General features: G+C 42.1%; 2 protein-coding genes across 12 annotated transcripts in view; both read left to right on the forward strand.

Moving 5' to 3' along the window:
* Window positions 1-8,840: 8,840 nt before the first annotated feature.
* CHN1 (chimerin 1) lies at window positions 8,841-116,348 on the forward strand. Of its 5 annotated transcripts, XM_049830018.1 has the most exons (15): window positions 8,841-9,004; window positions 9,258-9,382; window positions 32,311-32,349; window positions 36,012-36,067; window positions 44,168-44,199; window positions 45,074-45,187; window positions 61,474-61,762; window positions 63,839-64,012; window positions 83,182-83,259; window positions 96,433-96,517; window positions 108,289-108,462; window positions 109,175-109,252; window positions 110,417-110,554; window positions 111,554-111,659; window positions 115,420-116,348. In XM_049830018.1, exons 2-15 carry the CDS (start codon window positions 9,274-9,276, stop codon window positions 115,589-115,591), a joined length of 1,644 nt encoding a protein of 547 aa, XP_049685975.1. In that variant the 5' UTR covers window positions 8,841-9,004; window positions 9,258-9,273; the 3' UTR covers window positions 115,592-116,348. The 5 variants fall into 5 exon arrangements, with proteins under 5 accessions (XP_049685975.1, XP_049685884.1, XP_049686068.1 ...); XM_049829927.1 differs by lacking the exon at window positions 8,841-9,004 and having other exon boundaries at window positions 9,137-9,382; XM_049830111.1 differs by lacking the exons at window positions 8,841-9,004; window positions 63,839-64,012 and having other exon boundaries at window positions 9,137-9,382.
* Window positions 116,349-120,642: 4,294 nt separating this feature from the next.
* CHRNA1 (cholinergic receptor nicotinic alpha 1 subunit) overlaps window positions 120,643-144,179 on the forward strand; it is a 23,608-nt gene continuing 71 nt past the window's right edge. Inside the window, exons 1-11 of one of the 7 annotated variants that reach the window (XM_049831256.1) lie at window positions 120,643-121,085; window positions 122,850-123,012; window positions 130,821-130,957; window positions 132,902-133,047; window positions 133,190-133,234; window positions 133,670-133,779; window positions 134,017-134,212; window positions 134,827-135,064; window positions 136,177-136,400; window positions 137,708-137,947; window positions 139,909-142,087. In XM_049831256.1, coding sequence (XP_049687213.1) covers window positions 130,918-130,957; window positions 132,902-133,047; window positions 133,190-133,234; window positions 133,670-133,779; window positions 134,017-134,212; window positions 134,827-135,064; window positions 136,177-136,400; window positions 137,708-137,947; window positions 139,909-140,040 — 1,371 coding nt within the window. In that variant the 5' untranslated portion in view covers window positions 120,643-121,085; window positions 122,850-123,012; window positions 130,821-130,917 and the 3' untranslated portion in view covers window positions 140,041-142,087. Of the gene's footprint in view, window positions 121,086-122,849; window positions 123,013-128,285; window positions 130,958-132,901; window positions 133,048-133,189; window positions 133,235-133,669; window positions 133,780-134,016; window positions 134,213-134,826; window positions 135,065-136,176; window positions 136,401-137,707; window positions 137,948-138,632; window positions 138,744-139,908; window positions 142,088-143,841 lie in introns of those variants that run through there. The other 6 variants (XM_049831078.1, XM_049831169.1, XM_049831339.1 and 3 more) reach the window with 6 other exon arrangements.

Consider the following 144,179-nt stretch of genomic DNA (forward strand, 5'->3'; position numbering starts at 1 on the left):
GGTTTTCAGAGCAGCGGGATGCTTTGAAGAGGACGTGATTCTTCACAGGCAGAAGGAAGGTGTTCTGTTGTGTGCACAGGAAAGAAAAGAAATCTTAAGAGCAAATGGTCGTGCAATCAAACCTTGAAACAAAGGGGAAAGAATGGTGAAAACAATCTGATTAGTAATGATCCATCTGAACTTTGCATCTATGTTTTCTGAATCTATCAAGCTAAATACACATTTAAGTTTCACAATGTTTTTCATTCCTCCAAAGAACTGGACAGAGCACAGGCAATGTTACTTCTAATGTTTGGGGATTTTTTGTCTTTATATGGGTAATGATTTTATGCTATAAAAAGGAAGTTAATTTTAATGCTGTATAACATGATAATCTGGATTAATGCTTTCGAATTTGACACTCTCGGAGAATTAACTAATTGGATTTCTTTGTCCCATGTTCCCTTAAAAGAGCTTAAGACACATTCTTCTTAAAAATACATCCATCTGGGAGCAGAAAGGAGAGCAGTTTTCCCTTGGTGGACTAAAGAAGCTGTTTTCTAAGAACAAGCGGCAAATTGGCAGTTGAAACTTTGCTGCGACCCATTGAAATGCTGACGAAATGGTGGGGGCCTGGGTCCCCCTGCTCATACAGTACTGTACAGTGTTTGCCCAAGAGCTTTGCTTGGTTGCATCTTTTCAACGTGTATTTCCTTGACTTACTGGGTTTTAAGGAAAAAAAAAAAAAGCTCTTTGGAAACTGCTCCCCTTATCAGTGACTTGTTGCTGCAGATGAACTATGAATTCTGAATTCATTCTATTTGCACAGGCTGAAAGCATTAGTATCGCATCTCTCCTGGATGTAGAAAACCACTAGGAACTGCATTGTGGAAGGACTAAACCAGGGATTAGTTTCCTACATATCTGTTTGATCGGGGATTGTGCGAGTTCCTAATTGAATGCGTGAGGCTGAATTCCAGAGCTGAGGTTGGTGCAGTGATGTGCAAGTCAGATTGCAAGATCAGTTGTGTGATCTCTGATTTTGTTTAAAATAAAACTGCTGCATGCACAGCTGAAAAGTTGCCAAGTCTTGGTAATTGTCTCTGGCATTGCCAATTTAGGACCTGGATATCTGCTAATTTAGTTTTGCCTTGCTGAGGAGCTTTCCACGTGTCTTGGTTAACAATAAGCAAAATGTGCACAACCAGGGGATGTAATTATTTTATTATTAAAGAATAATAAATGAATTATTATCAAAGATAAGATTAAAGATTAAGAATACTATTAAAGAATAATAAATCACCCAGAAAAAATCAGTGACATCAGGTACAGAAAAGAGAAATTTTTCTGTGGGGGCCATGTAATAAATTATGCATTTTGGCACAGATAAAAGGGCTCAGAAGGAATCAGATAATTTTGTCCTTTCATAAGGAAACTTTATTGTTGTAAACTCACAGTTCACTAAACTGTTATAAGACTGGCAGATCAATTAATGAATAGTGAAAATCTGAAATCCTAATTAAATCTCGCTATTAATTCCAGGATTGGTTTATCTCCTCTCCAGGAATGCTTGATTTGGACAGCTTGTTTAACAGGAAAAGCTATTGATCCCTTCAATAACACTTTAGAATCATTAAGAGGAAAAACTTTAATCTCCTTCAGCAATTTGAAGTTGCTTTTGTTAATGTCATCTCTCTGCTATCCTGAAGAGCTAATGCTGGCCTGGAAAGGTATTTCCAACACTGTTCCATGCTGCTTTTTGTGCCCTGCTGCCGTTACCTGCCTGCCTGCAGAGTTAGCTGTGCTAACTGCAGTAAAGCAGAAAGGTACCACTAGTGCATGTGCTTACTTGCTTGCTCAGTTTGGAAGCTTTTATATTCTCCTTCAAAAGCCTTCCTGGTGAAAGAAAACACACCTCTCAGACATCTGTTGAACTGCAAATAAGTTATCCAGTGCTGCTTCTATCTCAACACTTGGAGACTTGGACTTAGAAGCATCTGCAGGTCATTAAAGTTCATTCTACAAAGGTACTTGATAACTAGATTGTGTATGTCTATACAGCAGATTCTCAGAACATTTCCAAAGTTCACTTCTTATTCATACACTGTCTTCTAAACTGTCACATAAAATTCAACCTCAATCTGATGCAGTTCGCCTTACCAGGGCCCATACACCCTTGTGCATATAAAGCACATTACTGAGCTTTAAACTACCCTTAAATATTTCATGTGCTCTAAAACTTGGACATTCTTTTGAAGAACCCTGAGTATCCTAGAAGATGCAATTCTGTCTGAGAAGCAAGCTGCATGGCATAACTAATACCCTCGTTAATAACACTGGTTTTGACTGGCTTCAGTAACACGTACATTCGCTTCTCTAAGAATGCAGAAATCACTTTGAGGTCTCTGGTATTAGAAAAACAAGTAAGTGCGCTAAGAGTGTGCAAGTTCTATATAGCACTTCAGAATTGCAGGTTTGGGTTGCTTATGAGAATGGTTAGTTTCTTTAGCAATTCTTCAAAGCCATCCAGTGGATATAGCAGTGGATCTAGCAGTCTCAACTGATTGCATGAAGAATCACTGCCAATTCTGTGGCATAGTTTATGGCTACAAGTAAGAGATCATCTGCTCAGTGTTAAAGACATTTTGAAAGTCAGGACTAGAAGTATCTTGCAGGTTGGTTTTTTTTGATGGCTAGCTTTTTCTTAGTTTTTAGTGTTCATAGATGAAATTATACTCATAACAGTTTATTTCTAAGACTATTTTGCTAGTGGCTTGCCTTCTGTTTTTTAACTTGCAATTACCAAATTTTCTTCAAATATATACAAGCACTACTTCAACTAATGCCTTAATATGTATTGCTAAGCATGGCATAAAAAAGGAAATATTATGAAAGTTAAATAGAAGCTATACGCTGCATTTTACAGCCAGTATAAACACACTTGGGTGTTTTATAGGCGTCCGTATTATCTCCTTTGACACTTGAGGCTTATCCCTAGGAGACAGAAAGCAGAAACTTCCTGGAATTTCTTTAATTAGCCTGTTCATTTCACTTAATAAAACAAGCAATCAAAACCATATTGTGTTTCATACACAGGACTCTTAAAAATGTAACTAAGAGTACGTAGCTCTTACATCCGAGCAAAAGTGCAAGCAATTTTGAAATTTCCTAGTATATTAATAATTCTATTAATAACTGATCTCTCATTAGAAGTCTATGCTGATGTGGGATATGCTAGCAAGTGTGCACACGAGCAATAAGAAAGCTCATAAAAAGTCTGGTGTTAAAGTGTATTCAGACCAGCTGCAAATAAAAACACCCTTTTGCAGTTGTAAATAGTTTAGTCATTCACCTATTTTGATACTGCTTGCTCTAAACATCACCTGGAACCTGTTGCAAGAGGAAAGCTCCAAGTGTCAGCATAAACCCCAGCATGCTGAGCAACCACAATCCACAGTCAGCATGAGGGTGACAAGCACCTTGTTTACGTGCTTGTACCCTCAGGAAGCTCACACCCTAACAGAAGGTAAGTCTCAGCTTTGGTCAAATCTAGCAATCTATGTAATAGCGATTATAAAAGAAATTTGGATAGCTCTGGATGTCCCCTTTCTATATAGCACACTTCACTTCCTAATCCTTTTTCAGCCTCCGTCCTTAGGCATGCGGGAGGCAGGAAGACCAGTCCTTCCACAACACAATTGTAGTGCTGGAAGTACCTGCAAATTTGTGTTTGAAAGTATTAGAGGAGTCTGTTAATGTTTATTAAATAAATAGTAAGGTAAAGGTGAAAGCTTGGAAGAAAATAGGAATGAGGTAGTTCTTGACATGAAAGACAGGGCAGAATACCTGTCAGAGAACCTGAATGTAGCCACCTAATTCAGAGGGAAAGAAGGTATATTTCAGTTGTACGTAGCCCAGCATTTCACATTCTCCAGTCTACTTACGTCACCAGTGTCAGAGCAGAGATGTTACTGAGGGGGCAAAGGTGGATGTTGTTGGAAAGTGCTGCTGGTTTCATCTGTTGTGTGGGAAAAGCTGGCTATGAAGAGTAATTCAGACGCGGGTTTTCTTTTTAATGGAAATTACATCAAAGATTCAGATCATATGATTTTGTCAAGATACATAGACCATCTACTGTAGCCTACCCATAGTACCTGTTCATGATGTAATTCTCATCACATTTATGCGTGCCTTGGAACTCCAGTTAAGTGGGCGCTATAATGTGAAAGTCCTTAAGAATTATTTTAGAAAGGACTTTGCTCAGGAAACATAGGCAAGAAGGAGCTTTTTTCCTTTCATGCAGTTCCATTTAAAAACGGCATAATGCCTTATCAGTCTAAAAAGAGCAAATTGTTTAGACATTAAGCAAACAGCTTTAGTTTAGTTTTAAAATTGTTTGTGCTCCTGTGCTGCTTCCCCTTGCATCTTGTGACACTCACTTCTAACCACAAAAAAAATCTAGCTCTAAAGGTTGTCATTGTCACCTATGTCTGTTAAACATTTTTTCATGACCTGAAGAGCCAAAAGCAGGCACGTTAAGCTCATTTTTCATTTCATTGATGTACATCACCTACCATGTAGTAAACCGCTCTAAGTTGTTATGGGTTATAGTGTGATTCCTATTGATCAGGATAGGATGCCAAATGTGAGTTTCTTATGTGGTAGTTTTGATTTAAAACAGAAGGTATGGTGGATATGTTACACATATCTCACTTTCTTTGGCAATGGCCATAAAATTCAACGTGCATGTTCCTCCTAGCAACTGTTACTTTGCTAGTCTGTAGCCTGTAGATAAAAGAAAAAAAAAAAATTACCACCAGAATCTACAGACTAGCATAGATCCCAGTAAAACAGTGATTATGTCTGGTTTGCAAAGGTTGCTCATAGCTGCTGTACTTGATGCAGGGATTCTCTCTGTGCCTGGACACTGCTGGGTAATACTGTGTTTAAACGAATTTGCCATTAATAACGAACAACAACATCCAAAAGATAAGCTCAAATGCCAGTTCTCTCATCAAAGGGAGAAAGATTATCCAAAATGCTGGTAACGGGCAGTGACAATTCTGGGTTTGGTGATAAGCTTGATGATGTGTTCAAATAGCTGTCATCTATATAAACATTAATTTTAACTAGCAAGCTTGGTAGTCAGTCTTCGAACTTTTTATTGATGACTTTTAAATTAGATAGAACAATTGAATTTATCTTACTGAGCAAATGGTAGAAATCTGCCTTGCTGTTTTCCAAGGAGTAAATGTTCCATTGCAAATACTGTGAACTCTGAATCTGCTCAGTAAGGTAGCCCTTGGCTGCCTCCCCACCTGCCCCCAAAACTCCCAGCAGTTACACATTAGAAGCTAAATCAAATTCTGCATGTGACAAGGCTTCTACAGTGCTGTCTTCCTGCTGTCAAGGGGGTCTGTTGCAGGAAGATACTAACTGTGATAAGATGCTACCCTTATTCATCAGGTAACATCTCACCATGTCTTCACTTTTACTGCTTCCCATTAATACAGGACAGCTTTAATTTATGGGGTTTTTTTCTTCACACAACATCGTATTTACCAGCTGAGAACCTTTCTTTACAGTTTTGTATAAATCTTTAAAAATGTCAGTGATTAATTTTAAAATCTCATTTATCACTATATGATTAGTGAATTAGTTTAGGTTTGAAGAATAAATGTCTGGTTATTCAAAGCAGTTTTGTACCAGACCCTCAGACATGATGATGGATCAGAGAAAGACCACGGTGGAAAATGGCCCATTGCTCCCGCAGTGCTCAGCACCAAGAGTGAGGGGGCAAAAAGAGAAAGGCCAAAATAAAAAAACCCTAAACACTAGAAAACAACCCCAAATCCCAGTAATGAAATTCTACATGAAGAACAAAGCCGCAGTAACTGACCGCAGTATTTCAAGAGCCTTGAGGCTTGGGAGACGAGACAAGAAACCTACTGAAGGACAATAAGCAGGCCAGAAAATAGCATGATATGTATATATTTCTCTTTTGGAGACTTTATTCTTGAGGTACACTTTGTAAATATACCCCCAAATATTCCTACCAGGTAGCAAGTATAATAGTGCTTTTTCTACAGAATGTGATGCTAACAAACCAATTTTGAAAAGGAGGGCTTTTCAAGGGCTAAAGATCCAGGGGAATAAGACACAAAGCTTGTCCTTGCTGCCATTTAAATCAAGGTCATGCAAAATGGGGTCCTTTTTTGTGCTCTCCCCTGCAAAATAGCAAACATACAAGCTGGCGTCTCTCTGAAGAAACAGCCTCTCTGGCCAAACAGGGCCAGGCTGGGACTTTGTGCTAGCTGCTCCAGAGCATCTGCGTTTCCTCCCCTGGCCCCTGCGCAAGGAATTGGAGGGTTGGTTAGTGCTCAGTAAGCTCCAGCTCCCTTCTAACAAAATTCCCAGAGTTGTATTTAAATCTTTGTTATTGCTGGTGTGCTAAGATGTGCTGGCCTGATAAGGCATTATGTAATTTTAAGATAATGTTGTTGTTAAACAGAAATCACCATGAGAATTTGATGTCCATTCAAAAAGCAGGGTGTGGGGGAAGGGACCTTCACTTAGTGAACTTCAGGCTTTTTTTTTTTTTTTCCCTGATTTGCACCTTTGATTTCTTCCTGCTGCGTCAAGGCTATCAGCCTTTGTAAAAGCCAGAGTGGCCATCAGGTAGATGGTACATACCGCGTATGGCCACTCTCCTTGCTTCCCCCAGCACCTTTCTTGTGTCAACACCTGCAAGGGCCAGTAGAGAGCTCTGGGTATGAGCTTGCCTGTGAAGTCCTTCCCAAAGCTGCTGCTGTTCTCTCCAGGCTGCTAGAGCCCAGGCCAAAACATCCTCCCAAACCAAGCAAATAATCTAATCAGAAATAATGATTGAGCTCAATTTGTTTTGAAAACTCAGATCAGCTGCAGAACTCTCCCTGGCACAGTAAAATATGGCTCTAGTAACTAACTGTGAAACGACCAACACACTTCCCTAGGTTTGAGCCATAGCTGCATTAATAGCAAAGGCATTATTAGACAATTGAAATGACTAATCAAATTACTCAGACTGATCTTAACAACTCTAGTAGTGATAATGCCTATTATGAAAAATAGCGTTACTTCCTCTGGACAGGAAAACATTTCTAATGTAAACATACAGTTCACTAGATAGCAATAAAGATTCTGAAGTAGTGGAAGAGTAAAAGCTGGCTATTTGATTGAAGGAAATTGGAGTGAAAGCTTGGTATTTAAGTCCAAGAAATAAAATAGGAAAAAAAATCTGTATGAAGATCCAACTTATTTCCATAAGGCAAAGCAAAACACTCCGTCAAAGGTCAAATCACATAGGCAGAGTGGCAGAGATTTTTTTGTGTTGCTTTTTTTCCAAACCATTTTTCATCTATTTTTAGCCTTCCTTAGTCCTGCAATTAAAATATTATTGCTTAGTAGTCCAGCTGCTAAATAAACGTTTGCACTTTATACATGCAAAATGAAAATGTTTTGTGAAATCAGGTCCAATGTGCTAGAATTCATTTGGGAAGGAATAAAGCAGAGGAAACAATCCCTCTGGGATATTTTTTTTTTTTTTAACTTTGCACAATAAGCAAAATATATCAACATAAAAACCTGTGTTTTGAAACAGTTGACAGGCATAACAAAACCCCATGTTTTTTCTTGTTGTATAAAACATGATTTAAAGATACAGAAAACTTCCCCACACAATCTTTCCCTTTTGTTCTCTACAAAAAGACTAGGTAGAATTCAGAGTGTGAAAACCTGTGTACAACACTACATACAACACCCATTCTTCAGACAGACTCTTACATTTCAGCTGCCTTGTTGAAAGAAAATATGTTTTATGTACTTGCTGCATTCACACAACTGGAACCATTAATTGCAGCAGCCACAGATGCAGCCTACGTACACACTCTTCCTCCTTCAGACTGTCCCATGGCAAAAGTCTTGTCTTGAAGTCGTACCTCCCACCGCACACCCGCTGTGGTAGCCACCACAGTGCCCCAAGCGAAGGTGGGGCAGACTCTCCCATGCTCATAAAAACACCTGCACGATCTGCTTGCCCTGGCTGATGTCTCCGAAGCCTCAGCTGAAGGTTGTGGATTGGCACAGCTGCAATGGATTAAATTTGAGTAAACAATTTGTGTTGATCGTGCTCAGGCTGGATTTGAATTCTCGGCACACACAGCTTTGGTCTGAAAGGCGAAGTAATACCTGTCAGTGAGAAACTATTGTATCACTAAACGAGGCAGGTCTGATTATCCTGCTTATGCTGGGGAAGATCTGCTGAGTACTAATTAATCTCTGTTTTAAATACCCGGTTTCAGGTTTAAAAAAAAGCAAACTGTATAAATGAGTTACACCGGGCACGGTGCTGTCTTTTCACTTACATGCTTTTAGCTCTGAAATTTACAGTCCTGGACAGTTAAAAATGACGGCAGGTGGGCCGGCTGAAATTTCTCGCACCAAAACGTTTTGAGGGGAATTCCACAGTTTTGCTCTCTTGCTGCTTGCTGGCATTTCAGTGGGAACGTTCATCTCGCTTTAAAAAAAGTCACGTTTCCCACAAGACCGTTGGTTTTTCTCCAGTACCAGGTAGGCGCAGCCCTGCCAAGGCTGAAGAGGCACAGGCCGACCCCGCTGGGCCGCTCCCGTGGGGAGGGGGGAGGGGGGGGGGGGGGCAGCTGCGTACCCCGGGGCTGGTTACCACAGAGAATCTCCTCAGCGGAGACGAGTCGTCCGGGACGGCCCCCGGCGGGTGCCCGAGGGGACGAGCCGGGCGCGGCCGGTGCCACGTACGTTGTGAGGGGGATGGGGGCCAGGGCCGCCGCCGCCACCGCCGTCCCCTCCCGCCGCCGGGCCCGGCCGGCCGCCCCGCATGAGGGGACGACGCTTCCCTTTGTGCCCTGGCGGGCCGGCCGCGTTGCCATGGGAACCGTCCCGCCGGCTGCGGCGGGAGGAAGGCGGGTCGTGTGGCGGCGCAAGATGGCTCCCCGAGGCGGCGGGCCGCAACGTGAGCGCGGGCGGGGGGCGGGGGGGGCGGGAGCGGTGAGCTCCCCGCCGCTGCTTCGCGTCCCTCGGCCGTCGCCCCCCCGCTCTCCCCGCCCCGGCCCGGGGCTCTCCCCTCCCCTCCCTTCCCCTCCCCTCCCTTGCCCTGCCCTGCCCTCCGCCGCGGTCCGCGGCCGCCCCGCCCCGCGGCAGCAAGTGGCAGCGGCCGCCGGTGCCGCGGGGCGCCCTGACAGCCCCGCGCCCAACTTGTGTTGCAGGCGCGCCCCGCCGCTGATGCGAGAGCTGCCGCGCCAATGCCAGCCCCGCGCCGCCCGGCCAGCCCCCGCCGCCCCCCGGGCCCGCCCCGCCGCCGCCGCCGCCGCGATGGCTCTGACCTTGTTCGGTGAGTAACCGCCGCCTCAGCCCGGCGGGCGCGGGGCTGCCGGCCCCCATTGTCTGCCGCGCGGCAGCGCCTGGGCGTGGGCGCCGGCCCGGAGGGCTGCCGCAGGCCGGGGCCCGCTGCGCCGCCCCACGCCCGGGGCCGGCGGCGGGGGATAAGGCGCCCCAGGGGCGGCCCCCGGCGGCGGCCGCGGCGGCGTGGGCTCGGGCTGCGAGCCGGCTGCGGGGCGCGATCGCCAAATAGAAAGTTACGGTGCCCCAGCAAGCCGGCTGCCCGGTCGCCCGAGGAGCTGCGCGGCGAAAGCCGGGGGCTGGCTAACGAGGGACCCCCGCTCCCCCGCGAGCGTCGGGGTACGGGGCTTAGTCGCCCGTGACGGTCCGACGTGTTTCTGTAAAATCGTGTTTAATAGCACGGATTCGGGAAGGGACGGTTTCGGGAGGTCGCGAGCGTTGCTGCGGTCGGCTCCAGAGCCGGAGACGGCGTACCAGCGTGCGAAAACTGTAGTTTTAACTGTTGAACATGCGGGCTCTCTGAAGTGAGGTTACTAAGCTTGCTTATTGCGTCCAAGATGTGTAGTTTTACGGTGGGGGGAAGAAAAGCTGCAAACTGCTTCTAGCCACATCGAGTAAATGTAACAATGCGAAGGAAAGCAGAACTTGGCACGACTAACATCAGTACGGAATTAACGGGATAACCGGGATACTCTTTCTCCTAAGGCGCTCGTGGACCAGAAGTGATTTCGAGTCAATAGGTTTAAGCGATGGTAATGAAGTCTAAGTCGTAGCGTTTAGACTGTGGATTCTACTTCCTGTGTAAACAAATGACTTGCTTTCATTCACCTCGTGATTCTTGGGCTGGGACCATTTCCTAAAAGAATAAAAAGGGTTTCGTGGGTTTTCTTAAAAGTTGACGCCTGTTGTATTATTGTGGCACATTAAGCCTCGTCTAAAGCTTAGCATTTGTTGCAAGGTCGTTCTCCATAGATAAAATCTGTCCGGTATTGGATTTAGCATTTAGCTACAGTGCTGTCACGTTTCCTGCCCGAGTTTCTTCTCACAGTGCAAAAGGCGGTAAAACATAGTTCACAGTGGAGTAAACTGTCTCTGTCATTATAGGCCTGATCTTCTCGCTGAGTTCACGTGAGCCCCTGGGCTTCTAGAGGAGTTGGTGCAGGTGTGTGCACCTTGTCAGTTGCAGGGTGGGCATCAAGCTCTTTAACTTAAAAGCACGAGCGAACACAGAGAGTGCTCAAATGGCAGACTGGCTTTTGTAAAATAGCCTACTGCGCGTGTTACATTGTATCGTTGTAACTTCAGCTTGTTAAGAAAAGGTGTGGGTTGTTACACAGGCAGTTGAGGTAAATATTGTAGTTGTCCCTAACCAAAAGTCAAATTTTTTAAGCTATTGAAAATATACAATTTTTCCGTGGTGAGTAGTTAATGTGTCGTTACAATCTTTGGCTGCAAAAATTAAGAATATTTTAATTTCAGCTTCTAAATACAGTGTCATTCCTAAGTAAGGTGCCTGGTTTTTTAAGCTTGCGTGATTCTTTTTTAATTCACATTTTATCCACTTAATGACATTTTTCTATTAATATAAATTTGCATTACAAAGTAAATTGAATTAGATGGGTTTGTGTGCTGTCACGTCTGTTGTTAATAACATTGATACATGTAAAAAGATAATAACCAAGGAGAAGATAGAGTGGGGTACCCTGCTCTGTGTAGGTTTTGAACAATATCTTGCCAAGGGTTAAACCTCAAGGTTTCACCCTTTTAAGAAAACAAAAAGTGACAATAAAAGAGTGCAACAAATAAGGCTAATGTGTTTCAACGAATGTGGTGCCTTTGATAAATGTAAAAGCTTTAGAGTATATCTTAAACTACGAATGCAAGAGTGTAAGTTGTGTAAATGCAGAGAATGTGCAATGTGTTTGCAGATGAGGTTGTGATTAATGTATGGTTGAGTTGGCACAGCTTACTGTGTTGCTGTGTGTCCTCTGAGCTGAGGTAGCTTGCCACACTTTGTCTGGTAATACGTAACAAAGACACACCACAACGTGCTGGCTTTGAACTTCAAGAACAGCATTCAGCCTTTATCTTGAATTTTGGCTGCCTTGTGGATTGTTGCATTTTCAGTTACTGCACCACAGCTGACCCATAGTAACTCATTAAAAATACTAGAGTGAGTCATTTTTAATTGGTTTCAATGTAAGCCCCTACCAGAGCAACATCAGCAAATCCAGGGAAAGGCAGAATAAATGTGCCTGAATTAATGTATCTGTTTTGAGGAATGAAGCAGCTATAATTGTACTATTCTAAATTCACACCTATCTTACACCAGTAAAACTGTCCTGAGCAAACAGGTCCTGAGGGAGGTGTTTGCTTTGGTTCTGCTCGTTCACATAAATTCTAGGCTCAATATTGCATTTTTTTCTAAGCCATAATGGTATATCACACTGAACCAAATTTCACACGTTCTAGGGCTGCTTCTAATAGGATGTGCTACAAAGCATGTAAAACTTGAGATAAATTTGCCATGTCAGCTTGAGGGGGAAAATCCACCAAGTTTGATGGGTTCCTTTCAATTAATGTGTGTATGTGTGTGAGCACAGCAAGAGAGAGGAGAGGGGTGGGAAAAGTCATAATATGCTTTCTCCATGCTTTTGATAGTGTTTTATGGCTATTTTGGTGCGTAGTCCAAAGACTGTACTAAAACGGGACAAGACTAGAGATCAGGGTGACATTGTTGCGGACTCTGTATTAAAATGGACACGAAGTTATCAGGCGGTTGAAAGGTCAGGTATGCTTTATTTTTTCTACTTGGTGGAGTGGTTGGGTGTTTCCCGTTCCTGTTGGAGGTTGCCCTTTGCCACTGTCCCCATAACAGCACCATGTAACCGCTGGAGCAGTAACTGCAGTTTGTACCTTTGAGGTGGCAACTTGAGACTCTTTGGAAAGCTTGTTGGAGAAAAGAGCTTCCAGTGTATCAGCATTTTTCTGCCACAGAAAAAGACTGTTACCCTTGGGCTGTATGGGTCTTCTGACTTCTTATTCCTTTTCAGTTACATCGTATTGTCCAGATTATGATGCAACATTAAAGCACAGAGGAGGAAAATGTTAAGACTCTTCACTTTCTCAGTTTTAGTTATTTTAAAATTCTTTTCTTCATCTTGTTATATGCTCCCAGTCGTGACCTTCAAAGGTATACTGTGCTCACTGTTGTGCTCACTGTATGGAAGGTCGTAGGGGGCTGCCCGTGTTCCCACAGCACAGTGGTACAGCTGATGGGTCAGTGTGTAGTGTGGGTTATGAGGGAGAGGAGGTCAACTACTCCACAGAGATGGAGAGGAAGAGCAGCCCCTGTCAGAAGCAATCAGAGATAAGAGAGCATGGAAGTTGTTGGCTGAAAACATACCTCTGTACCTATCAACCACTTCATCTGCCTCGGGCAAGAGTGTCATCCCAACAGGGTTCATAGTTACACAAAGTTATGGTGGCAGAAATGGCCTGTTGTGGCCATAGGTGGTCACCCATATGTGACATGGCTTTTTGTGATACCAGTAGAAGTAGGGTTTCACCAGGACCTTGAGTTTGGGTTCTAGTTGCCAAGCACTGAAAGTACAGGTTTGATCTAACAGAAGAAAGCAGATCCTGGACTAGGACCACAACAGCAGAAGACTGGAAGACAGTCAATATATCTGACAAGTGGAAAAAAAAAAAAAAAAAGCTGCCTGATCCTGTTGTTTGTTGCAAATAATAGATGCAGTGAATTTGATATCCATGTTAATGAATTGCCTACCAAGAGCTGGCAGGGATTTTAAAAATGTCTCTGTCCACAAAACAGCATAGACTTCCACACCCAGTGTATATAAATGTCTGGAACTTGAGCAGATGTCTAATTCTAGTGCTGCTTTTCATCCTACGGCAGATTCACATTCCCTTATACAAAAGGTTGTGGTGATTACAGGTTTAGCCTCCTTTTTCTCTCTAACCATTTGTTCCTGCCTGCTGCAGCAGCTGGAATGGCCAGTGTCCATCTCCGCCGTTTCAGCACAAAGTCTAGCAGCTTCATGCCCAGCGTTCGTGGAGCTGGGCTGAAGCCACTTGCCTGGCTTAGCAGGGAAGCGGCTAAAGGATACCCACCGGTTCCACTCTGCTGAATCCCTGCGAAGGGTAGCAGCATCATAGAGATAGGAAGAGCAAACAGTTAAATTTCTATGGCTGGACTTCCTAGAGCCCATCTGTTAATACCCTAAGCCCTGGGATCTCGCAGTGACTGGGCTGAGGTGTGTGCTGTCATTCTACTTGGATAACTCAAGTATGGGAAAGATAACAAACAATGGAGAGGAAAAAGGAGGGGAAGTGTTAAGTTATCGCATCGCTACTGCTGCATGCTTGTGTCTCTGGGTGTCCTGAGGAGTGTTTAGAGAAAGTCAGCATTGTCCTTTTGAAAGAAAAATATCTTTATGTTATGTTTTAGTGCCTATGAGTTGTCCTTATGTCTTATGAATTCCCTTTGCTCATTTGTTTGCTCATCATCTCTCTTGTGTGAACAAAGGAAGACATTTCAAAACAGCCAGGAGAAATCTTCCTGGACATATTTGTCATTAGTTATTCATGCTCTTGCCTTCTTGCTCAGAGCCTGCCAATGGATGAAAACTCACCCTCCTGAATATTGGTGGTTAAGAAATGAGAAGTGAAGCAATTCTCTTTTAATCTTTGAAGTGCTTGCACTCTGATGAGTGGCTGCAGATGAATGGGATTGGAGACAGAGCTGTACTCAGCATGACAGATAGGGTTATTTAAGGAGATGATGAACAAGGGGAGTTTTAACAGAAATTTATAGGGAAAATATTAGATGAAAAGAAACAAGCAATACATTGCTACAGTCAGGAAGGGTAGGGACAAAGAAACCAATTATACCTCCATTTCAGGTGTTGTCCATACATTGTTGAAAGAGCACGCAAATATTCATTTGCCTGCTTAACAGAATTCCTTTCCGCAGCTGTGAGCTCTGATGTTGTAATGCACAGAAGTAATTTTCTATTGATCTATCTACTACTATGGGTATGAGGCAAACCTTTTGACATAGGTTCTTCCATTCTTGAAATGCCAATTAATAAATTACTATTTTAAGTTCTAAGCATCTGTGATTACTGTTCTCCACACAAACTATACTTACTGTCTTGCGGCTGCTTCAAAAAGTAGGGTATGCTCATGTTGTACAAGTGCATATTTTTCTAATTTGACAATCTTAAAGATATTGTAGAGAAATCAATTCATTGTTCCCTAAATAATTTTTTTGCTTGCTTGGGGAAGGCTTTTAAATTTTACAGTGCTTGGTTAGCTTAGTCACAGGTACGTAGAAAAAGTAAGTGTTCCTCTAAAAAATGGCTCACAACAGGTATTGTCTGCGGATTCTTTGCAGGATAGGAAATACTAAAAAATTAATCTGCTTATTTCTTGTCTTATGTGCAGAGCCTTCTAAAACCAGGAGGTAAACAGATCACCTACAATTAAAGTTGTTCTCCTCTATATTTTTATATGTGTCCCTAAACTATGCTTAAAACTTGTGGCTAGCTGTGATGGTAAAAGTTTACTGGCAGAGCTCCTTTACTAAAGAATCAGTTTGTGCCAGAAAAGTGTTCTTTGGATCTGTACCTTAATTGAAGTAGGTAATGGAAGTTTGTGGACTTGGGGCATTTATAGTCAGGCTTTTGTAGCTACAGGGAACATAAGTGTGGAGTGCCATAGGAATGGTACCCATCACTGGTTCTTCTAGGCCAGAAAAAAAATGAATAAAGAACTTCATTGCTCATCTTACATTCTTGAAGCAGTTTTCAAAGTGAATACACACCCCACATTGCACTGCCTATGCTAGATCTTTTTCACCAGTAAAGCAGTGAATTCAAAGTGATCTTTTTAACCCAGTTGCAGTAGATGCTTTTGAAGTGTTTAGCCCTTGCTTAAAATACTTGGACTTCGTTCAGTACTGACCGACACAGGCTAATTTTCAAGGAGTTTTAAGCAATTCAACATCTGTTCACAATAGGAACTTCAAATAGTTTAATTAGACAAAACAATTTGGGGATGTTGTTAAAAAAAAACTCCAGACATTGTACTAAGATTTAAAAATGAAGGTGATTTGTTAAAAATGGAAACCATGTTAGAGATAAACTCAGTCTTCCGATTCCCATTCATGTATCTGGGAGGGAAAGTGTCCAAGTGCTGAGAATTGTAAGATTATTTTCTCCTAGGTGCTGTGCTAACCTTACCTAATTTATAGAACCTAATGGAGCAAACAAGGAGAGCAGCCTTGAAAAGGTTTTGCTGGCAATGCAATCTCAAGAAAAAAAATCAAAAGGGAAACCTGCGTAGGAACTGGGAAAAGATGATCTATTAACTAGTAAATTGATAACAATTGATCAAAATATCAGAGAAGTGATGCTAGCACTTATAGACGAGGATGAAAACATTTCGGTCATGGCTTATCAGCTTAGCACTTAGAAGTGTGCTTCATGCAGTGGCTAGTATAAAATCGTGTTTTCTATTAATTGTGTATATTGTATGAGAATCTTAAGGAATCGGAGGTTTCAGGATTGTTGCTGAAACTGGAAAGGTCAGGTCCAATTGTGTGCACAAGTAATGAATTAAGATGAAGTTTTGGAATTTTCTCCAAAGAGGTTCACTTGCGGTATCATCAGCTCAGGCACACCACTGAACAAACACAACCCTTTCCTCCCTGGCATCAAGTGACCTGCTAGGAAGTAGAGACAGCCTGCGTAGCACAGAATCTCATCCAACGGTGTTGAAGTGAAATACGCTCTGGATCCAAGGATCCGGGAAGAGTTCCCAAGCTTTGCTCATGCACGCTTCACGTCAGCCAAGGACTGATGTTTCAGGTGTAAATCTGGGTTTTCTTCTATGTGTTTTGGACTCAGCTGATCCTTTCTGCATTGTTGGGTTTGGGGACTTTATTCTCTTACTAATTCTCTCCAAGAGTTCTTAACTGTTTTTTCAGATGTACTAAAAGATTTCCATGTGATAGAAAGCATGTGTCAGTGTCAAAAAAAGAATGTGTTTACATATAATGGAAGTACCATAGTTAGGACTTGAATACTACTTTAATCAGTAAACTCAAAACATAAACCTAATACAAGCCTTTTTTGAAGACTATGTTATTTGTGGCAAATAAAAGCACATTAATAAGGATCCTCCGAGGGTGCAGGCATAGGTAACGTCTCTAAAAGTGCGTTGTTAGACGATTCTTTTTCCTTTTTCTGAACTTGGGGCTTGGCATCTGCATCTCAGGCTATTTAGCTGCTCCACCTTGTGGACAGAGATCGTACAGTTCTGCAGAAACGTGTCTTCAGATGAAACGAAACAAAACAGACCCCAAGACCTGGCCCAAGGGCAGTTTTGTAGTTGTTAAAAGAATATGGATGCTTCCTGCTCCCTTGTAAAATGATAAACCGGCTTGGTTGTCATTTCAGTGGGCTGGATTGTGTCTGCCTTGTACGCCTTCATAAATGATGGCAGAAGATTAAAAACCCTCTAGATTTTGTCTTTTTGAGCCTGTCTTGAAACAGGGAAAAGTATCATTTGAAACCAGTGAAATATTTGGTATTCTAAAGCATTTAACAATGCTACTAGGACTTTGTAATTGCATGGCATCTGGGCCTTCAGCACCCCCACTGGCCAGACCCAAGAAGATACTGGGAAGAGTTCCTGCAGTTCTCCACACTGTTCCCAAGGATTTAGCTGTGTGTCGGAGTAGTGGGTCGATGCCCCTGTTCCAGTCAGGGGCAGGAGGGTTGACCACCCCTGGCTGGGAAGCCTGGAATATTTGCCACGTGTATGATAGCCTCTATGAATGTGAAAGAGCTGATTGACATCTGACATTTCCAGCACTCAAGATATTTGTTCATCCTCTGTCTGAAGGACAAAGATGACATTTCTGAAGTGATTTCATAGTTTCAGGAAAATGTGCTTATAAAATCCTATTTATTCCTGTGGGAGACCGATTTCCATGATATATTTTGATACATTGGTCCCCAAATATATTTTTGTCTTTTGCTAGCAGTTCTGTGATAAGTATCATGGAGAGACTGGGGGCTGTTGTGACCATCAGGGCTGGTTAGAACTTCTGGTTAAAATTTTGTTTAATGCTGATAGAATGTGATTATGTGGTCTGGCTTTTCACATGACCAAATCTTAGTCCCTGGGAGAACACATTAGGAAAACTGCATCCTCTGGTTGTGGACCACTGTTGAAGATGCAAGCTAGACCTTACTGCTCACAGTGAGGAGGTAACTGTGCTTTTGGTCTTGGTCATCTCTGTGAGGAAGCCCACAGTCACATCCATGTTTGGTGCAGGTGGTAGGGTTTGGCTCTGTTGAATACACCACGTGGTTGGGGATGGATCTTCCTGGTGCTGATGGGAGGTGGTGGTTCCCTCTCTACTGCACTCCTGCTTCCCATCTCTGTCTCCTTCCCGCTTCCTTTGTTGCAAGAGCAGCTGCTTATAGGTAGCCTTGCTATTCATGAAGCTCAAATAAAAACATAGTTTCAGACCCTGATCAGAAACTGAATGTTCTGGGGCAGCTTGATTGTGGGAAATGCCCACTCCAAAGGTAAAGTTAAAACACTGTTTCCTAAATACTGGAATTGTTCTGTTGCCCACTGCATGGTGGTGTGCTACCATGGCTAGCAGAGCCACAACTGCAGCCATTTAAATTGTATAGCAAATACAATAGAGCATCACGTAGCAAAGTCTTGGAGTACTGCTGCAGCAATGGAAAGGGAGGTATGGAATTATTCCTCATGCAGAATAAATGAGGGACTGTGAAAAATGGAGTAATAGTATGGTTCTGTAAAACAAACCCAGTGCTTTAGCGCAGGACCTAACCATTCCTTGCTCTCACATTGGCAGGGTACAAGCCAGTCTCCTCAATGCTGAATTAGTATCTGCTAAGTATACAATCCAGAGCAGACTATAAAAGTTGCTGATAATTATTTGGTAAGGCCAGTCTACCATACTTTTTCATCTGCGTTTTATGGTTTCCATATGAATCTGGACATAATGCTTCAGTGCAATGTTGGATCATTTTTCATTAAAAAACCCCAAACAAACAGGATGTAGCTCTTCCTTACCTCTGCCTTGCTGGCTGAACACGCACACATGCGTATATCCTTCCAATAAAGGAAGCATGATTTTAACACAGCAATTAATTTTACTGATTTCCTTTTCAGGTTTTTAAAAGAGTATTTTTATAAATGGGACTTCAAAGTGTTGAAAAAAAATCTTCACTGGTTTAACAGAAGCAGAGAAGTATTTCAAAATAAAATAGCGATTCCTCTTCCTGGTGAGAAAAACATTCAGAAACTTTGTGTTGCATATTATTTCAATGCCAAAATTTACATGGTAGAGGAATTACATCAGGTACTTTTTTTATTGAGAAATAACATTTGTTACTGCAAGGTAAATATTTGCAAGTATGTAAAGGAAAATTACCAACCCAAAAAAACAAGAGAAGGAGAGGAGACTTATCAAAGCATTTCCAATGGTGAGATCATGTGTGTATAGCTGTGCTGTTGTTTTATTGTGGCTCTCAGGGAGCTCCTGGCTGCACTGTGTATCTGCCCACTTTGACATTGTGTGAAAGCAAGCTGTGGTCACAGCCCCCTCCCAGCATCCCTGCTTGCCCCTCGTCAGTGACAGAACAGCAAGCTCATCAGTAACTTGGTGGAACATCTCTTATTCCTTAGCTTTTATTGAAATTGTGCTCTATAAGAGGATACCCCCCACTCCAATCCACCTCCAGCTGCATCAGACCAAAGCAAGATGATCATTTTTTCCTAACTTGCTCTCTGCAGGTTCAGAATTTGCAGGAGGTGAAACATAGCCCCTGAGTCGCTGCTGCACCGAAGCATGGTGAGTCCCAGGGCAGGACAGAGTATGCTGCACTCCTGGTACAGTAACTCAGGGGGATACCTCAAAGCAACCTCTAAGATGTGTGAGTTGCAGACTGCTCTGTCTGAGGGAGAGCTCACATTGGCTAACTCAGCTGCTAAGCTTGTTGGCATTTTTTTCCACTTAGTAGAAAGGTCTGCTTCTTAAATGCTTTGTTGATGGGGTAGCCCTGCTGTTAGTATGACTTAAATGTAAAAACTCTGCCTTTTTTGGAAGGCATCTTCCTTCTCCCATTGCTGTGCAAGAGCAGCCATGGAAGACACAGGCAAGGCTTGCCGTGTCTCAGAGCTGTATTAGCATTTTGCCCTTATTTCTGTATAGAAATCCTGTATATAGCAATCCCTGACAATTGCTTGCAGCATTCTGCCTCCCAGCAGTTCCCATGTAGCCACATAGGTAGGCCAGGACCATTTTTAAACTATAAACTGGATTTTTGATCTGTTACCTCCTATAGCTCTCTGTGTGTCCATCTGTACATGTTTTCCTGTGCTGCCAATTGCCACAATAGGGTTCTTTTTATAACATCAAAGTGGACCTAAAGACACCAAAAGAGCTGTTGCCCAGAGAGGCAATGCTGGCTGGGGGACTATTGGGTTGGCAAGACTTGGGAATAGAGATACTGATCTTTGATCTGTAGGATGATCTCATTTACATGGGTGTTCTGATTTCAGCTAGGATAGAGTTAATTTTGTTCTTAGTAGCTGGTACAGTGTGTTCTGGATTTAGTGCGAGAATGATGTTGATAACACACTGATGTTTTAGTTGTTGCTAAGTAGCGCTTATCCTAAGTTAAGGATGTTTCAGTTTCCCATGGTCTGCCAGCAAGAAGGCATGCAAGAAGCTGGGAGGAAGCATAGCCACGACAGCTGACCCGAACTAGCCAAATGGATATCCCATACCATAGAACATCATGCTTAGTATATAAACAGGGGGGAGTTGGCCGGGAGGGGTGGATCACTGCTTGGGCATCAGTCAGCAGGTGGTGAGCAATTGCATTGTGCATCACTTGTTTTTTGTTTACTTTTTTTTTTTGTGCCATGACTTGGATTCAAACCGAGGTTGCTGCTATTAAATCGTTCTTCTCTCAAAAAAAAAAAAAAAAAAAAAAGCAAAGAAAAAAACCTGAAACCAACCAAACAAAAAACCTACAGAAAAAACAAGTGATGCACAATGCCAACTCCCCCCTGTTTATATACTAAGCATGATGTTCTATGGTATGGAATATCCATTTGGCTAGTTCGGGTCAGCTGTCGTGGCTATGCTTCCTCCCAGCTTCTTGCATGCCTTCTTGCTGGCAGACCATGGGAAACTGAAACATCCTTAACTTAGGATAAGCGCTATTTAGCAACAACTAAAACATCAGTGTGTTATCAACATCATTCTCGCACTAAATCCAGAACACACTGTACCAGCTACTAAGAACAAAATTAACTCTGTCCCAGCCAAAAACAGGACAGTGGGCCTCTGCTGCTCTTGCCAGCAACTGTTCCTATTTTCTGTTCAGACATCTCGTTCTGTAGGACAAAGTCTGCTTTTCACTTGCGGACATTCCCGGGGGATCTCGGTTCCAGTAAGGATGCATCAATATTAGAGAAATGCTGCTGATAATTGTTGAAAACCTCCTGTTTAACATGGTGCCATGATAAAGTGAGAGGTAATAAACCCAAGTTTCTGTTATTTGCAGACCAATTTGTCTTTCTTCTAATTAGTGGAAAAAAGGAGAAAGAACTTCAAAACAGAGACAAGAAAACCATCTGAATTAATTTCCTGGAGCAGGAAAGAAACGTATGGAGTTACGCAGAAAGGGACTTAGAGGTTATCTCCGACCATTGATCATATTGAGCTTTCCAGCCAGCAATCCCATTCCTCCTGGGTGGTGACAAACCTTTGTCTTCAGCTTTCCTTCCAGCAGCCTGTTCCCAGCTTCCCTGCTCTGCTTTCACCCTAGAAGGAACTGAGGACAAATGGGGGGCCCATGCAGAAAACCTCTCAGTGCTTGCAGAGCTGCTAAACCACTTTTGAGATGGCTGGCTGTTGCTCCAGCCCCACAATGCACTGGCTGGTGCAGGAGTGGACCTGGACTGGACCTCACACCTGCTCTCTCTTTTTCTGGTTCCCACCTAGTGCAGCAGATGAACCTGGTGAGGCGGAAAAGTTATGAAAAAGATGGTTTTAATGCTATAATGGGGAGAGGCTGCTGGGTAAGTGTCTTTTGCCATAGTTCTTTGACTGCAGTTATAATAACGAGCCATGGAATTGCCCAAAAGGAATGTGAAGTTTTCAGCTTTTCTACCAGGAGCATCCAACTTTGTGCCATTGGAGGCCTCTTAGATATTTTATATGAGAACAGGAAAAGGTAAGGAATGACACTTGCAGCTTTCAGATTGGGGAAAAGCTCACAGCAACTGGAGAATTACTTTTGGAGTAAAAACTTAATTCCAATTCAAAAAAAGGCATCCCACCACATTGTGTCCATTTCCCTTTCTCTGACCCTGCCAGCAATGGTTTTTTGGGAGTTTCCTTCATGACACTGTAAAAAATGATCATGGTTCCAGGCGAGCGCGCTTTACTTGGTAGTCCTTCCTCCTCCTTCCAACCATGAGTGTTGATGCATTACATCTGTTCTGGAAATAAGGATGTAAATACAAGCCATATTTTTGCATGAGCAATGGCGTGTGTTATTGATGACTGTTTTAGAGAATGAAAAATCTGTTTCTAATAAGAATTGTAATAGGTTTGTGTTAACTCTGATGGTCTAAGAATTTAAATGGGTCAAGTTTGAGGAAGGAGAAGCAACAGCATCTATTAGACCATCTGACACAGTTAAAGAGAGAGACATGCTTTGGGACGCATGAGTCCGTCTTGAGGCCAGTTATAACAGCAGTCAGAAATCAGATCTGCTCTTAATTTTCTCCGGGTGACTCTGATTTTTGCCTGGGCTGCTAATGGGTGGTTTTGTTTTGTTTTGTTTTGTTTTCCCCCAGGAGGCTAATGAATGCACAGCAGCTATATTGGTCTAAAATGCAAGGGAGGACAAGTTCTCAGCAGATTTTTACCAATGGATAGGGAGGCAGGGTCAGTGTTGTGTTCTTTTGTTATGGTTCAGCTTTTGGTAAAACCACAATTCTCCCTTCAGAAGTGGATTTTAGAGCAGGAAAGTGAATGTATGTTCATTATCTCAGTGCTGTGTGTGGAAAAAAAAATTCAAAGCAACCAAGCGAACAGTGATAAAACATGCCTCCCCATTCAGCAAATTAGGGCATTATGCAGTGGATAGAGGGGTTGTATTTCAAAAGTGCCTGAAAGCTCGTCCTTTATTTAGGGTCTCTTCTGCTCAACCTTGACTGGGCAGACTTCTTATTCAGGGGAGGGGGTTAATTTACAGCTAGAAGACACTTTTATACCGTATCATATTGTTCTTTTTCATTATTAGAGTGACTGCTCAGAATATTTGTGTAATCAAGCTCCAATCAATATTCCCTGTTGGATGTGTTAGAGAAATCAAGACAAAAACGTATTTTTTTTGAATGCCTTGAGGCTGTGGCTATAACAGTTGTCACTGGCTTGAAGTTATGGTAAAACTGATGTGCCCTTGTTGGTATTATTAATGCTTGAAAGAAGTAAAACAACCAATGGGAAATGAGCTCAGTCTCTGTGCAGGCAGACTTTTAAAATGGGAGACAAGGAAGGATTTGTGGAAACAAAAAATAGGAAAGGCAATGTCGAAGGGTAAATGTTTTCTCCTATATTATCCCTAGCCGTGGTTGGAATGAGAGCAGTGTAAGAGCAATAGCCTCGACAAGTATTTCCCCTGACTTCCAAGCAAACTTCACTGACCATGATCAAGACAGTGTCTCCAGTGAAAACCAGTCTGGATTTAAACCAGGGAAGTTTGATTACAGTGTTCAAGCTTGTGTTACCTGATGTTACTCTGAATTGCTCCAAGACTCTACTGTGCTGATATAGAAGATACTTAGACAAATTATCTGTCAAATCTAAAAGACGTGATTCATCCAATAAAGGCATATTTCTGTCAATTTTGAACTTGCAAAATTAGTTTGCAAATGACCTTTCAAATAACCCTTAGGGAGGATGGGAAACTGCCTAACTCATTGATCCAGCACTTCTGGGCTGCAGCCAGACACAAGTCAGTTTTGCCACAATGAGTTTAAAAAAAAAAAAAAAAAGCTGTTTTTCTTTGAAATAGATAATTAAAGAGGCGTACTTGATTTTGACAACATTTTCAGTTGGAAGTTGTTTACTGTGTAAACCAGACATTTCAGGATACTTATAAGTCTGTAGAGCTATTGTAACTGCTGTAGTGATGTAAATCGGAGGCTTACAGACAGCTGGCTGTCTGACTCTGTTGTTGTACCTACAGCTAAGCCCCAGAGCCATGTTAGGTAGCAGTTCCCATCGTGTTTGTCTTTTCTCGGGAAGCAAAGATGGTGTTCCCATAAATGCTGAAAATTGGCTGCAGCCTGTTGTCTGGAGCCTGAGATACCCTGCTGGAAATGGAAAGCAACATTAAATTCTGTCTTTGTTAAATGCCCACAAGGTGGCACTTGTCATCTTTTTACATCTCTGAGGTCTAGATTTTTTATACTTGCAGCAACACCAAGAAATTATTTTGGAGGTTTGGAAACTTTTCTTAAACAGTAAGCTAACTGTGCTTTCATGGGAGAGGTATTTGCCACCCCTCCATTAAACTACACTCAAGAGATAGAGGGCAACAGCTGTGTTTTGCTTGTTACCATTGCATATGTGAAAATTCCAGCTTAAGATTAAAAATTAATTTAAATTTTTTTGTTATAAAAGATTTTTTAAAAATTTTTATTTGTCATTACTCTTGTAGTCATATGCCACTATTTATCTGGCAAAGTGGAAGAAAAATGAATACGTGCTTCCCTTGCTTTGGTTAAATGAAAATCTAGAAACAGATCATTTGCAACCTGACCTAATCACTTAGAAGATGAGTTCATTTAACAGCAGCAGTGTCTGTAATAGGCAAAATATTACCCATTAAAATTTTCCCACCGTTCATAAAGAGGCAGTAATAGTAGACCTGCTAATAAAAGGCATTGAACTCTAGCTGTTTTCGGTGGGTCTCTCATTCAACCCCATTAGAAGCATTCCCGCAGAATTTATTGTTGTCAGATCAGACGTTTGTAGAAACCAGGATGGTAGTGTGGTCTTTTTTCTCTTTCTCCCTCAAGACTGATGCAATTATTCAGAGCATGCCCTTCTTTAAGCCCCTTCACTTTTGCTGAGAGTGCTTTCTTGTCTTGCACTTGGTCACATCAGAAAAACGACAGCAGCCCTTGTAGCTTTCTGGGGCATCATTCACACCAGCTTTCTCTTAATCGTTTTTACTCCAGTAATAATTAGAAACCTAACTGTACTTTTTTGGAGTGGTAAAAGCAAAAACATGTGAGGACAAAAGAGCAGAGAAAAAATAAGGTTTGTTCCATTAAAAAAATTCCTGGGTCACCATGTGTGTGATGTAGTGCTATCCTGCAGCCAAAGGGATGCTTTCATTATCGTTGCCTGTTTTCACTGGTTTGTATCTTTCCCTTAGATTGTATTGTACTCTTGTTCTCCTCCCGGATGGGAGTGCCTTTGGAAAATGTGAAGAAAGTACATTCAGCTGTTTCCTTGCTTAAATCAAACGAGGTTTAATTTTAAAGTCCAAAGCTGACCACGTGCATGGGATTTTGTGGGCATTAAGGAGTGTAGCTACCTGCGCCAAAGGTCAAGGCAAAGGAGCAAAACTTTGTGTAAGGAGAATTGTGGCTGGTGACTGTCCCCTCTGCCCACAGGCTCAGGCAAATCCCTGTGGATGGATGGCTTTAGTGGTGGAGCGACTTTGTTGGGTGCCAGCTTCTCCAGGGATGGCCTGGAAACAGTTGGGTGCGGTTGAGCAGGCTACTTGTAACCTCTGCCTGTGAGTCGCCATCCCCTGGCAGGAGGGGAACCACGTAAGCTGGTGATAGCTCCTATTTGGACCTAGAGGCCATTTGTCTTTGTTATCAGACTGGGCTTTAGTTGAACGCTTAACAGCTACCCCACATGTTGGCAGCACAGCGGGCTGGGAACAGGGAAGCCTCTGCTGGAAGGGTTAGCTGTCCACATGCAGCCGGGACGCGTGTCGAACTCTGACATGTTAAAGTGGACGCCTGTCTGGCAGCTTTTCTCCACCTAGAGAAGGTGGAGAAAATAGATGGTGGTTTATTTGGAAGCTTTTGCACTGAAGCTCTTTACAGTAATGGTGTCTGCCTGCATGAGGAAGAGTCTTGACATGTCTAGAAGTTTTCAAAGCTTTTTTCTTTTTCTTAATTCAGAGGAAATAGTGTGCCAATGATAACATTAAAGTAGCATCAAAGACAAAATAACGGTCTGGAAGTATCAGTCATCGTTGCTGAATGTCATGCAGTATATTGTATATTTGGGAATTGGGAGAAAACATAGTGCTCACGGCCTGGGGTGTTCTCAGCCTTGCGGGGATCTTCCCATAAACAACAGAAATTCTGTGACGCCCTACTTGTGAAACCCTGTGTGTTTTCCACGTAGGCCCAGGCCATGTGTGCCATGATGTTCTTGTCATTAATGTCTTTGTTTTTAGGGACCAATAGAGCAACATTACTTTTGCATTAACATTATTTATTCAGTCACTTTTAAACCCCAACATTTTTTTTAAAACAAGAATATAAGAGTTTTTATTTAAGAGAAAGGGAATATACTAAAAAGTTGCCTGAGATCTCTTAAAAAGCATGATGTAAGCCCGTGCAAGGTATTTGGGTCAGAAATAAATTGTTTACCCCTGTGCTATGGAAAGGCAAAGACAGGACAAGACTGAGCCAGAGGATCATTTCCCTTTTTATATCCATGTGGAGGACTTGAATGCTGAAGAAGCGTTTGTTCCTAAGAAAATATTTCATGCAAGACAAGAATGGTTGATCACAGCTTTCTCTCTCATTTACCGAGCTCTGGCTGAAACGTACTTTTCTGCAGCCTTTGGCGGCAGTGTGCATGGTACCCTGCTTGCCAGGGAGGAGTGCGTTGGTTTCTGCAGGACCTCGTGCGACGTGCAGGTAGCCACGCACAGCGTTTCTTGCTCTTTCCATGAAGACTCTGCCTTTGCCTGCCACCCCATTACAGACTGTCGTTTAACTTACCAGCTGCTGGTAGCAGAGGTGTAGCAGAGGGGTGGAGAGAGGCTTTGTGGAAAAAAAAGTGGATCCCAAGGCCTCGTGTAGGAGTGACAAATGACCTTTGGTGTGTGCCCTTCCTTCTTCAGTACACACGCAATTGACAGGGATATTTTGGCTGTTCTCTGCACCCTCTGCCCCATCTCTGGGAGCTGCCCGCCATTGCCTTCCCTTCCTCTGGCTGCCAGCAGTGCAGGGAATTCTGCAAAACCCTTCCAGCACGGCTGGGTGCTGCCACAGCCAGAGATTAGCTTCTCATATTTACCCTGAAACCATAGTATTGTAGCCCATCTGTTTTGCTACTGCTGCCTAGGGCGGTGGTTGTATTCATCCTTTAATTACCTTAATGCTGTTTGAGTTTTATTTTGGTTGGAGCGCATAAAAGCCCTCACTGCTAGGGTCTGCTTGGCTGCTGCTTAAAACATTTCATGATGGCTTGAGCTTAGTTTCTGAAATGCTGTTGGTACTTGTACTCTGAAAACCAGAGATGAAATAGTATTTTCTGTTCAACTGTGCTGTTTTTGTGGCTTGAGGATCTCACCAGCAAATAAACGGTGGCTTCATTTCCGTAAGTTGAGTGATTTTTATGTGCATCCTTTGGGCATACAGAAGGTGCTAACAAGCAAGATTTTGAGGCTGAGGAGGAATTTTCTAGAAGTTGTTTTCTGCGCACAAAAAGGAGCCTGTTGTATGGGTCAGCAAATGGCCACGTCTCCTGGTCATGCATCTCTCCAGGAGTTAAATTTCGACACACGCTGCTGCCAAACAAAGCAAGATTAGCATCTTAAAACACATGTTAACGCTTACTGGTCAGTGCCTAGGCCTTAGCTTACAGAAGAATGTTTTATACTTTCTTGCATCTTTTCATATTTATGACTTACACCATTCCTTGGGCCTAGATCGGTTCAGAAAATGTGAAACTGGATTTTCTTCTCCTGATCATGTTGAAGTTTGGTTCATGTGGCTAAGAACTTGCCTCTTCCACAACAGTCACCACCTGAGGCCTCACCTGTGTTCAATAGGGATATTGCTGAATAAAACCAAAGTTTGGTCAAGAGCTGCTGTGTCAGTAGATAGCTGATTATTTCCTCTCAGACAGTGTTAAACTAATCCCCAGCATGATGTTACTGATCACCATGCTGCAGGGAATGACATATAGTAAAAGAAAAATTAAACTGAATTCTCTACAGGAAACCTTACCACTAAGTCCTAAATTGCTTTATGGGGTTACCAGGCATAGTTAAGCTGCTGCTGCTTTACCCTAGAGCTTGCAGAGCTTCAGTGGGGAGAGAGAAAGAACCATTTCAAGCAGAGGTAAACATTTTTATTCTTTCTATAAAAGGAATACACAGAGACAAGCAGTCTAAACAGTTTGAGGCAGTAGTAACAGTTTTTCTATCTGCAGTTAAAATGTACACTCTGAAAGTACTACAGTTGTCCAGATTTATATAAAGGCTAAAATTGAAATGGGTAAGAAAGAAGGAAAATAACGAAGGGAAATGCTACGTTGTAATGTCACAATTAGTCACATTTGTGTTTATGGAAAAATCTGAGATGCTCTCATAGCGTTTGTGTCTGTGTATGAACTTCTTCTAAATGGCTGTATGATTTTCTATTGGCAGAAGCCCTTTTCTGTGCAAGCGTGTATTTCTGACGATTGCTCTGTGCTTTTCATTTCTTAGTTGCAGATGGCTCATGCTCAAGATGCATAGTTTCATTTTTCTTTCATTTATTTGTGTGCTTAAAGGAGGGCACACTCCTGCCCTACTGTGACATTTCTGCCTGTAAAGGGGCTGTTGCCAGAAGCTGTCTCTTGTGCTGTTCTGGGCTTTTCTGCCTCTGTTTTCTCTGCATTTAGGCAAATTTCAAGGAAGCCTTGAGTAGGGATGAGATGGCTTTGAGAATGAGATGCTGAGGACCTAAGAGCAGGCTGGGTAGGTGAGTCCTAGCAGGACAGCAGTGAGGAGCAAACCAAAGCATTGCTCGGGGGTGAAGTGCAGATGAAGATTGCTAAGGCTGGGGGAAGGCAGAGTCCTAGAAAAGAGAGGAGGAGAGTGTGTTTGGGAAAAAAGATGACCACAAGAAAGTGCTGGGAATTGTTTAAGAAATAGGGATCACTTCTACCCTTGTCCATTGGAGAGAGAGAAATGGGCTGGCAAACTCTTGCTTGCCCCTGGAGAAGCTGAGAGACAGATAACCTGTCACGTAAGGTATTCAAGAAATGTAGGTTCATGCCTGAACTAGAGGCATCAGCTGTTACTCTGTGGTAAGATGCTTGCTTTGAAGTTTGATTTTTGCTATTGGTTCAAGAGCAAAGACTGATGCTACAGGGTAAAGGACTGTAAATATATTTTCATGTATCCTGCAGCATTGTGTCCCCCCACCCCTTTACCTTGCATATAACTTTGGGCCTCACTAGGATTTCAAGTGATGTATCAGTTTAATATATTTGTACTCTTTTCTTTATACATGCATACATATTTATATTATGATAGGTCTATTTAGGAGCTTAAAAGTACAGGTTTGGGCATACAGCTGTTTCTTTTCTAATCTATTCCAGGCTGGAAAATTATTAGTTATCAGTATGGATTTAAGGGTAGAGAATTTGAGGAAGTCCCATTATATTATGTAAAAATAAAATCTTATACATATACCCTTCCAATCAGAGCAAAATTCTGAAGAATTAAAAAACTGTAATTGCTTGGGATAGTAGGATATTATCAAACATTTTCACTTTTAAAGGTTAGGAAGACTACTCAGCACCAGCATCTGTCAGTTTGAAACTGGGCTGGGTTTGAAACTGTGATTTATGTGCATGGACAGTGTGCCTGATCTAAAATGTATTTGCTGATGAGAGTGCCCTTGTGCTAGCAAAAGGCTCACCAATGCTGGCAGGATCAGTTTATGCATTTATATTTTCTGTAGTGCTCCAGACCTTTGGAGAAGAGCAGCTTTAAGCTGAATTGCATCTCACTTAAGGCAGAAAATACAGTTAAGATAAAACATGATGCACAGCTTGTAGAAAATTATTTTATTTTATCATGGAAACATTTAGCAGAGCTGAGATACTGTGCTGATGGGAGCTGTAGAAAATCTGAGAACTGACAGCATAGAGTTTATTGCGTTAATTAGAAAGTGGTGCAGTGTTAGTGAGAAAATGTATTTTGGGTTCAGCATTTTCTGTGGGTTTTTTGTCATGCCTTAAAGTGCTTTTTGAGTACTTTGGATGCCTAATTAGAGATGCTGTATCTGGAAGTCTGTGCTATCTAAAAATCAAGCTCTTTTCCTAATAATGCATTTCAAAATACTGGTAATGTGTTAAATGGGACCACAGCAATTAATCTTTAAAAATGGATAACTAAGAGACTGGTCTGATGTTTATGCTCATCCTGTTTTATCTTTCTGTAGTGCAGTGGTTTTAGCAATAGAAACATTCTTGCACAGAAACAAACACTACAGACCCTCTGCTTCACCCTTGTTACTGCGCTGTACTTGCTGCTACAGTATTTTATATCAGATAACTTTTTTTTAAAAAAATCACAATAGAAATGACCTTTTGTTTTTTCATTACCTCATGTGGGATGACCGGAGGGTATTCTCACACTGTAAAGGCAGTAAAGCTCACCGACAGATTTTCTAACAAAATCCTTGTGCACAGCTGCATAACATAAATCATTCCTTCCAATTTCTGAATGTTAAATGTTTTTTGTATGAAAGTTACTGCTGTTCTTGCCTGATTTTAACAAGGCTTGAGGTTTTTTGTTTGGCACAAATATTGTTGTTTTTCAGTTTTATAATCATGCTGCCCTTAGTTGTAACAATTATATGGCTGGAGTGCGAGCAAGTATAGGTTAGACTGCCAAGATATTAGTATTTTCATAATAGTCAGCTCATATTTTACAAATAAAGTGTGTGTTGTACTTAAATTATTTATTTGTAAATTCAACTGGTGCATATATTGCCAAAAAACAGACTATAGCAAAAGAAAATTCAGCTAGTGGGGTAAGAGTCGTCTTCTGGGACTAAACCCATTATTTTTACTTCCAAGTTTTGCCCTTTTTCCATGTGACGCTGCAGTGTTAAGGGATCATGTTACAATGCTTCTGGAATGAATCGACTTGCACTGCCTTAATTAAAGGTATCAAAGTAGGAACAAATAACCATGGCTGCATCTGTTGCTGCTGATTTTCTTTCACTGACATAGTATAGTGCGGGCTACTGAAGGTCTCTGTGCAGATTCGAGGTGCTCTGGCCGATCCCCAGGACATGGTAGTGCATCTGCTGAACCTTCCAAAGATCAAAACCCATCATATTCTGGGGGTTGGCAGTTTGACCAAGTGCTACCTTAATAATAAAGTCATAATGAATTGTATTTATAAAACCCACTGCCACCGAAGTAGTCTGTAAGGACTGCACCCTCTTCATGCATAGTGCTTAAAATACAAGGTAAAAAATCGAGCAAAATGATAGCTCAGAGCAGAGAGCGTGCTGGGTGGGTCTGGGGAGGGTATGGGCAAGTCTGTGCCAATTAAACTGGAAAATATTTCATTCCACTAAGCTCTAATTTAGAGATATTTTGACATGACTGTAGGTGGGAGAGATGGACTATAGCAAGTAGCTAAAGAAGGCAGATTGCTTATCCTAAGGGGAGGCAAAGCAAAATCCTTTCCCAGCTTCAGGCTCAGTGTTGGAGGCCTTAGGGAGTCTCAAGTGGAGGTGACACTCAGGCCAAAATTCAAGCAACACATTCCCAGATTGCTTGATCTTTACGTAACCTCATAATAAAAACTAGAAATTAGGGTTTTGTTGGATGCGGCAGGTAGTTCCAGTGAGCAGACAATTGCAAATAGAGCTCAGAAATGAATGCTGCAGTGAGAAGAGGCTTCAAACAGCAAGGTGGGCTGTGTGGTTGTCTCAACTTACGACCCTGTAGTGTAATGAGTACTGAGTAACTCCCACCAGCTCCAAGGCAGATAAGCACAGCATCTTGCAGAAAGCCTCAGTACCTTGTAGCATCAGAAATGAAGCTGGTCAGAGTGGTAAAACAGTGGATCAGAGACAAAGTTTGCAACAGAGCCCTGAGCTGAAAATGTCAGATCAGTTGTCAGCAAGTCATAAGGGTGACAAAAAACACTGGGATTTTATTTTATTTTATTTTAATTTTATTTGAGAATTAAAATTTGAGATTAGAAATATGCTGGTACTTTTAATACATACTGACTGCTTCCAAGTAGTATGAAAAAAAACCCTCCTTTTTTGCAAAATATTTCATAGTACTTACATACTCTGATTTTATTTTAGGAGTTCTTAATTCCTATCCAGAAGAGGAAAAAGCTAATGGCAGGAATAAGTTGGATGAAAACTGGTTTATCGGAATATAAATTGAGATCAAAAAAATCTTTCTGGTGTAATTTAAAAGGGAACTTATGGATATTTACATAGTAAACCAGTATGCATTCCCCTTCCCCCCCCCCCAGTATTTTGGCTTCTGATCTGTATGTTTGCCATTTTGCAAATGTATTTCTAGAGTTTTTATTTTAGCTGGCTAAAGAAAATACCTTTTCATATTTTCAGTTTAAGTAAAGAGGGGGAACTTTTAACATGTTGTTCTATACTCTGATCATAAAAAATAATTTTAGAACCTACGTGCAATATTTATCTTAATGAATCTGCAAGTGCTTCTGCGGGGTTATTTCTGTGTTAAAGTATTTCCAACGCAACATTAAGATTTTTTTGTTTTTCTTTCAGATACTGATGAATACAGACCACCTGTTTGGAAATCTTATTGTAAGTATCTCAACGGATATTTTTTTTTCCTTTTTTTTTTTTCCCCAAGCTCAGAGGGAGCTAGCCTTGGAGGCTGCCTTAGTCAGGTGTACAGGGCAGTAGTCCAGGCATGTTGCCCTGAGATCAGAGCACTACTCCCTTGGGAATTTCACAACTTGCTGGTTTTTGTTCCTAATAAAATAAAAAAAAACTCAACCCCCCCCCCCCCCCCCCAAAAAAAAAAAAAAAACACCAAAAACAAACCCAAACCAACAATCTTACATTCTTAAATACAAAAAAATTCTGTGTAAAGGAATGACCTGTTGTTTGGCAGCGCTGATGGAGGTTCAGTGAGATTGAAGAGAACATCTGAGACAAATGACACCATAGCAAAACATCATAGCTTCCCACAGTGTCTCACCTCTAAACTCTACTTTTTTGTAGACAGAAAAGCTAAGGTGCGAGACATTTTGAGACTTGAGGAACCACAGCAAGAAAGAGTCTTCTGTTAAAAGCAGATTTCGAAAGCAGAATGTTTGTGTGTTTAACACACTTAACAGTTTAGGGATGTCAGACTTACATTTGCATTTTCTTTTGTATATATTCCCAAGGCTTGGTGTCTTCAGGCTAAAGAGATTTGCTCAAGCAACATTTCACATGATGAAGATGTTGCTCTCTAAAGACTGGGGAGATTTAGCACCTGAGAAAATGCAGTTATTTCAAAAAGGTTTCCATCCTGCAGTGGGAGATTGTTTTCAATCAGAGATTTTGGATTGGTCTTAAAGGCTTGGTGAAAACCATGTTTAGAAAGAGAGTAAGTGTAAGAGAACAGATAAAAGTATTTTTGTCAGCTAAAATACATGTAGTAGAATTAAATGAGCATTGAAAAAAACAGCTTTTCTGTCGCCTAGACCAGTCTTCTGTTAATGGCTCATAGAGGTCAGTTGTTTCTGTTCTGTCCCTGCCATTGCCAACCTGACACATTCAAAAATCACAGTTAGACCTTAAAACTCATAAATCGGCCTTCTTGTTTGGGTTTGGTTTCCAGGTTTTGAGTTGTTAAAAGTGATCATGAGTTACATAGTCAAGATCTTCTATGCAATATAAGCATTAGATGACTTCCATAAATGAGAACATGTCTCATAAGAAATTTCAAAGAGCTTAGGCTGTAAGTAAATAGTCAGATATTGTGAAATTTGTAGTAAAAATTACAGGAGTTGGCAAAACTGCTTACGCCTTAACAGTCTAGGAATGTCAGGGTCTCTTAAAATGCATTTATGTTAATTGAAGAAAATAGGCAACATCTAAAAAAAGGCTGAAGGCTTTTAATTTGTCCACCTTGAGTGTTTTCTTTAGATGGATGACTTTGAACAGATTTTAATAATTGCCAACATGCAATTGCTGTCATGTAATTGAGACAGCTGGGACCTTGGTCTTTTTGCGAATCTGGTGGCAAAGCCTGTCTGTGCCTTTTGAATCATCATATATTATACCAGTAGTTTGTCACATGCCAAGTCAGCCACTTAATATTAAAGAATTTGCACACTGAACAATTTGAACAAGCTTTTTTCTTGCAGTGGAGGTCTGAAAGATAAAACTGAGACATTTCACTCCTTGGTATTAAACAACGTTAGTAATGATTGTGATACATTTTCATACTTGTTACCAAGATCTGTGTATTTTGCTCCCAGTTGTAAGCATTAACAACGAATCACAGCTCTGTACCTTCTGTGAGCTCGGGGAACGCTGCCTCTTTGTTTGGTTTATTCCATGCCATAATCTGTAACAGGGGGTCCAACCTCTCCAATACCAAGTCTTCATTGGCACCTTGCCAGGAGCTGAAGGCTTGGGCATGTGCAAATGTGTACTTACCCACTCTCCTACACTGTCATGCTTCGCCATGGTGAACCCTTCCCATGGTTCAGAATGAAGTGCGGAGTCATGGGGTTTGATTATATTTCTGTTTCATGATGGGTGAAGAGGAATGTCTTATTTGACTTCCCTGGCAATAATTTCAGCCAGGAAACTGGTGTTGAACAGTTTGAATTGCATACATCAATTAGAGGAGGAGGAATGGGCATCCTGTTTTGTAACTTAACTAGTCTACCTGCTGTGCTTCTGACTGGAAGAGGAGAAAGGTACTGCCTTTGGAGAAGAAGAATTTCCTTCCAGAAAATCTTTTCAGCCTGGCTTGAAGTAAGGTGGGAAACAGTTCTCAGTTTTTAGCCAATTTTGGCAGAGCATGCTGATTGTGATTCTCCACTGTTCTTCTGTGAAATTCAGAGAAATCCATATTTGCTCTGTGATTTATTTTTTTTTCCTTTGAACTTGACTCTACAGTTCTCAGAATTAGATGTGGACAAGGTCCAGTGCCATCAAATATGACTTTTACAACAGAAGCTAAGGAATCTGTGTGCTGGCAAAATAAATGGTCGTGCTATGCTTGAAATGAAAATTACTATTTTTTTATACTGGTGTGCTGTTCTTCATCACCTGCAAAAATCATTTTTGTAATACCAATACAGAATGGTAAGGATTGATTTTAGTAACATCAGGAAAAACCATTAGGTTTTTTGTTTGGAACAAAGGGAGTGAATTTTTCCATTTTATCTCATGATTGCCATATCATTGGGCATCTTGCCATTTGCTCCGTTCCCATGTAACTTAGCACATAAATACAGCGTTTGTCAGTGGAAAAGACTCGTGATCAAATGAGAAGTGTAATGAAGTCAAATCTTACTGGTTAAATCAATCTATGGTCTTATTACCTGAAGAAGGTGACAGCACATGTTATTAGACCTTGGTATTAGTACTAATGATTGAAACAAAATTTTATTTTAAAAGATTACAATTCCAAATGTCCATTGTATCAGTTCTAGAGTACTATTCAAATACTGACTTAGTGTTGACAGCCTCATTTTGAAGGTGACTTGCCAAACCAAACTCTTTTTGGGATAGAAGTTGAAAGTCACTCCTATAAGGAAGTCTGCACATTAGTACCATTACATTTACAACTGGCTCCTAAGATTTATTCTGGCTTGATGAGGCTTATTTAAAAACAAAAAAAGAAAAAAAGACAAAAAGAGGGAGGGAAGATACTAGTAAGTGCATGTCATAATTTGGGCCTTAACTGTTTTACTCTGCTACTCAACTCCTGATTTCTTTAGATCTGCAAATGCAAAGGCCATCTCTCTCGCTGTTCAGGAAGGCATCACTGACCAGTGGCAAAATCAGAGGGTTTGATTCTGCAAAGTTCTGAATGATTCTTGTAAAGTCTTGACATATTTCAGGTGACTGAGTGTGTGCCCAGCGTAGTAGGATGGGACTCCATCTGCTTACTGAAGAAAGTCTGACAGGAGCCTGATTTGACATATAATAAAATCTAATTTGTGTTTGTCACCATTCCTTTTCTGATCTAGTTGATGGAATCTTGACTGGTCTCACCTAGTTACTGCATAGTACTTGATGAATTTAATTGTAAAGATCATCAGTAATCCCGTTTTGGCTAGCAACATTCTTTTTTCTGACCACATGTAAGTAATTTTTGAGACCTTCATATATGTATCCTTGCATTAAATCTTGCAGAAAGTGTTCTTTATTTAAACAGCAGTATTTAGTGTTAAAATGCCTAACTTATACAATGACTCTGTATTAATCAGAATTTAACTTCTGCCTTCTCCCAGTGTATCAGTTGCAACAGGAAGCTCCCCATCCTAGAAGGATAACCTGCACTCGTGAGGTGGGTATTATAAAGGCTGGTTTTATAGAGTCCAATAATTCCAAGTCTATACATAATGGTGTCCAACCCAAACAGCGGTTCCCTGGGACACTTGGTGCCATGATTAGAGTAAGTAGCCTTGGGGGCACTGGTACCTGGAAATCCATTTGATCTAAAAATAAAATTTAAAAGCATTTTGCGTATGATGTGTATACCAGAGAATCATTTACTGGGTTTTGATTCTTAGGTACGTGGAAACATGCCTTTTCTCCTCCTTTTTCGGTCAGAAATTCACAGACACAAGAGCAGAGCTGTACAGGGGAACTATGCACCTGTTTGTGCAGCCATTGCTGCTAGATGTGTGCAATAAATCAACAGAGGGAAGACTGAAACCTCCTCTGATTCTGTTATCTGAGTCGTAGTACTTAAGACTCATTAATACTAGTAGCTAAGCTATGCAGAGCCACAGATTTTAAGGATCCAAATAGTAACAACGGGATCCTGTTGATACACAGTGATACAGAAGCACCTGCTCATGGGGTCAGTTGTTGTGGCAGACTGCAAATTGCTAGTGTACCCTTGAGCTGCCGTCCAGCAGCGCAGCACCTCTCCAGAGCTGTGGTGCTGGAGGGTTTAACTGATACCAAACATCCGTGCCAGCAAGATTTTACTCATAACTGCATCTCTCTTGCAGCTTCCGTCAGTAACCTGGGAAGCATTAATTTCAATTTCAAAAATCCTGAAATGTTAGGCTTGACTTGTTAAGCAGTATTACAAAACACAGCTCTTACTGAGTAACCACTCAAAGTTATTACATTGCTGCAATAGAACTTAAACATTTTTAACATGTGCCAAGAGAAAGGAAATTAATCTTTGAAATATTTTAGTCACTTTGACGTAGTATTACATACAGAGGGACATAGCACTGTCAGGAACATTAATAGCTTACAGTCTAGATCACGAGGAGGATTACTTCACAGAATTAAACAGGCATTTCTCTGTCATCTTTTCAAATGCCCAATTGTGAGTCTGTGAAGTAGTCTGTCAATTTTTAAGATAAAAAGTAGAGACTTAACAGAAGTGAAATACTGCATTTAGTGGAAGCACTCTTGTTTTCCTTTGTTAATTTGATAGATTTGTATTTTTATGAAAAGTATAGCTATAGCTGATTGCACCTAAGCAAGACATAGCTATAGGAAAGACCAATACATGAATTTTACAAGAAGCATTGTAGAAAAAGGTTTTCTTTTAACCAGTGTTTCCACTATTAATGAGGGTCCAAGCAGTGGTATTCTTGTTAAGGTTGTTGTGCAGACATCTTGTGTACATCAAATAAGGTGGGATGGAGCTTTGAAGGAGAGATGTATAAAAAACTAAGATCTGAGCCATGAAAAAAATGGAGGTTTTCCAGTTTTTTATTCCCATTGCAACATTATTAGGAAGGTTCTCTTCTATTTTGTGTTCCCTATGATAGGGTTTTTCATTACCTTAATATACAAAATATCTGGAGTCTTGTAGGAGCTTAGTCTTACAATACAGGTTTGTGATTGTATAGAGACTGTACAGAGTGCTCACCTGGATAGGATGAAGTATTTTACTCCCTGCCTTCAAGGGATTGTGTTTATTGTTGTTAAGTTCTGTTGTACAGTTGCTTTTTCCTTCCTCTCCTCAAAAGTATTTCACTGGTGGAAGAAGTGCTAGTGTGTGTGTAGGTATATATATATATATATATGCATATTGTAAAATGTATGAGAGCTGTTTGGTAGCCTTCTGACACTGTTCACTGAGGTGCTGACATTATGCCTGTACAATCACTGTAGTCTTTTATTTGCTGAGTCTTATCTCGGAGCTCTGCTATTATTTACTCATGTAGTGACAAACTTACATGTCATGGTCAAGACGGACAAACAACAAGTACGCATTCTTATAGTATAAGCAAAGAAGGGTTTTTTTTATTACTACAAGCCAGCAAATTTATACCCATTATACTTGTTGCCTTGTACATATGTCTGTCCCTTATTGGTCAAAAAGTTGTCAGAAGTTGTTTTTCTTACACCTCATTGGGTGACTTTTTCAGGTTCCTTATCACAACTGCAACGGTCGACACATTCCTTAAACTTAGTTTCCCAGGCATGCTTCTCATCCTTTCTTGTTCTCTCACAGGAACACTGTAATCTTGTCAAGGTCAATATCCTCTCCAGGCCCCTCGGTCTAGCCGAGGTCCTCCACAATTCTCCCTTTTTGTTTTTGCGCTAAATATGCCATGTGAATTGTCCGCTGCAGGGCCCTTTGCAGCAAGGACAGCACACATGGGAGGATGCTCAATACAATGATAATAATTGCCAATATTAATAATCCTGTTTTCAATACTCCCTTTAACCACCCTTCAATCCCCCGAGGTCCTCCACACTTACAGTGTATGCTTATAATGTTGCCTGGCTCTTGTGGTGATGAGCAACAGTTCTTCAGTTTCTTCAGTTAGATGCTTTGAGAGCCTCAGTTGTGAATGTTTTAATTCCTACAGAATTAGAATCTTCATTTTTTCTATATACCTTTTGGTTTCTTTAAAAAAAAACCAAACCAAACAACAACCAAACAAAAAAAAAAACATAATAGAAATGTAAGGAGTGGAAAAGTACCATCACATTAAGGAAATCTTACAGCAGATAACTTAACAATTGTAATTGTTTTGCATGTCGACTGCACAAATGCATATGTACCCTGTAATTAGGGAAAAACTGTAAACTGATAAAGGGGTCCAGCATACTCAATAAGATCTGTTGGCACTATATCCCATGCTAGTTTCACTGCAGAGAACTGCTTTGGGGTCTTTCTGCTCTAAGTGATCAGAAGTCACAAGCAAATTTTTTACTAAGTTCTCCTTCGCAGTATTTCTTAGAATGCTATTAGCCTATCCAGTCAGATAAATGGAGATATAAATGTGTATTCAGTATCTGAAAATCAAAAATGTCTCCTGCCTCTGGAGTGCTGGAAATCCTTCAGCTATTAATCTGATCCAGATTGGCTTCTTTTTAGAATCAAACAAGAGACCTACTCTTGCCAGCCAAATATAAAAGCAACTATGTAAAACTTCCTCAAATACGAATCACACTGACCACTATAATTTTCTCATCCTTGTTATCACTGAATTGTAATACTGTTAATTATAAAATTTTATTAGCTATTATACAGGTGGCAAACTGAAAAGTTGGACTGTTTTAGGGAGGAAAAATTTGCTGTGGGTGAGTGGTGTCCTGCATGAACTAATCATCCAAGCTCTTTGGAGGGTATCTGAGCTTACTGCATTCCTACATAGAGAGGTCCTCCTCGTCTAATTCTATAAGAAGTTAGTCTGTTAGAGTCAATGGGGAACTGCCAAAAGTACCACAGGCAATCAAAATACTCTGCTAAGTCCTGTCATCACTGAAGAAAGAAATGTAACACATTAGTAGTGTCTATAATATCATATTTTCATTAATTTATTCCAAAACAAGATTATAACATATGACAAACTTTAAGTGTAAAACTTTACTTGTGCCAGAGGGAACAGAAAAAGAAGAGAGACATTCTGTGTTCTAAAATAGCTTTATCCTAGCCCCTGAGCTGCAGAGTAAACCTGTGTCTGCACCATGAATGTTGTTGTAGGAACTGAGAAATAAAATCTGCAGGTTTTAGAAACCAGTGAGAATTGAACTAAAGAAAATAGAGCTATGAAAGAACCAGTCAGTTGCAGGTATTTAGCTGCAGAACAGAACATGTTAAATACACATTTTCTCATTAAAGAATCCATTTACTAAAACAAAGCTCTTTGAATCTTGTTTTTACCTAATAAAGGTAAAATTGAAAAAGAATACATTATCAGTATGCATATTCCTATTTCTGCATTAATTCGTTATAATGCAGGTAAGTGTTTTTCATTATAAGTATTGAACAACTTATGCAGCTGAGCCAGTTTTGAAGTGAAAATATATTCAACGAGCAGTAACATGTTTAACCTTTCTCTCTGGTCTCAGCCTCTCCTGCTAGTGTTGAGCTTTGTGATCTGCTCTTTCTCAGCAGGGTTTCTATTAGCAGCCATGTGTGAGTCAGTGGGGAGCAGAATCTTTTCCTAAGTGGTTGAATTATTCAGCTGTGTAAACAAATTCATAAATATTAGGAAGAGAATTTTGGTCCAGAGAACATCAAAGAGGTCAGTGGGAAGGAACAACATGTAATTTGGTAACATATTAGCACCTAAATTGCTCCTCTTGCCTTATTGTATTCCACTTGTTGACATAAGCAAGAGTGATGATTAGGGGGAAAAGCACTTGTTAAAGAATAATTGGAAATCACACCGTAAAAATGCAAAGGCACGTGTTGTACAAGTGCTGATACTGAGAGGTGTATTCAACAGAATGACCTACTTAACATGGAATGCTTCTCAAATACAGAGAATTCAAGTTTCTGCTCTGTTACACCAGTTTCATATCAGAGCAACACACAGATCAGTGGAGTGACACTGAGGTAAAAAGAGCATTGCATTCGTTTGGGATTTTTTTTATTGTGAAGGTGCAGCAGAGCCAAGGCTTTTAACACTGTATGATGTTCATTTGTAAACTTGATGATTCCATAACATTCTAAGGTTGTCTGACTTCTGCGTGAGGCTTACATCCAAATTGTAATGTTGTTTGTCCAATTAATATTGTATTACCTCCCTGGAACTTATATTTGGTGTGCATATAATCTTTTATATACACATGTGTGTGCGCGCACATGCAGGCATATTTATAGCATCCTTGCCTGCTATATGAAGGCACTCCATGATAAATTTTAAATAACTATGTATGAAAAAATATCAAACAGACAAATGATGGAGATAATTAAAATCACTGACCTTTTCCATCCTATTAGGAGGCTTCGTCGTAATTCCGTGCTAGTAGTTAACAAGCCTGTTAAACAGCATCTCTATGTAGTCTTGTGAAAATGGCCTCTGTGAGTAGCCAAGAAACATAGCATAGAGTGGGCATATATAATCCACATCCTTGTTAGAGCTGTTCTCAAAGATGGCTTTACCTGTACGATATTCACCCAGAATGACTTCCCAACTTTCATGGTAACTAAGCTCTTTTCCAAAGGAACGGCTACTGTAAGGCACTTGCAAGTCTGCTCCATTTATCTGTTGGTAAACTTGGTTTCATTGGCTTCACGCCTCAGTTTGAATAAATCAGGAACAAAACAATGGTGAATATCTTGCTGACCTTTGTGTTTCTTGCAGGTATTATAGTGAGACCTGAATCTTTCCTGTGGCCTCTGCATCAGTGCTATACAAATAAGCACACTGAAAACAAATATCTCACAATTTTTTTTTCTAAGTTAGAAGCAGGTTTTAAAACTGTACCAAACACAGGCTAAACAAACCACAATAGGAAATGTTTCCCATAAATAGAAAGTCCTGAGAAGTCCAAAGACTTAGCATTTAGCTGATCTTCACTGGATACAGAGAAAATGAAGTAGCAAAGGCTGCCTCTACTCATGCTCAATGACACTTTGGTCCAAAAATACTGCCAGAGCAGAAAGAAACTCTGCAGAGGATAATTGCACTGTATTGCCAGCTAACAGCTTTACTTAAAATGACTGATTTCTTGCCACTGCTTTGATTTTATTTAGAAATGTATTTCCTGTCTCAGGTGGGTTTTAGTTCCAGTCCAGATGGATGTTTTGCTTTTGTCTCCTTAACTTAAGGCTGACTGAGTGTGAAAGTTAGGGTAATGAAGCTTCTGAACTGTTTTGGCTTTCAGTGCTCATGTGCAACTGGAGGGTGCCTGCAATTGCAATTTGTAGAAATACAGTCTGGCAGGAACTTTGTGAAGTCCAGGCGGACACAAAAGACCAAGAAAGCTGCATGTCACTTCTAGTTCTGGTGCAGCTAAGGATGCCTGAAGTAAGAACAAATGCTACACCGCCTTTTATGCCTAAGTTGCCATGAGTATAGTTGGTGTAACGACACTTGTAGGAAGCATTATAGAAAGCTGGGGAACAGTGTTTACTGTCTTATATGGTAAATTTGGCGTATGGGAAATCAGCGTGTTTTCCTAAGTTCACATGCACTGCACTAAGTGTGTGTGTAGCCCAGCTAATTCTGAGTGAATTAGAAGGCCCCTGCTGAGTTCTGATGGAGTTGCCTTAGAGTCTAAATTTATGCATTCAATCTAGGTGTCAAAAAACCCTAATACTATCATAAATTTAAAAAAATCATGAAAAAAACCCCAGAACACCAAAACCCAGGCAATATAACTCAATGAATTGGGGTTCCAGTTGCACTGAGCCTTATACAAGCAAACAGCGTTACACATCAACATTTATACTGAAGTTTTTGTGACTTGGTAAAACTGATTAGTAGAGACTCAATGTTAGCAGAAGTGGTTATTTTCCTCTTTAACTCATCATCCACCAAGATGAACTGCAAACCCAGCTACGATTGCCTAGAAGTCCAGCAGAGCTTTTCTCTGATGCTTTGCTCCAGTCATCTACAAGTTCACATTTTCAAATGTTTGCACACAGAGTATAATACTATAATTTGTCTTAGGATTTGCAAGTACTCTGAAGATGCCCTGTCACGTTACTAATTCATTTCCAGTTCTGTCATATAAATTCACTGTATTCACTGAGATAAATATAAAATCTCAATAGGCAGACCACACAATCTTACTCACAACAGGATTTTTTAACAACTGCCTGAGTCTAGTGTCTTGTCTTGAGAGTTTTAGTTAGAAATTGTTGCAAGCTTCTATAATAACAACAATAACATGTTTTCACTTTTTCTCTGTTCATATTGCTATCTTCCTATTGAAGAAATAGCCAACATTTAACAAAAAATATGTAAGACTTTTTTTTCTTTTTTGGAATCATCCAGTATTTTCAGGCCCTTTGAAAATAGTTATCACATTGGTCAACTCTTGTTTGCTGTTACATAGGAAAAGAAAATCTTTTAGAGCATTATAAGTCTTTCCAGTGATGGAATGATTTTTCAAAAGTGATGAACCATCACAATAGCTTTTTATTTGCTGGGGATGTGGAAGAGTTGTGATTAGACTGTACACCAGGATGTATTTTTCATTGTTTTGGACATCTGAAATCTTTTACACTCCACTGAGATAACTGGAGAGAAGTGTTAATTTTAATAGGCTTTTTTCTGAAAAGATGGAAAAAAGAAACTGAAGTGGCAGTTTACTGTGAGAGTTTTGTGTTTTATTATAGCTGGATCGTTTTATACTCTTGTAGTTCAGGTTGTATAATTGTTGAATTTTACTCCCCAAAGAGTTTTTCCTCCTTTAAATTTAGCAAGGAGGGATAATCTGGTGGTTTAGATTATTGAGCTGATTTCTGGGAGGTCTGCAGTTCCTCACTTGTCTCTAAACATCCTGGACAATTGCAGATTAGTTACTTTGTCTGAAATACTTAGGAGGCAGATTGTGTTCTGACACCCTTGCATGTTGTGTGCATTTACACTGTATGGTCTCTAGAGCATGGACATGCTGGTATTACACAGCATAATGTATGCATACCTGTTGCGGTCTTTTAGGCGATACTACAGATCACACAATTTAGTGAAGTCAAGAAGTGCAAGACTTAGGCACTTGATCATTTAATCTACCACTTGCCCTCACTCTGAGGGGATATGGTAGCGGCTTAATTTCTTGCAGCAGTGGCACCAGCAGCTCTGTGATAGAAGATAACTTGTAAATTTAAGAGTTTTATAGATATTTCACTGAATTAGTGCACTTAATGATATAGCATACTTACACCCATGGAATGAATCTTTTGTTTCCCCTTTTTGGCAATTTGTATGAGCAATACTTAATGCCATCAGTTTGTATTAGCAGAGCCCTGAGAATGACATGATCCAAGCGGCTCATTCTTTCTCGCTCTGTTTTAAGCCATTCAGAAGTACAATGTTTCCCAAAGGTTTGCCTTTGGTTTCCCTATATTCCACGCACAGGGAAAATCCTGGGATAGTAGGTGATTTTTGTCTGTACTTTCACGTTATATCCCTTTCTATTTTTAATATTATATTATGGACAGTATGCTTACTGTATGGGTTCACTTGTTATGAAACATTACAATTTCTGTTGTTTCTTCTAGGTAGAGAACAGACCAAAATATTATGGAAGAGAGTAAGTAACATACATCTCTGAAAGTGTTTCATCCAGATGTGTTTGTTGATAATAGTTACAGAAGAGGTTGCAAGTGTTTGCTCTGGGCCCCTTGTTTCTTCTATGTGTTTTACAGCAGTGTGTCTTGCTCACCGTTGGATTATTATGGCAGTACCATCACTTCTGTCTGCCTAAAATTACAGCTGCATTTTCTGATGGGTACGGATATCATTGAGTGCTACCTTAAGTGAGAAAAACATAGGTTTCTGTACTTTCAAAGGGTTGTCTCTTTCTACCCCCACCTCCAGTTGGCTTTTGCAAAAGGTGTTTGTGTGCAGGAAAAAAAAGATTTGAATCACAAATGCTATATACGTGTACAGTATATATGTGTCTTCTATTGCAGACTGCTAAGGCAAAGATGGTTAGATTGAGTGTGGGGAAAAAAAGCAGATCTTATTTGGGTTTATTTTGGTAAAAGATGTGTAGTATTGCTAACTTATTACACCAGTAATTACTGAGATTATATGCAGTCCCCAAGATTTTAGCAAATTGCCATAATATCCCCGAATGCTGCAAAATGTTGGATTGCACGCCACTAGCACAAAACATGAAGTCAGCAGGAGAAAATGGATTTATTTCTACATAACAAATTGATATGCAGATTTAGAAAGCGATATACTTGTTTCATAGATATTTTTTCACAGAAGCCTTTCTAAACCATTTAAAATGACTTCAAATGCAGGCAGAAAGGGAGATTAATTTAAGGCATAGACTCCTAAAAAGCAGTCATTTTCATGTTTGTTTCTTTCTTAATTACCATGGTTGGTGGTTTTTAAAAGAGGAAAAAGTGATTTAAAAGTAAAAAGACGTGTTTCAAAAAGTCTTTGTTCCTTAGATTCCATGGGATGATCTCAAGGGAGGAAGCTGACCAATTATTAAGTGTTGCAGAGGGAAGCTATCTCATTCGTGAAAGCCAACGGCAACTTGGAACCTACACTTTAGCATTAAGGTTGGTAATTAATACTTCATTTTTAAATTTATAAAAAATACAAAAGACTGTACTGTGTTGTTGACCTTAGTGCTTAAACTTCTTGTGATTGTTTTAAGATTTTTCAAAAATCGTGGTACTTTTTTACCCTAGTTACAGATTTGGTATCTTTAACCTTCCCTAACCCTTTCTGAAGTGTAAACATTCCTTACTGTTTGCACCATCAGGATAATAGCAATTGTGGTTTTTCTGGTGGTGCTTCATTTTGCCCTTCTCCCAGTATGTTACAGTGACCCCATGTAGACATTGGGAGAGCAGGTGGTCAAGAAATAAAAGGCATCTTCTGAGTTCACCTGACTAGTCTACTGTGGGTTACTTGCTAGCTAGCTAGCTAGCTGTTGCTGAACAGCAATTAGTTCTCTCTAGTCCCTCTGTGGGATGGCCAATAAATCAGGAGGGTTTTTTTATCTGAACACCTGTTAGCTAACAATGTTTGCAGATCTGTTTCCTTGCTCTGCAAAATTCTGGCAAGTGGAACAGATATAAATAAAAAACTGAAATAAAACCTGAAATTAGAAAACAACTTAAATAGTTGTAAGTTTTAAATAGTTTAATTACTTCTAGATAATGGAGGTTATTTTGGCCTGGGCTGTACACCTAAGTACTCAGATGGGAGATGGTGATTATTAGCAATGTTTTGAAACTAAGTGGGACAGAAAAACATTGAAGGAGAAGATGCAGTTCCTGAAAGTTTTATATGGGTAAAATAAGTTTACAATTAAAATAAGAATATCTTGAAATAATAGGCTGTGATGAATTAGTTCTCTTTTTCGGGGCGGGGGGGGGTGGTGGTGGTGGTATATGTTACTGAGTTATTTGTTTTTGTAGTAATAAGAATCCAAATAGAAACATTATTAACATTTACACTGGTTTACATTAACAATGTGAATAAATTGGTGTTGCTTATTAGGGCCTAATACTCCATGTCATCTACTTCTGCACTTGCAATATTCATTTAAAGCTAAAAAGAAAACAGTTGTCATAACACCTGGCTTGAAGACAGAACTCCTGCCTCTTGCTTCTGACAGTGCAGAAAGCACAGTGCCTATAGGCTGTGAAGGATGAAGCTGCTGAGTGTCTTGCAGGAGGCATTGATATAGCTTGTTTTACAAATACTCCTCCAGTCCAGCAGGTCAAAAGATGGGTCTTTTCTAGGTTTGATGGCATCTCTTTCAAACTGGAAAACCTTTTTGAAAGCAATGAAGTCTATTTTTACACCCAATAGAAAAGAGAATGGATAGCTGTTGGTGATCAATTTGGGAAACAGCTTCAAATGATAGCAAAGCTGTTATCATTGATTTATTTTGAGGAAATCCAGCATTTGGCAAAACACCTCAGTATCTGAAACTGCAGCACGTTGCAGCCATTTCATTATGTTGAAGCACTGGCTGAATGACTTCTATGTTAAGAGTGGTAGTCTGGGTGGCTGCTTTCCATCCCACAGCAAGTAATGCTCTATTGTCTTGATGATGGCCTTTAAAGTACACGAATGAGGGTCTTTGCTCTCATACCTTAAGTGAAAGTTCTCTGAACTGCAGCGCTCTGTCTTCCACACGTAGGAATTCTACCACTAGGATTTCTTTTTCTCTCTACTAGGAAGTGTAGCAGGAGTCTGCATTTCCATTGACTGGAGGCAGAGTTTAGCTCAGTTTTCATTGTTCCTCTCCCGGGAATAATATATGCAGGTTATACCCATTAGGCAATATTCCCACTGACTGTGTTGCTGACCTTGTAGCATATCTTAATGACTAGGTAACTTCTGCAGTCTGTCTGTTCATCCTGACTGTAAGAAGTTTGCTGTGATTGCCATGATGAGTTTATGTAATTTTACCGGTATTTGATAGCAGTTTTTGAGACCATCATTTGTATTTGTGTCACTACACTGGCAGATGGCAAAGGTAGATCTGTCCGCAGCTTAGATAATCCCAGCAAGAATTTCAGAATGTCATCTCCTTGGCCAGAAACAGAGCTTGTCAGTAGGGTGGTATGTATGGGAAAAACCTTTCCAAGTTTGGTGGAAGGCTTTGATTGACTTCAGGGTCTCCAATTTCACCCTTTCTTTTCTAGCTGTGTGAATCAAGTTTGGTCTTTTCATACTAGGCTTAAATGCCACTCTGTCGTTCAAGCAGTCATGTTAATTTTAAGATCACTTCTGTAGGATTTTTGCTTTTCCTTCTTTACCTTTGTTTTACTCTTTAGAAGGTGTGGGAGAAAAGAAAACTCGGTTAGCTGTTAGTTTTATATAAAGAAACAGACACAGAACAGGTTTCACATCATTTTACCAAGTTAACCCAACAATGCTGAAGAGGTGCTCTAATCCTGCAATAACTAACATAGTGACAAAACATAAAATGGAATATCCATGTTTTATGATTGTTTTTCAGGGACGCTTTGGAAAATGAATGGAAAATGTTGAGTAAAATTTAGATGTTTGAGGGTACCCATTGACTCTTGTCATAAATACTTGGTTTCCTCTGTATTTCTGTGTATCTACTGAATCTATCTTTCACTGTGTGTGTTTGTTGCCTGATTTGTCTGTCTTTGACAGTCTGTCAACTGTGATTAGGACAAATTGGAAACTACCTATGAAGTATGATTGCATCATAAAATCCCAGTTCATTGAGACCTAAAAGTCTTGTGGAAACATTGGGTAGGACCAGCTGCTGTTGAGACTGAGACAGGGTTGTTTCCTGGATGTCATTTTTTCTGCTGGGTGGCAGGCAATTCAGTAATACAGACAGCTCCGCACGCCCAGCTCTGGCAGATGTCTTCTTCCTGTGTTTGTGTCAGTGTCCCTGGGAATCCTGAAAAACCCAGTCCATCCAGTCGTGAAAAGCAGTTTAGTGAAACAGGATCATAACCCTTTCTGTTGGCAAGGTATGATGTCTCTGTAATGAAATATTTCCGGTCTTCATTTCTGCAATGGAAAAAACAAGCTTTTTGTGCTTCATCCTGAGGACCCAAACCAGCCAACTCCTCAAATTGTCATGGAAGAATTTGAATGCTACATTTGATTCCACCAGCTATTGTAGCTGATGTCTAAAATTTCAATGGTATGTTCATACCAGCCATTGGTGAAGTTTTGAATTTAGTTCCAATTGTAGTTCTGTTTGTCTAATATTTTGGTTTGGTGCTACTAAATTAAGTGAAGGCACGGTGTCCTCTGCATCCTTGGAATTCAAAAAGAAAGATATCCTGGTGTTTGTTGTTTGATTTATTTATTTTATATTACAGTTTATTTAATCAGCTTCAACATCAGGTATCTGATGTGTTGGTAAAGTTTCTAAAATAGTTAAATTGGAAGTTAGAAAAAACGCTACAGATAACCCTTTGGCTACAAAGCAAGCTAGGTGAGACATAAAGGTAGAACTCAGAATCCCTATTATGACTGCCCATATTTGTGAATACATCATCTTCTATGTTGCAAATCTGATAGAGATTAATGAACACAAGCTCAACTTTGTAAAGTGAGTATTTATTTTCTTCTGGAATTATTAAAGAAGATCACCTCACAGAGAGCTATATTATAGGGGAAAAACAATTACATTCTCTCTTGTTCTGTCTCTATCCTTATTGCTCATTCTCTTCTAGACTGTACTTACAGTGGGCATCTTCCAGAGATGCTCAGATTGTCTTTGCTCTGTACTGAAGATTTCCACTTGTTTAACAACTTAATCCTTCTAGAAGATAAAGAATAAACTGTTAATGCCACAAATCATAACTCCTTTGTAGGCAGACAGAATTCACAGTTTTAAAAACATGTTTTTGTGAAATCTGCAACAGATTGGACAATCATACTAAGCTACAGCCTTCAGCTACAGCCAAAATGCACAGAATGCAAATGCAGTTGGTGCATTAAGGTTCTTTTTTGGACTGTTCTACTCCTAACACGGCTCTTCTGCATCTCACTTCTTTTTAAGTTAGTCTAAGGGATGCCTTAAGTCATCATAAAATGGGCAGATCTGGGGAGAGATCTGGGTAATTGTCTGCAAAGAGCTTCTCCCCACTTATGTATCTCTGTTACTGTATTAGCAAGTTCTCTGACTATGAACATACTGGGTCAGATCAAAGGACCAGTTCGTAGTCCAGTCCAGTATCCACTTTTTGGTAGCTATTAATAGCAGACGTTGAAAGAAAAGTGTTAAGAACAAGATGAACATGTAGTAGTAGTTCTCTGGTGTGCTCTCCCAGCTGCTGAAAATTTGCTGTTCACGGACTTCTGAGCAGAGTTGTTATCTTTGCTATTTTTTCAGGCTTTTGATGGAGAGATTTTTGATTTTTGTCTAGTGGCTTTCTGAGCACATTTTTGAACCCTCATAGACTTTGGTGTTTACAACTGTAGCACGAGTTCCGTGCCTTAACTACATTTTATGGGAAGCAGCATCCCTGTTGTTGAAGATTCTATCTCACCATTTTATTGGATGCTCTCTTGTTTTTGTATTATGAGAAACAGTGAACAATTGATGTCCATTTACCTTTTCCGTGCCATTCACGTCCCCGTTATTGTTCTTTTTACAGGTTGATGAGTCCTAGGCTATACATTCAGGTTTTGTGGTGAAGCTGTTCCATACCCCTCATCATCTCTGTCATCTTTCTCTGTACCTTTCTCTCACTCTTGTGATGATCTTTTGGAGATGAGGGGACCAGGACTGCACATCCTGTTCAAGATAAAGTGGGCCATGGAGTTTTCTTTCTTTGTTCTCTAAACCTTTCTAAATGAATTTTTGACCACTGTGGGGCATTAGCCTCTGATGCTTTTATAGAACTAGCTTTTGTAGATCTAAAAATCTTGTTCCTGAGCTGCAATAGCTACCGACATAGCCTAGCACCGATTAAATGACCAAATATAGGACAGGACAAATAATAGCTTTTGCAAACTTAACCAAGGCAGTCAAATAATCTTAGTTCAATGCTGTGGAATAGTTACCTGAGTTCAAAGTGAAGATTTTGAGTATTTCTTCTTTAGTAAGGTAGGAAAAGTGATTCTTACCCAAAAAAACTTTTCAGTTACTAAGGTTGCCAGTGAGTTACTGTAAAATCTGCTTTCGGCTTCTATAAGAAGCTGCATTTTGATCATCTTCTGATGAGCTATTTTTGTCTACTTGCATCCATTATTGTGCAATTAATTTGCATCATGACTTTTAAGACGGACCACCTTTTAAATCTAAATTTGAAACAAAAGAGGTCTTGTTTTCAGAAAACAAGTTTCTCCGAATTTGTAACAGAGGTAGAAGTATGTTCTTAGGGAAAAAGAAAATAATAATTTAAATGTTGTTTTAAGTGTGAGTTTGGCTAAGTATTCAGAGCTGTCCTTCAAATAAAATTGAAGTTCAGAGCCTAAGAAGGCCTGTGAAATTGTATCAGTTCAGACACCGGATAAAGAGAATGAAGCATAAACAGAAATGAGAGCAGCAAATCAGCACCGTATATATTTAATGCCTGTACTTAATCATGGATGTGGTTTCTCATAGCTTATTTACAAAAAAAACCCACAGCAGAATTCAACAATGTTTACTAATTAATTAATCAGAGAATGCCACTGAAAATGTTTTGCAATCCTGAGGTTTAAAAAAATTACTAACGAGAAAATTATTGTAGGTGTGTATGTGTGTCCATACATATCAGCAGTCCCTGTGACAACAAAGATACATAAAATACATTGTAATGTTAATTAGGTGTTCCAAACAGATGAGAAGAACTGAAAATTCCTAATCAACTCCTGGAGGTATTAGATCTGCTTTTAAATTTGGCAAAAGAGTAGTACAGTGCTTAATGCTAGGACCTATAGCAAATGACAGTAACAATAAGACATGGTTTGCAATGTAGCCTTTTGTGATTGAGAGCTTGTTTAATAATTAGGACGAGGATAAAGAGGAAACGGGTAGAGATTGTACTAGTGGTAGGCGTTGAAGTGTGATGGTACTGCATGTTCTTTTGAGCAGATATCTGCTGTAGCACGTTTAGTTGGTTACCATGGTTTCCCTTCCTGCAAATTCTATTGTGATACTGAGAATGAATCGAAATAAGGTTCTGCAGCATGATTTAAAAAAAAGGCAATAATGTTAGCCATGATTATGAGTCATGTTTTCTTTATGTTTGGGGGTTAGGGCACGTTCAAGATTATGTGGCATCAGGAGAGAATTCTTGAGGCAAAATAAATGTCAAAATTAGTAATCCTTAGTTTAGTCGACCAACTGCATGTATTGTGCAAGAAACTGATACACATGTTCTCTCTCCTTAAATTATGAATTGTGTTAAGAAACTAGCCACTGATAATTTAAAAGGAGACATAATTGGTAGGCTATTAGAGCATAACACTGCAAATTAACCTTTTTCATTTCAGAGGACAATTGCTTTGGTAGCCGAATGCTGTTCATTTTCAGGGGGCTTTTTTGGTATACATGCTCTTCTAGAACACGTGTTGATTGCCATGGGATTACTTACGCATGTAAAATTCAGCATCTGCAAAAGGCTTCTTGAATTCAGAGGTTAAAACTGTGCATCTGCATTCTGCTGGAAAGCATCATACAGGCTGGGACATGGGAGAGGAATTGGGGAACGAAGAATTGTTTGAAACAAGTTTCTCTGTGATAATAGCTGAATTACATTTTTTTAATTAAGAATGTATCAAAATTTGGTCATAGTTTATCCTGAATCCACAGCGGATCTATAAGTAGTCAGAAGGAGCCCAGCAAAACAGTAGGTGACTGCATCCCTTCACTTTACTGTGGTAACGGTATTCTGACATCATGCTAGTTGGTAGGAAAAAATGATAAAGACCATTTTAAAGACTAAACTTTGCACACCTTTCTATCTGTGTATTTTTTTACCTGATTTGCAAATGGAGTGATTGACAGTAGCAAGGGCTGAATTCAGTTTCTAGAAACCTTTCTAAAATATTCACGCAATATTCCCTGGTTGCTAGCTGAAAAACCTGGGAAACTATATATACATATGTGTATACAGATACACGCACAGACACCAACTTTAAAGCTTAGCTGCATTAAATAGAATTGCTGCAAAATGTGATCAAACCTATCTGTGGGATAAATATGTTTCAGCCTGACCCACTTTGATCAGTTTTCTTTATTCTGCATGAAAAGGCAAAAGAGTGCTTCTTCCTCTGTGGCCAGGTGAAGCTCTCAGGGAGGGAGTCTTCCTTCTCCCCCAGGCTTAGCCCATCACACTTTCATAGGCGCAGAATTCAGGCGAGTTTCAAAAATTGGCCGCTCGGGTATCTGCAGCTTCTTTTAGGTGAAAGAAACAGTTCATACTTAAAGCTGTTTTAATAGGCTAACACAACTGGTATGCCAGCTAATATGCTAGGCTTTTTTTTTTTTTTTTTTTTTTTTTTTTGTCTTGTGAAGAGCCAAATATTTCTTTCATGAAGGCTTAAATTCTGCTGAAACTAAAGCTGTCATTCTGTTGGCTGGGTACATCACACAAGCTAGTGCTAGCCCCAGGGGAAAGCGTGCTGATAAATTTTGGAGCTTGCTTTTCTGTTCTAAAGTAAAACAACTGGACCTCTATTTAAATGCTCTTCTATGTAAAAGAAGTTTCTTTTCCTGTATAAAAATTTCATACTAGATAATACACTCTGTTACTTTGTCAATAACGTGGAAGGTTCAGCTACCAGTAAATAGCATAGGAGTCCCGCATGTTATCTGCCTTATGTAAGTGTAACTGGACACTTCTGAGGTGGCTTCGCTTAAGTATTTAGAATAATAATAAATAGCTACTAACCTTAATGAGTAATTAACTGGCTACCTAGGCCCTCCCACAGACTCGAATGCTTTTTTCCTTATGGTTCATGTCTTCTTGCTGTGTTCCTGTTCTCCTTCCCTCCTCTTCCCATCTGTTGTTGTTGTCAGCTCTGTTTTCTTTTGGCTAGAGTGTCTAATTTATCTTTGGCAATTCAGTTTGCTGCAGCCTTTCTCCTGCTTGTGTAAGTTCAGCACTTCTTAGAGGAATATTCTCTGCTTTGGTGGTGTTGTGAACTTTTTGGTAACTTGTCCAAGAGCTGTCTGTGCTCAGTGCATATAGCTCATGTTCATTTTATGCCATGTCCTTCACCTTGTGACTATAGCTTTTGCTGCGCCACGAAGATCTGCTGTAATCTGGTGGACAGAAGAGGCATTGGGCTTGCGGTGAGGCACTGTGGTGGAGCTTAGAAGATCGAGGCTCACTTCTTGGCTTCACATATGACTTGGCTTGAGGCTTTTAAGTTTTCCATGCCCCAGTTCTGCATTAGAGAGGACATTTTCTTTCCTACGTTGTCTCACATGCCTGTTCAGTACAAAAGTCTAGGATCTCTTAAAAATGGCCCAGACAAACCGAAAGTTGTACACCATCTCTCAGACCACACCGAGTCACAGCTTCTGAGCAGGAATCTGTGTGGTACTGTGCTGATTTTATGATGTATAGTCTGCCTGGTTTGAAGCTTCTAGGCACCTTTGGAGTTGAAGTAGTAAAAAGTCAAATTATAATGCAATCTTTTGATAATTAAATTGTGTATACAGGTACATCGCACACGTTGCACTCTCCTTTTCACCCCCGTTCCCTCCCCTGTCAAAAGGATACATACCTTTTCTGTCTCCTGCAGGTTCTACTGGAATGCCATTTTGCTCTATTCCTTTTAGAAAATGCTGGTTAGAAATATATCTCCAAGTTAGTCCTTTTGGCTGGCCTCTTCTTTTGCATGCTTTTGAAATACATATTTATTAAATTCTTGTGTTTGGAGAAACAACTTTTTTCCTGTGCTTCATCAATAAACAAAAAAGTCCTTCAGCTGTAAATATTATGGATGCTTTATGAATATGTTTTCAAAATAACATACAATAGCCTCATATTGTTGTTTAATCTCATAATTGTTTTCATCAAAACATTTCTGAATTATTCAAACACTAAACCAACTGACAAATAAATGTTTTCTGGCCATTTTCGTCTTCCTTCTCCCTCTTTTATACTTGATGTAGCTCAGCTGAGTTAAGTATAGTTCCTCCTGATTTGATAGCTGCTAGGAGAAGAATCAAGCTTTTTTTTTTCTTTTATAACTTGAGATGAGTAAATGAACTCTTAACAGTTTCAGTAATCATTTGACATCTGCCCCACCTACTGCTGCATTTGCACGAAGGAAGAAACTGTAGTCTAGAAAAACAATGTACTAATAGAAAAGCTATCAATCTGTATTGATGAGCTGTTAGTAGCCCCAAATTTCTAACGGTGCATATTGTATATGCAGGAACCATTTAATTTTGCATTATTGTGCTTGTTTATTGTTAAGGAATGCAGCTTTGAGGAAAAACCATTTTAGAGAGCAGGATTAATATATTGGTGAATCTCACTGTGAAAAAAGTGGTGAGCGATTACTAGAAGATCAGAGGTAGAATACATTGAGAAAACAACTTAAGTAAGTAGCAAACTGTGTAATAGCTTTAAGTAAGTTAAGTAAACCTGCATTTTAAGGTTGGGATCAACAGTGGCTTAAGGCAAATCAGATTTGACAAAGTCTCACTGGAACAGAAGTCTTACTGTAGTTATTTTTAATCTAAGGGAAATTTTAAATATATTTTTATTAAAATATAAACTTTGAGACCTTGAACAACAACCTGTAGAGTGTACATTGAAAAACAAAACCAAAACAGGAACAACAACAAAAACAATGTTTTCCACTCTGCTCTCCAAAACCCCTTTTTGTACTTGCAAAGCTATTTTATTATAAGGAGATTTCTTTGGTTTTTCACTTGATGTCTTCCACTCAGGTTTCCTTGAAATACTGAATTAAAATACAGATATTGTCTTAGTAAGATAAATTAAGAGCAAGTTGCTTTCAGTGTAAGAAAAACTGTAGAAGCAAAAAAGAAATGTGACAGTCATGAGTAACTTTTAAAATAAAGACGGTAGATTTTAGATGTTTTACAGTGAGGGTGGTGAAACACTGGAACAGGTTGCCCAGAGAGGTGGTAGATGCCCCATCCCTGGAAGCATTCAAGGTCAGGTTGGACAGGGCTCTGAGCAACCTGATCTACTTGAAGGTGTCCCTGCTCGTTGCAGGGGGGTTGGACTAGATGACCTTTAAAGGTCCCTTCCAACCCGAACTATTCTATGATTTTATGAACTTAAACCCTTGTAGGAAAAGCTGCTGTAAGGGAAACAAAAATGAACGTGTTTGAGCATTATGCTGTGGCAGTTCTCTCTCCATATTATGCATGATTGCAGTGGAATTTCTGTTACAGATCTGATGTTGTTCTACTTCTAAATTTACCAGAGAAAACAATGTCATATATGACCTAAAATGAAAATGTTATACATAGGCAGAGTAAAATTTGCATGCACGTGTGGAAGTTTTCTGAGCAGACACTAGTGAGGGTTGGTACCTTAGCTTGGAAGAATTAAAACACAGTTCTGCTTTAAAGTAATACGAAAGCTCCAGTAACATGAAGTCGGCACTGTAGAATTAACTCTTGGAGAACATTTCTTCAAAATTTTTGGTAAAGAAACATAACTATTTGCTTAACACGAAACTGTGAAAGTTACTAATGTTCCTGCTAGTAACATTTCCAGAAGGTGTTTATTCCAGGCATGTTGGTATAGGTTTCCAAATACTGCTTTCATTTAAAGAGAAGATATCAGGCTCTTAATACTTTCCCATGTGTGTATGGACGCCAGATGCGTCTTACTAACCACAACAAGTATTTTTCCAGGAAGCACAGAGGTTTCATCAGCTAGAAGAAGCAGTAACACATTGCCCACAACATTGGTATTGATTCTGATTCAGTCATCTAATCAGTTCCAGGGACTTAAATGGAATAGGGCATGCAAGCACCGTGCTAAGAAGAGGTAATACATCTGTATGAGAGCTTCTTTTCAGATCCAAACAGATTATTTTCAAATGATCTGTCACTGATCAAGAAAATTAAGAGTGATCTTAAGTGTTAAGTGATCTTACTGCATATTAATAGCATACATGGTCCTTGACCAGCTGACATTTGTTCAGAGTTTGGGATGGTGAAAATCAGCTGTTAAAAGTAAAATAAGACGTTGAGACAAAAAAAGACTTTTCTTATTATTTTGTTAGATTTATTTGTGAAACACACCATTACAGGTATCAACAGCTGGTAACACTTTCAGTCTTCATTGTTTTCAGCAGCTGTTACCTGCTGCAGATGCCCTAGAGCAGTTGTCTCCCTTTCACTTGTGTTGTTGCTGACAGTGCTCATGATCCACAGGAAAGTGCCATTGCTCTGGTCCTTACTGACTGCTGTTTGCAGCAAGCTATTTGCACGATATTGTTTCCCCCTTGGACAAGGAAGTCTGGGCAGTGATTCTGGGCAGTGATGCAGGTAAACAGTCTTCAGTCTCGATTGAGAGAGACTGCTGGGAAGCTGTTGTCAATGATACTGCACCAGCTCTGATTTTTTTTACTTGATCCTGATTAGGCAGAGCGAGTTGAAGGTTGTGTCTGCATTGGCATGGGGTAGGCACGTTGCAGTTCCAGCTCTGGCATTTGTTTTCTGTTCCGAAGGATGCCACACTTTTTCCATGCTGAATTAAGCCATGCCTTTCCATGTGTTCAGCCAGCGCATGGGTCTGATCAGGTTTTAGGGATAACTTTATGCCTAATTAATGTTCATCAAGCAACAGTCAGCCGGATAGCCAATGCTGCCCTTCCAAATGGCATAGGAAAACTATCTATAGTGACTGTACTCTGCCATCTTTCCCAGCCATGTCAGACAATGAGGGGGTTTTGTCTCCACTTGTATAAAATGCACCTTTACATTCAACTCCTAATGCATTTGATTTCATTTATGCTTATTGTGTTCTTCTGAACTACTGCTGAGGTTTTGGAGATGATGCTATTTGTCAGGCAAATACTCTGGGAAGATGGCAAGTTCCACAGTTCCCTGGCCATCCTCAGAAATGTTGTTGCCAATAAATAATAAAAAACAACAACAAAAAAACCCAACCAAAAAACCAAAACAAAACAAAAAAAAAGAGCTGTTTTCAGGAGTTGGAGAACTTCAGGGATAACTGTGTAGAAGAGGTTTTGGCTGCATGCAATACTTGCGTTTCTTGGACAAGGAAATGGGCCAAAAGAGGATCTGTGGAATAATTTTTTTCTTTCACATGAACACAGCATGATTAGGAGACATTCCTGATTGCAAGATCACTTATATTTCTGTGCCTTTTTATGGAGTGTTGGTTGAGAGCTTTCAGAAGTTAGAGCTGAAATTCTGGCACCTAATTTTAAGTGAGACTTCTACCTTCTGGCTGCAAAGCACGTTAAGACACTTTTTCTTCAAGGGAAGATTAAGTCCAAATGACCTTCAGGCACATGTACAGAACTTAAGATTTCCCAGCTCAGTGTATGAAGTTGCTTGAAACTAATGAGGACACGAGCAGCCCCGAGGGGCATTAACTTTGTGGTCTGGTTGCAGCTACACATTTTAAATAACGCCTTTGTCTAGATACTCTTCTCATCATAAAATAGCCTGTGAAAGAGGTGAATAGCTACTGTACAATTCTGTGTGTGGACTGTAAAATCCATCTTCTTAGATGGTAAGAAAGTATGGATGGGCTCTCAGTCTTTCACTTCTTCCTTTTGTTTCATCAGTGAATGCTGCATACAGAGTAGGTGGCTGAGCCTGAAGCCTCTCTCTCTCTCTCATGCTATGATACCTAATTCAACTCCTGAGTCTTTTATTGCTAGCCACATTTGCTCTGCCACTTAATACGTTTTCCCACGTTATCCACTCTGCCCCACTGGCAACCAAAGGGACTAGACAGAGTGATTGCTTTTCAGACAAGTTGGAATAAAAAAAAAGTCTTTTATCTGTAGTCCTGCTGCTTGCAAACAAATGCACAGTGGACACAATGAGGCTGTTTGACATGTCAGAGGTCTATTTCTTTTTCTTGGAAAAACATCTAATGTTCCGCTGTTTAAACCAAAAGAGAACATACATTATCTGTGTCCTGCTTTCTGTTCCTTAAACAAAAACCAGCTGGTACTGGTGCTTGCCTTTAGGAAGACACCATCAGCAAGTTGAAATATCAGATCTTGGCTCTACTTAGTTGCCACGGTAATGTATAATTAACCAGGCTGCAGTAATGTTATTGAAAGTAAACATAAGGAAATATTCTTGCTAATGGAAAAATTTACACCATAGTTTTAAGTAAGACTGAAGGGACTGAAGATTAAATTATAATTGATCATTTGCAATTGAACATGTATGTTTGCATTTATATTGTAATTTGGTCAGAGTAGTATCGCTGTGTGATCAGAAAGAAATAAAACAGGATTACAAGAAGCATTATTGATGGTACCATCTTTGTAAGAGATTGGTGTTTCATTGATTTGTGGGTTTTGGGGTTCTTTTTTTTCCTTCTTGTTGCTAATAGGATTCTATTTGAAAAACAGTACATTTCCCCACAACATATCCAATAAGAAATGAATATAGAGAAAAAAGTTTGATTTGGAACAAATGGGAAATCAGATAAAGGCAAACCATTCAATGTTCACCTCTTGCAGCTGATAAGCAAGCACCTTTTCCAAGTGGTTATGACACTGATGCGGAATAATTTGTTTGTCTAAATACCTTTCTTTAAGTGGTAATAGTTAAATTATCCTAATGTATTTTAAATCGAGAAAGTTGAACGTACCTTTGGAAGGCCACACATGCCAAAAGAAATTGATGTGCAGTTCTCCAGATCCATACAGGAGGACGTTTATGTCTGTTTGTGAGGTTGACGAGGGAGATGAGTTTAGGCATGGGAAGCTAAGATGTTAAAGAATTAAAACTGTGGAATGTTGTCTATGAGATACTCATGTGCTGAAATGTGGGTCAGGAGCAGTGGGATAAAGATTTTGTACTTTTGGAAATCCTATTCCTTGTAATATCTCTCAAAGACACGCTTCATGTGCAGCAGTCTGAACAGACGTACAGCATAGGGGCTACTCAGGAAAACATAGCTGGGGTAGAACCATGTACCTACTGACCCTGATGGGAAAAAGATTAATCCTTTAAGAACTTTTGTTTGTTCTCTGCATTTAGCCATCTTGTTCTTCAGAACTTTGTTTTAGACTCTGAAGGATGTTACTAAAATCAAGACACCATGTGTACTTAGTAATAGGCCCTGAGAAGCTTTTCTGTGCCTTATCTTCTCTTGATAAGATTAGTGTAATACTTTCTCTTCTAGAAAGCTAAGAGCCATAAGTGACCTTCAGCTTGTTTAAAACTGCTATGAGTACTGTCAGAGCATATGTTACTGATTAGAGCAGGAGTTCACCTGCTATATCTCTTAATAAAAATAATTCTATTGCATGTTGTCATTTAAGGTCCATTATTCTTCACCTTCAAACTTACTCAGTTCTCCTGCCAAATTTTAACATCATAGTGCTTGTATGCGCTCCATGTGCATTATTCCCACTGACTTGAGCAGAAGACAGTGAAGGTTGCTCACTTTGGCACTGCAAAGTGCTGAGCACACTTGGCTCATGCTGACTCCTCTGACAGTGGAGGGTATGCAAGGAGTATGTCTCATGGTCAAAGCTTCTTTGCAACATGCTACGTAGAGTAGAAAGATGCTCTGAAGAATGTTCCTATGAACATGTTCCTATCCCTTCTGCTGTAACTTAGGACATTATCTTTATAGTTTCTGAATGACTTACATTCACTCAGAATTGCATCCTGTGATGAAATTAGCATTGGGTAAAAGTGTATTTCTTTCTGTCATTTTGTAACTTCTTGCTTTTCAGTTTGATTCAGCGGACTTTTGGTTTGTGTGGCATAAAAATGTGCGTAGAAGTACCAGTTCATTTCCAGTAAAATGCCCAGGTAGTTCATACACATCATGTCCCCTTTTCATACTGAGCAGGACAGAGATTCCTGAGGGCCCGCTCACATTTGAGCATTACATAAAAATAGCAGCTCCTGAAGTTATAGTCACTGTCAGATTATTGATAGGGGGATGGGAAGGTTGGCATTTTGATTCAGAACACAAGAAAAAAAGTATACATCACAGAGCAAGTGTTTTTGCCCATATTTGCAAGAAATTTCACCTGAGGCAAGGTCTAAAATTATGCTTTTCCCTGTTTGGCAAGGCCCCATTGGAAAGGAGCCACTTCAGCAAAGTACCAGGGTTTACTTTGTTCCTTAACATCTCCTGTGAAGCATTGGATTGTAAAGTGAAAGCAATCCATCCTTTCAAGTTCAGTTTTTAACATTTATTTGGCAGATCTGACCTCATAAGGGGGCCCGATACCCTGAGCAGCCACCCTTGCTGCTGTCTGACCAAGAAGTAACACTGGAGTGAGCTGTGAAAGCAGCTTCTTGCCTCCATCTTCTCAGCAGGAAATGCGTTGGTTGTTGCCAAGTGCAAACACTGGTGTGTTTTCACATGTTTAGATTGCTTTTAGGCAGAAATTTGTTACAGACTCTTAAGTACAGTTTTTGAAAATATGCTAATATTCAGGTGAAATTGGCATTCTTACTGTTGCTAAGAGCCTTTATCAAAACCCTATTCTACCCCAACTGCAGAATGGCTAGCATCAGATAGCTTCAGCATTATATATCCTGTATATTACAAAGATTTGCTTGAAGCTCAGGACTTAACAAGCATAACACAGAAGGACTTTTGTACAAAGCTTGAAGAGTTAGTCCTTGGCCTTTGGCCAGGAATAAAGAATGCTTGCCCTTGTGCCATTTTGTCCTGTGCTGCTCCAATTCTGGCAGTGGTTCTGCTTCAGTGTAATTGTTGGCACTGAAGCTCAGCTGAACCCTGAATGGCCTCTTCCTGCAAGCAAGCAGGGGCGCAGAGGTCCAAGACGGCATCAAAACTCCGTATTGATCAACTGTAATAGAGGACTCTATTATGAGAACTCTTCATATCAGAGCCAAGCAAATTGACTACAGTGATGCAGTAGTAAAGTACTAAAAAAAGCCATAAAGAGTGTGAAGTAATTTTCAGTTTTTCTACAGTATAATGGAGGGGCTAAAAGAATAAGAGAACAAACAGCTCCTTCTGGGACAGTCACTGTTTTGGCTATCTGTCTGCGGTTGTTTTTGATCTGTCCTTCCTATCTGTGCTAAGCAGTGGTTGAGTTTTTCATTCTCATCTGGACCAGACACAGAGCATAGTCACAGCATTAAGTGATAAAGTGTTTTTTATTGTTTGCAAAGGCTTGCTTACTCTTCTTTATTCTGCTTACTGTTCTTTATAAAAAAAACTTTCCCATTTCATTGAGGCAGATTTGGAAGTCAAACCAGAAACTTCAGACTCTACTACGATGGAAAGCACTTTGTTGGGGAGAAACGTTTTGAGTCCATCCATGACCTGGTGACAGATGGATTGATTACTCTTTATATTGAAACGAAGGCAGCTGAATACATTGCCAAGATGACAATAAATCCAATTTATGAACACATAGGATATACAACTTTAAACAGAGAGCCAGCACACAAAAAACACATGCCAACCCTGAGAGATGAACATGATGGCAAAGAGTCTACAGGAGAGGATGAGGTAGCAGAAAAGAGGGTAAGCAATTGTTAACCCACACTCTTTTTTCTGTTAGACCTTTTTATTTTGTGCTTTTAACCCTCCTCCCCTACTATAAAGTGCTGAAGGTATCTGTAGATATTTAGTCTACATATTTATTTCCAGTATTGCATTAGTAATAATATTTAAACTGTTGTAGGGTTATAGGGTTTTTTAATGGTAATCTTTGCATATTGCAAATTTCTATGATTTGGTGGTTAGTTATTTATCATTGCGAGGTTCCTTTCTTCAGGTATTTTCGCAGTTATAGATGTTACCATTAAGCCACTCTTTTATTTCAAACAGGCTAAGAATATTTAACCTTAACATTGTTTACAGTTTATAAGACAACTGCCCTTTGGTCCAAAATTATGTTTCTTAACACATTCAGCATTCCCCAAACAAATGCATTCCATAATCTACTCAGCAGTCTGCATAAAATGACAGTAAAGTTGTCCACATTATAAATAAGACTGTTCATTAAGTTGATAAAATGTTAAAACATTTCACTTGGCTAAGTTCAGCCTGTCAGAAGCTGACAGAGCTATTTTTGGCCTCAGCCAGACTTACAAAGAAGGATTGCTCTCTTCAGAGAGTTGCAGTATCAGCTGAGAACTAACTGCGTCCTGGATTATAAAAGAAAAATGAACAACAAAGAAATCTTAGAACTGGTGAAAATGGAAATATTAAAGGAGGTTGAGAATGGATCAGGCAGACAAAGCAGCTGCCTGAAACTTCATTTGTGTGACAGAGACTAAACTTAAAAAGAAAACATAATGTAAATTCCATCATGTTAAGCTAAATACTTTGTTTATTGAAAAGCTGACATATGAAAGTCTTTTTAAAGTGTATTTTCACATGTGTGTAGGTGTTAATGCATGTATAATAGTCTGATATGCTCCCCTATTTCACAAACTTCAGAATGACATTAGGAGTGTCTAATATGCTTATAAAGCTTAGAAGAAATGCTAACCTTAGTTGGTATCATCTGCTTATCTTTCCAATCAGAAATATGTCTATAATTTCAGTTTTTCTTGAAGTGGAGGAAAGGTCTCACTGACAATTTCCAACATACATGACTATTACAGTAAAACTAAGCTCCGTACAGAGTCTACAGAGAGAGGAGGCTCATAGCTTGGTCCTTCAAATCCTTCTCCAGCAGAATCTGTCATCCTGCATTGACTTTGCTGAGAGATGAAGTACCCAACTTAGCTTAAAGTATGAATCTTCACTGTTATCAGATCACTTTGACAAAAGAAATACTGGTGGGGATATTGAAGCTAGCTGACCATATTAAATATCCGATTTCCTGCCTGTTAGGTACCAGTAGTAGAGGGGTGAGTTATCAGTTACAGCTCCTGACAGCCACTGACTTGCAGCATGCTGTTTCAAAAGGATTTTTTTGCATGTTATCATAGAGAGTTCATTATAATGCAAAGCCTGGGTAAAAATCTTCTGTAATAGTTCTGGAAATCACTGCATTGGGTTTCTTTGGTAAAATTAACTCTTCCTGCATTCAGCAACTTTCAAGTGACAACAGAACTCTGTTCTGTCACAGCATTTTTTAGACTGTTGAAAAAGTTTTCATAGGAAAGGGATTTCAATTATTATTATTGAAAAATGCTGTTTTTTCCAGAGATTGCGTGGTGTTATGTCAGACTTACCAACAAGGTATACGTATTGTTTTGAAACATTTTTCATGAAATAGCGCAAGAACTATTAACTATTTCTCACAGATTGAAATTTTAGGTGAAAAACCTTTAGAGAGGTTAATTATGTAATTGCAACATCCCACCCAGTTTGTCTGGAAGTTATAAGGAACTCAAGTGGCTTCATCTGCAACATTGTTCAACAGCAGTGGTGTTTACTGGCCTGAAGCCCAGCTTTTGAGCCTTTTCTCTTTATTTGTCTTGGAACCATGTTTATGTGAAGACAATGAGGCACACAGACGTCACAGTATAGTTAAATGTGGAGGTTTCAGTTTAATATTGAAGTTGTTAACCAGTTGGGATTACAACCCGTGGCTGCACAGGAGTGGCACAGAGGTGACATCTTTGCTGCCTATACACCTCTCAGGGTCTTTGCTGGAAGATGACACAGAGAGTCCCGAATGTCACTTCACCCAACCAATCTCCAAGGAGAATAAGGCATTCAATCCCATGGCCAACACCCGATCCCAGTAGCAACCTCAGCATTTGGAACAAGCCCCAGCGTCCAGCTAAGGCTTGCCAAATCCTTTCTCCCTCCTCTGTAAGTCACAGGGTGTGGGGAGCATGGTAAGGGGGAGGGATACGGTGGTGGCCTTGATGAATGGAATGTCTCACGGGGGGTGGTGGCTATGTGCAATGTAGGAGTGGTGGGGAGAGGAGGCCTTGGAGGGCTTTTCCAGGTGCCTCCCATCACTGTCTGGGGGACTGGACTATTTGCACACCCACTAAAGCTGTCACCTTGACAGCCTGGGAGAACTGTTTCAGGTTCAGTGAGGTGAACATAACTGACTGGCTGGAGGACTGAATCATGTCTGGTGGTTAACTTTATTAAAAAAAAAATTGAAATTATGATATATATGCTAGTTTGACAAATAATTTGCATTTAAAGCATGAGTACTGGATGAAAGGAAATGTTTCTCTGGCTTTTCTAAAAGCCTTACTATAAAAAGTTAACATGCTAGCAGCAAGGAACACAGGAGAGATTACGTCTCCACTTAAACAGAAGACTCAATCTCTCTGGAAGTTTATAAGCTTTCTTTGGTAAAATAATAATAATGAAATAAGAAAAATATACATATCCTTGACTAAATTGCTCAGAAGGTAATTTTACCCTTTTTGTGCAGGCTCCTGGTTATTACTGATACTTACTTGAAAACTTCAATTAGTAATAACATAGTATTTACCTTATTATGAATCATTTAACCATGATATAAGGAAGCTTTCTTATAGGACATTTATAAATAGGTCAAGTAGTTTTTCTTTCTCTCTGGTGGGAGGGATGGCAGAGTGATTCCTGTTGTCCAACATAAAGACATATCGCTGAATTGATACTGACAATTCTAACAACTCAAAATTGTTCAAAATCCAACAAGAGTAAAACATTGGCTTATGATCCAAACAGCAAAATCTGTGTGCTACAACATTAGGCTATTAGCCCCTTGGTGAGGATGAAAATTTCTGCAGGGTACAGTATTTGGCAATTGATGTGTCTCAATCAGTTTTATAGTGTAGCCACACAGCTTCTCCCTATACTCTATGCTTCCTCCTCCATAAAGAGAGGAAGAAGTCTAGGTCTTGAACATTGATCATCCTGAGCCAAAATACATTCCCAGATTTGCAGACTCTGAGGTTGTTCAGATCCGAATCTAAACTCTGTGCCTGCGACTGTTGCCCAGTCCTGTGTGGGTGGTGTATGAAAGATAAACCCTTCAGAAGAAGGAAAGACACACAGGCTCTGGCTGGGGAGCAACTGGTAGGAATGTAGTTTTGCTTTCTGCCATAAAATCAAGTGGAGAAAATTGGGCAGCCAGAGAACACATCCCAAACTTGAGAACGAAATATTACAGAGCACTTCACCTAGCCTTGAATTTAATGTGGGGCAGTAGCAGGGAACGCCACAGATTTGTGTTAGATGCCTCCTCCCAGCAAGCACTAATAACACTTTATTTGTTCCCCCCTCTTTTCAGCAATTAATTTACAGTAGAAAAATTCAGCATGCGTTGGGTGGCTTGTCATATGCAATACATTAAAAATGAACCTTGGTAAAGGGGAAGGATTTAAAGACCGTAAAAGATGAAAAGACAAAACTTATGCAATTGTTAGATGAGGTTTGTAGGACACAAATCACAACACTCCTAAGTACTGAGTCCTACAAGAGACCATACTGTGGTGTGATTTAAGATGCACAGTTTTTAATAGGAAAAGCATGAGAATATAATCGACTGCGCAGCATGTGCTTCACTGATTATGGGAAGGAATATGACTGCTTACCATGTACAAGTATATATTAAAAATTAAAATTAAAATTCCTGGTTAATGGTTTATGATTTTCATAACCTATGAAAGAATTAATAAATAGTCAGAGATAACTGGAGGAGTGGAAAGTAAAAACAGGAGAGTGCTTGTCATGCTCGAATGCTCTGAATAGATATTTTAGCTGCCACACTAAAAGGTAATGCTGGTTCCCAGAAGAGTCTGCAGATTGTTCAGAACTCAATTGTGCAGCCATCGTGTTCTGTGTGTTAAGAGAGGGCTAAGATGCATTTGAAAGAGGGCTTCCCATGTGGATTGAGTCTGTATGGCCTGGTGTGGAAGTGGAAATAATACCCAGTATCACAAGATTTACTATTCCTCCCATGCCTTGAATACTGATGGATCTCTGAACATTCTCCACTCTCAAAGGTAATTATGGCCTTGGAGCAAATGACTTGATTCAGTTAAATACTTTATAAAAATGGTAGCTCTCAGAAGTTCATAAAACCCGAAATACATAAATCGAAGTCCTTCTTGAAAGCCCTGCAAAACATGATATTTTTTTTTTTCATTTTGACATGCTTTTGAGATAGTAATGTAAGAAGTTGTATGAGTGATTTAATGAGGATTTAATATCTGATATGAGAAAATGAAATAATTAGGTATCAGTTATCCCATCTTTCAGAATGAAATGCTGAGGTTAATGTTAGGGTAGCAACTGAATCACATTTATTCATGTTTACTTTGGTGATAAGTGCTATTTCTTCAAGAAACTTTGGTGGCTGCAAATCAATTAAAGACCCCTTCTAGACTGTACTACATTCAGTTCAATTCCTGCAGATGGAAAGAATTGAGAGAAGGTTTGTGGCAGCAGTCACCCAACAAGAGAATTCTTTTGTTCTATTTTTAATGACCTTAGTGGTGATACTAGTTTTTCCTTCAGGGCGATGAAGGCTGATTGTCTGCAACCCTGTGCAAGGAGATCTGGAAATGTAATTCCGTGTCATTCTAGTAGGAAGCATGCTTTTAAGCCTGCCTCCAAAGATAATCCAGATCACAAAGTTAATTGCAACCTCTGTGTACATTTCTAACAGATTCATAAGAGCCTTTGCATAAAAAATCAAGGGTGTTTGCAGAGGGACTAGTCTCACTTTCCAACCTTGAACTGACACTGGTATTTTCGTTAATGGCAGTACTACTTTTCTACTTCTGTTCTCGGTCAAATCTGTTAGTAAGATCTGCTTTAAACCTTCCTTCACCAAAGCTTATTTTATCTTCAGTGAAAGGACATCAGAAAATGTAGCTGAGGAAGTTACAGTAGTCCATTGTAGAAGCATAAGCCCCATTAGCAAGGTCTGTGGTGGAGGAAGACAGCTTCGAACAACAAACACTGTTTGGTGCCCAGTAATGCCAGTGCTGGGACTGATAAGAACTAAAAAGAAGATGTGGTCTTAATAATCAGGAGGAAAGTGTGCTTTGAGAGTGAAGAAATCTTGAAGCTGGAAGTTCTATTTACTCAAATTAACTTAATTTTATTAGAAAAGATGGGTGTGTAACGTATAAAACTCTAGACAAGCCATAGCTATAACAAGGGTAGCAACAAAGAAATAATGGTTTTAAAAGTACAACTAATAAATGTTTATTTTAAAGTACATTTAAAGACACAGGAGACTGAGCAGTGAAGAATCCCATGGGTTAACTTGAGGAGATTGTCAACTCTTTTCTCAGAAATGTTCCTTTCCAGTCCCTGCGCGGGTGTCCATGACAATCACTCTGTAAGTTTAATGTAATTTATAAATAAAACATAACTCTGTGGAAGGCAAAAACTTCTATTTATTTCTTCTGGGTTTAGCCCATCTTTCAGCAGAGACTTCAAAGCACAGACAATTTTGTCAATAGCAAGAAAGTTCCTACCAGGATGAAAGACAAGCCTACTTTTTAGGTAGCTGCTCCAACGTATCGGCAACATCATACTCTGCAGAGATTGCCCCAGCCTCAGTCTTCTTTAGCTTCCCTTTCTGTGCATTAGCATTTATGGTGGTAGGGATCTAGTGCCATTTATGTGTTTATATATGGCATGTACAGTTCAAACTAAGACTGCAAATGGTTATGATGCCTTTTTATAAACATATATGTTTTTAACTTAACTATATGTTTATTAAGACCCGAGAAACATGCTGTCCAGTGTGCAGACATCAGCACAAAGAAAATTCTTTTCTCCAAACTGCAGGGTGCTTTTTCTACTCATAATCACTAAGAGTAACCTAAGCCTTTATTTATGTTCAGTGTGGCAGTAAAATTGATACACTAGAAAGATTACATAAACTGATCATGTTGTAAGATTCAGAGCTTCCAAATGAAGCATGAACTTTGCTAATTTAATTCCCAGGTCATAGAATATCTCATTTTTCTCTTGTCAGTATTTTGTGCTTATAAAGGATAAATTAACAAGCCAGACTTGTTTTTTAAGGGTTTCTTACTGGACCTGTAGCTCAGCTCTAGTGCAAAACATGGTCCCATAACTCTCCTGTTTTTCCCAGGCCAAATTCTTTCTTATTCTCTCCTTGCCAGCTCTGGTCAGCGCTCAGCTGTGCTCTATTAGTTCCTGTGGGTTACAAATGGCACCCCAGCTGATTCCAGTTAGCCTTGCAGGACCTCACCTGCCTGCCTCTGTGTGCATGCTTGTGCCTCCAAAGCAATTAATTTAATGCTCACACAATAACGTGTGGGATTAATGTGAAATGAAAGTCACATGTTTTTGTTGGTTGCCTGATTGCCTATTGCTGGTCTAGTATTACAAGGTTCAAAACAAATAAGGCTCCACAAACTTCAGACAGTGAGGAGTGGCTTAGGTCAGGTTCCATTTCAAATGCACAGTGTGCTTCCCATCATGATGCTACTCCTGTAGAGAGATTTCCTCTATTTTGCAGGTAAGCACAGTTGAAGATCAGCATCCCACTTCAGCCTTTTGTCATGAGTACAAGTCACTTGACTGCTTGCTGAGGTGACTTTTCACGTTTGTCGTAGTTTAACCCCAGCCAGCAACTAAGCACCACGCAGCTGCTTGCTCACTTCGCTCCCCTCCCACCACTCAGTGGGATGGGGGAGAGGATCAGGGGAAAAAGTAAAACTCACGGGTTGAGATAAGAACAGTCCAATAGGATGGAAAGGAAGATAATAATGATAAAACAAGTGATGCACAATGCAATTGCTCACCAACTGATGCCCAGTCAGTTCTTGAGCAGTGATTCCCCCAGGCCAACTCCCCCCAGTTTATATACTGGGCATGATGTCATATGGTATGGAATACCCCTTTGGCCACTTTGGCTCAGCTGTCCTGGCTGTGTCCCCCCTCCAGCTTCTTGTGCCCCTCCACCTTCTTGCTGGGCATGAGAAGCTGAAAAATTCTTGATTTGGTATAAATGCTACTTAGGAACAACTGAAAACATCAATGAGTTATCAGCATTCTTCTAAATCCAAAACATAACACTATACCAGCTACTAGAAAGAAAATTAGAGTCTACCCCAGCCAAAACCAGGACAATGTTACTTTCTGCTTTTTCACGTAAGTGTGGCCCTTTTATGACCTGGCATGTGAGATGTGTACACAAAGATAAAGTCTTTAGAAGGTCCAGGATCTAATTATGCTGAGACAGGCAGCTGCCATGTGAAATCAGCGGGTCTGGTCTCTCAGGCTCACAGACCAGACTCTCAGCAAAGTGTGGGGAGTAATTACGCTCATTGTATGCCCTGTGCCTGATTGAGCCTTTTGTAAAATGAATAGTGTACATAACTGTTAAAAAGGCTGTAAAGCAGTACAGTTGCTGTGCAATTAAATCTGAAGAATACTGGTTGTGTTGCTACTGATAAAATGAAACCATCAGCAATTAATAAGCACTGTTTCTCAGTGTTGTGAGGTAAGTCAGTGTGAAGCCCTCACCATCTCCAGCGGTTCCTCCAGGGTTTCTAATGCTTGGTGGTTTGGATCTGGTTACATTTTTAATGCCTTTCAAAAAGTACCGTATAGCCTTAGCTTCTCTTAATGTGTCCTGGCAGAAGTTTCCTTCCTTTTTAACTGGGATAGGCTAGTGCAAGGAGGATCGCAGGGAGGGAGGAAGGAATCTCCCTTAGCTCTTGAAGAGCCAAAGATGATAGCTTTCTTTGGGCGCTCTTCAGGGCGAGAGAGATTTTTTCCCATCCTGGTGGACCTTAGTATATGGGACACAGGAATAGAGGTCCAGCTCAACTCCTGATGAGCAATGGAGAGCTGTTATGGCTTCAGTCCTAACACGCTGTAGGAGTCTGCTGCTTACCTTCCCTGTGGGCCTTACACTTGAGGTTTCCAAAAGGGCTGCCTAGATATATGGCAGGGAAGCCTCATAGTCATATATAAGGAAATTATAAACTTTTTTTAAAAAAAAAAAACAACCCTGTGGTTTCCCTTGACTTTTTATGCCTTCTCACAACTGAATAATCCATGCAGTGGCCTCAGAAAGGAGAAAGGAGAAGGTGCATCTCTTTCAGAGCAGTCTCTAAAGCAAGCACATGGTTGTCATTTACTGCTTATGCAAAGAGCTTCCCGGACGGTGAGGGACTGCGGTGGGTTGCCGGCTGGCAGCTCCCTCATTTGTTTTTCTCTTTCCTTAGCTGTGCGAGTTTTGACTCTTTTTTTTTTTTTTTTTAACTCCTCCTCCCATCTGGCATCTCCTAATTATTTTCTATTACTAATCACTTCTACAGGAAACAGACTGGACTGTTGAATTAAGAGCCCTATAAAAGGATAATTTTGTTATTTACAAGTTTCTTACCTCACTTAGACTTTATAACGTGACACTGTATAGCTGGTGATAATCACCTTGGGCTATGATTGTGTCTAATCCCATAAACTAGGCAGGGTCAGGTCTGGTCACTAGTTGAACGTAAGAGTCCCAAGGAAAAACCAGGGCTGCGGAAAGTGGAGTTGGTAGCCCCTTTGGCTGTGAACTAATATCTGACATGTCTTGTATTTTATACTCTCTGCAACTCCGTATCCTGCATAAATCTGTGCTAAGAGGCTGACTACCAGGGATTTTTTCCACTTACATCTACCATTATTCAGATAAGCTCCTTTTTCCCTTACTGTTTGCAAGGGGTGGGATGGGGTGTTTTTTGTTTAGATGGGAGGGAGGAAAGCATTTTACATTGGTTGCCATTTACGTGCTTATAAGTACAAATACATGTCATTTGGCATATGTACAATGATGGAAAGGACATGGAGCTGTGGCGGTCTGGCATATGTTCAATGATGGAAAGGACATGGAGCTGTGGCGGTCTGGTGTGTCGCACCCCACTTGGTTAGAGAAACCCCTGATAGGCAGGCACATCTGCTCCCCTAATAATTGCTCATTCATAAGTGGATACCAAACCCTTAAGACCCACGAAGAGTGAAATGCTTGTTTTAGAAGTGGTAGCAAAAAAGGAAGTAGTTAGAGGTGCCTAAATGAAGTATTAGACTGTGAAAGAAAAAAAGAACAACAATTTATCCTGTGGTTAATGTCACAGAAGCTGATCTGTTCTAGTCCTTGATTCATTCCTTTTAATCTTTCACAAGAAAAAAGATATTTTCAGATAAAACTTCTCATGCATAGTTTTAGTCTCTAGCTGAATGTTTTTCTTCTCTGAATTTGAACAAAGTAAGGAGAACAGTTCTGTTACTAAGCTCAATAAACTGCTTGCTCTTATTACTTCAAACCTGTCACACTCGTCATCAGCGAAGACAGCAACTCTTGACAGTTTTGCAAAGTCTTCCTTTGATCATTAACTTTTAGAACATTAACATTTTCCGTATTTAACCTTTTTTTCTGCATGGCATCAGCAGTTAGAAACAGTGTTGCTTCTGGCATTCACTGTTCCTACTGTCCTAATGTTTAAGCAAGGTAACAATCATCACGCTGAATAATCTGATTTTCAGTTGATGAACAGTTTTTGCGCTAATCCTCGTCCTTTTAGTACTGATATTCCTCACACCCATACAACTTCCAAGATAACTGCAGGATAATGTGTTTCTAATAGTGAAGTTCATATTATAATGCACTTAGACTGTATTGCTTTTTTGTAGGGATTATTGCATTTGGTTAGAGCTGCAGCAGTTTGAAATAGTTTGCCTAAGGAACATTAGAGCTAGTATCACAAAGTATAATGTTCTCTATTAAACCTTAGTCATATGTGTATGTGATTTCCAATTTGTGAATTCGATTAGTAGTACTTGGAGGCAAGCAGCTTTTCTCCTTCCTGAGAGAAGAGGGGAGGAATACTGTGAAAATATGAAAGGCTGTATTCTCGATTTCCATTTTGCATTTAATGATGAAATTTTTTAAAAGCCCTATGCTTTATATCATGTATCAAATAGTTTATTGGTTGAAGATCTCTGATGATTTTACATTGCTGGAAAAGTCTTGAAGCATTTCCCAAAGTTAATGTGATAGTGAATTACATTTGCATTCAGGCATTTCTGTGAATTGGCTGATGATTAGATTAATGACGTATTTCATACAAATGCACAAAAATTGCAAAAAGTACCATGTGTTGTTATCTTTCACAGAATTTGAAGTGCTCAGTCTCTTAAGTGACAGCTTCTCATTCACTCCAGCTTCCAAATCCTTGCTAGCATTTGCCGCAGCGCTGCAGCCTGGTGCCTGGAAGCTGCCTATCACTTTTGTCACACACTGGAGTTCGCAAGGCAGACTTACTGCACAGCAAGTTGATAGTGCCAAGAGCTTACTGGACAAATTTTTTTAATGGGCCTTATGGGTTAATTCTCTTGGGCAATTTTTATTGTTGAACATTCAAACAACCTCAGTGTTAGAAATCTTATGTGCAGTGTCACTTAAAGTGCTAGCTGATGGTGGCAGTACAAATAAAAAATTGCCCTGTAAGATGAGATGAAAAACATGACTAAGAAGAAAGCAGTTGTGCTGGATAAACATTTTGTTCATTGCCAATAGTTTTGTTCTTTGTGAATGAATTTAAGAAATGGAACTATACCCCAAACTTAGCCTTTTAGCTTCGATGTGCCCTATACTCAAAATAAGAGTTTCTGTCCAAAGATCATATGCCTCTGAAATCCCAAATGTCAGATCTTTGAGTTACTGATTGGGACTTAGGACTAGTGTATTTCATTTCAACTGAAAATAGCCATCAACTAAACATTATGTTGCAAGAAAACACAGGCTTGCTGGGGAAAAAACAAAAACAAAAAAAAAACAAAACAAACAAACAAAAAAACAAAGTCCCTCCTGTGTAACAGAAGTTGTATAACCTGTCCACATGCCAGTGCCTGCTTCTCTCCCGAAAGGTAAATAATCTGCAAAACCCAAATTTTTGATGGGGAGTTGCATTGCCAGCCCCATTTTGAGTCATTCAAAATGATTCAGTTTTCCAATCAAGACATTATTTAAATTTGTTTCAAAGATGCTGGGTTTGACCATTTGAGACACTGGTTTCTTGAGTGCCTGTCTTAAGTAAGAATTTTTAACAGTTATAGCTTCCTCTAGGGAAATGGGATGCTTCCTGCTCTTATATGGAAATTTTCACAGCAGAGGCATTATAAAATGCTAATTAGGAAACTAAGAGGGAATAAATAGGAAAGATGAACCATATGTGGAACAGGAGAAATGAGAAAATTGGAACGCTGGTCAACAGAATGTAAAACGAGCCTTTTCTGAGAATGTGATCAGGGATTAGAAGATTTTATGGGTGGCAATAAACTGATAATTTGATAATAACTGATAATTAGACTTTGGGAGCAGTGTATAATTCCACTGCCAATTCCACTCTGTTTCATTCATTGCAGGTTTCACATCAGTCCCGATTTGAATAGAGATTTATGCAAGGATAGTGGGAGCCTACATGAGAGACTAGCTTGAAGGATGATCAGCCTACCTCATTTTCTGAGTTTGCCTAATTGCATTGTATGAAATGAATGTAGAACTTGACCCACAGCGCTGGTGCAGCTATGCCCATGGACACACATGCACCTAGAAAACTGGTCATCAGGGCCTGCAAGGAGTGCTGATGGACACTGGGGGTTACCTCATTTTATAATTTTTCTGCAGTGAGGTGGTCCATAAGCAGGTTTTCACCATTATACATTTTGCAAGAATGTTGCGTGTCCATGTCACAACTCTAGTATTCCTTCAGGTTAAAAATTGTTTTCACCTTGATTCATGGGGTTGAATCAAGTGATAATTAAGGATTAGGAGACTTTGCACTCTTAGTCTTATTTATGCTAAATAAGTATGATTATGGACTGAAAGTATGTTGAAGAAAGAAACTGTGACGGCACATGTATCATAGCAACATAGCTTATTCAGGAAGAAGTGGATGGATTCAAAATAGAGGATGTGCCAAAGGAGCAGGTGTAGTCTGAAATACAAAGAGTGTTTAGAAATTAATGAGCTGCAGTTTTCAATTATAACATACATTGAATTACTCTAAATTGAATTACGGTGTAGAACAAAAAAGGCTGATATTAGACACATTAGACTGCCAGACAAGACTAATGTGAAATGAATATTATACATCAGGTAATAAGACATAAAAAGATATTTCCATACCGCTTGCCCATGCTATACCAGTAGCCAAACTCCTGTTCCTTGAGGATTAAATGAAAAAAAACCAAACTGATAAATACAATAATAGGAAGACCTTGTGGATTACATGATTGTAGTTATCCCTAAGTGTATACATTTTCAGTTACAAAAAGATACAGAGGCCTATTATAAAAACTGCTCTTATCAATATGATTCTTAAATGGATATCATAAAGAAAGTGTTGTAAATTATTTATTTCATGAAGTTTGGCCGCTGTTAACATTTCCTTGCTATCAGATGGGTAAGGTTCCTCATCAAAGCATACGGTTAAGCTTTTTCGACACGCCTTCTCTTTTTTTTTTTTTTTTTTTTTCCCTTTTATTTGAGGAAATCCTTATAACAGTGTGGTTCAGATGAGAAATAAACTATCACCAGTCCCTTGTGGTTTCAGAAGATTAGTCTAACAGCCTGCTTTTTCTTATGATACTTAAATGTAGTGTATTAGTAACAAAGCATTTGCCAAAAGAGTAGCATTCATGCAGCTGCCAATTTGCATTACATTTTTACTGTTATCACTCCTGTAGAGCACATTGTCTTGTGGTATTTATAACTTACTTTTAAGGTCTTTTTGGAATACAGTCTGCCTTGACGTGTGACAAGTCAAGAGGCTTTTGCCGGAGTGACCCCACTCTGCAATGAACGTCAGTCGTGCCTCGGTCACAACGGCACGGTTCCCTGCAGGCCAGCAAGGAAGCACACTACAGACCAGGGAAGGGAAGAAAACACGATGCTGTTAGCTGAAATAGAAAATGCTGACTAAATGGGAGTGAGCTGGGGAAGCTGCTGAGGAGCAGCCTCTGCGTGTTGCTGGCCAGTGTGAGGGTTGCTCCCTTAGGCAGAGCTCCTTGCTCCATCAACTCCTCTTCCCATAGGTCTCATAGCTGCAAGACAGACCTCTCTAGCCCGATTTAGCACTGCGTTAACAGTGTAATGGTTAACTTAAACTGTGTGAGTAGTCCTCCCAGTCTCTCTGCTTCTGCCTTTCCTGGGGAGAGGAGTACCTGGCACAGGCGGCTGCTTTAACTCCCTGACCGCCTCCATGGCCCAGGCTCCTCGCGGGAGGACAGGAAGATAGGATGGACCAAAACCAAAACTGTGAAGGATGGAAGGTGGATGGAAAGGACTGAAAGCAAAGCTGTAAAGGACAGGCTTCATCGGAAGGACTTACTGGAGACAAATTCTGGTGTTTTGTGACGCTTTTCTCCTTGCTCATGAACTGTCTTGCACGCTTTGCCTGGGAGCAGTGATGCTGCCAGCCCCCTGAGGCAGGGAGGTGGCATCTTCTGCGCTCTACCAACTCTCGGTCCCCTTCTGTACTTGCTGAGTTCAGCCAGGGTTGGCCCCCTTTTAATGCAGCTTGTTTTCCCGAGAAAAGAACGGGATTGTGGTAACAAGCTGCTGCAAAGCAAGGATAGAATTGCTGAGGCCGATACCTCAGCATGAACTCGTGGTCATGGGGAACTGCTTTCCTAGCCACAGTCAGAGTTAGGAGTGAAAAGAGCTTGTTTCTTCGCTTTCTGGGTAGCTTTTATCATGGTATTTGATTGGCATATCCTGCCTCAGTGTCACACAGCTTGGTAGCAGCTCAGCTTTTGTGGAGCCATCATATCTTGCCCCTTGCACAGGCCGGTAGTCTCTGTCTTTAAGGGAAGCGCTGGAGCAGTCAGTTATTTTAACGGAGGCAGCCGGGGCCACGGGGATGCCCCACGTCAGTGTCTGCAGGGAAGGGCCCTGTGGCTTCGGCCGGCCCAGGACCAAACCAGGGCAAGGCTGGAGCCCCGGCAGGGGCGCAGGACTGTGCCACCTCCCCCAGAGCATGACTCTGTGAGGAAGCATTATTATTTATACAGCATAAATGAAGTTGTAGCTATTGCTTGTAAAACCCAGCTCAGCACCGTTATTGATTGCGACATCCACGTCCCTGCCTGTGCGCGTTCTCGCGTGCCCACATACACCCCCGTAGTGGTATTTGTACCTGGGGAGTGTGACGGAAAAAAACAGAATTATCTCCCTCCTTCAGCAGCCACAGCAGGCCAGTTGCTGACCTCGCTAAAAGCTAAGTTGCTTGACGTTAGCAAAGTCCTCCAGAACCAGACCAAAAGCATGACTTGTTCCTGGAGGGACTGTGAAATTTTTATTTTATTTTTGCCACAGCTAGATCCATGGTTATATACCAAAATAGCCCCCTCCCTAAGGAAAGAAATGTGTTGTGTTTGCCAGTGAAAAGTGCCTTGCTTTTGTGCCGCTATCCAGAACAGCAAATGTTAATTGTTTCTCTCTTGTCAGTTACTGAGAGGAATGGTCACAGTGGATGCTTTTTGCCAGTGCGCAGTGCCCAACTGTCATTTCCAAAGGCCCATACCGGTAACTGCCGGGAGCAAATCTACAACCCGTCATGCCACTAGGAACAAAATAAGCCGGCTGACCTAGATCCGGATCAGCTGCAGTGACCGGTAGGTTATAGGAGTAAAGCTATGGAAAAACAACTTTTCTGTTGGCTTCCCCTAAGATCTCTCTGCTTTTTCATGTGTATGCTGCCTTGTTATGAAAACAAGGGTACTTCAGGGTATTTCTGGTAAGCACATCAGCGCAAACATAAAATCTTCCCAAATAATGCTAATATGCTCTAACTGTATTGCACAATACAGTACCAAATGAACTCACTTTTTATGCAGTAGTTTCTAGCAGCAATATTGGGCAACGTTTTTTCCATAATTTAAACTTTGGTTTACATTATTTAATTTTTGTAATTCAACAGTCGTACTTTAAACCAAGCCAACACTTTGGCTGAATTTGTTTAATTAAAACACTTTTTAAAAAACTTTTTTAACAATTCTAGATATAAAAATGTTTATTACCTACTGTGGAAATCACATGCACTTTGATCAGAAAAAAAATTTCAAAAATATAAATAGCCATTTCTTTAGCTTTTGCAATAAGTATTTCATGGGGGGTGAGGGGGAGGGTCTGATTTAATTAGAAGTCAGTCCGTGTGGAAAATTTTGTTTAAAAAAATAGAACTTTTCTCAGCAGTAAGTTTTCATCATTCAACCATGTCTTAAGTCCCAACTCCCCTGTGGGTAACTGCGGACTCAAAGTGGGTTTGTGTGTTGCCCGAGGATCCCAGTATACTTTGAGCATTGCGGGAGCCTGATGCTGTCCATGTGCCAGTAAATGCGGCTGTGTTGGAATGGCAGCAAGAGAAATCTTGCCCTGGTGGCTGAGACTGCATGACGGTCCTTCCTGTTCAGTTTCTGAGATGTCACCTTTCAGGTTGAACTTTTCTTTTAATAGCATTCCAACCCTCCGCTCACACTATTTATCTGAGGGCAGAGGCTATGCCTGGCACTAGCATTTCTACAGGTGAAGAAAATTAAATGAGAACAGCTTATCACCACTTTTAAATAAAAAGTAGAATTGTGGGCTCCCCTTCCCCCCTTGGAACAAGTCTGTGAAAGATATGACTGGGAAAATTATATTTAGCATGGAACGAGCCTCCACCAAGAACAGCATTGAGGAAATTGGGCTCAGTTTCACAATCTGACTGATTAGCTTTTGAAAATCGTGTACTGAGCCCATAAAATGTGTTCATTAAGTGTTCAGGCAAGGAAGGATTTTCTGAGCATATACATTTGGCTAAGTTAGCCATACAGTGAAACAGAACACGACAGAATATATGGTGGCTAACTGCATAGCAACCCAAATATCTTGTTTCTTGAGATATGTACAATCATCTTTGATTTTTTTAAAAAATGCATGCAATATAACTGCTGGTTAATATTATTATTAAAATACATTCCTGAGAGGGAAGGGATCATATTATATATAAAGTCTGAAACAATAAAGGCATATTTAGTCATAACAACATGAAAATACCATATGAGAATGAAAAGCCTGCAGCGTACTGCACATGCATTCCCGAGACTGAAGAAAACACGATACTGTGTTTGAGAGAGGAGACAGGTGGTCATGAAACTAAACACTCCGCTGTAGTGGGAATGCATGTGGGCTTCAGGAGGTCTGATCAAGTCTAATCTGGGCATTTTAGGACTTGTGAGCTTAACCTGACTTGAATTTTTCTGGGTTTTTTTTCTGGAGTAATTTTAGTTTATTACTCAACAAGTGGGAATGCATTGATTTGCCTTTTTAGAAAGATAATTTGTCCGATGTTGACTGAATTGTGTGACTGGATTAAACTTATGTAACGTGACTTTCAGAGAGTGACTAATTGGAATTTACTGCAAGCTGTGGATGACTTGAAAATCAATTCTGTGGAGTCTTCATAATAAGACTTACTGATTGTGAGATTAGTACCAGAAAATATGCATACATTATCCAGCTAACACTGAGAGCAAATGGTGCTCAAGAAAACAGCTGTTTCTCCCATACCCTGAAGGATTACTCCAGGGGGAAGTACAGAAAGCGGAGTCCCAGTAGGACCTAGACTGAACCACTCTTACGGTTGAGGTTTTAGAACAAATGAGAACATTTGAAATAGCAGGTTACAGTCATCTTCCTCACCCCCCCACCCCCCCCCTTAGCCCATATGTACAATGTAGAACCTCTAAACAGATGTCTTGGTTTAAAGATTGACGTATTGCTGGGTTTGGTTTTTTAGTGCTTAGGTCACTAAAATGTAAAGGACTGAGAGGCTGCTCTGGTTGCGTGCTCTGCTGAGAGGTTGCTCAGCTATTACTTCCAGTCATTCCATTTTCAGTTCACCTCAATCCTGTGAAATCACGTCCTTAAATTAAATTTAAAAAAGACAGCCCTTCAGTTTCCTTCCTCTTGGAGTCTGCACAGCATATTGCTCCCTACACATGCAATGATTGCAAATGTCTGTCACAAACAATTAATAAAAAAATAAAATCAAGACTTTACTTAGAAAAGGGGAAGGGAGAAGATTTTCCTCCCCAGATTTTACCTCCTCTTCATCCGGTATGGAGCAGACAGTAACTAATAATTATCCCCATTATGGCAGACTTTAGACAGAGCAAGTTACAAAGATAACTGTTGGAAAATGAAAGGGCTATGGAGAGGAGATTTTGCTGGTGGGTGGGAGTGCAGGAGCTACTGGTGGAGAGCAGGCATTGAATCAAGAGCCAGCCAAGGGTGTCAGAAGAGCAGGACCTGCAGGCTTGCAGGCTGAGAATAGAGACAGCATAGGGCACCTGGAGCAGGAGAGCGCATCGGGAGAGAACAGCTTCCTGCATGATTTGAGTTGAAACCCCAGGTCCGTGACTTCATTTGTTTGCTCTCAGGGATGGTGACTCATCTCTGCAATGACTAGGGCTACCTGTGGACAGTGGCTGGATCTTTCTTACTTTATTATCTCAGGTACTGGTAAGCTAAAGTTCTGGACCTACCTGATGACCCAAACTGTGGTCAGGAAGGTGTGTACAACAGAAATTTCATTCTTCGTTTTGGTTTTCAAAAGAAAGGAAGTGGGCTGTGTTAAGAAAAGCACTAGCTTGCAATGCCAAACTCCGAAAGTTAGGTGATGGCAGAAAAATGAGCGTATGTGTTATAGAATTATGTCATCTGAAAGCAGTTGTGTGAATTTTAATTACAACACTGTGTTGGAGAAATATATGTAAGAAATAGAACAAATATATATTTTTCATAATTTTTTAGTTGCTAGCTTTATGGCTTTAACTTTCTTTCAGTCTAGGTTTTTGGTGTGCACAACTATAGTGCATATAGCACATGTGAAGGGCTGTTAAGTGTAGTGAGCCCAGTATTCCTACATTTGTAAACAGCAGAAAATGCTTTGCACTGAACAATGGGAAGCTGATTTATGTAAAACCAATAAATGGTCTGAGTTAGATTACTGTCACACAAAGTAATGTTAGAATTAAAATTCATAATCTTGTAACTACTTTCCCGATTATAACGCATTTTCATAATTACAGCCCTGAGATAGGACCTTTCCCTGTTGGGTAGTTTTGCTTACCTTTTTATTGGCATTCTTAAGATTTAATTTTCCAGGATCTAGAGATCGGTTTCTACTAACGTGACTCTAAAGTGCCATTGAAAATAAATCAGTTCTTCAGAATTAGGAAAAAGGAAGCAGACAATTAAGGAATAAGTATGTCAACAAACAAATATGCGCTCTACCAACAATTGAAAGGAAAATTCAGAATGCTTTATCTTGCTTCTTAAATGAAATTATGCAAAATAATAAGGGTTGATTCTGATAGTAAATGTACTCTTGAAAATCGCTGGGTTATTTATTTCCAACAAATTCAGTTTTCAATTTTCACAATTTGCTTCCTGAGCCTGTTGTCACTCAAAACTGTTTGGAGAGGATGAATCCTCTGGGGCAGGTTTAGGTCCAGCTTGTTCCATGAGGACTTTTACCTGATGTAGTTCTTGGGAATGAAACCATGAAGTGGCTTTAGCTAGAATGAAAGGACAGAGCGAGCTCGAAAGCCTGTCTGCTTCCTCCTCCCCTGAGTCCCTACTATTCTCAAACTTCACATAGATGAGGTGGTCAGGTTTTGCCATTTCTTGCTCCTCACCTCATTTTTCTTGATCTCCTATTGCCATGGAGCGTTACGCTTAGAAGGATGTGCAGAAAAATGCAAGAGGGACATTTATTCACCCGCACCAGAAATGAGCGGTTAAAAGCAAGACAGGCAGATTGAGGCAGCTGTTGGAAAAGCATTCCTCAATAGGATGGATCTACCAGCCTCCTGTTTGTATTGAAACTGGGAAGTGAGCCAGATACTCCAAAGGCCCCTGTATGAGCCACTAATGCCCGACAGCTTCATCCTGTATAATCTATAGCCAGTGTTTCGATTATTAGCTATTAACTTGCATTGCAGATTAGTGGTTGGCAAAGCACATACGTTGATCCTTAATCTCTGCAACCTGGCCCTGTGCTGAAACCCAGCAGATTTTTAAAACCTGTAAGAATACTGGGAAGGTACTGGTGGCCATGCAAGGGAACAGAGGAGGGGCTCATGGTGAGCATTGCTCTCAGCTGTATTGGCAGGATGGAGCTAAATGGTAATGCTGCGATCCAGCTGCAAAACACACACCAATTCCACCCAGAAGCCTGTGACAAACTGTGCTTGTCTTTGGTTGTTACTGAGTCACGAGAGATAAAAATACCTTTGCTGCAGAAGGGTGAGCGGTTGTGGTGCTGCAGCCTGTGGCAGGGGAAGGGAGGGCCGCACTCTTGGCTAGCTGCACAGGAAGGCTGTGCGCTTGGTTGGAAAAGTCCTCTTGTGCCCTAGACGTCGGGGTGGTGCTCAGCCCCGCGGTGTAAATCGCTGCCGTAGTCAGTCAGTCAATCCGTCAGACCAAAGGTCCATTTCTGCAGTCTCTGACAAAGACTCTTCACGAATGCTTGGAGAGCGCTAGAAGAAAAAGGGCAGGAGTCGAGCGGCCGTCGTGGTGTCCCCTGCCAGCTGTTGGCGTGCAGCTGAGGGGAGCCTCCCCGAGCTGGGCTGCCCTGGTGAGCAGCTGCGGGTGGATATGGCATGATTTGCCCTGGTCCTGCGTGAGGCCGTTACACTTCGACTCTGGTGCATCCTGTGGCAACGCTTTAACGATGCTGGTGTGGAACGCTGTTTCCTTTGGCTTGTGTGAGGGAGGGGTAGCGAGGACCAGATTGTCCCCGTGCCCATTTCACCGTCAGTCCAACGGCAGGTTTCGGTCCGATTTGAGACCGTGCGTCATTCACCTTCGGTGAACGTTCCGGAATCCCTAAGGAGAAGGCAGCACAGCCACTGGGGTTTGGGTCTTTGGTGGGAAGGGCAGTGTGACGACCTTTGGTGGCATTCGCGTTCCCATCCCTACCAGAAGAGGCTGTTCGATGGCGTGAGTTTGGCGAGCCCCTTTTTCTACCAAAGGCACTGAAAAACGGAGTTTTAAAGGAAGAGGGACGAGCATCGGCGGTTGCATTAACTGCTCCCGGCCTTACCTCCCTGCCGGCGCCCACCCCGCGCGGGGAGAGCCGCTTTCCGTCGTGTGCCCCGGGCTTGCCGCACCTGAGGGTGCCCCGGCCCGCCGCCCCCAGGGGCGGAGAGATGCCATTTTGCAGCGGTGCGCGACGCCTCCCTCGCTGACCGCCCTGCCGCTGGCGCCCCTCCGGCGCCCGCCGGGGAGGGGGAGCAGCGCCGCCCGCCTCGCCGGGGCTCCATTGGCTGCGGCCGCCGGGGGGGGGAGGGGGGAGGGGGGGGGCCGCGGGGCCGCCCCCGCCCGGCCCCCGCCCGAACCCGCCCCGGGGGCGGTGCCGCGCCGCGCCCCTCCGCCCGCCGCCGCCTCGCCCCCCGAAACGGGCAGCGGGGAGGGAGGAGGGCGCCGAGGGAGGCGCGCGTCCCCCCGCGGCCCCGCCGCCGCCGCCGCCGCCGGCCGCCGATGGAGGGAGAGGCTGCGGGCTGCGCCCCCCCGCCGCTGGCCGCCGCACATGCCCGGCCCGCCGGCCGCCCCCCGGCAGGCCTGAGCCCCCGAGCCCAGATCGAAGCGGGGGAACCCGCCTGGCTGAGTTAGCCGCCCGGCGAGCAAGTGCCCTGCCATGGCCACGCCGCCCCTCCGAGCCGCTTAGGTGCCCGAGATGGTCCCTTCGGGTTCCGCAAATCGAGCCTGGTAGAGAGAGGGCGCAGATCGGTCCGGGGGGCCGCTCCTCCTCCCCGTCAGCTCCAACATGCCATCCAAAGAGTCCTGGTCAGGGCAGAAAGCGAACAGGTCTGCGGTGCACAGCTCGAAGCAGGAGAGCCGTCAACAAGATTTCCTGATAGCGGCCTTGGGGATGAAACTGGGTACTCAGAAGTCGTCTGTGACAATCTGGCAACCTCTTAAACTCTTTGCTTATTCGCAGCTGACATCGCTTGTCAGAAGAGCGACTCTGAAAGAAAATGAGCATATTCCAAAATACGAGAAGATTCATAACTTCAAGGTAAGAAATTACGCTGCTGCTTTCCTTTTAAGGCACGGGGGCTATAGTTTTTACTTTCGCGTGGGGTCCGCTGTTGCAAGGAAGCAATATATAAATATGCAGGCTATCGCTTTCTGGGAACTCGGACGCGTCAATTGAACCTCATCGCTAGTCAAATCAATTAGACATCTTTAGAACGTATCAGCAGAAGAATGAGGATTTTGTTGTTGACTGCTTGTGTGCGTGCTTTTGTTTCACTAAGATTTTCTGTATCTAGGTTATCTCTTTTTATTTAGAACTGTTTTATACTGAGAGAGATGCTAAAGGTGAGAAAAACTGGCAAAGTTTTCTTTCCATTCAAACGAATGTAGTTCAGCTTTACTTACGTTGATATGATGCCAAAAAATCTTTTAGATCTGTGATTAGAGGATTAAACTGATTTTATCTCAGTTTGTTGCTGGTAAATAGCTTTGGAGGTAAGAAGCATGTTTTACTGCATCTGGATCGAGCAGATGGTCTGCATTTCCCTTAGTTCCTGGCTTTTCTCCTGTGTTAATGAATTGAGTGTGTTGAAAGCAGCATGGCTTATACCATGGGGCTGTTGGAGCTGCTGGCATTAGCAACTATCTTGAGTTTTAATAAAATTTACTTAGTCTTCTATGTAGCTTCTAATTATTGTTTTAATTATTTTGAATAAACGATGCTCTTTGGTAAGAGACATGTGTCAATACATCATATGCATGTTTTGTGTCTGTATCTGTAATAAGTGTCCAGTAAGGATTTAGTAATTTAACCTTTTGGCAGTCAAATGCATTGCATACTAGGCAGTCTTCATTTGTGAGACTAAGTGAATTGGTGTTATACTGAATTCCTGTAGACGAGCGTACAAACCTCATATATAGTACCTGAAGCCCAGATTTTATCTTTAACGTGTGGGGTTTTTTCCCCCGTGTAGCGTTGGCTTTTATTTATTTTTAGGAGAAGGAGAAATCATTAATATCGTACAGGTATCTGATGATATAAGCATCTGTTAATCGTCTCTTATTTTCAGTTTTGATTTCCGTCACACGCATGTGCGTGTGTGAATGTACACATGTGTGCACATATGTATATTTACCTGTCATCCATCTGATTTTATTTAAACCACCTTCTGGCTTTTGAGTTCAGATAACCACTAAAATCGGAAACTCTGTACAATCAGGATGTTTTGTTTGACTTGGGTTCTTCAGTAAAGCATGAATTTGAAAACCATGTACAAAATGTTACATAAAAAGGTGTTTTATATGAACACTTGGCACAAAATAATCCTGCTGGCTGTCAGTTAAATGCAGAGCATTTTTTCACAGGCTCCTGAGGTGTCCTAGAGATCTGAAATGTCTTGCAACTTCCATTTGTTCCTTAGAGTTTGGAGATGATTCTTGCAGATGCCAGCAGATAGCAATTTTCCATGTATTACAGTGTATGTAGGATAATACGTATTTAATTTTGTGCACATTTGTATTCCTTAGTTGATTTCCTGTAACAGCCTGAAACATGTCTGTTCTGAAAATAATCTGACAACCCAATTTTCATTGGTTTGGGTTTCTTTATTTGCTTTTCTTCCATAAACTGTTTCTGGAAAGTTTGGAAGTGAGTTTTCCAGTCTTTTTTCAAAAACAAACTGTGTGTCTGATCCAAGGCCATAGCTACAGCACAAACTTTCCACACAGATTGTTTTCTTTATAATAGTTGTGCTGTAGTTCCTTTATACATGCAGTTGCCAGAAAAATATGCCTTGAGAAGTAACTCTTTTCTCAAGTCAGCGAAATGGAGTCATCTTACACGGGTAAATTTTGCTATAAAAAAATAGAGGGTAACAAGCCCCTTGCCCCTTAAAGGGTGTGCAGCAACCAACCTACCCACTGAAGGAATGCTGCTGGCATTCACAAGCTCTAAATGTGGCCACTGTCCCATTTTTAAAGAAAATAACCATAAGCCCTTCATAATTACTGCCTTATGGATCTGAAATGAATGGCCATCATTAGCTCACGCGCTTCTCTCCTTTATCATTCCTTGCACGTGTCAAATTTTTCTTCTCGCACGTATAGGCGTCACCATTTAAAATGTCTGCAGAAGTCTCCTAGGTTGCCTGCTAGGCAGCAGATGTGCCACCTGTGTGGGAAGGAAGGAAATGTCAGGCCCAGAGTCTTGAACCTAGACTTTTGAAACAAAACAAGAAAAAACAACCCAGAAATGAAATAAATTTATGTAGTTCAGCTAACCAACAGTGACTGCTGTCCCCAGAGGCTCCACCAGCAAAAAGGAGGGCGCACGCCGCTTTTGTACTTCTGTGGCTAATCCTCTCTTCGTTACACAGGCATGAGGCAACAGATAGGGATGCCTAACCCTTTTCCCGGCTGCTTCTTTGATCAGTCACATCGCTAGTCACAGACATGAAGGGGTCTCAGAAATCCTTTTATACTGCAAATGCTGTAACATCCCAGCAGCGGGAGGAGAAGTGGAGAATCGTTAATGCAGGACAACTAGTGCTGTTGTCGTGGAGAAGGGAAGCAGACAGCAGTAGCCACTCTGGAGGCGGGCTGGGGTCAGCAAACGCCCAAAAGCCTTGGCCACAGGTTAGGAGACCTTGATTCTCCCTCCACCCCCACACCTCCTGTCCCTGTGGGATGGGTAGGTGGGGACGCAGGTGGAGTTTGGACCCTCAGACTCTGTTGCCACCAGCAAAGCTCAGGTAGAGGAACATGGTGGCAGAGGAGCAGTGTGGTGATGGTCCTCACAGGGCTGCAGATGCCTAGGTAGGGGGCGAACCCAAAAAGCAGCTTTTAACTCTTTAAATCGTCAAGAGGTCCCCTGAATAAATCCATTAATCTGTGTTTTGCTCCGAGGGTTGTTGAAAGAAGAATGTGAAGACGGTTCTGCTAGGAGTGATGACATGGCTGAGTTTTTGGAAGGTTTTAATCTTCTTTAAATCTGCTGGAATGTGAGTTGTCTCCTGCCTGAAGTGAACAGGCTGGCTAGCCAGCATGACAGGGAGCTCAGTGGGCAGAGCTGGCCAGTAATGATCTCCAGCTCCATAATATTCTCCTGACTGGGGAGGTCTCGTCTCTCATGAGCGCATCTCAAATGCAAATACAGAGTGGCTGAATTGTCTTAAATTAATCTCCACAAGTAAAGAAAGGGATGATTATTTATAATATCAGATCTGATTGAGTCTTTAATACCTATTCCTCAGGATGAGAGCTAGGTATTAAAAATATTTTATTTTTTTAAGCGTATTTGGGCTTTTTCTAATTTATAAAAAGTTTTCAATTAATATTTCTGTGTTATCCTCTATAAATCTAATATAAAAGATTAATTTTCTGTTAATTCAAATATATCAGCTAAAAGAGATTGATGTTGTTCAACACAGGATTTTATTTAGCTCTAATTGAATAATGGGATTTGAAGGTGAGCTGGGACTGTGAGTGTGACTTGATTGGGTCTGTCTATTTGCATATTTGATTTCTTTTGCTTTCCCTCCATATACTCTGCTTTTCTAAAATCAAGCACGCTGAATGAGGTCTCTTGTAAAATGAATCATCAGGCCAAATCAGGACAGTCACTTCACCATCCTCAAAATTTCAGCCCCACCTTCTTTCACAGAAAGGCTTTTCCTCTCTTTCAGTTTCTTACCTGCTACAGAGAAGAAATTTCCCCACACTCTCTGGTACGCACGTATCTGCATGGGGGGGTGTGTGTGATGGATATCAAGTTTGTTCTTCCACCCAGTGTAGATGAATAATAGCATCTTCTAGCTGGAAGCTCTGAGGGATCTATGGTGTGCTCTTTCAAGTGCTGACAAGGAGCATAGCTGAAGCCAGTGCTGTTACTTTCTTACAAAAAGAAGCTTAATTATAGGGGAAAGTTCTGTAACATTTCATAGAAGTGGACAGCGTAGATTTATGCCTAATTGTTCCCATAAATTTATTCTACAGCTGGACTCTACCAATAAGAATGCTTTTTTCTGTCACTTATAAATCTCATATTTGCTTATCTTGTCCCCAAAATGCAACAACTGTGACAACTTGTAAATTAAAATACAATTTCATACCTAGCTGATATCTGATCCATTCAATTGTTTTAAGGGGAGGAAGCAACTGGGCACCTCCTGGGCAGGCAGGTGAAGCAAGAGATTCAGGCAACAGCAGGAACCTCAAATTTGAGGGGAAAAGGGGCCTGTGGCAAGGTGCCATGTGGATTGAAACATTCCGGGTTGGTTTTCGAGAGGAGGACTAGGCGAGCTCTGGGTTGGGATGTGTGAGGTTTAAGCCAAAAGACTTACACAGCAGGGGAATCTGAGTTGGGTTTAAGGTTACCCCATCTCTTCTCTCTCTGGTGAGGCAGTTTTTGTTAGGATCTAAACACACAGGATGCCCCTTGCTCAGTCCTCCCAACTTTCCCTCTTTGCATCTTCTTGTCTCTTTATCTCCCCCCTACATTCCATGGTTTCTTGCTGTTAAAAAAAAAAAAATAATAATAAAAAAACTAGGCCTAATGAGGTGCCTTCTGCACTGAGTCCATCCTTACCTGACATGGAGCATCTTCTGCACCTCGTCCCCACCTGGTGCCGTGCTTTCGACTTGGGCACTGACATCGCTCCTTTGCGGGCTGTTTGTGTGGGGTTGGAGAAAACAGTAAAACTGTGCTTGAAAAATGTTAGTGGCAAGGAGGGCAGTCATGGAAGAGGAGCATTAGCTGGGAGTTATGGGATGATAGTTTAAAAGGAAGAGGAAAGGGAAGATTTGAGATTAACAGCAAGAAATCTCCTGGGTGGTGAAACTTGTTAGTCAGTGCAATAACCTCCCCATCACTTGGCAAATTTAAAATAAGCCTGGACAAAACACCTTAAAGGTCTTAATTCCCCTCCAGCTTTTGTGACTCACGGGCCCTGGGGAATTTTTAGCTCCCTTAGCTGCTTATAGGTATTCCTTCAGACACCTCTTGTTCCTGATGACTTGAGCCGGCGGAGCACTCTGCAGGTGTTTCGTAACTGCCGATAGTCCAAGGCATAAAACCACTCTTCTGCCTAGATTAGTGCTGTGGTGCTTCACTGAAGCAAGAAGGTGTCCGTGCCTGTCAGAGCTGGACTGAAATCTGTGTTTCCATGCATCATTTGCCCTAGGATATTGTCTCATTTCTCCCTTGCTCTTCATGAAATAGATATGTCTCCAGAAGACTATTTTTTGCTATCTTTCTGTGCAGCATTTGGTACTGTCATGCTGTTTCTTAGTCACTATCTTACTAATGCCTGAGATGGCACAGTCAATTAACTGTAATAAATAACAGTTGCAAGGCTGTTTGGTGAATCTGTGAACATTCAGAACATAATTCCCTTTCAAGCCAACGCTTCTTCCAGGGAGGAGAGATGTTTTTCCACGGTTGCTTAAGCCAAGTCAGCAGAGATGCTGATGAGTCTTGTTTGTTGAGATTCCTCATCTCCCTCCTCGACCGAAGCAACATCCTGGCTTTCTCTTTGAGGATGACCCATTTGAAAGGCCAAATGGGGAGCTCCAGAGCAGAGACAACGTGCTTTCCCACAAGTAACTGGGGGAAGAATATAGCCTTAAATGTGCATAAAAAGTGACGGCTCAGGTGAGGACCAGCCTTTACTGGAAAGGCTTTCCCAGTATAGACAGGCTCAAGCATCACTTTAATGGAGAGACTGCTGATTTTAACAAGAGTTACTCTGCCAGTGAAATTTGTACTGCCTTCTTTGAAACAGCTAGGGTAACCTGGCCCTGGCCCAGATTTTACCAGTGTAATTGCATCTGTGCTAGGTGCTTTGCTAGTGTAAAAAGTCATAGCAAATAGTTTCCATGCTAAACCTTATTATTCTAACAAGAGCTGCTCAGCAAAGCTGTGCTTAAACACTGGGAAATGGGGAGATGGAAAGTGCAGAAGAAATGCTGCATAAAGACCAGAAACTATAACAAACTCTTACTATATTAAGCAAAGCCCTCTTTCTGTGACTTCCAACATGAACTTGTTTCTATTTCTGATCTTCAGAAAACTGGGGCAGATGCCGATTTGGGGTAAATTGGTCTAGCTCCACTGAAATGAGGATACTGATTTTTTTATTAAATACAGACCTAACGCTGAACATATTTTCAAAACATCTTTAAGTAAGTCACTGTACTCAAATGAATATTCAGAAAGAGAGCTGGGTGCCTCTAGCACAGTCCCCAGGGAGAGTCTCTGCCCGTTCTCACAGATAAGAAAACCTCAGGAAATTTGATGTTTCTTTTAGACTCCTAGTACTTGAGGGAAAAAAATGTTCAAAGGCAGGGAAAATATCTGGAGAACAAAGCTGAAGAAAAACTTCCACAAAACTTCTGAGAAGATCTCATCAGCTCTATGTTTTTGCTTCAGAAACTCATAGTGTATTGTAAGACAGTTCAAGCCAGGAAAGCTTTTAGGTATTGGTGGATTTTAGTCTCCTAAGGTATTTATTTAATGTTACTTTTACTTTTTTGGAAAAGCCAGGGCTTTTCCAAAGCAGATTCCAAATAGCACAATATTATTTAACCCTTTCTGGTTTCTTAGTGCTAGTCACTGAATTCAAGCTTTGTCTCTGTCTAGGGGGGGGAGGCTTTTTTCTAAATCCTTAATTTATTGAAGCTGTAATGCATTCCCACCACACCAGTAGTTTTGTGAGTCCCCAGATGTGGATCCTGTGAGTCTTCCCTGTGGACAGCCCCAAGAACGGATCAGCTCATGTCTGTGGTGAAGCTTAGAAATGCTCTGCTGGGGAGGACTGGGAGTTTACCTCAAGGAGCACGCAGAGCATGTCATGCTTTCTCACCATCAACAGCTTTACCTCCAAATTAGCATCATTGCAAAAGCATTTCTTTAGGAATCTCTTAAGGGTTTATAGTCTATATTCATCATTACATATATTATATTTACATCATTACATATAGCATATGTAGTATGTGTATAAATATATGCAATTTTAATTCTAAGGGTTTTATTCAATTTTCACCTCTAGTTTCAGAATTTTTTGCATGAACACAGGTTATCAAGTGGGCCTGAAATAAAATGGACCATGTTCCAGTTTCTAGATAGCAATTTAAAGAAAATCTGCTATTCCATCCTGAAAGAAAGGTGGCCATTTTCATTGAATTTGCAAGCAAAAAAAGCCAACAACCTGCTACTCTCCATCTTTTTTGCTTTGGCTCTTGTAGAGCATGACCTAACCGCAATTTCCAGTTGTTCCCATCTCTGCTGACATGATCAGCGCAAACCAGAAAGCAAACAAGACGTGACAGCGCTTCTGGCTCCATGTGGGTGAGGACCTGGAGAAAGGTTTGCCTGCTCAACGTTCGTGTCAGTGTGCCCACTGGCAATAACGATGCTATCTATACTCCATGCAGTGTTCAGCCAGCATCTCTCCTCTCAAGAGCTGCTGGACAAAGTCGTTGGGGCGGTCCCAGACTGGCTCCCCACAGGTAACAACACCCCAGCTGGTCTAGGCAAATCAGCTCTTGTTTTGGAGAAGGTATGTTCCAATGGTCTCAGTTACTGTCAGTTCTGTTACACCTTTGCATGAAAGCTATTATCTTGCAGATACGGCTCTGCTGTGTGGGTTGTCATGGCAGTCTTTTCGCTTCTCAGATTACTCATCAGCAGCAATATTTGCCTCACAGGAGGAATATTGTGTGCTAGAATATTGGGAGTGGTTGAGACCCTTATTTTAGAGGCACTATCTAATCATTGTAATATATGCAATGATTAAATTGAAGCATTGCCCAAACTCATAGTTGAGTCGATTGGCTTTCTCACCAATACCTCTTCTGTACCCTTTGCGTCCAGGCAATCTTTGCCTGGACCAGGGATGGGCGTGCGTGTTGGGTGCCAGCACTGGTACGTTCAGTGCCTGATGAAATCAGCTGTGACAGGGAAGACAGACGTTAATAATACGGGCTGAGCTCATAATTTTAATTGAGACTTACGATGTCTCCCATATCCAATTGAAAGCTTGGTAGAGTCCCAACAGGCAGAATTCAGTTGATGGAATTGCAAATCAGCTAGGACCACTGAGCTGACAGCTTTCATCAGCAGTGTCCTGTCATCCTTGGGAATTTGTTTGAAAGACAGTATAGCCAGCAGAACTGTACCTTTGGAGCACCACGCAGTACAAATGCTGGGTGTGTGCCATTTATTCAGTCCCCGGTCAGCTTGGTCTCCTCCCTGAGCACCAGCAAGGCTTCTACCCAGAGCGTAGGACTCTGGGAGCCTGGGAGGGTAGATCCGCCATGGTTTTTTCCATCCTCTTTCAAGTTGAGGTATTTCATCCCAACACAGATGGTAGTGCCTGGATTGTCCGAAACGCATTATTCTCACTGGCAGTTCAGCATGGAGGGCCATGGAAGAAGCTACACTGCTCTGTACAGAGCAGGAGTCCTGATGGAGCGGGTGCTCAGGGAGACCATGGCAGCAGCCTCTTGGCAGGGAAGGCTTTTTTGTACACCGTCACAAAGACTTTTGTCTTCTGTGTTTGGTGTTGATTTTTCATATCCACAGTTTGTCAGATCCAGCCTTGCTTTCTTCCCAGGAGTGGCTTTGCTAAAGCTCTGCTGATCCATCCTGCTCCTTCACATCATGTTTACACAGCACTTTGCTGGTATTTCCTCATTCTCTTCCTCCCTGCCTTGACAAGTGATACAATGTAAGTCTCCCAGTTAGGAATACTAATTATGTGCTGGCTTATTCTTGGTTTTCAGATAGCAATCAAAGCTAGCTGAACAACCGCCTAGTAAAAACCAAAAGCATTAAAAATAAGTGGAGTTACGAGATACATGGGTAACTAACTTCAACAGTGACCTTTACAGAGCCTGAGAAGTAATGGTGGGAGATCTGCTTGAGGAGCTCACAGCTTGTGGTATAATCTGTTGTCAGACCCACTGGATCATTTTTTATTTGGTTCTTCTAAAACTTCTGTCTCTTTCTCTAAGTATTTTAATTAAATGCAAACCAAAAATAAACGAAATTGTGACACTTACTAATCACAGGAGTTAAGCTATTTTTCCCCATGTATAAGAAAATGGCTTTCAAGTCTAAGCAAAATACTGTCCTCCTGTGTAAGATCACAGTAGTTAAATGTTTGTTATACCTTGCTGATGTTGCGGGAGAGTTCAACATAGAAATGCCTAGGTCTAAGCCCAACATGAGGCTCTCTTCTTACCTCAGACTTGCAGGACAGCTTAGTAATAGGATTTTATCTAGTTTTTGAAGCAGGTATTTTCCTTTAAAATTATCTAGATTTTTCTTTTAAAATGAATACTTCCCCTGGCATTTCACAAATTAAGATTAAAACCAGTTTATCTTGCTCTCCTCTCACCTATTTTCCACATTCTTAAAAAATCATTCACAGTTGAAGCCTTATGGAAAGAAGGAAAAAGATTTTTGGGGCGGGATTGAGAATGGAAGGGTTGGGAGATATAAAACCACAGTTGGCAATCCTGCTCTCTCACATTTTATAAGACAGTAAAATCTGCATATGGCAGATGCTCTTTTTATAAGGGGAAAGAAACCCCTTGTAATTTAAGTCAGGATCTCTGGGACTCTGCTGGGTGTGTTTTCAGAAATTTTTCTGGAAAGCATGTTTTAGTTTTGAAAACAAGCAAGTCGCTTGGCAGATTTTTAGAATGGGGAATTAAATATAAAAATCAGAATGCGATATTAAACAGTGTCATGTAATAAATGCAGTATTGTTTGCAGGTGCTGGCTCTTGAACTAGCAGAGGGATGCAAACGTGTTTCTTTTTAGCATGCTGCCAGGCCACACTCTGCAGGATGAAACAGGATTAGAGACTGTTCTGACCTCAGAAGACCAATTTTTTGCTATTTTCTGGCATCACTTACCGTGTCTGATTTCATTTCCAGAGATGGTGTGTATTCAGACCAGCACAGGGTTAGACATCCAGTTCCGCCCCATGGTAGTGGGAAGATTAACGCTCCAGCACCACTGAGCTCTGGGAAAAGCCAGCACCGCTTAGGAAGCCCAAAAGAGGCTTCAGAGCTGATCCTACTTGGTTTTGTACACCGGGGAGGGAAGGACATTATGGCCTTTGGGCCTCCTATTTAATATTGCCAGAGAACCTCCCTATTGCGTGTCAGACAAAGGACAAAGCAAGGTAGAGCATTATGGAACATATAAAAACCTACCCTCACCACTTAATTTGTTTTGAGTTTGCAATCAGTATAATGGATAAGAAAGAGTAATTTGGATGGGGCAGTGTAAATCTGAGCAGGCTCTGGATAAATCTTCTAACAGAGAAGTTAATTTCTTAACTGATGATATGGAAAGGCATTTCAGTATTTGAATGAAGCCTGGATGCATGGCATGAGAGAACAGTGCTAATGATGCTGAGACAATGATCCTGAAGGGCAAAGTCAATCTTGGTCTTGTGAAGGGTGACCAATCACGCAGTGTTGGTAGGGAAGAGGAAAGTCTGTTTTGTCCTTGTCATTTTTAAGTTGATGATGAGTCATGTAAACTTCTCTGAGGGGTGAGCTGAGAGCCAGGATAATGTCAGGGGAACTGGTTGGAGTAGAAAAGGTAATTTATTTATTTTTTATCTAGGTGGCTAGTAGTTATTAGAAACATAAGAGATACTGAGCTCATAAAAAAAATTCATAGTAATAAAAGAAAAATGAAAGGAGGCAAAAGGTTGGAGTGGCAGATTTGAGATGTGGTAGACTCTGCAGAAGAGTTCCTGGGGAGAGTCAGGAGGACGAGGTGAAAACGTGCAGTCCATGGTGGGGAGCAAGATGCCAAGAAGGAGGGATGTTCACCGCTAAAACAACAGCCAGTTAGAGATTGGGCACCTGAGGTTTGGTGAGCAGCAGTGCTGGAGATGGCCCTGGAGAGACCAGGATAGGACCCCAGCACCCAGGGAAAGCATTAGAAATGCTTCAGCAAATGGCACGTTCGGTGAATTTGATGAATTGAAACTAGCAAGCAGAGAGGTACAGGATAATATCATTCTTTTTATTTGGCAAGAAATATTACCGTGTCAGAATTTGTTCTTGTTCTGCCTAACGAAAGAAGCTTTCAAGGAACAAGACAAATTTCCCCCTCCTTTAAAATCAGAAATATTAAAAAAAAAAAACCAAAAACCCCTAAACTCTTATAAAACTGAAAAGGATTCTGGAAAAAGATTATTTATTGCTCAAACTTTTGAACTGTCATTTTTATTTCAATTATCCTCGACAGGAATTTTGAGAAATATTTTAAATAAGTGTTTGTAGGGGTGGAACATTCCTTTGACCAAAAATAAAAGATGGTAACTGAAAGGAAGCTTTTTTTTCCCCCTGAAAAAGTTCTGTTAGTCCTGCAGGCATTAAAGCACAGTGTTTTGCTTGAGGATATTAGAATGTGCTTGTTCTGGGAAGGGAACGCTGCCAAAGACCTGGAAAAAAACCACAAGGCTGAGGAAGAAAGCCAAGAGGATGTGGGTAGTGCAGGTGGGTAATGGAGAAGAAGGTGTGAAAAATCTCTTTGTGGTGAGAGGAAAAAAGAAAATGATTATTACAGCTGCCAACAGTCTTGTCATCGTTTGCTTTGTAGAAGTCAGCTGGAGCTGCAGGGAGAAGGGACCTCGTGGAATACATCGCACCTTCAAAAGGCGCGTGGGAGCGGGTGCGGATGGCAGCTAGCACGGCTGGGGGGAGGCAGCCTGTGCCAGCGCTGGGAGAACAGGACACTTCGCACCATTGCACTTCCTCTGGAGATGCTCAGCAGGGTAGGACTAGGGGCAATTATAAGCCTAGCTTAGCACAGACGCGCACGTGAATTACTTGGTGAATTCAAGAGCAACTTTCCAGACTAACACAGCAATCTACCTTACCGCTGCTTCGTGGGCAGCAAAGGCCCAGGAGGCTGCAGACCTCCCCATAGCCAAAACCGAAACGTGGTCTGAATTGCTGGGTGCTGCTCTGGGTTGTCACTTGTTCGAGGTAAGTGTCACCTGGGATCCAGCTGCTGCTGAGATCAGTGGTGCAGGGGATGCTCACCACCTCAGTCAGGCCACTTCGTGTTTTGCTATTTATAACCAGAGCTCTGCGGGGATGTCAGGCACGGGTGTTTCCACCGGCTCCTTCTCTCTTCTGCTCCACACTGATCTGACCGGGCAGTGCACGTGCGTGAGGTTACTGCCTGCTCTGATACCCGCTCAGTAACTCTGGAGAACCGAATGACTTAAGCCTAAGGCATTTTTACTACATTTCACTGCAAATTTCATTTCTTTATGATCATCAGTTACTGATTTTTTTTGTCAGCCTCTCTATTCTAAATAGAGGCTCAAAGCCTTTTATGCTGGCTAAGGAAGTAATGATTTTCTCTGTAAAGAATCCTGTGGTTTCCTACAGCACGAACTTTATCAGAACAAAATCAGAAGCAGCTAATGGTGGCTGCAGGATTTGTAACAAGCATGTGAGCTGGGATTGAAAGCAGCATTGGGTTTTTTTCTTCTTTAGCTTTCAATTTTTTCCTGGTTCACTGGATTCTTTTTTCCATTTACTAGATTCATTTGGATTTTCAATACGTAGCATTAGTCTGAAGAGAATTAATTTCCTTTTAGAGTTATTCTAAACTGGAAAGTCCTTAAGTGTGTTTGCAGTATTTCTGTGTAGCACTGGTATTTTTGCCTGGCAGGACTCCCTCCGCCCGAGGCAAAATCTTGCAGCCCCCTACGCATTTCACACAGTACCTTACGGAAGGGAGGGCAAAGCAGAAGACATTTTAAATTGAGAGGCGAACTCTTGCGCGGTTGCTGCAAAAGCCTCGCCTCATGGCCAAAATCCTGCCCAGACAGAGGGATGCCAAGAGGCAGGAGAAGGGCTGTGACCTGCCATTGCTCCTCTGCCCCACGTGGTCTGGGAGCAGACCCCCCCCAGACCCGGTTCTGCTGCCCTGGACGGCTTGGGATGGAGAGCTCCTGTTTCCATAAGTCTGCAAGAGTCTTGGCAGTTAAATCTTTCTTACGTTTCTTTTTTCCTTTCCTGCGGTCATAAAGGGAAGCTTCCAGAGACTGCACATGGTGCCTTCAAAGAAGAGGAATTCTGCCTTGTTTAGACATATTGATATGGATATCACTGATATGAAACAGTTGGGTTATTTTCTGTAATTTTCCTTTTTGCTACTGTCTTCCAGGTGCACACGTTCAGGGGCCCGCACTGGTGTGAATACTGTGCCAACTTTATGTGGGGCCTCATTGCTCAGGGAGTAAAATGTGCAGGTAATAGTCATTCAGTCTTCTTTTCCTAAGACAGTCCTAATGTTGTTACTATTTAATGTGCTGCCTGCTCCACCATAACGCCGCGTGGCAAGGGTCCGATCTGGCCCTTGTTAAAATTGAAGAAGGAAATGTATCCCCTCTGCTGCTGAAGGTTTCAGGTACCTGTTCCAGTAACATCACTGCAGTAATGCAGATCACCTCTCGAGTGCTCACAGAGGGGAAATGATACTCATCATTAAAGAATTCATTCCCTCCCCCCTCCCCCCCCCCCCCTTTTAGAATGGAAGAGAAAATAGGTAGATGCGTTGTTAGCTTTGTTTCTTTTATACCACTTGTATGTATTGGTAGGTGTAAGAGACTCACTGAGGATCTCGATGTGCAAGGTGGGCATCAGCAAATTTCATGCTGCCGCCATGAAACAGGCATTCAGGTTAATTTTACGTACCAGCCAGCAGACTCCCAGCGTGCCATAGACCCTAAGTTATGTCTCCTACTTGCAAACTGAAAAGCAAGTAAGAAAAGGGATGATGAATAAAGGATGTGTACTGAAATGTTACATAAACATTCAGGTGCTAGTAGAAATGTATTACACGCATGGGTATCACTGCAGGCATTTCTAGGATAAAGCCTCTCTGAAGTAAAACAATTTGACAGTTTTATTGATATGATTCTTCTGAAAAGAAAGGACAGCGAGCTTTTTTCAAAGGCAAAAAGAAAGGATCAAAGTGATCAAAATAGTTTACCGTATTTAAAAAGTATTTTCTGACATTCTAGCAAGCAACCACATTTATAAAAGTGGTGCAAAGAAATGTTGATGTATGAAGACCTGCCTATGTTGCCCTGGAAACTGAATTTTCAAGCTAATTTAAGAAAATCTCCTCTGTCTAAAGCTTTCTGAAGTCTTATCTCAAGCAAATAAGAGGGCTTTTTATCACAGAACTGCAAAATAATGTAAAACTTAAAATAATTTGTAGCCAAATAGGATTGAAATATTTTAAAATCCTCCCATTATTACGTGAATGCAATATTCTGTTATTATCAATAGACTCTGCACTGTCCAGGATGTATTAGAGAGTGCAGTAGACTCTGCACTGTCCAGGATGTATTAGAGAGTGCAGCTCTGTTTTAAGAAATGATTATGTAAAAATGCCATTTCCTTTCCTAGTATTTTCCCCCTACTAAGTATTTAGGGTTGCAGCCACGTCCTTCACTTATGAATGAAGATTGTTAGTACTTTTTACTGCTCTTGATTTTGCACAGGGTGTACAGTGCTAGAAGAGAAAGAGGAAGCCTGATTTTGTTCTTGAATTGTTTTCTTATTAAAGTATTCATTTTTTGATAACACATGAGCCACTAAGTGTCCCACCTTCTTTCCTCGCCTGAAGTAGATTCCTCAGTTTTGGCATTTAGGAGAAATACCAAGTATTTTTCAGATTTATGTTAAGTAACTTTGATCCAGAAAATCAATAAAAACAAACAGTATGAAGGCTTGCGATGCTTCATGGCACTGTGGAATGAACAAATAACATTGCTTTTATAATTAAACCCAAAGTGTTTATGATTTTGTACTGCCCCCTGCCCCCCTCCCCCCCTTTTTTTTTTTTTAACTAAAGTAGAGCTGATTTTCTGGTTTTATGCAGATTTTTCTAAATTATGAATTTCCAAAAGCTTCCGAAGTCTGGTTTTCTTTCCTCCTTATGAGGATGGTAATAAGTACTGCATGTCTCTTTCTCCTCCTTGCAGTGTAGAGGAACATATGTGTATTAGATGACTTCATAGGTTCAGAAACTATAATTAGGGCTTTCTATCTTGTGTAAGGTTTCGTATCGCCATTGGTAGTTTCCAGTAATTTCTATGATCTTATTTATATTTTAAAATCCCATGTTGTACAACCGCACTTCCTTGCTGAAGCGTCAGTGAGGCACTGGGGCAGGGGGAGGCTGAGGTTTTTCGGTCCATGCTCAAGGTCTTTGGCTACAACAAGGTAAGCTGCTGATGTGGAGCATCATCAGCCAGGGTGCAAGGAGGAGCAGGCGAGGAGCTGTGCGGTGGCAAGGCTGCCGAGCAGTGCTTCCGCAGGCTGGCAGGTCTGCTTGCTGCAATGTGTCCTGCATGGCTTGCTTGGGGTTGAGGAGCAGGAAAGCCGGGCTTTCCCAAGGGCATGGGTTGCAGCCGACCCACCTCGCTTGTCCTCCCCTCACCGCAAGGCTAGCTTTTAGCCACTGGCCAACCTCAGCGATAGCTGACGGAGAACTAGGGGCTTCCCAGATGATTTTATTCTCATAAATTTCATAGAAATCAGCAGCTGGGTAGAGGAGAGGGGCTCCAGACAGAGCCCCGTGGAGGTAGAGACGGTAGGACAGGCTCAGCAGTTCACCAGTCTGCCTTGTCTGTGCCTCACCTTCAGCAGTGTCTGCCTTCTCCCATCAGCTGAGGCTGTACAAGCCATCAGAGCCAGAAGCTGTACAGATCTGGGCATTTTGGAGGAAAGTCAGAGGTACACAGATAAATACTGAAGACCTGTGTAACCAGTGTTAACACACTAGTGTGGAAGAGCCCAGGCTTGAGTGCCATGAGTTTGGCTGAGTTTACATGGGTCTTGGAGTATGGGGTTTTGTTTTTTTAAAAAGTAATCATTTTGCTTCTGCACTGAGCCATTTTAATATGGAAACAATGAGGCACAGTAAACAAGGAGCCACATGAGGCCATTGCTTTTCAGAGTGCATTCGTACTTCAAAAAAATTACAGCTTTTAGCAGGAGGCAGACCACTTGCATTCGAATGGGGTTCAATGCCACTCCAGGGAAATCCATAAAATCTTTTTGGTGGTCTGTATAATCATTTTATTGAAAATACCTATGAGAAAAACTGCACTGATCATATGTAATTTTATACTTTTTAAAGCACTTGCTTTTTATAGCAAACAGTTGCACATCTCAAGAGGACTCTCTTTACAGAAGTGATAAGTTTAACAAATACAAATGGATTAGTCCATGAGCTACTCTCAACCATTTTAAATCCTATTCTCTGCAGAAGCACAAAAACAAGCAAGAAGATCAGTGTGAGACAGTCCAAGACTGGACCAGAAAGATAAATGTCACCCATTTCAGAAAGGAGGACGAGCTGGAGGAGAAAGTGGAGCTTATTTCTAAAGGCTGATAGCTTAGTTTGTTACACAAACTAAGCCGATCCTTTGAAAAATAATAAACCAGGACTAAACACTCATAACAGTACACATGCCATAGCAACCAGCAAGGATGCCTTAGCAACTTGAACTCCCTTGATTCATGCTCTGTTGCAGTCCAGCATGACTGGGTGTGTCCTTCTCTGCCAAAATACAGCCTTGAGTGCATTCAGTATCTTGTCAGGTACAGTCCTGTATGATTAACCCCTGGAAGATGGATTCTCCCTAGCTTATCCTTGTTTCGGTTTCACGGCAGACAAAGAAGGAGGAGTACGTCTTTTCCTTCCATAAAGACAAGAGGTAAATGTAGGCACCATGTTTGCCACCTGAAGGGTGGTTATTGGTTGAAGTAAGGTGTTGGCTGTCATCTTGAGTACAAATGTTTCGGGATTAATGCAAGCCACCGAACATGGGAAGACTTTATTGTCTTCCAAAATTAAGACTTTGAGTGATGTCCAGGATTTGGGTCCTATAGGAAATGAATTGGTGGGCTTAGTCTGACTTCTGCTGGAGCTATATCCAGCAGAACAGGAATAATTTCTTTATCCTTAAATGTTATTCTCTCAAATTTGATCATTATTTCATCCATTTCTTTAAAGACAGATTTGCTTTCTTAGAGTGAATCCTTGTAGTAGGCATCTGCCCTACAGCCTCAGAGGGTTGTGCTTCCAATTTTTGCATCCTAGCCACAGGCCCTTAAAATTTTTGAGAGATGAAGACTCATCTGTATGCAAGGAATATGCCTTTTCTACTGGCATGCTCCATCTCCAGCGTGCTTTCCTGCAGGCTTTTGCCATAAGTAGAAATGACTGAAGAAGTGTTTGAAATTATAATGCCACCAGCTTGTGTAAACGTTGAAGCTCAGCAGAAGCTAATGAAGACTTAAGAGTTTACCCCCGCTCAAAATCCAATGCATGAACTTAAAAAAATGTATTCTTAATTACGTTCCTCCTGTGTAAGGCTCCCCCAGACTCACAGGGCTCATCCCATTGACCAGAATGTGTTCAGGAGAGAAACTGTAACAATATCCAAAGAAAATTTGCAGATATGCACCATTTTACGAATGATACAAACACATAATGCCCAGTAGCATTAACAGAATAGCGTGTGTTCTCAGAGACTAAAGCATGGCATTAATGATGCTGTTAGTGTACTACACAAGTAGACTTGTAGACAAACAGACTAGTAGACTTGTCAAGCTGCTGCATGTGCCCTGTCCCTTTCCCGAGCCCATCAGAACTGTTTAAGTTAGTATATAATCTCCCCCTTCCTCTGTACCCTTTTGTTCTTAATGAATAGGTGATTTAAATGGAAGATTTTTTTGGAACAGGCTGGTTTAAGAGCATTAATTGGCTTATCTTGAAGGAAAGATAAGGGGTTTTTACTGTATTTCACTGGATGCTTTTGATAGTGTTTTGGGCTGCTCCTTTTAAAACCAGGCAACACCACCCTCTGAGGCTGTATGTGAAGCACCATTTCTGCTGCCTGGATAGATTTGCTCTGAACTATCTCAGCCTGCCACTCATGTAGCAGTTGCCTATCTTTTGCTTTCCTTGGAGTAGGTAACTTCTCTCTGAAGAGCTGATAGAAATAAACTTGCAGCTGAACTGTCAGTGTGGCGGCAACCAGCTGCCACTGGCTGAGCCCAAGCAATATTGCTGCCAGCCCTGACCACGGTAAGCCCCAGGAGTTCATTTTCAGAACAGTTAAAGTACAGTCTGAAAGCAGGATTGTTTTGTGAATTACTGCTAAGTGTTTAATTTCCCCATTTCATCCGGTTCCCTCTCTAGCAATTGAAAAACGTACAACCGCCCCATTTCCTTTGCTGTTTTGTTTTGCCTTGCTCATGTTGGACCCCTGTGTTGCTCCACTGGCGTGTTAAGGATGAAGGAGACAAAAAAAGAGCCTGCCCATCCTCGGGCATTAGCTGTGCAGGGCACAATGCTCACATTTCTAGTGCCTGGAAGAACGGCTGATGCTCTCGTGACAGTAACGCAGCCAAGGGGAAGGCAAGGTGTGCTCATCGTGTTGCCCACTCTCAAGGTATTTTGCGTGCCTTGGCCATGGTAAGCTCCCATTCTGCCCACACTTGCACCTTGAAAACGCATCCAAGCTTCTTCTGAGATGTGCTCCCAGATTCTGCTGGTTTCCTTGACCCTATAGGGCACAGGCAGTCGGCCCAAAAAGTGAACAAGAGCAAAGCAAAACCACAGAGGTCAGGGGACTGTTTGGAGAACAGTCCCTGCCCGCCTCAGGCAGGTGGAGATGCTGTTGGAGGAGATGCGCGCTGCCTGACAGGCTGTTCCACCAGCTCAGGATCTGCTGGTGTTCCTGTGAGGAGTGAGCTCCAAAATTCTGAAATGCTAATCAGGCAGCAGAGCCTTGCTTCAGAGCCGTTCCCATGGGGAAGCTATTCTGGAGCTATATATTCTTGAAACTGTAAGTCCTAAAAGCGGCTTTATCTCCAAGCCCACACAGACCTAGAAGCCTTGAGCAAGCCAGCAGCCCATCAGGGGAGCTGTCGAGGAGGTAGGCAGGTGTCGTGGCAGGAAGCCAGGGAAGCTTTTGAACAAACTGACGCTGATCTTTCAAGGCTTCCATAAAATCAAACCATTGCCACCAAGCGTGTCCAGCTTTTGGAGGCACAGACATATGTATTCTTTTGATTTGGGGTAAGGGACCGTTGGCTTGTTTAATGGGCTTTTTTTCTTTTTATTTCATAAGCCCTGATTTTTCTGTAGTATTAGGTAATTTTGTTGCCAAGTAACTAGCTGCCCTCTAGAAATTCCTTCCTAAAGAATAATGTACCCTATAGTGCATGATACAGTAGTATGAATGATAGCAGGTTTGGGGGAGGATACACGTATGTTTGGAAGCAATTTTTGCCATGGCGCTGCTTAATAAAGTGGCTTAACACTCAGGTGGCACCAGGGTTATTTGCAGTTGTGCGTTGCACATTGACAAATGGCATGTACTTTAAGGCAGCGTAGCAGCTCCCGTGTTGCCACCCAGGCTGGAACAGCTCTGCCAAGGAGAAGGAAGAGGGCAGACCTTCATAGCATCCCCCTGCCTTGCGTATGGAAGCACAAAGTACAGCACGCGAGGCCAGTGGGGTTGCTATGTTCACGTGCTTGTTCGCACACGCTGCATCTGAGAGAACAGAAGACATTGCTTCCTCTGCTGCAGAAAGGAGCATTAAATTATTAAAGGAAAGCTACTAGCTCATCATTGATTTATGAGAGCAAATTCCCTTCTAACCTTTTCACCCTTGCAAAAGTAACAATGCCAATACTTTGTGCTTGTGTAGAACCCGTCGTCTTCACCTGCCGGCTTACCAAAGGTGAGGGTGTTATCCCGTCTGGCGGGTACCGCAGTGGACCTGCCCGAGGCAACGCACAGCGCCAGCGCCCCAGCTCCGCGCTCCCCACCCTCCCACGCTTGCCAGAAACCTCTGAAGAGTCTTTCAGAACTTTTTGTACATAATGTAAATCTACCGTTTAGCTCTTAAAGCTGCTCCTCAGAGTGACAAAATGCTAAATTTCCATTGGGATAATTCAAAAATATAATTAGAGTGATGTATGTAGCATACGGTATCATTCCACCGGAGCATGATCAGCAGCCATGTTAGCCAGTAAATCATAAACCAAAGGAAATCTCAAACTGACTAAAGTCAAATCAGCAGTATAACAAAAAGCGACAGCTAAGTATATTTTAGTCTCTGCAAATATTTATAATGTGTGCTCATGGGGTGGTATTAACGTACGTATATCTTTTGGCTCTGCTCATGCATTAATATGAAGATGTTATTTGTTCTTTCAGCCCAGTGAACTAACATCAGTATTAGCTGTTTCTAAAACGTTACCAAACCTTTTTCTAGGCATCATAGGAAAGTATTGTCCGGTTGGTTTTAAATTTAATATCTCTCATAGAAGTAATGTCACAGCCCACCTGAACTCCTAGATCAATATGCTATTAAAGTCAGGGCAGCTTATCACAGACTTTTAAACCTGTCATGTAAAATTAGTCTTTTTTTTTTTCCCCCTAAATTTCCAAACTTCCTATAAACTCTTGAATTTATGACTGCATTTTTTTTGGTCACATTTGGTATATTTGAAAGGTGGCCACAGTTTGATAGCACTGTAAAAAAGGAATAGTAAGCGTGACTTACAATTCTAGTCCTGAGAAATCATCTCCGTATAAGGTGAAATTCTGATTGACTGAAGTCAGCAGAAGTTTTCCTATTGACCTGCAAGGGTTCACAACTGCATCTTTTAAATCTGTCCCGTATTATTATAGGATTTATCAGCAGATACAGTGCTTTAGGGGGATTTTTCTTCAGCTTCTCACCAATTTGTATAGCCAGCCAGCAGGTAGGCTCTCATAAACTTCTGTAAGAAATGGATAAGGCTCCTGGTTACTTTAGATCCGGAGTAAAGCTGCTAACGCCATCTTAGCTATTCTGGATTTATTTTGATATAACCAAAAGTAAATAGACCCAAAATCTGAAATAAAATGAATCCTCTTGGTCTTCACGCACCCAGCCAAATCATGAAGCTCCTGTGCAAACAAGGCAAGCGGTCCTGAGACTTCACCACATGGCAGCACAGAGAGATTCCAGACTTGGCTTTCTTGTTTTTTCCTAGCTGATTCTAAAATAATGGGTTTCGAAGCTTTCATGAAGCATCTGCAATGAGAACAGAGGACATTTTTATTTAATAATACGCAATTTGCAGCATAATTCCTATCTTTTAGTACTAACAAGTAAGCCGAGGATAGTTAGACTAAAAGGCTGGCACATTCCCAGTGGTCTGTGGAGAGGAGGACTGATGTCCTCCTCCCATTGTGCTTTTTACCTTGTTGGAGTTAACAAGACATCATCCTTCATCCAAAGTTATCAACTGAACCAGAGACTAGTGACGGAGACATGGCTCTTCTGCCTTTCATGAAGTATTGTTAGCTGTGGAAAGGGGCCTACCTGGTAGGAAGCAGAGCATTGGGGAGTTTCAGCATCTTTGTTGGAAAAGAATACAATTTTTCTGTTGCATATTCACTGGAATCTCCTAGAAGTATTTATTGATGTGGAATTGCTAAAGTAAGGTGGTCTCCTACGCTTACACAAGAGGCAAAGAGCCTTGATTATTAGGATACCGCACAGCCCAATAATATTGAACATAGTGCGCATGCATTTTCTAAGCATTAAGTATCTGAAATATTTCGAGGTTTTAAATGTTTCTCAGGAGTGTTTGTAAGCCCTTAAGCAGTGGGGCTGATACATGAAATCTAATCAAATGCAAAGGAAGAACAAATGAGAGAGGAGAAAAGTTAACTTTTGCATTTGTAATTATTATTCTGGTATTAATGAGGTCAGATCCAAAGCCTGTTTGAATCTATGGGATTAGCAATAACACAGTTATTTTCAGAAGCAAGGTTTTCACATTGAAAACATCTCTGTAAGTTAGATATTTTAATGAAATGAAACTTCCTTGTATATAAATATAATTAGGATGATTTCAGTGAATGCGATAATTGTTTTAAGTCCAGTATAAGGTACTTGGAAGCATGTTTTTCCTTTTTTTTTAATATATTTTAATTATCCTTGGATTCCCAGAAACATTACTCTGAGATATATTGCTGTCTGTGTGAAGCAGCTAATTTGCACTCACAAAATTGCTTGTGAGTCTTCATGAGTGAGATGCTGCCATTCCAACCTTGTAGACATCATTTTTGACAGACATACTAGGGCATTTCCTGCATGTTGGAATAGGTGCTTCTTCCAGCAATTTTAGGAATTCTATGTATAGTAATTATGTTTGCATTTGTAAATACTATTATTGCAATGTTAAGGTTTCAAAATAAAGGAAATCAAGAATTAAGATTTCCTGTGTGGTCTTAGTTTGCTTCCCTTCTGTTTGTGCATTAAGATGTTGCCTCTAATTGTTTGACTACTTATTATTTTTACTGCACAACGTCATCTTTATTCTGAAAGCAGAATGGATGGTACTCGCTTAGTAGCACCTATTCCATATTTTGTCTTCTTGTTATTAAAAGTGCTGGTCTTAATAACAGCACAGTATTCAGACTTCACACCGAAGATGAGTAATTTTTCCTCTGCATCTCTGCAAACATGTAACGAATTTGTTTCTACAAGACCCACAGCTGCTTCTTCCCATGTTAGAGTTGAAGCACTGAGGCGCCAAAGGGTTCAGGCCACAAGTTCCTAATGAATTTGGGTTCCTTATTTAAAGCACAGAGGGACCTGGTTTTTCAAACTTCAGACAAAATGTAGCACTGGGCATAGATATTTAAAGTGCAGGTGGAGCTCCCCTTGCCTGCGCTGGCTGGCATGCTCAGAGTTTCTTCCTTCCGCAGCCCAGAACCACAGGCAGGGTAGATGCTGTGCATGAAGAGGCGGTGTGGTCATGCACCTTCCAACATGGGGTCTTAGACCACTTGGTTAAATGTGGGATTTAATTAAGTGCTCAGGTGAAAGCAAGTGCTTTGGCTGTCACTATTTCCTCTCTGTCACGAATGAGGCAACTGAGCAAACACTGAAGGAACCCAAGTGACCAAACTGAACTTCTCCACGCCTGGAGGGACAGTGGTTGAGCCTGCCACCACCCAGGGCTCCAGGACAACCAGCTGTGATGTGCAGCTTCTGGGGCGAGCCCAGAAGAGGGCTGCGGGTCAAAGCAAGCTGCCAAGGCTGACCAGGGTGGGCCCCCGTGGTACCCTGGGTCGTGCTGCTTGTTTGCAGGGTATTGGCCTGCATGGCTTTGCCCAAGGTGGGGTTCGCAACGCTAAATCACAGCCAGGTGGGAAATTCAACATTCCCAGCTCCCTGTCTTGTGCGTTAACCGTTCCGCACAAGGAAGGGAGTTGCTCCTGCACAGAAATAGCTAAAGAGAATTTTAATTGGCCGTTTCACCGGGATCGGGATCTGTGTGAGTTTTGACTGATTGAAGGTGACATGCTGAACTTTAATTGCAACCAGAGATTGAATGTTTTACAGAGGATCCTAAGTGACAAAGCTGGTTGCTTTACAGGCCTGTTAAGTAAACAAAGTGCTTTTAGTGGCAGGCTGCAGCTGACTTAGTGGAAATAAAACTTAGCAATGAATTCTAGGCTTTACTGGTTTGGAAAGAACAAAGTCAAATAATCTATGGAGCATTAATGAAAATAAAAGCATTGGCAAAAACAGCAGGAAGGAAATACGAAGGGAATCTGTACAGTCAGATACTCAGTACTGCAGTGGGAAGGGTAAGTACAGATTTTCATCAAGGCATTGATCCTTCAAGCTCCTACGTCCCTTAATTCTGCAGAAATCCAGGGGACTCCAAATGGCAATGCAGCGAGGTACAGAAATGCTCGCAGAACTGGAGTCTGGGTGTATACCGAGTGCATGTCAGAGCATGGCAAACGCCCTGACTGCGAAGTGCCGCCTTTCTTGCTGGTTGCTGTTTCCTTTCGAGCACCTGTGAGTCTGCATGGCAGAACAGGAGAAAGGGCAGTGAAAATGGAGTCACTGGGAGCAGTGCGGGAGGCTGCTCCTTACACGGGCCTGCTGCCTGATAGTGTTGATCGCAGTGTGTGCTTAGCTTAAAGGGGACTGTATTGCTCTTCCCATCTTCGCTGTATAGTTGGTGGTGTTTTCCATGATTTTTCCTCCCTACACCCCAAGCTTTATGTTTTGAGTAATCTTGAGGCAGAACAAACATTTTTCTATAACCTGATTTCAATTAAGTTTCACTTAAACGAAATCTATCTCCTTCTCAGTATGTTTACAATAAAACTGTGGTGGTGTTTGCTTATGTTTAAAAAAAACAGAACAAATTTTTCCCAAGTCATTTTCAAAGTAAATAGCATTGTTTTGGTGCTTGCCAACACTTTGTTTCAGAAACACCCTGTGAAACGGCATCAGAATTGCAGCCGCTGTGACTTAGCAAAGTCCTTTGTAAACTGCTTGGCAGCAAGAAAGCACCAGCCAGCTTGGTGACCCCTGTGCCTGTTTTTCAGCTCCCCTCCAAAGTGGGGAATGGGCCCTGTTACTAGCAATGCTAAGCATGGGCTGCCGCACCTGGCAAGAGCATGGGGGTCCCTGAAGTGGGTCAGATCTCGGGCCTGCCTTGCCAACGTGTGCTGCAGAGGGGTTGTAGCCTTCCGAGACCCAGTCCCGGCCTTCGTCTCCCCCAGGAGGTGTCTTAAGTACCACAGTCCAGGACTACATTCATTAAAGCTGTAAGTGTTAGGAAATCCGCAGCAACTTGGGAAGAAAGTTTAGATCATGATAGCAACATATGTAATAACGGTGGGGAACATAATTGGCCCTTAGATCCTGATTTGAAAAACCGTGGAGAAAGTTTGTCACTTTGTGTTAGATCCTCTAGGGATAGAAGAAATGTCTTGGGTAGAAAATCTGTCTTACTTCAGGTCTGTCCCTACCTCGCATTTGATGGTTAAGGGGTCTCAACAGAAGTAGTAGGTGCGAGATCAGGTCAGATCCTGCAGGAGCCGTACATACTCCGCAGTACTGACCTCGGGATGCATTTTCACCGAACACCAGCCTAATCAATTTTTCCTTTTTCTCTCAGATTGTGGTTTAAATGTGCACAAGCAATGTTCCAAGATGGTCCCAAATGACTGCAAGCCAGACCTGAAGCATGTCAAAAAAGTGTACAGCTGTGACCTTACAACGCTAGTAAAAGCACACTTCACTAAGAGACCAATGGTAGTAGATATGTGCATTAGGGAAATTGAATCTAGGGGTAAGGCATAGTTAATGGACTTTTGTTGCTTTACTGATAATCCGTTTAGATTGATCTGGGTCATCTGGGTTTCTGCTGAATGTATGATTGCTCAAAACAGATTTGCACAAGACATTTTATGACTGCCAATTACCCTGCACAGCTAATATTATACTTTGCATTATTCCATGGTTCATACCCATTTATAATTTTTATAGATTCTGCTAGAAGTTGCTTAATGGACAATTACTGCTTTATAGTTCTATATTGGCACCTATCTTTCCAGTAATATTTTTATTTAAAAAAATTAAGTGAATGTGCTAAAACAAAGGCAGTTACTGTTGATGTGTTCCCTCTTGCTAGTTCCCCTAGCCCACACTGAGTATCCTTTTCTAGAATTAGAGTATTTGTTTTCATTCTGAAATAATGACTGAACATCAAGTATGCTAATCTCAGTTATTTTTTAATCGGTTGTAATTGGTTTATTATGTTTCTTCAGCTCTGACATAATTTACGTAAACATAACTTAGTGCTGGTATAACAAGACAGCTAATGCAAGGGTCAGGGTTAAAAGGCCAGTATAGGATTTCATTCTGAAAGAAAAGCCTGATAAGGCTTTTAAAATGTGTCTGCTTTTTCTGCCTTAAATGAAGAACCTGCCAAAGGAAGAACTGGATGGAAGGAAACTGTAAAATTAAGACTAATTTTAATCTTGTTAAAATACTCGTTGCAGGTCTTAATTCCGAAGGACTATACAGAGTCTCAGGATTTAGCGATCTTATCGAAGATGTCAAAATGGCATTTGACAGAGGTACAGTCTTTCCTGCATGCTGGCATTTTGTGCTGATGTATTAAATATAAGCAGTTTTTCTGCACAGACTCTGTCTGTCTCATGCTCCACTGCATCAGTGGTCTGAGAGTCCAGCGGCTGTGCTACCAGAAGGGGAGTCTCCCCATCAGAAAAGCATATCAGCTTCACTTTGGCCTTCATTACCAAAGTCTACTTTTCTCCTTCCATCAGTATCTGGGCTTCAGTAATGATGCACATAGGAAAGGACAAAGCTTTCTGAACTACTGCCCTAGTTTGCAAGTAAAACTAAACTCAGGGGGTGGGGGAGGGATAGAGGGCAAGTGGTCAAGTGCCTTAAGAGGGCTGTGCAACTTAAATCCATCTTTCTGGATGAAAGCTCCAAAATAATAAGATGAATACAATAGTGCAAACAGAAGTTTGAATTATTACAGTCCAAAAGAAGGTCAGTGAGAACAAACTCTTCTCTCTGAGAAAAGGCAGTGGGAAAATATAAGGCTTTCCAGCTGCCATCCCCCTATCCCAGTAGAAATCAAGGCCAAAATCCATGCTGGAAACTCTCTCTCCTGTTTCTCCGGAGGACTGGACCTATTCAGACAACATCTGCCTCCTCTGCAGCATTAGCAGGGCGGAGATGCACTGGAGAAGCCAAGTTCTGGATCTGTGTCCACTGCAGTCAGGAGTAGGTGGTATGCTGTAGCTAAATGGTGAACACATGTTTTTCCTGTGTTCAGGAAGGCTGTGGACTAACTTGGTTTTCTTTCTTTTACTTTTTTTCCCAGACTCCCCTGATTTCTCATTCAGTGCTCGCAAATGTGTTGTTTGGCAACACAATGTGTTCAGAAATAGCTAAACTTCCACACGTTAATACAAGATAGATACTGCTAGATCAGGCAGGCGGGTTTTTTCCCCAGAAAAAGACCCTGCATTTTTTGTAATCATTTGAAATGAAGAAAGGATAGGTTTCTTTATAAAATGCTTTAGGTTTCCACCCTGAAACAATGAACTTCACAGCCCAGTAACTCTGTTTTGCTTATAAAAGCCAAAATCTGTAGTTGTGTCCTTTTTAATAATGTTTGCTTAAGCAAGTTATTCTTTTTCTTTTGAATGCTGTTTTACATCTGTTTACATTTCCAAGGCTTTAATGTGAGTGCCTTCTCCACACAGATGGGGAAAAAGCTGATATTTCTGTGAATATGTATGAAGATATCAATATTATCACTGGTGCACTTAAACTGTACTTCAGGGATTTGCCAATTCCACTCATCACGTATGATGCCTACCCAAAGTTTATAGAGTCTGCAAGTGAGTGTAACGCATTTTCTTCCGGGTTTTTATTCTCAACCTTTTCTTCTCCTTTTTGTGCAGTACTTGCCTATTCATTTAATAGCTGGCCCATCAGCTCTTACCCTGCATGCCCTATTTAGTAGGGATTGCAGGAGTAAATGTAGCACCACGAGGCCATAGTGTATGTGATCGTGGTTACATTTTTCTTTGCCTTTGTCACCAGGAATGCTTCCTTTTCATCACACATTATGGATTACATCGCTTTGTATGTCTTGCATGAATCCCTCATACTTAACAGTGACATTTAAAATCTGTTGGGTTTATGTTGCCAGAAAGGTGATCTATGAAATGTTTAGAAATAAGAAGTCACTTGTTCTAGAGGTGTCCATTTTGAGTGTTTTCATAAGCTGATAAGCACCCACCTTTAAGGCTGGCCTTGCAGACAGTGAGTCTGCAAGCAGGGCAGTAAGCCCAGCTGGAGCATCTCTCCCAAGCACCCTGGCTGCCTGAGGCATCTCTGCAATGTAGCAGTCACACCAGCCACACCTGGAAAGGTGTGAGGTAGCCATGGGTAGAAAACAAGGGCTGGATGCCGGCCTTACTGCTCCTCCGGAGAAGGCTCTTTCCAAGCAGTGTGGACACAGCCAAAGATGCTGATGGCAAAGTTCCCAGTACCTTCTGCTGTCCCAGGGTTGCACCTGTCGATAATTTGTGCAAAACTAGCCCAGTCAGCAAGGATTGCCAGGGGAAGTTTTTTGAGTAGGCTGCAGGGAATCTTTCGGTGGAGCGCAGTTTGCTTTGGGGAGTTTTCTTTGTCCAAAGCCAGGCACATCCTGACGGTGCTCTGAGCACCTCTTTGGACAGGCAAAGTCGCCACTGTGAGGCTTGGATAGGTTCTGGAAATCGGTAATCCAGCAGAGCTGTGAGACCCTACCTTCTCTGCAGGCCACCGGTGTTGTCTTTCTGTGTGTGAATTCTGGCTGTGCGTGTGGTGACAGCTGAACATCTGTGTTTCAGAAACCACCGATCCGGATGAACAGCTGGAAATTCTCCATGAGGCACTGAAACTGCTGCCGCCTGCACACTGTGAAACGTTACGGTATCTCATGGCACATCTGAAGAGGTGGGTGGACTAGCTGGAAAGAACTCTAAGCCAAACTTATTTTTAGCAAAGTCCCTGTTAGGACCTCCAGAAAAGTCTGGGCAAGGCCCACCAAATCCTGGAGACAGACTGTGGCAGGGGATGATAGTCTGCATAACAGCAAATATCCAGAAAAGGGTATTGGAGTTTATTCTACCTAAACTACTTGCAAAGAACTTAAAGGAAATAAGTAAAAAACCCCACAGTTTTGAATCACAAAAGTCATCTGCCTAGCAAATTTGCTCTATATTTAAGGTTACAGTGAATATTTATGGTAAAAATGCCATTTGTACCTCTGGGAGTAATAAGTCACTCCCTGGGCAGGGAACTAATACAGCTTAATGGCTATAGACTGGTGTCTTTTTCTGCTAAGTCTCATCTACTGACACCCTAAGACCACACACGCTAGGCTGGAGCTGACACCGATTAGGCACAGTGTTAATTGGCCCTCCAGCCACACGTCTGGTGAGGTCTGCCAGCTATTCCTCACCAGCGTGGAGCCCCTTGCTCTACCTGCTGCCTCCTCAAAACTGTAGGACCATAAATTCTGTCTGAGGTTTCTCCTGCTCCCTGAGACATGATTGAAGTTGGTCAGTAGGCTGAAAAATTGTTAGGGAGAGACTGACAGATGAATATCCAGTACAACAGCACAGGTTCTATTTCTTTCAGGAAAGCAGGGGAAAAAATCAATGTGGCATGTTAGGGTATCCATTTTACTTTCTCAAGTAACATGAATTTATTGTCAATATATAAGAATCATTCCCTTTCCTTAGAAAAATACTTTATTTTCAACTCTCTTCTGCTTTTTTTCCTTTTATAGTTCTTCTACAAGTAGGAATACGTTGACTCTGCTAAGTGCCTCAGGCAAAATTCAGCTACAGGGTTTCTGCCTGATTTGTCCATTTATTTCCATGACATTTCTAATGGGTGTTTTAGAACAGACACAGGGATGAGAGACACAGGAACAAAAAAACCCCACCTTACTGCTTGTGAAGTGTGAAGTTAATTTTTCCTTACCCTGTTCAAGAGGTAGCTGTTGCTGCTCTAGTTAGCAAGTTGCTTTTGCACTTCATATTTCTGGTATAGGTGAATGATAAGGTAGAAAGGTGACAAAATTCACTTTTTTAAACTTCCTTTTAATACATTTGCTAAAAAGACCTGTGGCGCTCAACAGGCTGTTGTCTTGCTGCTGAATTCAGGTAATCAGACACAGCTCCTAATTACAGACTGAAGATACAGCAGCTTGGAAATATCGGTCTGACTTCTTTTAAAATAAAAACTAAAGCAGAAGGGGAAAAAAAGGAAGAAAAACCTTGCTTTTTTTTTTTTTTTTTTTTTTTTTTTGTATGCCAAAGGATTTGTTCATGCAATGCAAGATGCCAGAGTGGTGAAAAGAGAAGTAATTTAGCCAGTGGTGTCCCTGGCTTCTTAGTTGTTCCTGAGAATCCTTATGGATTCTTTAAACCATAGTGTGTATTAAAACATTTGCATAATCTAAGTTTGTTTCCTTGAGTGAGGCAATTCCCCAGGATAAACCAAGGCAGCAGCTTCGGCTTCAAGGCACGTTTGTGTCTACTGCATCTGTTGCAGCGGGCAGTAGCGATGGGCGCGCTCGGTGTCAGGGTACCCCAGGCAGGCTGTCCTCCTCCACCCCGCCGTGGGGGGCTCTGCGTTCTCTGTGCTGAGGCAGAGGAGCGCAGGAGAACACAAGCCGCTGTCGCGTCCCAAAGTTGGAGTGACTCAGGTTCGTGGATTTCCTTTGTCAGAATTAAGGTGAAACAACACCAGGGGAGTTCAAACAACAACCAACATTTATTCAACCTAGCTAACTTTGTCCAAGTACACATGAATTTGTTAATATGAGCCTTGCAACATGTCATTAAGCCTCTATTTGAGAAGAGGAGGGAAGTACAGGAAAATGAAATGGAAAAAGGAACATGAAATGTATCAGAAGGAAAGCCCTCCCGTTGAGTCACGAGGTTCAGAGCAGACCCCCTTGCTTTCTGGACTCCTTCTCAAAGAGGAGCTCAGGGGCGGCTAGGTCCACTCTTAGTCTCAGACTTGGTCAATGGTTTATGTTTCAAAGGATGAGGTGTAGGGACTGTGGAAAAGAGAGAAGGAAAAGAGGGACAGAGAGAGAGAAAGAAAGAGAGAAGAGAGGGGTTTCACCAGTCCTGGGTCCAGCGTTGGTCCAGCCAGCGTAGAGATCCAGTTCTGGAGGGCATGCACTGAGGATTCGTTCTCTCCTCTTTTATAGTGTGTTAGTTGATGATCTCAACATGCGCAGTTCCCACACCCGGGGTTCACTGGAATCGGTTAGTGAGCTTTGGGGGGGGGTGTTCATTGTGGAGTTGCCTCTCTTTTCCTGCTGGCATGACCACTTAAGATAGAAACACAGTCCCAACTTCCATGGGGCCTTCTTCCTCCAGGAAGGCATAAATTGTGTTCCTTCTCCTGGTCACTTAAGATAAGGAATTGGGGCTTTGGAGAAGTGCGTTCCCACCCTCCGTGGGGCCCTCTCCTCTGTCCACATTGTCCTGTTCACAAAACTCCAGCATGTTTACAGGGGTCGTTTTGTCCACCAAAGCTCTTTTAGAGGATGTTTGAGACATTGAATTTGTCAGACTGTCACAGCCGCCTCTGTGCCCACATGAAGAAATACCATCCCACGACGCCGGAGACCATCACATTGGGGCAGCAGTGACCCTTCTGGCCTTTGCTGAGCAGACGTGTTTCTGCAGCAGCCCCAGCAGAGGATGCCTCTCCTGTGGGTGTAATTCTTGGGCAAATTACGTTTCTGGAGGCTGCCTGCAAACCTGCCCGGCGGCTGGGCCTGCGCCCACGGCTTTGAAGCCGTTGGGTTGCTGTGGGGCAGCAGAACGCGGCCTCCCCACCACCTCCTCTCCTGCGGATGGGAACCAGGCGGCGGGAGGCTTCCCTCAGCTGGGGGCTCGGCTGTTCGGCAGCTGCCGAGGACCCCAGAAGAGGGAAGGGTGGAAGCGGGCCTGTCAGAGCACGGGTGTAAGGACCTGCTCAGACTGCCCTGCAAATGAGGTTACAGTGAGAGAGGCCCTGGCGGTTTCAAAGCCGCCCCAAAGTGGTGATTCACTTTTTTCCAGTACGCGCCACGGGACGTAATTTGCCTTGAAGAGGAACCAGGCGTCCAGCTTAGCACAGTTAGCCCGTAGTGCCCAAAGGCAGGGAATTCACACGTGATGTGCCTCACCCCCACTGCCGTCGTGTACGTGACCGAGGAGCAGTGTGACCACGGACGGGCAGCCACGTCACCAGGGGAATCTGGGCAGAGTCCCACCCTGGTGGGCACGAGAGCACCTCTCTAGTGACCATCAAACTGCTAACATAGTGACAAACACAGTCCGCTCCCCACAGGAGCGGCCTCCAAATGGTGCCGCTGTAAAGAGCGAAAGCAAAATTGTTCTGATTTGTCCGAATTCACCCCTCGGCCCCCTCCCTCCCTGACGGTGGAGCACCGCCTCCTCCTACAAGTAAACGTGGTCTGCGTGCGTGGTCGGAGGACAGAGACCTCTGACTCGTGGTAGACCCCAGCAGTGTTTGCACTCGCTAACTTCCGAGTGTTTCACCCGACACTTCCATATGTATCCTGCTGGAAACGGCTTTGGGGAAAGGCAAGCTTTTCTGTCCAGTTTCCCTGGTTTTCGAGCATATGCAGGCATAGTTTGGCATGGAAGGAATGTGAAAAACACTGTCCTTTTTTTTGCAGAGTGACACTCCATGAAAAGGAAAATCTGATGAGTGCAGAGAATCTGGGCATAGTTTTTGGACCAACTCTTATGAGAGCGCCAGAACTGGATGCGATGGCTGCATTGAATGACATCCGTTATCAGAGACTTGTGGTGGAGATGCTTATAAAAAATGAAGACATTTTATTTTGAATATTTTGGGGGGTTTGTAATAAAAAAGGAAGCAACAGTGTTCTATGGATGAAGGAATATTTTGAAGTAATTTAATGGCTCTTGTCACTGAATTCCATATTTGCTAGAGCTTTCGATGTATTCAGGATAAAAATGAAGGAACTCTTTGTCGTTTCTGTAGTGCCATTCAGCTGATGTTGAAAAAGGTTAACACATACTTTCCAGTACTAGTAATCCTGGGTGTTTATCATGTTAAAATAAAAAACAAAAAGCCTAAAGTTATTGCATGATTTGCTCCCTGTTCTCCCTGTTCTGGTGAGACTCATTCCATGAAGAAAACAACTGAACTGGTGCAGCATCTTTGTTCTGGATAGTTTGTGATTGTAATTCAGCATGTTTCTCCGTGTAAACCTGTTGTGAATTTGCTTTTATGTTCTATGTAATTGGTTTCTGATACTAAAAAGAAGGCTGACTTATGTGAAATGGAGCCTCTGGCAGTTTATTGACATTTCATATCATTCTCTGCCACTTTGGGGGCTGATTTCTTCTTGGGTTTCTTTCAGTTTTTTCATCATATAGTAATTTGTTTTTAACAGAAACAAAATGTGTACTTTAAATGTTACTTTAAGTAATTCTCCATGATGTTTATGGTGGTTGCAGTGAAATCTGCAATGCTGAGCAGTGTTCCTTTATTATTATTGCTATTTCAATTGTAATTTTGTATTTTTATCTGGCATGCATATATTAATTTATTAAATTTTGCTTTTAGAACTCTTAACACTAAGCTATTTATTTTTACTTAATGAACATGTTTCAAAAATACTGTTTGTTTCATTTTTTACGTTGGCACTTTAACCTTGAACAACCTCTGACTGAAAAGAAGTGAGTTAGAGTTTTACTGGTTTTGACAAGACCATTCTGATACAAATACTTTGGAGCCTGACACAGCCTGAACTAAGGCTCCCACAAATTCCTTTTTAGTTTGAAAATTTCTTTCTTCGTTGTCCGAGGTGCCTCTCAAGAATGCTTCAGAACTCTTAAACAAACCAAAAAAGTATTGTCAAGCCATCTACTACTACGTATTTTATATATATACATAATTGTAATTACCTGTATATGAACTGGAATTGCAGTTTACCGTTACACGGTTGTAGCTGCCCAGAGTAGATGGGTACACCACTGAATTTCAAATGCAAATACGTCCCAGAACACTTGCTTTGCGCTTAAAGTGTTCAGCTGTGGTGCAAGCACTTCAGCCTGCCCTGCAGACACCATCCGGAGGAGGAGGAGGAGGAGGAGGAATAATGCCCTAGCAATTGCAACCAGCTGTGCTCCCTTCCTGTCAGCAATAAGGTGCCTCCCTGTATCCCACCCCTTCCCTTACATGCTTGGCCAGGAGAGGAGACGGGAGAAGGGAGCTCTCCTACAGCTCTGCTGGAAGTGGGGAATGAAGGATCCCAGAAAGGAAAAGGTGAAGCTGGGGATGCACGCTGGTAAGCACATGGGGAGCGCTGCTCTGGGCTGGGGGGCTGCTGGAGAGGTGGAGTGGGGGGAGGTTTTGAGAGAATCAAAAGGGTTTTGGTTTGGTTTGGGTTTTGGGGGTTTTTTTGTTTACTACAAGTATTCTGTAGTACTAAAAGTGACTTGCTGCTATAACTCCTGGATTAATTAGTGCACATTATCACTTTATTTATCCCAATGAACTGACACAGCTGGAAAACTGTACGTCTCTGACCACAGCCTTGCTCCCCCCAGCCCCAGAGCAATGGCCCATATGCTTCCCAGTCACATCTGCCTTGCACTCTCCAGCAGCCACATATGTTCACCGCTACCTTGTTCCAAGCCAACTCCTAAACGTACTGCATTTCCCCCCACTGCCTTGACAGCATGCGATGCACTTTCTCAGTCCTGTGTTGCCTAATGGCCCTGTGTATCCCAGTCCTCGGACCGTCCACCACTCCTCCCTTCCCTTCCAGGGTACCTTGCAGTGGCTCTGGCTGGGCTTTTGCAATGTCCTGTCGCTGCCATCAGCGCTCAGCTCCTCGTCATCAGGTCTGGGGTCAGGAGATAGGATTTTTTTCTCAATAATGCTGGCAAGGTTTTGCATGCACACGTTTGACCCGCTTGTTGCACTGCAGTGTTTGCATTACTTGTTAGGTGCTTGTGCCTGATGCCACCACAGCCAGCCGTGGCAAAAGCATCCTTTTCTCAAAGCACCCAGCAGCAGCTGATAGAGGGCATGGCCAGAGGAGGGCATAGCTCTGCCTCAGCAGCTCTGGCTGTGGTGGTGGCACCCTGTCTCCTTTGGCAGCCCCGTGAGCCTGAGGAGCCCTCGGCTTACCTGAGCAAAAGGTGTCTGCTGTTCCCCGTTGCTGCGCAAGCAAACCTGAGTTAGGTAGTTGAAGTCCCACTTCTAAAGCATGTAGCAGGAAGCATGTAGTAAATAGGAGTAATTAGGATAATTTCATTTTCTTCTTGTGTGAAATATCCAGCTCCTCTGTCTTGCTGCATCTGCTCCCCTCGCTTTACAGATGCTTTCAACTGCATTTAGAAGTAGCAATGGCCACTGAGAGGTGCAAAGCTGGATCAGAGTCAGAGCAAAACCACCCAAACCAGCAGGCCTAGATTTGCTTTGGGTATAGTCAATCTCTCCAATGCATGCAGGGCAAGCAAGGTTTGTTAGCTACTACCAAGTGCCGGTCTCCAGCTCAAAATGCCTTTTTTCCAGCAGAATTTAACAGGTCATTATAATCATGGGACAGGAAAGGAGAAAACCTAGATGGAAACCCACTGCTGGGACAAGAGCAGTCAGTTTGCTGACCAACTTTAAAAAACAACCAAACAAACAACCCACAAACAAGCAAACAAAAAAACAAGAAAAATCCCCAACACTCCCAAAAACCCAGCTTAAGAAACATAACTTTCCTTAATGCGTGTACACCCCCTCCCCTAAAAGCTCCCTAGTGAGTAGTTAGGGCAGCTAGTAGGAGCTTAGGGGTCAGGCAGCTGACTCCCTGCCATAATAAGCACACTTTATTTTCCCTGAATCTCACATTCTGATGAAATATGAAGGAGACAACATACCAAGAGATGATAAAGCATCAGAATATGTTTAACACCAAATAATCTCAATATTCAAATAATTAAGGCTGACAGTGTCTGCTAACCATGCTGCTCAGCCTACGTGGGACAAAACTCCACCCCCACCCCCCCTCCCCCCAGCATGTGTCTCTCAGGTTCAAATATACAGGTTGTGTGTTGCATTAGGGACAGGAACGTGGGATGGAGGACCCCAACGGTCAGTGAAGTTCTTGCTTGACTCTGAATCCCTGGAATCTGTATCCAGTGACTATTCTTTTTATCTCTTTAATTTAATTGTGATTTTTCATTTAGTGTGTAGGCACAGCCTCCATTTTTAATCTCATTGTTGTTACTATCCTAATGAAACTCTCGTTTCCCTGAGTGATAACCATTAAAGCGGGTAGTGCAGAAATAAATGCCTTTGCAGTGAATTTCATACTTCTTTTTGCTAACCAGGAAGATACTTTGCATGGGCACATAAGCAATTATGTGATTTAAGTTTCATTTATTCAAATTCTTAATTAAGCGCAGAAAACTAGTATTTTTAGTATTTGTATTAGTTAAATGGCAATACAATAAATAACCTTGGTCTATAGGAAGTGAAGTTTATCACTAAGTTGATTTGTTCTCTAAACAAATTGATTTCCATGACGAATGCGTGTTACCTCTAGTTCGAGCCTTGACCTTACTGTCTCCAGTGCCGCAGGGTACCTGTCTACAGCACAACGTGGGGCTGGGCAGAGACACGGAAGCCGCCTCACTGGCAACATCTTACCAAGAGGCAATTGGCCACAGCCAAAAACATGGGAAAGAAGGGATTAAACTGAGAAAAACTTACTCCTCGGGCTTCTACGGAAGAAATGAGGCGCACTGGCAAGAAGTTGGTAGCAGTCAAGGAACTTGCATAGAGCGTGAGGGAAAGAAAGTCTTCAACAAGGATAAAGGAAAGCAAAATTATAAAAGATTATGGAGGCAGTGAATAGCTGTTAAAAATGTATGTCTAGCAAAAATTTAATGTTCAGAACTATTGGGGAAAAGAGCTATTTAGGATAGTGCTTAGGGGTGTAATTAGGAGCCTTAGGATGAAAAGGGAAAAAGTCTCATGGTAATTTCAGGAAAACGTCCCAGCAGTAAATTCGCCCAGCAGTTTAGCACAGCGTTACTTGACCTCTTACCAGCTGGGCCAGGCCTCTAACTCGGTGCAAAAGCTGTCCCACATGTCCTTGGTCCAGGCCTCCTTCCCGGCAGATCCGCAGTGACGCGCGGCAGCCTGTCATGTGCGCGGCGCGTTGGACCTGCTACGCGTGTCCTGCAGGACGCCCCTCGGGAGAGCAGCACGCATGTCCGCCCCCGTGTCCCTGGCCTGGGTGCAGGGCTCCTTCCCTGGATGGGGGCCGCGTCTGCCTCCAGCTCCCTGCCGGAGGGAGGCTTCACCGTCCCCATTTCAGACCACAGGGCAGAGGGAAAAACACTGTGTGCGGAGGCCGTATGCGGGGAGCCTGCGATGAGGCTTTAGGAGATCTCTGCGACGAGGGAAGCAAGATGCCTTCTGACACAAGAATGCAGACTTCTGTTTATGCCAGATTAGCTGACAGGATGGAAAAACCTGTTATCTATGACTTTATGCAATACCAAACTTTCCTGCCCTTCCCCCCGCAATGGCAAAGGAAGAAGTAAAGGCTTCTAAAAGGCATATATGATATACTCGCTCTGTTCCTGACCTAATTTTTGCATGCTGATGAATGTTCTGCAATGTTTTTGTTATAGCTATAATTATATTGCAATAAGGGAAAAAAAACATTTAGTGAACCTAGCAATCATGTATTTCTTTTTTAGTCACACAAAATTACTGCTTAGCAACTGCACACCAGCCCTAGAAAGCTTATGTAATGCAAGAGAAGGAGGGTTAGGAAATGCATTGTGGATTAAAGCAACTGCTGAGCAAACCATGTAAGGCACGAGGGCTTCTGCTTCGGTCGCGTGCTGGCAGGAGTGGAAGTAGACGGCAGAGGATGCGTGCGTGAGAGCGGGGCGTGAGAAGCTGGGTGCGGGGCTTGTTATTGCACCTCCAGCAAACTTCCCCAGTGCCCCCTCTCCGCAGCACTGGGCTGGCTGGGCATGAGCTCTGCCTCCAGCAGAATCCGAGGACCCCGGGCTGATGTGCCGACGGGAGGAAGCCTTACATACGCATCGAGTGACCCGCCTTCTCTTCAGTTCTTCAGCACACGCTTCCTCTGCCTCTGGTCACGGGCTTTTCAGGTTATGCTGTCTCCAGAGCCCTTGCATAGACTGATCGTGTCTTCATGCTGGCCTGATCTGCTCTCTGCATGATCTGGGACACACCACGGACATGCTGCTCTTGATGCCACCTTCTGTATGTCAGTTTGGACAGCACGATTCATGAAATTCTCTGATGTCTATTGCTGGTTTCATGGTCAGAGTACTATTTTTTCTTATTTGATCTCCCCCAAGAGTCATGTCAATAAGCTGCTCAAGGAATTTGTTTAAGAGCTTTTAGTTAGGTATCCTTTCCTATTTCTCATGTAAGTATTTTGTCTCAAGGACATATGTAGCTCCTTGTATTACTCAGGTCTTTATCGCTACTCTGCCTCAGTGAATTGGAGCAAACGGTTCTTAGGCCTTTGGGAGCCTTTGATTAATGTATTTCCTGAGGCAATTAGGCATTGTTTTGAAAAATACAGTTGGCAGCCAACCAGGATTCATTTTCAAGCACTGTTGCCTGTAATTTTTGTTTCTTGCTATCAAGCCTAGAGTTTGAATGCTAAGCTTTTTCTCTTTGCTTCTTTTTTTCCATGCCTTATTACTAACTGTGTCAGTAATGCAAATAGGATTGTCCAAAGTATTAAAATTACTCATTTTGTAGATTAGTATTCTTAAGGTAGGGTATCCTAAAGCTTACTTGGAAGGATCACTCACTAAACCCAGAAGAACTTAGCACAGCATGATGCTGTTGCTCACTGCTCATCTCCAGCACTTGCTCTGTTCTCAAAAAGGGGAAGGGAAGAGATTCCTTTAATCGCTTTTTTCCTTTTATCCCCTTTCATGTTCTCCAGTATCATGATGCTGGACATACGTTGTTTGTACCATGCAATAACTCTCACGTGGTATCTTCCAGTAAGCTACTGGAATTCAGATACACTGAGATTGCTGCGAGGTGGGTTAGACACCACCGATGTGGTACAGTACAAGCTACCTCACAAAAAAGAAGTTCAAAGCCCAGCTAGGCACCTTTATTAAAAGTAGGCAGAGGCAAATAATCAAATACATGTGGAGGAGTCATAGCATCTATTGCAAGCTGTTCCCTAGGTGAGTTGCAATGACGCTTGCAAATCACTTCCTTGCAGGAAACTCTGAACTTCTCCTGGAAGTAGTTCCCCAACCCACACCTAATCTTGCCTTTCGGAGAAAAGGCATCATTTCCAAATGTGTTACAATACAGTGGATACGTTGGTTTTCAATCTCGTTCAAAAAAAACCCAAAACCAAACAATAGTCCATGTGCGGCAGCCCAGATACTCACCCTTCTTAATCATTTCAAATATGATGCAATGCTGAGTCTCTACAGCTCCTTCATGCCCCCTCACAGGGGAAGAGTTGTGGTCTGCCCATGGCTTGCTTTGAAGTTCTCTCTCCGTAATATAAATCAAGGAGAGTTGGTCTGAAGTTACAGCAAAGAAGTGACTTGGCGTTGCCTGGTGAGGATGTTGGCAGTGGAGGAGGCTAAAGAAGGAGTTGGAGGTACAGTCGTGGAAAGTGTAGGCTGGCTTGTTCTGTGGTTTGTGTCCATCCTTGGGTTGGAAATCTCTGCTGGCATTAGGAGGGAGCTGATATTCCCCTTATTGCACTGGTGGGAGGAAAACCCCCACTAATGTTCCCTTTTCCATCTGCAGCTCTGATATCAGGTTTAGCCCCTCTCCTAAGCCACCGTGTCAGTTTACTAATAGCGTTAATTAAGAACAGAAAACTAATCTGCCAGTGCACCTACACCCAAGTCTCCTTCTGTTATGAGTAACTTCAACAGTGAGCTTTGATCTAGCTAACCACCCTCCTCCCACACCTTCCCCCCCCCATGCCTTTTTGAGCTCCAGTCAAAGACTCCTTTCAATATCACAAATGAAGAGGCAAATACGCTTTGGAAGGTGAAGGTAACGAACTGAATGCTTTGCTTCACCTAACAGTGCCGGCTGAGAGCTTCCCAAGTGACTACTGCTGCTGGTAGGCAGGGATCAGAAGCAGCGCGAGCGTCCTGGCACCGTTCCTTGCCGTCTCCCTTAGTGGTCCGAAGGAGGCGAGCACGGTGTCAGTGGGGCTTCCCACCCTACAACTGCCCACTTCTTGTAGGTATGTTAATTTTGTAATGGGATGGAAGGTAGCTAATCTGTCTGCCGGGGAATGTTTGCAATGTACATGGAAATTGTATTCTCGGCATCATAAAAAGACTTAAATGGCCCAACCCTCCCTCTTCATTTCCTTGGTTCTTTTTAGTCTGCTTATATTTACGAGATACTAAGAAGAACTTGGGAGTGCAAATGTTATCCTCTCTCAGCTGATCTCTGCTGAATGGCACCAATGGTCTGTGTACCCAAATGTGACGTGTTGATTTTTTTGTTTGTTTCTTTTTTCCTCATTACGCTGGCATATGAGTACACTGGAAGCAGTCGGAGAAATGAGGCTTTTGCTGCTTTCCTAACCCTCCTGGAGAGCCAGCAGTCAGTGTAGCATCTCTCCTGATACCCATCCCAGTACATCACCACTGACCAGCACCAGTGTGCAAGGGACACAGAAAGAGAAGAAAGGAAAGATACCATAAAGTTTTCAAAACTGATTACCTAAAGTATCCAGGAAACCTGACCAAGGAAAATGGTCACATGGAGTATTCTCTTGTTTCATAGCGAAGGCAGTATGGATTGGCTGGAAGCTGTATGGAATGACATGTATCATCTGGACACAAAAGGCTGCTAGCACCATGAAGCCACTTGCCACACCGCGCTCCAGTGCGCTGTGAGCTTTCATATGTGAACGCAGACCGTTTGCTTGAAAACAAAATGCAAACTCAAGGCCTGTGTGACAAGTCTGTGTGGATATGGCCTGCGTCTGCTAGGAGGATGAATTTCACAATTAGGCTAATCTGGAAACTAGACTTTGTTAAGAATCATTAAGCTGGAACTCTACTCTTTGTTTCAACGCCACTTTCTCTTATGTGGCTGTTACTTGTCCTGCTTTTGCTCCTGCGCGGCTTGTGTTACACTTGCGTGGCTCCCCTTCCCGTGTTGTGTGCTTACTAAGATATTCCCCCAACAGTCTTGAGTGTGGTGTTTTGAACTCCGGTCAAATCCCACATGTTGGCGAGCAGGGAAAGCTGGAATTTGGCTTCATGTGCAATCCCAAGCACAAAGTTAGTGCGGGCTGTCAGAGGAGCGGGAACCACCTCCCGATTTCTGGCCGGCATTCAGTCCCACCCAAACGTGCCTCGCCACTGCAACCCCCACCCCTCCTGTGGGAACACAGAGCTGCCACACGCTGCAAAATATACTCCAAAAGTGGGGGTTTTTTTAATACTTTAGTTATCACTCGGAAGGTGTTTCTTGAGTTGAGGGTATGTTTTTGGTTTGCTGTTTTATCAGTTACAAACACAAGCTTGTAAGTTCCCTGTTGTCCAGCACAAGAGGAACGTGGCAAAGATTTTGCAGCCTGCCACGGAGGCAAAATAAACTTCTTGTGACAGGTGAGAGCTATGCACCAGGAACCACAGAAGTCAGTATTTTCCACTAATTACCAACAAAATGCTGTGCGTGTGCTGGCAAAGATCCCAACATAAGCAATAAAAGCACGTATTTTGGCATGAGGTCAGTCCTGGGTAACAAATCCAAGTGTGTCATGTGCAGGAGCAGAAATCCGTCCCTGGGAGCTAATGGACAGCACGGGTAGAGGATGGTGTTTCCTGCTTTAAAACGCTGTGGTGGCTCAGATAGCACAGTGAGGTAAATGTTGACTTTTTAAAAGCCAACCACTGCAGCTCTAGGTGACAGGGATGCTTTGCAGAGGTCTCCGTTAAGTGTTTTCTGGGATCAGGGAGGGCTTAAGGAGGGGAAGCATTGTGTGCAAAGGAGAAGAGTGCTCTGCTGCTTGGCCTACTTGCAGAATTAAAAATAAACTAAACATGTTTCTACATGTTTATCCAGCTAATACTAGCAATGAGAGAATCTGCACCTCAAAGCTAGATATCCTGGGGCTCTTGCAGGGTTATGGAGGTGTTCTCAGGATCGCAAAAGTTTATCCTAGTTGCAATTACTGCAGGTGTGATGTGGCATGGTTTAGCATGCCTGCCTCTCGCCATGACACAGACGCTCCATGGGAAGCAGATGATGTCCAGATGGATGTTTGTGCTCTCATCCCGTAACTGGGGCTATATGGGGAATGTGGTATTGGGTGCTCCGTGTTCCAGGAGTTAATTGCTTTTGTATTTGGGAGTGATGACATTGCAAAAGGGTTGTAGTCAATTATATCCTTACGGGCCAGCAATCAGAGAAGAGCCTGAGTCAGTTAATAGATAAAATGTGATTTTTATCTCTCCCCCCCCCCCCCCATTGAACTGGATAAGTGAAGCAGCTAACCAGTGCAGCAGCTTTTAAGCATTAAAACATACTCCCCACATTGCCAGTTCTTCTTTTCACTGGCTGTGTAGTGCAGCTCCCCTCAAAACGTCTTCAGGAAAACTCTGAACTACAGAATACTGGCCAAAATGTGTCAGACCTCATAGGAGTTGAACAAGCAGCTTGCTTTTATGTAAAGCTAAATTTGAACAGTCTGCACGGCAGTTACTCCAATGGAGAATCATTTGCTTTTAAAAACAGATATGTATTTTTAAACATGTAAATGTGAGCAACCAGAGATATACTTCAGGCTAAATGCTGTCTGTGGTCCCACTCATGACAGCCACTGTATGAAATGGGGTAGGGGCATGATATGATGTACGGGCATTTACAGAAGTCAGGCAATGCCAGGCTCTACTTTCTGCACTGGTAGTAACTCAACTATATACTTACAAAAGCAAATCAGCATTGGAATATGTACCCAAAATATAATATGATGATATAATGCCATCTCCAGAGGCAGACACTTCCAGGTGAGCACTTGAGTGCCCAACGCTTGTTTAAACATTGACTTGGATGTCTCCACTGTCAGGATGTGGCAGAGCTGTCAGTGCCCACCTGGATCTCAGCTTTGACACCTGAGCCACCCTCTCTGGCCAGTTTTACTATCAGCTGTCAGACTCCTGTGCTTTGTGGAGATTTTCTGCATTGGCAGAGAGAAAAATCATGCCTGATGTTTGCAGATGAAGTTCAGAACCGGCAGTAGTAGTGGTCTGCACCACGCTAAGTGCATTTTCCAGCCGGTGACTTGCACTGCTGGGAAAGGGCAGAGTTTTTAATACATACAGGTGTGACCTAGCTGCATCCAAGTATGAATGAGATTTTCCTGACCACGGAAGCAGAGTATCTGAGGAGTCCTGCTGTGCAGGAAAGTCTTCATGAGAGAATGGACCAGCAAAGCTGCTATTTGCAGTCCTCGCCACTCCAGCACAGCTCAGGCAAGCTGCTGTGCTGACAGAGTGGCCCACAAGAGCAGGGCAGAGCAAACGTCCCGTCTAATGGACTTGTCCTCTTTCGTTGTCTTGTTTGGCTCTCCAGCATGACTCACCTAGGGCCCAAAGATAAGCCCTGGTACTCAGACAGGAGCCGCAGAAGCAACCTTGTCAGGGATGATGGCTGGTATTGAATTTACCAGTCCTTTATTCAGCTCCAGGACTGGTTTCCTGGAGTTTCCATAACAGAAAGGCAATGCAAAGCTGCAATCTTCTTGCAGATTCCTCTGATGCTTTGTGGCTGGTCAGCTTGTGCCTGTCATCTCACCTGACTGTGTTTTCAGTTGTTGCTGGTCTGCATTCTCACTGCTGCACCTGCATTGCTCACGCTGGGTAAATGAGACTCCGTTGCCAGTGTCATTTTTGCCTGAGCAGCGTGACCGTGAGGGTTGATGCGTGTTTAAAGGGGAGCAGCGTTTCTCCTCACCTGCACTAGGTCAACCCTTGTGCCACTGATCTAACGATGTATTTTGTGATTGTGGTTTCTCTGCTTGACTGCGGGCTTTTTCCTCGTTCTCTTTCTTTCCAGACTCAAGTCCTTTTTTTCAGAAGCATCCTTCTGATTAGATAAATGTGCACCATGTCGATGCTATAATATGTAAGCTCTGTAACTGCAGAGGTTAAGATCACCACTTTTGAGTAAGTTTTTGGTATTTTTAATTCCTTTGGCCTGTGTAATAGAAAACAAAGAAAAGATATGCTGAAAACAAATTTGCTACAAACACCCATGGGGATAAAATATATTTGCAGGATGGCTGAGGTGTGTCTCGGTATGGAAACCTGCAACTTTGAATTTCTTGATTTGTGGAATTAAATCCTCTCTGTCAATACGTACTAACGTGTATGTTAATGCTTAGCATGTTCTTCTGAGTGGTGGAGTAAACGGGGGAAGTACAGGCCATTAGCATCTCAAGACTGCCGTTAATTCCTTGAATGCATTTCTTCTAGGAAATATTTACTCCCTCTGTTTTGCTCTTGCAAAGGATTGTTTGCGATCGTTCTCTCGCAAATGCCCGGCGTGTGCCCACTGCATCTTTTTTAGCCATCTGTTGCCATCTGGTGGCAATCGTGTTGAGCCGCCAGCCTTCTGTGAGATGGCTTCCAGTGGGAAATGTGTGCCATACTGTCTATAACTCGGGGCAATCTGGTAACAAACACATGGCAAATTCACAAATTGCTTATCTAACCATCTGCCTTCTCTTATCCAGTGCTGCCATAATCCACTGTCACCCACAAAGCCATTTTTCTGATACTAAAATGCATTTAAAAATGCATATACTGCATTTGGAAGCTAAAAAAACCCCAAATGAACACTGCTATTATTTTTCAGCTTTTGTGCCCTTAATTTCTGTCATGTAATACCCACTGCTTTTCTCTACTCTTTTTATTAATTTCACTTCTGCTTCCCCCATGCTGGCCCTGCCGTCCCTGCAGCCGTTGGGGCCTCCTGCGTCTGCTTTTTCTAGTCGGGCGTTGCGTTTATGCACGCAATTCTGCGACAAAGATTTCGGTTAAAATCTTGTATTCCTCACTCTGCCAAAAGCATTAGGGATTCTGCTCACTTGTAACGTGGCTGCGTGATATCGCCCCGCTAAAGAGACTTACCTGCAGTAGCACTTGTTCATGGCTGGCTGACCTCAGGCTGGAGTGGGCACAAGCCCTGGCAGCACTTGCTCCTGGTACATGAATGAAAGGAGCTATGCCCTAAATTCAGCAAGCGGTGAGTTCTGCCTCTTTCCAATTGATAGGAATGAGACTGGTCTGCCATTAGCATGGTGGGAAGTGGGTTTGGCTGAGGTCGGGGTGGGGGCTCGCAAAACAAGCTAGAAAGCTTGGAGTTGAGGTAGACATGAAAAGGGGAACAAAACAGTTGTCAAAAAATCTCTCGATGCTCTGAAGGTAAGAAAACAAACAAACAAACAAAACCCCAACCTTCATAGCAAAGGATCAATTTCAGGCACTTGGTATAGTTCATCCCCTCCCTTTGCTTTTTCACCTCAGTCATGACAGGTCACATTCCCCTGCCAACAACAGGCAGCATTCACTTCTCTGTCCATATTTAACTGCAGAAGCTCAGGTTGCCTTGATTTTTGGGGGAGGGAAGTAGTCTTGTGTCTCTGCCAGTGAACATGCCTTGCAGCCAGGCTGTCGCTCCCCAAAGGCCTTCTCCAAATACCTGCTCCTGCCTCTTCCAGCGTGAGCTCTGACTTCCAGCCAGAGAGGAGTAGCTGGCTCCCAGGCTGGGGGGCTGTTCTCGGGTCGGGTCAGCTCAGCTGCAAGAGAAATAATCCTAAAGCTGCAGACTTTGCGGGCCTCCTACAGGTTCTGCATCCTGCCCATTCCAAGCAGCCAGCCCTTTTTTTTTTGGCGGGGGGGGATGGGACAGAAATTTCTGTTACCCGAGAGCTACAATTTGCCAAAGACCGTGGTAACGCTCTCCTACATCTGTTTTGGAGCAAACCTGCCAGCCCTGCCTTGGGTGGGCAGGAATGCTTTGAGAGAGCCTGAGAGGATCAGGAGGGGCATCGTCAGCATTCCCACAGTGCCTCCGTGCAATTGTATCTCCACTGGGCACGGCAGCTGCCCGGCCCCGGGGATAAAGGTTGGAAGCAGCCAGCCGCTTGTTTGAAATAAGATAGCTGCAACAATGGGAGCTGCTGGCCAAGGCACAGGCCAGGGACGAGGCCAGAGTTATGTAGGTGGAGAGCTTTTACTGGAGGATAAATGGGAATGCAGAGGCTGAACGCTGAGTTGGTGAGGGGGAGTGATTTAAAAAAAAATAAAAAATAAAAACAAATAATAAAGGCATCCAGCACGAAAGACCAAACCAGCTGGCAGACAGCACAAAGGATAGCCATAAGAAATACAAAGTACATCTGGTGGCACCCAGAGGCAGAGCTAAGAAAGGTTTTTGTGGGGAATGTTTTCTGGAAAAAGACATTTGGAGCAGCGTGTAAGAATGATTGTGGCAGGTCACCTAGTGCAATGTCCTGTTTCCAAACAGCAGGTGCCTAGGGAAAAGTGCAAGAACAGCTTAAGCATTAGGCAATATTTCCCCAGGATGCTGCCCCAGCCTCCTGTGGCTTGTGACTCTGGGACTTCTGTGACAGACTTCTTTGGTTTGGGTTGTGTTTTTTTTTTATTTAATAGCATGAAATTAATTTATCAAACTGATTTTTTTGGAATACACACAAACTTCTGGCAACCAGACACTCCTGTGGCACCACGTTCTGCTGCAGTCACAGTGTGTGAAGGAGCATCTTGATTAAGCCTGCCAACTCCAAGTTTCCCTCGATGCCCTCTACTTTTTTGCACTGGGGCAGAGAGTGAATCCAAATCTGCCTTCTCCAGACCATTTGGGATTTTACAGACCCCATCGAAGCTCTTTCTCTTCCTGGCTTCTCTTCCAGGCTGAAGGTTCATACTAGCTATCTGTTCCAGGTACGGAAGCCAGTTTGTACTCTGAATGTCATTGCCACTTTCTCCTGGGCCTTTTCCAAGTCTCCTTTTGAAACCAGAGGACCAGAGCTGCAAAGAGCACTCAGGACACCATGGATTTATAGTTGCATCTTTCCAGTTTGCTTCATCTCCTGTCCTAGGAACTGGTGGACTGGCTTTTCTTATGCTGCTGAGCACTTCACAGAACTATCTATTTCAAGATTTTGTTCCTGAGTTGTATTGGTGAGCTCAGAGAGAGACATATATATATAAAATTCTTCACAGTTGGTCATTTTCTTTGCTAGCCAGAATAACTGATTATTATTACCAAACACCTCACTTTTCACCCCTTTTCCAGGTGAGTTATGACAATAATGAGCAAACACTAGCATGCCCTGCAGGAATCCACTGGATCTGCCCTGCTATAGAAACCAATCATAGTCCTACCTTTCACAGTTCAGTAAGTCTATAGAGGTATCTATGGGAGGATTTCTCCCTCTTACTTCAGGATGCTTAGGTTAGTTAACTGCTTTCAAGGGGGGGAATCTACTGAATGCCTTGTAAAAATCCCAGTAGATTCAAGGAGATTGATCTCTCTTGAACATATTCGTTCATTTCTTCAAAGAATTCTCATCCATCTGTGAAGCAAAGGGGGCAGCCTCATCCCAGCGTGCAGTCTGTACTCTGGTAAGGGTGCATCAGAAATAAATGACTTCAATTTGGTTTCCCTCGGAGAAACAAAATCCTAAATCTGGCAAGTTGCTCCAGTCACAAAGGGTGACGCACAGCTTCGGTTCTCTAGCTTGGGAAGTTTCCGAGATCTCACCGAGGTGTTCAGTTACTCTACAGATAATTCTTTCTTATCTTCATTTATATATTTATTTGTTTATTAAGTCACAGATCACATTGCCACTTAGAAAAAAATGACCTTCTGTAAACTGCAGAAGATACTTGACTGGTGAAACACATTGTGCTCCCATTTCCAACCCAGCAGTGCAGTGGCCCTCAGCTGTCATTCCTAAAAACAGGTGCTGTAAATCAATACCTCGGTGGTTATATTTCCCAGCACCCTGGCAGGAGGCAGCACAGCCCTCCTCTGAAGAGACCTTAAAGGCGCCTCGTGTGTGCCTCCGTCTGTATGACTGCAGCAAGAGGGAGCCGGGATGATGAAGGTGCATCGTGTACTCCTCCTCATCTCCGCAGGTAAACATGTTCCAGCCATTGCCTTGAATGGGGGTCAGCTCCTTCCTCACTGTGCAGGACCAGGGCTTTGCATATACATTGGTATGAGCAAATGTGTGTTCTGGGAGCAGCCTGTCCTGCTGATAAGGTTTTATGAACACACCAGATCTGTTCAATGAGAGCGTTGGAGTGTATTCGTAACAGCTCAGATATTTGTAATTTCAGACACCAGATATTTTGAAGTAGAGAAGTTTTTGTGCTTAATTATTTTTCTCTCTCTCATTTTTTGCCATGTTCCCATTCGCTCTAGTGCTACATGTATTTCAAAATGTATGAAAGGATCTACTGAACGTGGCTTAAAATGTAAAAATTCATCACAAGAACCTTCATTAAGTTGTGGGACTGCTGGCAAGGAAGCAGAATTGATTTGCAGCTGCACGTGTTGTACCAGGATAATTCCTTTCAAACTGTCTCTTAAAAGAATACATATTTTGTGATCCTAAAAACTTTTCACCAAATTCAAGCAGTATACTAAATTCCTACCAAGCCACACCAGAAGGTAGCAATGGGAAGGATTTTAATTGGATTAATAAAGCATAGCAAAGATATTGACTTAAGTTATGATCGCAGCATCATATCTAAAAATTGAAAGACGACTCCTGCCCACCCCAGCCCAGCCTCCTGGCAGGGCAAGCAAGCAGTGCTCGGCTGCGGCTGACAGCTTTTCTCAATGGCATCCAAGTATTTTAATATCATCTCATGGCAGGACAAGGCTGAGACAGAATCCTTGGAATCTCAGCTCAACTGTATAAAAGGAGCTGATGAAAAGTCAGTTAGGAAACAAGGGGAAATCCTGGCTTAGGTTGGAGTCAGCAAAATTCTTGTTGACTGCAATGGCCCAGGATTCAAACTGAGAGAGGGGAAGGCAAGGATGGGATCTTCCAAAAATGCTTGCGGCGAGGCTCAGCTGTTCTGTTCCCTCTCACTACCTTTAAAAGAGGGTACATACAAAAACATGCCCAAGCCCCTATTTCCATTTCCATTACTCCCCTGTAACAGTGAAGCAGCTACAGTCTGGGTATGTGATGTGGCCGCTTGCTCTGCAACAGGCGGCCTGGAAATGGTGTTCGTCTGTTTTTCTGTGAGGTGGGAATCTGAGCCCTCACCCCTTGGGAGTACAATGCCACGCACACGCACTGCTAAAGCTGCGCTAAAACAAAGCTGTTGCCTATTTTCACTCATGATGCCCTTCTTACAAGGGCTCTTCCATGTAGCGCTGCCGAGTCATGCTGAGCACTCTGTGGGCAGATCTCTCCAAGGACAGGTTTGAGACCTTCCCTGAGGAGAGGGAGGTATGAGACCGCATTGTGAATGGTTTCCTTCTCTCTCACCACGAACACAACGTGAGCAACTGCCATCGTGGAGAGGAGCTCCCACTCTGCTTAGACTTCAGATGCAAGGAGTCTGGATGAGGCTTTCACCTCAATGACTGTTGTGCTTGGCCCTGTCCTTTAATGTTACTCTTGCAGGCAAGTCCATGGAATTGAAGGTGGAGAAGACAACATCAGGAATCCCTGATTATGGGTATTCTATGTGCTTAACTGTGCACAAGTATTGCATGTAAGCAGAGTTGTGGGTTGGGAGAGCCTGGAGGAGATTCCTAATGCTCAGTCTGATGTCCACAGTCATGGGATGGCTATTTGTTTTCACTCATCTCCTGGTCGGAGGCTGTTGTTGCCTTACTCCTAACCTGACCTCCAGATCAGATAGGTAGCTACCCCTGCTGACAGTATTTGCAATGCACATAATGCACACCTGAAATGAGGAATCACACAGAGGTCTTGGAGTTAACCCATCGCCAGTGGCTTGCTGTTGACAGTACTTCCTTCGTGCCCACCTCAGACTGCTGGTGCTGTAGCCTGTTCCCTGTCCCATCTCACTGATGCAACCCCTGCTGTTCTGCAGCTGGCCTGGCCCTGTGCTATGAACACGAGACTCGCCTCGTCGAGGACTTGTTCAGGGACTACAACAAGGTGGTGCGCCCAGTGGAGGACCATCGGGATGCCGTTGTCGTCACCGTCGGGCTGCAGCTCATTCAGCTTATTAGCGTGGTATGGTATAAACGCGTGGTACATGTTGAACCGCTGGCTTACGTGATAGAGCTGACTGGTGTCGTTTTTCTAAGGAAACAATTTTTCTCCTTTAATCCTGATGTTTGCTGCTACTGCCTTCTTTTCTTTCTTTTTTTTTAAGGATGAAGTAAATCAGATTGTGACAACCAACGTACGCCTGAAACAGGTAACTCTAAATATTGCTAACCATTTCATCCAATTCAAATAAATGCGTGAGGCACAGCCAGGAATTAACTACTCTGTTATACTTTTAGGGGCAACTTGGACAGGTGGGTCAGTTAGCAGAGCATTTCTTCTTTCTGGGGTCTCAAGACCAGAATGTGCTAGACACTAAGAGCTTTAAGAAAAGCATTTTGTGTTGTATTTCAAACAGTACACTTCTGGTATATTTAGCTTGCCTTTTTTATTTTATTTTATTTTTTAATGAGCTTCTTAAACCAAAATTTAAGTTAATGTAAAAAACTAGCTGGGGGTCCCACTAGCGTGTTTATGCTTACCTGCATGTCCCAAAGCCAGGGAGGTTCATGTTTCTAGGAAGTACCAAAACTACCCCCAGAAGTGCTGGAAGAGGCTCTCAGTGGCTGAAATCCTCCCTCTTTAGCAATGGACAGACGTCAACCTCAAGTGGAATCCAGACGACTATGGCGGCGTGAAAAAAATCCGCATCCCCTCAGACGATATCTGGCGGCCAGACCTTGTTCTTTACAACAAGTAAGGGGTGTCAGCTGCCTGGGGAGGGAGGGGTAGCTCTGTCCCCTGGCACCACTATGGCAGGGCTGCTGTGCCACAGCATCTGGGCCCGTGGGCAGCACACGTCGGAGCAAGCTTCTCCAGGAGCGGGCACAATGGCACTGGGGGGACCAGTCAATCTGCAGCCAGAGAAATCCTTTTGTGACTATGTTAATTATGCTGCCCATATTGCTGTTAACGTCCTTGTTCCTTTTGCAGCGCAGATGGCGATTTTGCCATCGTTAAATACACCAAAGTCCTTCTGGAGCACACAGGCCTGATCACCTGGACGCCACCAGCTATTTTTAAAAGTTACTGTGAAATTATAGTCACGCACTTCCCATTTGACCAGCAGAACTGCAGCATGAAGTTGGGAACTTGGACATATGATGGTACAATGGTTGTTATTAACCCGGTAAGCAAGGAGTTTGTAATTGGGAAAAGCAGTAAAGACTGTTTTTAGGGAAATCTCAGATTTAGAATAGAACATAACCTTGTTTTGACTGAAAAACAACCAGGCACTACCTGTAAAATATAAAAACCCTATTTATAGATCTAGCACAAAATTTCCTGCTTTGGCTTCTAAAATCCTGCATACACATAATTCCTGTGCACTAACTAAGTCTCCTACCTGTCTATCCTCTGACAGCTTCATGCCACTTCTTACAGTGCTGCCTGTTCTGCTTTTGGGTTTTTTTTGCTTACTTTTTTTTGGGGGGGTGCTTTTTCTCTGCTCATGACTTTCCATTTCCAAGGACTCTTTCTCTGTCCCTTCAGGTACGTCTCCTACCTGTAAATATTTAATCAGTCTTTCTCTTAGTTGACTATCCTTGACTGTTTCTGTAAAATATTTAGTTGAATTCTGTGTAGAGGATGATACTCTAAGGCAAAATAACATGCACAAAGTAGTTTGCTCACAAACATACATGAAGTGTCTAAGTTGTTGGGGATCCTGTTCCTGAGCCACTGCCAAGTTTTTATTTTGTTCAGAACATCTAATATTAAGAACTTGGGGGTTTTTGCTGTCAGGAGAGTGATCGTCCCGATCTGAGTAACTTCATGGAGAGCGGGGAATGGGTAATGAAGGACTACCGCGGCTGGAAGCACTGGGTTTACTACGCTTGCTGCCCTGACACTCCCTACCTGGATATCACCTACCACTTCCTCATGCAGCGCCTGCCTCTCTACTTCATCGTGAATGTCATCATTCCCTGCCTGCTCTTTTCCTTTTTAACTGGGTTAGTTTTTTACCTACCCACAGATTCAGGTATGTGAATTTATTCATACTATTGCCATAGAAATTGTTCTTCTACCAAGTTTCTGAGATATTCTGAGTATTTGAAATCACCAGCCAACTTGAAGGGCAGCACTTACTAAAACTGGACATTTCTGCTTAGAATAACGGCTCTAAACATTCTGCAAATAAAGCATAAGCACTGAAAGCTGAAACTATTCATATGAATAAATTGGGCTGATTTCCCACAGAAGTCACTGCTTAACTAGCCAGTTAACTTCTACAAAACAAAGATCTAGCTAGTTGTTTTTTACGTTTTGCCATAGGTAGGTAGTTAGCACATCATGCAGTAAGTGAACACACATGGGGTGAGTGGGGCCCTTTGGCATGGTATTAGAGCAAAGAGCTTGTTATCCATTCACAGAAATTACCCCGTGTGACACAAAGAGTAAACCTGGACTCTTCTGGCCTCCTTTGTCCCTGCTGAGCAACTCTTGCTCCCTGCAACCATTTCCTCTGCTTCATTCATTTTACCTTGTCTCAGCTTTTCATACTGCTTAATTTCATTAAGCCCCTTCTATGAAATACTTGAGGTATTTTTTTTTTAGTGGAAAACTTTCTATAAAGTTGAACTTGACAGAAAAAAGATGTGTGAATCATGTTTTGGGGTTCGGTTTTGACATCCTACATACTGGAAGACCTCAAAGAGCAACTGACCTCTGGTGTCAGATGTGATTTTTTGTCTGCCCACTCAGCCCAGCATGAGCCTGCCAGAGAGTAAGTAAGGCAAGCGAACCCCCAGGAGGCTGTGGAGCAAGCATTAATCAGGTGCATATACTTCATCGTTCAAAATGCACAGCCCATGAAGTGCTCCTGGCAAGTAAGCTTTCCGTACCCATCACCCGTACCTCAGCCCAGTCATAGGTGGTGAGTCCCACTTTAATGCTGGAGCTGATGCTCTTAGGCTTTCAGGTTTGGCCCGCCTAGTTACTGCTTTGGATGCTGGGAGAGATGATTGCGCTCCAGATGCACACACATGTACTTCTGTGAGTAGTCTGTACTGAATGATAGGAGCAGCAATGGTTTTTTTTTTTGTTGTTGCGGGTTTTTTTTTTGTTTGTGTTTTGGTTTTTTTTGCATGGCAGGTGAGAAAATGACTCTCAGCATCTCTGTCCTGCTGTCTTTGACTGTGTTCCTTCTGGTCATTGTGGAGCTGATTCCCTCCACCTCCAGTGCAGTGCCTCTGATAGGCAAATACATGTTGTTTACAATGGTGTTTGTCATCGCTTCAATCATCATCACGGTCATCGTCATCAACACCCACCACCGCTCCCCAAGCACTCACACCATGCCGCACTGGGTCAGGAAGGTGAGCTCTATGGCTTTCCATGTTTCCTGGTTTCCACTGAGCACTCCATATTTTATTGGTAGGTTTTCTAATAAAAGTCAACAAGAATTGGGGAAGTAAATGCATCACGTTAAATCTCTCTAGGCACAAGAGCCAGTGTTAACTACTTAGCTGTGCATAAAGTCAGCAAGACTGCTAAAGTGCTCCTTTAAGTAACAAAATTGTCCACTGGGGTAGAGTCTTGCAGGGAACAGATGAGGCAAAACACAGGCAGCTGAAAGTACAGGGAAAAGAAAATGTCCAGCTGGACTCAAATTACATTTCCCAGTCTGATTCTCCTGACGGTAAAGCTCTGCTGCCTGCCAGTGGCCAAATGCACCAGTCTATGTGAGTGCAGAGCACAGCACAAAGGCCATTGGAGATACCTGCGTTCAGCATCCCATTTTGTGAAAGACAATTTAGCAAAAGCTATGATCTTCTCCATGCTTTTCCAGTAAATACAGTTGCTCTGCAGTTCTTGGAAGCAAGGACATCCTTGCACAGTAGTCTAAACAGTAACCACAAGATGTAGAAAAAATTGGATGTCTATCATTACAAGTTCTTTGCCAGGGACACAGTACCAAAGAGGACCCATTCAGTTATTCTTGCATTTTTTAAAGCCTGCCTCAGTGCATATTAAACCATGACATGGATAGGAGATTGTTCTGTGTATTTCTAATTATACTTTTAAGGCTACAGCTTACATCAGATTCATTCTGCAGCACAAACAATCCCTGCAGAAGGGAGATTTCAACAGGCAAACACTGCATGTGCTTAAAATCGCTCCTGGCAGCAAGCTTTGTTACTCCAAAGGAAATTATTGTAAACCTTATATGCACGTACAACAAACATTTGTAATAGGAAAGTCAAACATAAGTAGCCAAAAGAGATCTTCTGTAGTCCACTTTTCAAGCCAGATTTTTAAGCAATATGTTCTAAATTAGATGAGATTGATGGAGCTCTGTCAGTTCACACCACCTGAGGGTCTGCTCCGGGACGTCGCAGCCCCCTTCATGCGTAGATGTTGGCTATACGGCAGGGGAAAAGGGTTTCCAGAGAACGTGTGACAGGCCTGCTGGTGACTCAATCTGCCCCAGGACATAAGGCTGACAAAAGCCCCAGTGTGACTGAGGCACGGGCTGTGACATACTCTGAGAGGGAATCTGTAGCCGATCCAGCACGGGAAGGGATTTGTGACCAGAGAGGCTTGCCTTTGTTCAGTACGCAGCTGCGTCTGCAACGCAGCCCCGCAAACCAGCAACTGTCGTCGTCTTCCTCTTTGATTTCAGATCTTTATTGACACAATCCCAAACATCATGTTTTTCTCTACAATGAAACGACCATCCAGGGATAAACAAGACAAAAATATATTTGCAGAAGATATTGATATTTCTGAAATTTCTGGGAAGCCAGGTTCTGTGCCTGTCAACTTCTACTCCCCGCTTACCAAAAATCCAGATGTGAAAAATGCGATAGAGGGAATCAAATACATTGCGGAAACCATGAAATCGGACCAAGAAGCCAGTAACGTAAGGCATTTTTTGTTCATGATTCATTTCTTGCTTTCAAATTGCTACATCTTATGTTTTTGGCAAAATATCCCCACCTCAAAAAAACCCACTCCAAGCCCTGGTCTGGCTTTAGCAGGCGACAGTCTTCTCCCCTTGATGCAGTCAACGAAGAGCAACAAATAATTGTTGCAGATGACAATTGCATCTTGGCCCCCCAAAAAAGAAAATTTGAAAAAAAAGTGTCAGCGCTAAGGTTTCCTAAACGTGGTATGTGAAGCCACAGAGATGAGGTGTCTGTGAGTAGCAAAGTAGTTTCAAGAACTGTAAGCAAGTTCCAAAACACATTCCTCCTGTCTCCCACTCGGGCATCTTCCCCCTGCGGTAAGCAAGCTCCTGTTGCTTTTGAAAAGCCAGGAAGCAAGCCAAACTCCAAAAGGCTGGTGGTTTTATCTGAGAAGTGTTGTATGTAACTTACAAATGATAATTCTTATTTCGATAAGGTTTTGTTTTATTCCTGTACGCTACAACTAGTCCCTGCAAGTGAAGCATGTCATGAGCTACTCCGATGACTGACTTTTTCCACTTTGCAAGCCAAAGGAAGGATAAATGCGTGTAGAGTCACATATGGCAGTGTTCCCCAGGAAAACCTAGCTCTGCTGCCTCCTAGCAGATTCAACACAATTAACCCCCTCTTTTATTTCAGTTATCACAGCTCACACAGCTTTTGCATGGGTAATTCAGTCCTGGGACTTCACCTTTCTAAGTGATCCTAGACCTTTCCTGTTGAGCTGCAGGCTAGCCTGAAGATGGGGAGAGAGTTCTGCGGGGCAGTAATTTGGCCATGCTCTTGGAAAGGAGGCGCCTCCTTCCCATGGGCAGGATTTGCACCACAGTGTTTGTTCCTGTGACCGAATTCCTGGAGCATGTGGAAAGGCTCTGGCTGTAGTCTCGTGTTCCACATGACTCCTGTGTCTCTCTGCAGATAAAGTGTTACCTTCAGCAGGGCTGGCGTGGCTTCAGTGCCTCTGGGCTTCACTTCCTCCTAGGCTTACAAGGAGGGTCTTCGGGTTACTGGCAAGTGCTCCCTTCGGAAGTGGAGCCCAGATGCTTGTGTCATCTGGGCACCGCTGATATCACTTCCAGGGGGTTTCAGAAGTCAAGTTCCCCAAATAAACTGAAGGTTGTGACTTCTGAAGGCTGCTGCTTTATTGCATTGACTTAGGCGCTTATGAAGCACCTGAAAAGAGTATTGATTATCAGTGTCCTCTAGATAATTTACGGCACCCTCTGCTACTTGTGGGGCAACTAAGGCAGAAGTAGACAGTGTCTTAGGCCAGTACGTATCGCTCCATAAGGCAGAGTTACAGGGTGAAAATCCTGTGCCCTGCTGCACTTAGCACCTCATGCTCTGCTTGATCTTACAGTGCTGGGTTCCCACAAAAGCGCCCAGTGAAAAGGTGGTCGCAGAGCAAGCGGTCACAGTATTCCACAACTGGAAAAAAGACTAAGGGATCTACAGAGAAGGTTTTCCCAGACCTTAGAGAGTATGCTAGGCATGGAAAGCAGAGACTAAAGCTAAATTATCAATTGCTTAGGTATCCCAAGAGAATGAAAAAGCAATAGAAAAACAAAAGCCAGTTAGATCAAACAAAGTGTTTTGCTTTCAACATTTTAAACTCTCTTTCAAAAGCAATCGTTTAACTAAAAATTAAGCTTTTCTACACTTCTTTTTAATGAAATTGTGCACCAAATTGCCTGGGATTCTTAACAGTTTAGCCTGGAAACTTGCATTTCTAGATAGCTTAGGCTTTCTCAACCACTGACCTGCTTTTGAGAAGAAAATGAGTATTTTTTTCCATAACAATAGTGGAACTTAAGGCAGAGCCTTTCCCTTGTTCAAGAGGTAAGTTACAAGAACACCCTTAACAAACATGGCTCTGCAGAGATTTTACTATCTATCTCCTTTGTTTCTTTCCCAGGCTGCAGAAGAATGGAAGTTCGTTGCAATGGTTGTTGATCATCTTCTCCTTGGCATATTTATGCTAGTTTGTATTATAGGAACATTAGCTGTATTTGCTGGTCGCCTCATTGAATTAAATCAGCAAGGATGAACATCAGCTGGAAACTATTTGTTACCCGGGTCAGCATCTGAAAGCATCTTAACCATCAAAACCTGGCCAGTCTCTGAAAGCTTCACAGGCAGGAATTAGTCCCTGCTGGGAAAAAGCAGGGATAGTAAAACGTAAGGCTCCAAACTTAGCACTTCTGAGCTGCTGCTCAGTGGCATTTCATTGCCAGAAAGAAACACTTGCGTTACTGGTAGACTGAATGGCTGTCAGCCAGCTTTTGATCCATTTTACCATTTATTAAAAATGTTAATGTATTAATAAGTCTGTCTGACTTTGTAACCCACAGATACAATTCCAGTGAAATCAATAGCAGTGTTAATAAGCTTTAGCTGAGCTGTAAATCTCTATCCAACTTTAGCGTTCAAGCTGGTTTTAATATCTGCTCTGTGGTTTTTGTATTGGCAGAGTCACAAATGACTCCTCTTGTAACACTAGATGTAACCAGCAGAAATATCTCAAACTCCATGCTTAAGCACTTGATTTTCATGCACAAATCTGAAATGACTGACTGTCATATGTGACTCTACCTGTAGAAACTCTTGCTACAGCAAAGAGGAGGGACTGTTTCTTACTGTGGGATGGATCCAGCCTCAGCCAGTTGGGTCCCACTGGTATTTTTTGCCATCAAGTCGCATGGTAAAGGACTATGTAGAGGAGGACTTTTTGCCTTGTTTTATCAATGAGCCCTGCTCCCTGATCATCAGCCATCCAGTGGCTATGTTGCAGTCGCTGCCCTCTTATTTTCACCTGTTGATATTCATTATAAGAAGCCCCGTGTTCATTATGTATTAATGCTCAGAATTTTCTGTTGTCAACAGAGATGTTCTGCAATTGCATCCTAAGGAAAAAGTTAAGGCCAGAGGGGAAAGGGTGGTATCCATAGGTTAATGTCTGTACTCAGCCTACTCTGCTCCAGGAAAGTTGGTTTCCACTCTCCATTTTGAGTGATGACTAATGTGGGGGGCAGCTTCAAATTTGGGGGTGCTCAGAATGACATCTTAAACACAATTTTCACTGTCTCCTGCCCTGCTCAAATAGATCATGAGCATTAAAGTCAGATGCAGCATCACAAAGATCATTCTAGGCAAAGTGTGGGTCTCAGTTTTACTTTACGTGTAACAAAATGACAGGACACCTCCTCTTCTGAGCAACACAAATAATTACCCAAACTTTATTCAAATGTTGAGCAGCAGCTCACTCTAGTGGCTAAAAGAAAGTAGTGCTGCTTTTGGCCAAAGACCTTTGGGGTTTAGTAAATACTCAACATAAGCAACAAGCCTCTGTGTGTTTCAATAATACAGCATGGAAATACGAGCAGTGCTCCCTATTTTCCTCAATAATAAATAAGGAGAGGTGGGGCAACTGACACAAGTTACTCATCTTTCCCAGCTGGTTGTCCAAACCAATAGGACTACTTTGCTAACAGCTGTAAATAATTTGCTGTGAATTTAATAAAATTATTTGTATTATGATAATGTTCTACAGGAATGTGTCGTGTCTGCAGACAGGCATTTGAAACACTCTATAGGGAAAATCAGGCACTTGTGCAATACTTCCATCATTGCGTAGTGTTTGCTGGACAATGTTTTTGGTGAGCTGCAGTCCCAAGCAAAGCAAACAGTTTGTCTGGGGCAATCAATCACTTGTAACGCTCTGCTCAGCTCTTACTGTTTAGATGATGGTAATCTTTGCCTCCCTGGATGATCGTTAACCCTGTAAACGATTGCTGAAGATGTATGCTGGGCAAAACCTCTGCTGACAGATGGAGTGTTTGCTACAAATTTGTTTATCTTCAGTGTGAGTTCTCAGCTCTCGGTCTTCGGCGGGAGTCACGCAGTTCCCCGGCTCCCCACGAGCTAAGCTGCAGCATAATGGTGCCTGGGACTTAATTTGGGAGGTGGTGATTGGCACTAAAATTGACAGAACAATCCTCTTGGAGCAGCATGTGGTTGAATCTTAGCATTAAAAATAAACATCAGGTAACAAAATTCATGGTGAGCATCCGCAGTACCTTTGTTCAGCTTGCCCAACTTCCTTGAGGCAGATCTGGGTCGTGGCCTCCAAATTCCACCTGTGTGCTGGGAGGTGTGTGCATGCCTGTTCGCTTCTCCAGCTCTCCTCGTACATAGCTAGCTACTGTGTTGCAGTGTTTTCTTTCCACTTCCTCAGAAAAAGTTTTGAAATTATTTATTTGAAAATTTTTATTTGTGACAGTTTGATCTGCCTTATGGGTACAGCAGATCTTCTGCCTTCCCATTGCTCTGAGTCTTGATGAACTACTTGCATGTCAAAAGATGTGATACCAGGCAAAAATAAATGCTAACAGCTTCCCTTCTTAGGTTGCAGAATCTGAGCATTGTACTCCAACTCTCCAAACAGATGGTCCTCCAACCATCAATAAGCACACTTCAGGAGACAGTTCATCTGCATCTTTTTTTGCTTTGCTTTGAATACTCAGGCTGTCCCAGCCATCTTTATTCTCTGTTCCTAGCTCACCTTTGTGATATATTTTTCTTGCATACCACTAACATCACCTGTTACCAGTATCCATCTACTGAAAGAGAGCATTTCTTCTCATCTGCTACTGCCCTTTTAACATGTCAGCACATCTGTATGCCTGCTAAAATAGTAGTTTTGGAGGTTGTAAATGTACTATCTCAGTCACTGTCAAAGGTAATTTGTTGTCAACATGTAGGTACATATTGTCTAATGATTTCTCATTTACAGTACTGTAGTCTCTCCCTGCAATCTAAATACTAAACTCTCCTCTCTCCTGCGTGGGTAGCACCAGCAGCCCCAGGGAGATGGTCCTGGATAATACTCGTTGAGACCCGCGCGTGCCTCTCTGCTGCCTCATTGCCTTCAACAGACAAATTTTGGCTCTGAGCTTTGACTAACAATTCTCATGATAAGCAAAAGAAGAAACAGGCCTTACACACTCATTGTTAAATTTCTCTAATAAGTGTAAAAAACAATGAAATGCAAACACTCTGGTGCTGAAGTAAGCAGACCTCATTTAAATGAAGGCAGACCAGGGGCCTCTGGGTGAGAAGGTGTCGCTTTCATAGTGATAGTACCCCAAGCAGTTAACTTGTCCCTCTTTTAACTGCCATCTTCTTGCTATTAAAGCTGCTTTTGTTCACTCTGAGCTTGTTGATAACACCCTATTTATGTCCTTAATAGAATAGCTCTCCGGAGCATCTCCATCTTCTTCGGACCGAATCTCTTTCCATTTTTTAAACAATTTGGCATTTAACGTTCCCCTTCCCATCCCTTTAGCTGACCTTCAGCTCCTTTCCACTGTGCCATGGATATTTTGCTCTCAGAGATGCAGTCACCCCAAATCTCTTTCCCCTTTGGCACTTGTGTTATTCAGGAGACCTAACCTTTCTGAGGGGGGTATTTGAATTTTTAAAGTCCATTACTTTGTACCAGCTCCAAGGGAGCAATTTCACCTCTGTGTGAGTCTGTAATCAGAACAGGCTGCTGCTTTCCATTGTCACCAGGCAGACGAGCTAAACTTGATGGCCTTATTCTGTCTATTCAGCCAGTTGGATCTTGGCTTTGTAAAATGTAGTTGAGCTGATCAACAGAGTGAGCAGAAAAATGACATTCACTGAACTTTCAATGCTTGGTCACGAGATTGCATATGCCAGGTGCGATCGTTCACCTGCAACTAGTGCTTGGGTCCTGAAGCCCCCTTCAGTTTGAGAGGTTTTAAGAAATTGGATTATTATTTCAGGCAATGGTAAGACAATTTAAGTACTCATTTTTTTTCTCCAGGATACAAGTTGCTGGCAACCTCCTTGCTGTGGCCATCTCCCCAGAGATGTGTGAAAGCAGTGTGAGTTTCATCAGGGTGCTGACTCAGCAGTTCCTGTTTCCACAGCTGAAGCAAACCACAGCGGGTAGGGACAGCAGGGTGAAAGAGTATGTGTAGCACAGGACCCGCAAAGTGCATAAACACTGTGCTACTATTGGAGAAAGGAAGCACATTGCCTCCCTGAAAAGTTTGCTTTCTGGTATGGTGGCACGTGAGCTGTCGCCTTTAAAGTCACGGATAGTTTAGCACATCAGAAATGCTTTGGACTTTGGACACTTTTAGAAGGTTGCTGTGCTTG

Source organism: Accipiter gentilis, chromosome 1, assembly GCF_929443795.1.
Source record: "Accipiter gentilis chromosome 1, bAccGen1.1, whole genome shotgun sequence".
Taxonomy (NCBI): Eukaryota; Metazoa; Chordata; class Aves; order Accipitriformes; family Accipitridae; genus Astur; species Astur gentilis.

Coding starts and splice junctions, on each gene's coding strand:
- CHN1 (XM_049830018.1), top strand. CDS start 9,274: ATGCGAGAGCTGCCGCGCCAATGCCAGCCCCGCGCCGCCCGGCCAGCC. Junction 45,188..61,473: donor ACCTACACTTTAGCATTAAG/GTTGGTAATTAA, acceptor TCATTGAGGCAG/ATTTGGAAGTCAAACCAGAA. Junction 64,013..83,181: donor AAATCCTTTCTCCCTCCTCT/GTAAGTCACAGG, acceptor GCTTATTCGCAG/CTGACATCGCTTGTCAGAAG.